Below are 144,179 nucleotides of genomic sequence, written 5' to 3'. Positions count from 1 at the left end.
TACAGAATCCTGGCTAAAGGAAAAAAAGAACTCCTTAACCCAGTGGTTCTTAACATGTGGGTCGGGACCCCCCTAAAATAGCTGATCTACAAGCTCACAACGCCTCACAACGCTTGTAGATCTGCGTTTCACAATATTTATCTGTGGAACGGAGTCAAACTAAATGGGGGTCCCCAGTTCAAATATGATTATTTTGGGGGGTCACAGCCTATACATATCATTTTGGTGGGTCCTTGGCACGAGAAAGTTTGAGAACTACTGAGTATCAGGTCTTAATGGGTTAAAAAAAAGTGCAACAAAAACTAAAGCATACCCACTCCAGTGACAGCGCGTATATAGGAACTGCCAAAGAAGGCACGTTTGTCAAAATGAAAAGAGGTTTTCACAGCGTATAAGGCAAAGCGGTGTAGGTAGCACGTTCATATAGTATAGCCTCTTAAATAACGTTGATATAAGCCTGGGGAGACACGTGGCCTGATTTAGATAATGGATGTGTGTGTGTGTGTGTGTCGTTCGCTTATAGTGGCCCCCCCTCCCATCTCCCCCCCTCCCTCCCCGTCCGGTTTCCTTTATATTATTGTCAATTATTCAATAGTAACGTTTGGAACTGAGAGAACAATGCTTAATTGGGGACTTACCAAGAAAAGCAAACTGGGGATCCCATTGTGGCCGCCTCGCATAAACTGTCTCTCTGGCCTAGTTTCTGGTGCGCGTACACACACACACACACATACATAGCACCGCGCCGCGCTCTCAACAATGAACAACTTTGAAGGGAAGGGAAACACTGAAGCACTGGTCAGTGTCTTGGACGGTCCTTCGAGCCCAGTGGTCAGTGGTGTAAAGTAACCAAGTACAGTTACTCAAGTACCTTACTTGAGTACAATTTTTAGGTATTTTTACTTTACTTGAGTATTTCCAATTTCCAATACTTTTACTTCTACTCCACTACATCTCAGAGGCAAATATTGTACTTTTACTCCACTACAATCATTTGAAAAATGTAGTTACTAGTTACTTTTCAGATATAAATGATGATACTATGAAAAATACATTAACCACTCTAGCCCTATTTTATACCTAGGCTATTTAAGCTCACAACGCGTCGCATCACGGCGCGTTGTGAGTTGTAGTAAGCGTCATATTTGGTAAGCGAAAACCTTTCACTCAAATCTTTGCTTCTGGAGGGTGTCCCTGGAACAAAATATTTTGAGACCAAAATACATATCATTTTGGGGCGGCCGTTGACATGGAAAAGTTTGAGCACCGCTGATATTATAGCAAACATAACGGTTTTCGGAAAAACGGTTAGGATTTAGAAGACATTTTCTATGAGATGCCACGCTCCCGGATGGAGTGGGTTAAACCGAGAGAGTTCCCGTCCAGGGAGGGCCGCCGTCAGACCCTTGATGCGCTAATGCCTGTGGTATGTCCCCTGTCCCTGACCTAGAAACGGGGGATAAACATCAAACCTAATCAAGCCAACAAACACGGGCAGCTTGTTTCTCCACTGTACTCTTATTATTAATGAATAAGTAAGCCCCCCCCCCCCAACCCCCTCATTATTTTTTAGGTGCTGATCTTTGTGATGAGGTGGGGTTGAGGGGGGCGGGATTGTAGGGGGTGGGGGGGGGGGGGGGGCGTCGTTTTTCCAGTGAAAAACGATTCGTTGTCAGCCATTAGCGCGGATGAATGTCATGAATAGTCATAAGGGCGGTACGTCATTCTTGCCGGGCAGAGCAGTGTGCGTGCGTGCGTGCGCGCGCGCGTGTGTGTGTGTGTGTGTGTGTGAGTGCGCGTGTGTATGAATATTCTAATGAGAGGCAGCTCTCAGTCCCCCGTCAGCCTGCGCTAACCCGCTCATGAATATTCATGAGGCCCTAGGAGGACGCTGTACTCTACTGTGTGTGTGTGTGTGTGTGTGTGTGTGTGTGTGTGTGTGTGTGTGTGTGTGTGTGTGTGTGTGTGTGTGTGTGTGTGTGTGTGTGTGTGTGTGTGTGTGTGTGTGTGTGTGTGTGCGCGCGCGTGCGTGTGCCGTGTGTGTAGCGTGGGTCAGTTAGTTGTGATCCAGCAGTAGCAGCGGCGTTAGTCAACCATCTGGAGCGTTTAGCACGTCACACACACACACACACACACACACACACACACCATTTGTTCTTAAAACAAAAGAAAACTAAAAGAAAAAGAATGCGATGGATTACGTCATGACCCGCCATCTTTTTCCCACCACCTTGCTAGATGACTGCCAACGCCGGCCTTCCTTATGAGCTGATGCTGAACGTTATGGTAGAACCTTATAGTTGCCTGGCCATGATAGAACTACACCTTGTTTCTGTGTGAGGTTCCAGTCATTAATTTTTCACGGTGAAACAGGTTTCTTCAAGGATCTGTTTATCTTTTAAGGAAATTAAGTGGATTCTGCCAATTGTTTTCTTAAATGAGTCCTGTTGCTTACTTAGTTTTGGGGAAATGTGAAATGTGTCTTTTCATCTTATATTATCCTTTCAATTTGAAAGGAAGATCCAATGTTACACTAAATTCTGTGATCCGGCATATTCTGTGATGTCAGAGGGTGCCGAATAGGCAGGGGCGTAGCACCAAATTCTGGGCCCTGGGGACAAAGATTCACTGTGGCCCCCCTATGATTTCTTTCTCTAAAAAAGACAAAATAAATATGTTTCTTTTTTAGGCCCCCCTTACCTGGGGCCGTAGTAACTCAGTCCCACTTGCGATATTATAAAATAGAGATATTTCACTTGCCCAAAATTAAGAAACAGGACTATTTTTCTATATTGGCTGAATCCAGCTTGATTGTGTTTGTTTATGCGCTAAAAGTGTAATTCTTACACTGGTTTATCCTTGCAATGAGAGTGAATGGAATCTCTACCTCTGGTTCCTCGGTCACGGAGCACAGAAGCGAGTAAAGATGACGGACAATATTTGGCCTTACATCAAGGTAGCGGCACAAGCCAAAGTTGTACCGAAGTTCAACATCACTTTAAAGCACTGGGCCGATGGACTGTACTGGCTGGAGGTTATTTTGAGACGTTTCTGCATTCAATTAGTGCAGTCAGACAGGAAGGACAGAGTCACAGACAGTGGGACGGGATTCAAACCCGTGACTTCATTCATGTCTGTCCCTGCAGTATATGTGATGTGCTGCCCACACAAACCAGAGAAAATTGTCTTTGGTGAAACGCAGGTTGCAAGTACAACATGACTGCCATGTCCCCACATGTCATAGTAAGGCCATTAACCAGTTAAAGCCCTATTTTAGACTTCAAAATATGTTCGAAATTAGCGGATATAGCCGGTTTCCAACCTCACAACGCTATTTTTGAATGTTTTTAAAAACAACCTTTGAAATGTTTTATAAATTATTGAGAACTGTATAACACATTTTGGAAAAAAAACTGTGAAATCGTTTGAACATTTTGGGGAAATTTCCCTCCTTTAGTGATATGCCCGAAATAGGAAACGCCAGGGTTTAACGTGGTTAAACTCGAGTCTGCGGCGAACCATGGGCCAGGCAGGGCGCACGTGCTCTTGAGCAAACGCTGGCGGGGCTTCTTTTCTTGTCTCTCTCTCTCTTCTTGTCATTTCTTTTGTCATGCATCCCTGCATGAGAACTTTGTTGTTGTGGATGGTTTGGTGGCGTGGCGTCGCACCGCAAGCTTCCTTCTATTTTCGGCTTTGTGGAGACGTTCAGACTATGACTCATCCTACCGCTTATCGGCCTAAAGCCTCGTCCCTTAACCCTTTAAGACCGGGAATTAACGCATACTGAGTGTTGTTTTTTAGATTTCTTTGGGCTATTCAAAAATAGCAGATATACAAGCTCATAGTGCGGCACCGAGTGCCGCGCTATGAGCTTGTAGATCTGCTATTTTGGAAAAATCGTGAAAATGTATGCAAATCTTTGAATATATATTTTTTTAAAGTGAACATTTGTAACTCAAGTCTTTGCTTCTGGGGATTCTACAAATGTCTTCTAAATCCCGAAAGTTTTTTTTTAAACTTATGTTGCTATATATATATCAGTGGTTCTTAAACTTTTTCATGTCAAGGACCCCCAAAATGAATTTGTATTTGGCCACGGACCCCCATCTCAAAATATTTAGTTCCAGGGACCCCCCCCAGAAGCAAAGGTTTGAGTTAAAAACGTTCACTTTAAAAACTATATATATTCAAAGATTTGCACAGATTTTCAAGATTTTCTAAAAATAGCAGATCTATAAGCTATTTTTGAATAGCCAAAGAAATCTTAAAAATGACAACACGGATGCGTTCCCGGTCTCAATGGGTTAAAGTATCCCCTCCGCTAAGTGTTTTCGGGGCGGGATGGCGGGGACACGTCCACGGGACCTGAGCCGCTGTGGTTTTGAAGTGGAAATGCCTGAGGACTGACTCAACAAGGCATGCCACCGCCACTCAAGGGACAGAGGTGTCTGAGGAGACGAAAGAGCTATGAATAACAACCCCTGGAGGAGGTATAGGAAGCCAGGGGTGGACACTAGAAGTAACTAAGTACATTTACTTGAGTACCGTACTTGTAACTTTCCTCTCCTCGCTGAATTCAGCGGTGTGTTATTTCTGGATAATGACCGATGGGCTCAATAACAGACCGCTGTCTAATCAAAGACTCAGAGCACCTGCTCATATCAACCTGCGCTGCTTGATTTTATGCTGTATCCAACATGACAGCCATGTAAACACACACACACACACACACACACACACACACCATGTAATTTACAACTAAACGTTGCTCACAAGAATGTTTTTGGAAACATTTGAAGCGAGAAATAGACAATGTAGTAACCAAGAATGTATTCTATTTTATCCACTACACTTCCTTGTTTCCTGGGCGACCGTGTCCGCCCAGCGCAACACTTATGGAATACTTTCATTGCAGTAAGCAAGGAAATACTTCGTTTTGTTGTTACTTTTGGGTCAATTTATTTATTTATTTAGTTGCCGTGTAATAAGCGGGATAATGTACGACTAGCTGGTCATTATTGAAAAATAAATCCCTTCAGGGTGATTATCCACCTCCGCTCCGCTTCGGTGCATAATCACCCTGACAGGATTTATTTTTCAAATAATGACCAGCTACTCGTACATCATCCCTTGCTTAAACATTACCATACCGTAAGTGCACGCGTGCCTCTGTAAGTACTTTTTTTGCCATTTCTCTCTGTGACTTTCAGATTGACCATGACTTTCACTCCGCTACATTTAAAATCGAAATCCACTATTTCTAGAAAGGTACTCTTGTGACCCAAAATTGCTAAAAGATATGTTATGAATTAACCACTTAAGCCCTATTTAAAATATAGTGACAATAGCCGATATATACGTGCTCACAAACGCTTCGCACAAACTTTTAGATCTGCAATTTTCCCTATTTTTGAGAATTTAGAAACATTTCTGAATTAGTTATTTAAAAAAATATATATTCCACATTTCAATACAGCAACAATGCATTGATATTAAAATGAAAATTGACTTTGTAATTTGTACTTCAGAATAATTGAGTATTTACTTGAGTATATATACTCACGGCTGATAACAACCCTGGAGGAGTTAGGAAGTAAGGACAGATGCTTCAAATTAACCCTCTTGTTGGTGTTTTGTTTTGTTTTGGTTGTGTCATCATAGCTGCAAATAGCTGATCTATAGGAGCTTGTAGACATATGATAAAGTATGATTCAGGGATTAACCACCTGTCTCCACGAAAACAAAACTTTCAAGGTTTTAACCCATTAAGACCTGAGGCCGATTCTACAAAATGTCTTCTAAACAACCTATGTTGCTTCTCAAACTTTTTCATGTCAAGGACCCCAAAATGATACGTATTTGGCCGCGGACGCCCATCTCAAAATATGTTGTTCCAGGAAAACCCAGAAGCAAAGATTTGATTTACAAACGTTGGCTTTAAAAATATATATATAGATTTGCACAAATGTTCACGATTTTTCAAAAATAGCAGATCTACAAGCTCGTAGCGTCTGTGGGCTTTTATATCTGCTACTTTTTTTAGCAGTTTAGGTTTATTTGTAATTTATGGTTTACATAAAAACTAACTTGTTTTCCACACGTCCACAGCGAAATGATCTGTGAACAACAAAAAATAAAACGTTTTTTAGCCGCATGCGCTAGCGCGGCTCTACAAACAGCACTAGTCCTAGTCGACACCCGAGTGACAAAGTGTCGACACCCGAGTGACATTTAGTGACACCTAAGTGTCATTGGCTGTCCTGGCTGTCCTTCACACTTCACGCCAATGGGGAGACGGTACTTTGAAGCACCCGCCTCTCCTCCTTTGACACCTATTTGTCATTGGCTGTCCTGCCTGTCCTTCACACTTCCCCCCCTTTAAGCCAATGGGGAGACGGCGCTTTGCAGCACCCGGAGACGGCGCTTTGCAGCACCCGCCTCTCCTTTGCAGCAGAGAGAGAGAAAGGGAGATAGCCTCAGGCCGGAGGGTTAGCCTAAATGCTAGCGTGCTTCATTAGACCTAGTTTGGCTATTAAGTTATTATTTGGCCATGTTCACACTGACTTCAATCTTAGCTATTGTTGGGAAGACCCGTGTGATGTTGCCACCACTTATATAAAAAACATTAGAGCGTTAATCTGCAACGCTAAATGTTGCCAGGTTTGAAACAAGCAATCCAAAAAACAAGTAATCAGGTCTATGAAAAGATTGGGGCAAAAAAAGCCTGCCTCATGCGGCTTTATTATGACTTTGGTCATTCTTGTTTTATCATATAAACACATTTAACTTAACCTGGTTAAAAAAACGATAAAAATCAACCATAGAACTAATTTAATTATAGAAATTACTATTTTTTGTTTATTATCGCTAAAATCTTAACGTTTTGCCAAATATTTGGGGGCCCACTTGCAATATGGTCACGGGCAGTTTGGGAATGGCTGTCTTTGGTAACTCTATTTTAAATGTCTCCTTTTTTTGTGGGTAGTTAGTTCTTAACATCACATTCACTTTGCTGTACAACCCACATTATTAAGCAACCTCACTGCTCTGAGAACCTGTTGGATGCTAAACATTCACTAGAGTGATGGAGAAACAAGTTGCTTTAGATTTATGTTTTTGTTTTTTAATAACTCCTGACTGAAACAGCTGATATACTGTAGCCTACATGGTCACAAACGCGTCGCACAAGCTTGCAGATCTGCAAATTTGAGAATTTCTAAACATTTCTGTATTTGTTTTTATTTATTTATTTGATATTCTACATTTCAATACAGCAGCAATGCATTGCTATTAAAAAGAATGTTTTATGTTGTAATTTGTACTTCGGAATACTTGAGTATTTACTTGAGGGTTTTAGTTTTTTAATAACTCTGACCCTGAATCAAAATCTTGTACTTTTGACTCTATTTCTAGGAAGACACTATTTCTAGGAAGGTAATTTTGGGGATTTATGTTTTTGTTTTTTAATAACTGTGACCCTGAACCGTGTGTGAACACACGCATGACGCTAGCTGTGGGAAGAAAGCTCTTAAAGTAGCGTAAGCATGTTTTTCAGCTAAGATATTTAATGTCGAGGCGAAAACAGAAAAGCCACGAGTATCGAGCCCTGAGGGACTCCAATCAACCAAGTATAGGGTTTAAGACAGTTAAGTAATAAAAACCTGAGCACTTCATCCTCCACACTGTGCTGAATAACAGCCAGGAGAAGGAGAAGTCATGGCGAGCGGCCATCATGCAGCCAGATGTTGATGAGTTTGGGCTGTGGTTGGTGCAGGTCTGTCACTTTGTTGGAAGGTGACCAGCCTCGTCGTTGAGGAGAAACTGCGGCGTTCCTCAAACCCTATAGTTGGCTTGAAGACACCCGTAGTAACTGAAATCGTAAAAACGCGGCCGAGTTTTGGCGCCTACTACTCTCTCTCTGACAATGTGTTGGCAGGTAATCAGCCGTCACTATTCTATTACGGTATAAAACCACGCATTATACGTTATTATGCCTATTATCACCCATACGCCCACCTCTCAGATGTTCCCATGTCATAAAGAACTTTGTGAGCAGGGCCGGATTGAGACTTCTCGGGGCCACGGGCTTGGACATCGCTTCGGGGCACCCCCAGCAACCCCTCCATTCCCGTGGCAGATTTGTGTGTGTGCGTGTGTGTGTGTGTGTGTGTGTGTGTGTGTGTGTGTGTGTGTGTGTGTGTGTGTGTGTGTGTGTGTGTGTGTGTGTGTGTGTGTGTGTGTGTGTGTTGCACGCACGCACGCACGTGCGTGCGTGCTACAAGTGACAAAGTCACAAGTTGACTTGGACCCATGTAGATTATCAACACAGTATTGGTGATAGTAAAGGCTGGGAGAGTGTTGTTTTATGGTCATTTAATTGCACTTCACGCACACATGTGGCCCGCACCGCATCGGCCTGGGCCTGTCAAAATTGTAATCCAGCCTACGCGGGTGACGTCACCTTTCCCTTCGTCCATATTTTTTACAGTCTATGCTGCAGACACATGCCATGAGCAGACCCGCGGGTAAAAGGCCACGATAACATTTACGTAAACAGTGGCATCAAACACGCAACGAAAATAGCAGATCTACAAGCTCACAGTGCGTCACAACGTGAGTTTGTATCTGTTTTTTTGTTTTTTTTGTCAAATGTTCACCTATTATGACATTCCCCGAATAGGGACACTAACTATAGGGTTAATGTGGTGAAACTTGAACCCCCGCATATCCTGGGGCAGTGTATGGTTCCCAAACTTTTTGGCTTGAGACCAAGAGAAATTTGATGTCCCCCCGGGACCCAAACTGGTGAAAATAGCCGATCTACAAGCTCACAACGCGTTGTGAGCTTGTAGATCGGCTATTTTCACTTCTTCTTGAAAGAGAAGTGGAATTTATGGAATGTCTTTAAAAAAAGGATTTTATTCATCAAATTCTTCTGAAAAATGTGTTTTTAATGTATGAAAAACGGATTTTCTTTTTTGAATGGGTCCCGACCCACTGTTTGCGAAACAACAGTCCAGCTGTGTCAGAGCCCACACAGAGGGAGAGAGAGACAGATTTCCGCCTCCGTGGTGCTGAAAGACGGGATATAATTAAGGATAATCTGACTGATTATTAAATATGTGGAGGTGAGCCTATACCTGTGGTCATGCCAGCTAGCATTCATAATCGCTACAGCTAGCTGTTCATAATCGTCTCCTCATCTCCGTTAACCCAAGCTAAGACCTGAGGCCCATTCTACAAATGCCTTCTGCACAAGAAAACATTTTTTGTGCCAAAAAGACCAGTGGTGGAAAAAGTACTCAAATGTTTTACTTAAGTAAAAGTATCAATACTGTAAAAGTCCGGAATTAAAAATGTTCTTGAGTTAAAGTACAAAATTATTGGTATCAAAATGTACTTAAAGTTCCAAAAGTAAAAGTACTAAAATGTTTGAAAATAGCAGATCTACAAGCTCACAACGTGTCGTGATGCGACGCGTTGTGAGCTTGTATTTCGGGTATTTTCAAATAGCCTATTTATAAAATAGGACTAAAGTGGTTAATGTATATTTTATAATGTAATCATTTATATCTACCAAGTAACTATAACTAAAGTTTTGAAGTAATTGCAGTGGAGTAAAAGTACAATATTTGCCTCTGAGATGTAGTGGAGTAGAAGTAAAAGTACTGAACATTGGAAATACTCCAGTAAAGTGAAAATACCTCAACATTTTTCTTAAGTACAGTACTTGTAAATGTACTTAGTTACTTTACACCACTGCCAAGGACCCCCATACAAGATATGTGGTGTTAAAAATGTCAAAAAGTAATGTCAAGATTTTTTGGAAATAGCTGATGTACAGTACTGTATATAAGGGCCCTGGCCACATGGGGGTCTCCGGACCCCACTTTGAGAACTCCTGCATTTATCTGGGGGACCCCCTGGAATCTCCTCAAGGACCCCTGGGGGGTCCCCAGACCGCACTTTGAGAACCAGTGTAATCAGGGTTGTAATTAGGGCAGGGAGATAACGGTACGGCTACAGTAGCTGCTTCATCTAAATCATTATGTCACCATGTTATTACCTGCCACCGTCAGCCACCAGGGTCCCTCATTAAGACACATTAGACTTTGAAATTAGATCTTCAACCACATGAGCCCCCTATAGCATCCCTAATTCTGGGCATGTCATAAAAGGCGAACATTCAACGAAAGTGATAGGGTTGTTATTACACACAGGTCAGGGCCATAGAAGCAGAAGGTGGCCACACTGAAGAACTATAAACATGTTGTTTGAAAAAAATCATCCATATACCATATATATATATATTTCATTTTGGGGGTCCTTGACACGAAAAGGTTTGAGAAGTACTTACAGTATATTATTGCAGACATTTTAGAATCGGCCTCAGGTCTTAAAGGGTTAATGCTCTCAATCCATTTGTGAATAGGCTCTATGCACAGCAGCCATATTGGACAGAAATTGGGCCCCTTCCTTGCTTCCTTCACAGGTGTTACCAATGACACTAATGAAGACTCTGTTCCATTTAGTGTAGTACAGTGGTTCTCAAACTTTTTAATTTCAGGGACCCCCATAACTCTGAGAGTGTACAAATGGAACCAAATGGACCCGGGAGGGTACACTCTCAGTGTTACACCCTCTCAAGGAACCATGAGGGTCCCTGGACCACACTTTGATACACACTAGTATTTCTAGTGAGCCAACATACTGTACACAATATCAGCACCCTGACTCTGTTTGACCAGAATGGAACAGAGCCTTCATTAGTATCATTGGTAACACCTGTGAAGGAAGTAAGAAGAGGCCCAATTTCTCTCCAAAATGGCTGCTGTGCATAGAGCCTATTATCTGACTGAATGTTGTTGTTTTTTCAGCAAGGAAGAAGAAGAAAATTTAAACTTGGTCCATTTGTACCTTCTCAGAGTTACAGACCCAGAGTGATCTCTTGCACAGACATTGAGAACCACTGTTCTCCAAGCATGTGCTTTTATGTGCTTATCATAATGCCGCTTGGTACAGTCGTGGTGTCTTGGCTCTGGGCCAGTTACGGACAAAGAGGTGGATACAAGTTGTAATATTTTATTGCTTTCAGAAGTTCTGTTGCAACACGCTATATCGTTTGTATGAGAGAAAAACATATTAACATTTGCCCCAGGCCCCCATCTTTAAATAAAAGCCTGTGTCTAGAATAGAAAAGATTAGAAATGTGAGTGCGCCTTTGGTTTCACCGCAGCAGTTCCAAGACGACAACAAACATAGCAACAGACATGCTATACGTTGAGAATAATAACAACACTGTCTAGTGAAAACCTTGAATGTCCAACTTTTCAGGATATTGAAAAAAAAAACTGTGTCCCAATGGAGTCAACATATGCAAGCAAAATTAGTGGGTCTACAAGATCACTATGTGTCGCATCACGGCGCTTTGTGAGCTTGTAGATGGGCTATTTAAGCTACTTTCGTGTGACACTGTAGTATGACGAAGTAGGGCATTAACCCATGAAGACCTGAAGCCGATTCTACATGTCTCCTAAATCCCAACATTTCTATATCAGTGGCGCTAGATCTTTTTCATGTCAAGGACCCCCAAAATGATATGTATTTGGCCGCGGACCCCCATCTCAAAATATTTGGTCCCTCAGAAGCGAATATTTGAGTTAAAAAATGTTCGCTTTAAAAATATATTTTTTTTTAAAGATTTGCACACATTTTCACGATTTTTCAAAAATAGCAGACCTACAAGCTCATAGCGCGGCACTTGGTGCCGCGCTATGAGCTTGTAGATCTGCTATTTTTGAATAGCCAAAGTGTAAAATAATGCTTTTTAGCTCATATCTAAAAATGACAGATGCGTTCCGGGTCTTAATGGGTTAATAAATAAAAAACGACAAGTTGAAATATGGAGATAAAAGGTTTCTGCCTGCCAGCGACAATATGAGAATATGTAGAAAAGCCATGGCAATGAAAAGTGTTTTTTAATACCTTATCTAATCATTTTACAAGGTACCTGTTGCTACTTGTTGCAGAGAGATTACCTCCTGCTCTGGAACTAAACTCTCAGGGTGCTTAAAAGCTCGGGGCGTGCCAGCCAGCCAGCCCTGCTCTCTGCCCTGACTGACTGCATGCATGTGTTTTTTATGATGTTCACCATGGTGGTTCTCAACGTACGGTCCAAGGACCACCAGGGGGTCCCACGGGTCCATTTGGTTCCATTTGTACACTCTCAGGGTGATGTTAACACAGAGGACTTGACAGTGTACACTGAGGTCCCAGAGATAAATACTACAGACGGCCCACGTAATGTAGTGGTTCCCAAACTTTTCAGCTCGAGACTTAAAAGAGAAATTAGACGTTTGCCCGGGACCCAAACTCGATCTGCTCGATTTTCATGGCGGGAAAAAAAAAGATTTTCACTACTTATTATTATTCTCTCAACTCTGAGAGCGTTCCATTTGTACGCTCTCAGAGTTACAGACCCATAAAGGTCCATTTGGACCCCTGGTGGCCCTCAAACTCAACGTTGAGAAACCACTGATTTAATGTGCTAAAAAGGGGCCATGGACAACTGATCAGTGGTGCAAAGTACATTTACTTTACTTTTGTGTTTCCAGTTTTTCAATGCTTTACACTTCACTGCTCCGCTACAGCTCAGAGGCAAATATTGCACTTTTTTTTAAATGCTGTTGCAATTTAGTTGAAAGTTACTTTGCAGTTTGTGCGTTATTATTACAAAACACTACCTTAAGAACTTTATGATTTGGCTATATAAAAATAGCCTATCTACAAGCTCTCAACGCTTCACATTGTGATGCAAAAATATTAGTACTTTTAACTATTATATTGTATTGCCAATACTTTTGTAGGCTACTTTTACTCAAGTAAAAGCTTGAATACAGGCGTTTTGAGCATGTAGATCTGCTACTTTTGCTGTTTTTGAATCATGAAAAGTAATATTTTTGGATGATATAAATATATATTGTTTTGGTATGTAAACACTAAGTTACCCACTGTGAATTGAAGTAAATAATCTAAGTACTGATATTTTGCTGCAGTAGAAGGGATGGCCCACAACCGATAGAAGATGGGTGGGGGGGGGGGGGGGGTGGATGGCAGTGAATGAAGCCACTGGTTCAGGGATGATTAGAGGAGCATGTTGATGCCTTTGGGTAAAGAAAACCTGGAGATTCACACAGCACATATTTTGATAAGTGAAGTGGGAACATTCCAGGAATTCTCCACAATAAACTCATGAGAAACTTGCATCGACTGGGGCGGCGACGCCCCTCTCAAAATGCGATCCCTTCTTCCTTCTTCTATCCCCCCCTTCCAGGTTCTCTCTCTCTCTCTCTCTCTCTCTCTCTCTCTCTCTCTCTCTCTCTCTCTCTCTCTCTCTCTCTCTCTCTCTCTCTCTCTCTCTCTCTCTCTCTCTCTCTCTCTCTCTCTCTCTCTCTCTCTCTCTCTCTCTCTTGCTCTCCCCGACTCAATTCAAGGTGCTTTGTTGGCATGGAAAACGTACGTTTACGATGCCAGCAAATTTGAAATAAAACAAGATGCAACAAAATAGAGAAGAGCTGTGTTACATTGCATCCTTGCAAATAAATGATATTATCTATAAAAGGTGTTAGGTAAAACCTAGCTTAGAAGAAATGGGCTACCAACCAAAAAACTGAGCTTTTTGCCTTTTCTGGGGGAATCTTGTATACAAACAAGTATATACAAGTCTCTCCCCCCTCTCTCTCTCTCTGAGACCTGTCAAAGTGTATCACTGGTATTCTGACGGCTCGCCTTGTCTCGCTCCCCACCTCATTACCGGTTCAGTCTCTAATAATGAGACACGTTTTGCTCTATTTCCACATGTACAACATGTCAAGAAGTACTGAAGGCGCTGATGATGCAACATGCACAGGTTTTCTTTTTTTTCTGCCTGAGGCCGACACTCTGGATACGACTGTAAATATAGCAGGGTCAAGACATCAGAGAGAGAGATTATAAAGCATTGGTTCTCATGGGGTCCTTGAGGGAGTTCCAGGGGGTCCCCAGCTAAATGATGGATAGTTAGGAACCAAATGGACCCTTATGGGTCTGTAACTCTGAGAGTGTACAAATGTACACTCTCAGAGTTAAATGAACATTCATTTTACAATATAAATTGGGGTCCCAGAGATAGAAATGCCATTAAATGGGGGTCCGGTAGCCTAATGCATGTCAAACGGGGGGTCCTTGAAATTGAAATGGTTGAGAATCACTGCTAGAGCCGTGAAACTCTTCTCTTATGGGGGTCCCTGACATATCTTTTCAAATGGGGGTCCGCCGGCAAGTGTCAATTTGGGGGTCCTTGACGAAGGACGAGAACTTGATGAAAAAGTTTGAGAACCACTGTTCTATAGCATCTTTTATTCTTTCACAAACATGGCCCTTATCATTTTGCAAGAAAACGCTCAAGACTCCTGTGGTTACTGTATTTCTCAGACATATTTTACCAATGGCCAACTTTGCTCTCCCCTCGCTGTCGTTCCATCGACTCCAGTGTGTTTATAACGCACGGTGCGGCTGTCAGAATGCTTGTTTTAACAGCCGCTCGCCTACAGACAAATTAACATCCACCGCGCTCATAAAGGTCTTAGACAATTCACCATGACGATGATGCATGACTCCATCTGCCTGTCTGCTATAGCACGAAGCCAACTCGCTGCCTTGCCCCGGGGCTAGAGGTTTTCTGGCATCAACCTAACCCGCGAAAACCTCCCAGGTTCAACAAAAAAACGACCCCAGAACAACATACCACTTATCCCAGCTCTCTGCAGATCATTTGGTTGCATGAGCTTGCGATAAATGTCATAAAACACTGGCCTCTCTGACAGCAACAATGCATGTGAGAACCGTGCGGTATTTACACGACAGTTCAGGTATTTAGTGTTGAGTGAATGAGCGATCAGGTTGAGCGTTTAAGTGCTTTGACAGAAGACACGGCTGTTTGTGAGAGAATGAAGCCTCAAACCGCGTACCTCAAAACCACTGCTATACTGTAAGTCCCATGACTCACTTTACTAAGAGGGGGGGTAAAGGAGTATTTTGTTGTCCCACCGGGGGAAATGGCTAATGGCTTTGCTCAGATGAGCGCTTTAGGCCTACTGGGGGAGCTGTTCGGAGTTTACGCGTCTTGCTCGGGGACACTTTGACCCCGCCGAAGCCGAGGCCTGTTGGTGGCGTTATGTTTTCAGGTTGTCTGTATGTCTGTACATCCATACGTCCCAACCTTGTGAATGCAATGTCTCAGGACTGGGGAATCCGTCCATCCGTTTGTCTGTCCATCCGTCCATCAGTGCGTCAGTCTATCTGTCTGTCTGTCCATCCGTCCGTACATTCTTATGAATGTGATAACTCAGGAACGCCCGGAGGGCACAGACATCTACTTGTACTCAAGGATGAAGTGATAAGAAAGCGGAGGCCTGGGGCGCGCCTGCTTGCCTAGCGGTCCAGGCGCATACCACGTAGGCTCTAATGCAGCTTGGCAGCAAATCGTGGGTTCGAATCCCGACAATCTTTGCTGCGTGTCTCTCCCTGTCTCTCTCTCCCTCTTTCCTGTCTGTCTCTGCTGTACACTATCAATAAAAAAATCCCCCAAAAAAGAAGAGAAATTGGAGGTTAAAGGTCAAAGTGTGCCACCATTTTCATGAACGCGGTACCTCAGGAACACCTGTACGTAATTCCAAAAATGTTCCCAAGAACTCGAGGATGAATTTGGTACTCAAAAGGTCGCAATTCAAGGTCATTGTGACCTCACAAATTACTTTTCACCTAAAAAGTAACTTACACTTGATACCTTTTATTAAATTCCTCCAATGTCTTCACTACATCATACCATATCAGTTCTGGACCGACATGGAAATAAACAGCAACCGGGTTGGCGGGGGCTTACGACCGCGATGCGGTATTCCTGGTTTATTTTTAAACCATGAAGTAGTTAGGATTCCAAATAGGGGAGGAAACGAAGAACACATACTTTTCCTCCAGAGGGAACGAATGAATGATGCGGTAACACTGTTTCTGTGATGCATTCATAGAAAGTGTTATACCAGGAAGAATGCCTCTGAGTCATTTCATAGGAACGGTGATGACAACAATTGAATGAACAATTGTCAACAATTGTCACTTGACTTGTTTTTGGTTTGTTTTTCATTAAATGTTTTGGGTGTAAAGTAATGTTATTGGTCTAGTAGTGCACTGGTGGGTTGTGAGGATATTGCAGGTGGGCCCCCAAATAATTGTCAAAACACCATGATTGTATTGATAATATAACATTAATATAAATAATGTATTAAAATATATATTATATTGAAAGGAATTATGTGTAAAAAAAAATCCTTGAATATACCTTGACATTTTTTAAATTTTGTTATACCGATAAAAAGGAATTTTAAGTACTATGTTTGTTCCATTGATCCAAGCCGGGGACACAATGGGTTGGTTGGTCATTAAAATGAACATGCTATACGGTATGAAAATGCACGCGGCCCTCCCATCTGACCACTTTACACGGACCACTAGTGGTCCATGGCATGCTTACAGGTGAACCATGGGAAAATGTTTAAATACATATAGGCCTACTGTACCTTTTGTTAAATGAATCAACAATATGTTTAAATAATATTTCACCAAAGTCACCAAGTCCATCAAATATATGAACTAACTAACGCAGTGTAGGGGAGTATGAAAACAAGTTAAAGGAGTAGTTCACCCAAAAAATGACTTATTTCCTATCAATTACACACTCCATGAAGCCTTAAATTCATGTTTTGTTTTGTTTTTTGTCGCATTCCTGAGACAATAATTTGATGATAATAATAAAGTTGCTTATGTATCCGGTAGGAGACACAAAGAGTCTCGTTTGTGTCTCCTACCGGATACATTAGAGGTGCTTCATGGGGTGTGTAATTGATAGGAAATACGATTTACTTATTTAAATCTACAAGCTATTTTTCTTGACAAATTGAACCCTGTCTCCATCCGTTTAGGGGGGAAAACTCCTTCCCCGAGGTAGGTTAAGGTTCAATATTTCTCAGATATGACAGAACCCAGTCTATAAAGATGTTAACGTGTTGTCAGCCAAGGTCGCGCTCATAAGTCACCCGTTGACCTTTAATAAAAAATACCGTAATTTGTTTTAATTTTGCGCATCAATCATTTTGCTGAGTTCACTGTCAGTCTTCGCCATAATTCATGTTGGCACAGAACTCCTCCGTTGCACGCTGGGGTTGAGCTCATTCCAGGAACGACTGTCATGGTTCCATCACAAGCTGTCTCTTAAGTGCCCACAGGGTAAGATATAAGTCAGTAACAAGAAAGTTCTGCTAATGGCAACAACATCCTGAAGCGTTCAGTAACCCCTTCGCTGCTGGTACTGCTGGAGAGGAGAGAAGAGAACTTACAGTGGTGGAAAAAGTACTCAAATGTTTGAAAATGGCAGATCTACAAGCTCACAATGCGTCGCATCGCGGCGCGTTGTGAGCTTGTAGATCAGCTACTTAAGTACAGTACTTGAGTAAATGTACTTAGTTACTTTCCACCACTGTTTACTTGTACAAGCACAAGCAACGAAATGGTGGTGGGTCTTGTTCCGCAGAATTGTGTTAACATAATAATACAATAGAAAAAAAGTAAGAATAATACTTTTAGGATGAAATACTGGATGTAGCCTATTGGAAATAAGAGTTACAGTAGGTTTAGGGTCTTGTATGAGACAATATCCTGTCCTACAGCAGCAGTGTAAAATCAAATGTGCAAAAGAAGGCATACGTATGTAAGAAAGAGAGTCACCTGTCTGTTCAATTTTGATATTTCTTTTGTGCCAATATGTTTTTTGTCCATATCCTCATTATAGGGCTCTGACAGCTGCGGGGGAAAAAAGGGAGGAAAAAAAACTCTTTCAAGGCCTTGAGCCCTGGGCGGCATCTCAAGTGCCTCCCATTTCACATCATCACAACACAGTTTTGTTGCTAGGATGATGTTTGTCCTTCATAATTCTTTTTTGCCCTTCTCACGCATCTGCTCTCATGCCTGTCCTGCAGAGACGGGAGTCGGCTGACTTCACCACCTTTCACAGCGGTCCTGGGAAGAGCTCTCTGTCCATACCATATGGCCATGCCCTCTGACAGGGAGCTCTGAGCTGTAGCAAAGGTAGAAAGGTTTTTGGATAACCTGTGACTCCTTGAAGTTTTTTAAGCTGTCATGTGGAAATCAGTAAATCTGGCCCTAAATCTGTACTTGGAGGTATTAAAAACACTGGTCAAGTCTTTCCAGTCTTATTTGTGTAAGGTCCAGGAGGTTGCCTGCTTCCATGCAACATATGTGATGCGTTTTTGTCACGTAGCAGTCTCAAACAAAGTTGTTTCTTACACTAAACGATCCGGAAACGATAATTCAACATTTCCCATCTGGCAACGCTGTGCCTCGCTTTCTTTGCCACAGCCTCCAATTCAGGTCCTGGGCGATGTGCACCCTGGTCCCCGAGGCACTCTGTATATAGGGTTCAGTCCCAGGTCTGGCAGCTTGCTGGCCAGCCTGGTGGGGACTATGGTGTTAAAGGCAGAGCTGTAATCAATCAATAAATAGAAGACTGACGTATACTTCCCCTCTTTGCGGTTGCCAAGATGGGGGAAGGGGTGGCATGTAGGACCTGGGAGATGGCATCATCAGTGTATCTATTTGGGCGGTAGGCAAACTGTAGTGGGTCTAAGGCACTGTTTCCCAAACAGTGGGTCGGGACCCATGTTTCGGTCACAGACCCATTTTTATGGGTTGCAAGTAAATATACCCTTTTTTTTGTTTCCATCTTTCTTTCTTTTTTACATTTTCAAAAATTTCAACAACAATTTTTTTTATAGAAATCAAAGAGATAACATCAATACAAAAAATGACTCATCGCGACACGTTGTGAGCTTGTAGATCTGCTATTTTACTAGTTTGAGTAGGGGAGACATATTTCTCTTTTTATCCTATACTAGCCTCTCAAAGCACGTCATGACCACTGAGGTCATAGCGCTATACGGGCCTGGGCGGTACAGTCGTTCAGGCCAGTCTGGGAAGCGGTATTGGGTACCGGAACAATGGTACCCAATAACGGGAGAGTTTGAATATGATGGTGAATACTGGCGCCAGGAGGTCAGCACAGGTCTTGATGACCCGCTCAGAGATACCGCCTGTGCCCGGCTGCTTCTCCTCACGTCCTTTGACCACAGGGCCACTCGTGACAGCTGCCAGGCTAGCGCTAGTTAGCCTCGAACCTACTGTAGTAAGTGTTCAGCGTTTGCCCTTGTAATCCGTAATCCGTTACTGTCCTCCTAATTAAGCCACAGATTTAGGTTTAATTATAAATATTGATAATACATCTTATTTGGTCACTTTTTAAAGGTGCAGTAAGTGATGTTCAGTCGGGATACCGGTTTTATCCGATCAGGGGAGAGAACTCATACAGGATAAACAAGTGAAATGTGAAGTGATGAAACAAATAAGTGAACAGACAAAATTGGAACTGGAACACTTTGAAATTGAAGCTGATAAATGGTTACTCTCACCTGATTGGCCAAAATTGGCAACCCAACTGAAAATGTATTGAAAGAGCTGGAGAGAGAGAGAGAGAGAGAGAGAGAGAGACAGGGCGACCCCTGTTACTGAACAAAATATCTAGAGCAGTGATCAGAAAGGGCTCTAACTTTTTAACAACAAACTTTTTTGTTGTAAAAAAAAAGATGACAATATCACAAATAACCCTTTAAAACGGTGTTAAGTACTATGCACAGCATTAACCACATGAACCCTAGAGAACCCCTATGCTGGGGAGAACATTCTGCAAAAATAGCTGATCTACCAGCTATAGGCTATTTTCAGCAAAAATTGCTGTTACTGAGTGTGTGTGTGTGTGTGTGTGTGTGTGTGTGTGTGTGTGTGTGTGTGTGTGTGTGTGTGTGTGTGTGTGTGTGTGTGTGTGTGTGTGTGTGTGTGTGTGTGTGTGTGTGTGTGTGTGTGTGTGTGTGTGTGTGTGTGTGTGTGTGTGTGTGCGCGCGCGCGCGCGTGCTGATGTACTGTAAGTAGTGTTGGTGTAGCTGATGTAATCATTAATATTGCTTGTAATATCCTTGTGATTTAAACTTTTCCACACTTCCCACACTTCGTCAATATTTCAAATTATTACAATGTCCAACCTTGCAGGACACTGTGTACGCCGAGCTCCCCCAATCTCTCCTCAAGCGTAATCAGGGAAGGCAGTGGAAATTTCCATAATATTCCTGCAAAATTCTATTAAATTCTAGTACTATGCACAGCATTAACCACATGAACCCTAGAGAATCCCTATGCTGGGGAGAACATTCTGCAAAAATAGCTGATCTACCAGCTATAGGCTATTTTCAGCAAAAATTGCTGTTACTGAGTGTGTGTGTGTGTGTGTGTGTGTGTGTGTGTGTGTGTGTGTGTGTGTGTGTGTGTGTGTGTGTGTGTGTGTGTGTGTGTGTGTGTGTGTGTGTGTGTGTGTGTGTGTGTGTGTGTGTGTGTGTGTGTGTGTGTGTGTGCGCGTGCGCGCGCGCGTGCTGATGTACTGTAAGTAGTGTTGGTGTAGCTGATGTAATCATTAATATTGCTTGTAATATCCTTGTGATTTAAACTTTTCCACACTTCCCACACTTCGTCAATATTTCAAATTATTACAATGTCCAACCTTGCAGGACACTGTGTACGCCGAGCTCCCCCAATCTCTCCTCAAGCGTAATCAGGGAAGGCAGTGGAAATTTCCATAATATTCCTGCAAAATTCCGTGGGAACCCCGAGTTAGGTGGGAATGCTCACGCGAGGCCTCATCCATTGAAAAGCGACTGAGAGGCTGCAGGCATGTCACTTGAGCTGACAGTAACGTAGCCTAGCGTTTTTGTGTTGTGTTCGAGCCAAGGTTTTTCCATAAGCACACTCTCTCGGATCCGAGATCCTTGTTCCACTGATTTATAATGGCATTTGGTTGGGGCCTTTTTAAGAAACAGCTTTGGTTTCAAACAAATAGCCACGGTCTCATGAAAGCGCCAGCGCAGAACGATAGGGATCTCTCTGTTGACATTCAGCGCAACAAAGATGAACTTAACACTTAAGCCTGCGCTTACACACTGACAGCACAATGATCCCGTCCTCTTTGTGCTGCAGAGATCTCCCCTTTTCATCGTTTGTCTCCGGTGGTGGACAGACAGTGACTAAGTACAGTTGCTTGAGTGCCGTACTTAAGTAAGAAATGTCGAGTAACAGTACTTTTACCTGAGTATTTGTATTTTCGGACACTTCAGTCACTCCGCTACATTTCAAAGATAAATGTACCTTTGCCTGCACTATATTTCTAGGCAGGGAAAAAATACATTATGAATGAACCACTTAAGCCTTATTACAAATATATAGTGATAACAGCTGATCGACAAGATCACAACGCGCCGCAATGCAACACGTTGTGAGCTTGTAGATCTGCTTTTTTAAATATTATTGAAATTGGACTATTGGAAAATCTTCTGAATTATTTTAGGGAAAATGTCCACATTTTACATCAATGCGTTGATATTCAAAAAGAAAATGTGCTTTGTAATGTGTGCTTTTGAAGCATTTTTAAAAGCAAGCAAGTACTCAAAAGGACTTAAAATCAAGTACAAATCTGACAGAGCAAATTCCACTTGGAACTGGGCAGTGGTGGAAAAAGTACATTTTCCACTTAAGTAAAAGTATCAATATTGCAGTGTAGAAATACTCTGTTACAAGTAAAAGTCCGGTAATACAAATATACTTAAGTAAAAGTACAAAAGCGGCATCAAAATATACTTAAAGTACCAAAATTAAAAGTACACATTGTGCAAAATGTCCCATTTCACAAGTTCAAAATATATACAAATCTTTTGAAAATAGCCGATCTACAAGCTCACATCGCGACGCATTGTGAGCTTGCAGATCGGCTAATTTCACGAATGGACTTTATGACTTTAAACCACTGGAACTGGGTAATATTTGGCCAGGAGGAGTACGTACGTATATCTTACACTTTGACTCAAGTACTGGGGCTGAGCACATGGCCCACCACCGCATTCAGCGCAACAAAGATGAACTTAACACTTAAGCCTGCGCTTACACACCGACAGGACAATGATCCCGTTCCCTTTTGTGCGGCAGAAATCTCCCCTTTTCATCGTTTTGTCTCCCATGCGGTCTCCTCTTATCCGCACTGTGCTATGAGACCGGACCACAGACTTTAAGAGTTGGATCTATTGTATCTGTTGAAAACCCAGACTAAGACCCATAATCAACAAATCCTTTCCTTCTGAAAACGTCAATTCTGTTTTTTTATGCCACAAGAGTTTCCTGTGTGATGCTACTGTACTGTCATGGGAAGCCAGCTTAAGTCCAAAGATGTGGGTTGTTGTTTTGTATTGTTGTTGTTGAATTGAAAGGTTACATGGTTGGTTGCATTGACAGATGAGCGGCTGTCATCATCCCTGGAGCCTTTATACGATCCTGTGGAAAACAAAATGCTGATCCCCACTTATGAACAGCGCAGTGGATAAAGCAGTGGTGTAATCAGTATCAGTATCAGTACTGCAACGTAGAAATACTACAAGTAAAAGTCCGGAATAAAAAAATGGACTTGAGTAGAAGTACAAAAGTATTGGTATCAAAATATACTAAAAGTACAAAAGTAAAAGTACTCATTATGCAGTATGTCCCATTTCACAAGTTTCCAAATGGATGAAATGTCTAAAAAATCTTTTGAAAATAGCAGATCTGCAAGCTCATCTGTGAGCTTGTACATCGGCTATTTTCAAATGGCCGAAAAGTATATAGGGCTGAAGTGATTGATGTATGTTTTGTAATAATAATCAAAATCTACAAAGTAACTAGTAACTCAAATTTCCAAATAATTGTAGTGGAGTAAAAGTGCAATATTTGCCTCTGAGAGTAGAAGTCAAAGTATTGAAAATTGGAAATACTCAAGTAAATGTGTACTTAAGTACAGTACTTGAGTAAATGTACTTAGTTACTTTCCACCACTGGGGTAAAGTTGCTGCCCGCCACAGCGGTGACCGTGGGCTACGGGTTCAAATCCCCCATGCGGCGCTTTGGCTTGGCCGGGCGTTCCGGCGAGCACAATTGGTCATGTTGTTGACGGCAGTCAACAGCTTCCACCCGGCGACCATCAGCCTGTTGAACAAGGCCTGAACACCGGCCTGTCACCAGGCTGGCCCTGCATGCCGCACTGGAACACAATTTCCTTTTGACAGACTTTTTGTTGGATTACTTTCCTTCGTGTGGTTTCAGTTCCCTTTATACGCCAGTGGTACTCAACCTTTTCAGGCCGTGACCCCCCGAAATAATTATATTTGAACCGGGGACCCCCCCACTCCCGCCCCCACCCTGACAAGCACTTGGAATTGTAGGAGTTGAGGAAACATATATAGTTTGGCTCGTTTCCACAGATAAATATTGTGAAAATAGCAGATCTACAAGCTCACAACGCTTCGCGTTGCGAGGCGTTGTGAGCTTGTAGATCGGCTATTTTCACAATGTTTGCCTATTTCTTATATTATTGACAATTTTTGACAATGTTTGACCAGTTTTTATAGTATCTAGTTTGTTGATTACTTTGAAGTTATGGTCTTTTTTTGGTTTTGTTTTGAGGTATTAAAGGTCTTAAAAATCCTTAAATTGTCACTTTACTGTCATGTGCCCCCCCCCCCCCCCCCCCTTTACCTTCTTATATGGACCTACCGATGCGTTGCCACTCTTTGCACCTTATGTCTGATCTCATGTACATGCTTGACTCTTTTTTATGCCATGTGTAGCCTATATATGTAGCAACATAGATTTTTCTGTTCTTATGTCATTTTTCAGTTTTTTCTCCTTGCTCTCCCTCTCTCCACATTTTCTACCGTTGCTGAAAACAACCAAATGATGGAGCTATGCACAAAAACAAATTCCACCCACTGATTTACCACCTGTAAACCTTGTGACGTGCCGATACAACAGTATTCTGATTCTGGGAAGCCAGACAGGGAGGGTTTCTAGTGAAGAGACCATCTCTGTTGCTGACTCCTACAGGTTGTCTGGATGCCTGTTCAGTGGGGTGTGGAACGAGGAAGAATAATGGCGTGTTCCTCCACATGTGTTATACGTCCGCCCATGTGTAAGTCCTCACAAAAAAAAGTGGACTGGCACTGTCCATGTGTAATAGAGGAGACGCGTACTACTCGCCCACACCTTCCCTAAACCATTAAGACATATGAGACCGATTCAAATGTCTCCTAAATCTAAACAGTTTTCTGAAAAACGTATGTTGCTAATGCTATATTAGTGGTGCTCAAACTTTTCCATGTCATGTCAAGGACCACCCAAAATTATATGTATTTGGCCGCCGACTACCATCTGATAATATTTTGTTCCAGGGACCCCCAGAAGCAAAGATTTGAATAAAAAATGTTCACTTCAAAAATATATTAAAAGATTTTTCAAAAATCGCAGATCTACATGCTCATAAAGCTTGTATGAGCTTGTATATATCTGCTATTTTTGAATAGCCAAAGTACATTTTGAGAACTAATGAGCTATATAGCTAACATCTAAAATGACACAGGTCCTTTCCAGGTTTTAATGGGCTAATGAACTAACCAGTATAGTGATGAGCGGTGCCAGGGGAGTACTGCACAAGCGGAATTGGAAATTGGCAGAGGTGACTAAATTGAATGAATAATGATTAGTAGTCCAGATACTCCAATTATTTTTTGTTTATTGCTGCACAGATATCTCTGGCGAGACAGCCTCCCCTCGGTGTGTTGTAGTGTACTTGGCAAACAAACAACAAGTTCATCACAGGTGTTTTCTGTTTGCAAGCAAATTGCCCACAGCAGCAACAAACCTTGTCTAATGATTATAGACCACTGTTTCTCAACCTTTTTTTGGAGCAGCGCACCCCACCTCCCCACAACTATTTTATTTATTTATTTATTTTATATAAGTGTGTGTGTGCGTGTGTGCATGGGTGCGTGTGTTTGCCAAGCTAATCTAATGGGCGGCAGTGGCTCAGGGGTAGAGTGGCCGGTAGAACGGTCGGATGGGAACCGCGAGGTTCCCAGTTCGATCCCGGGCTAGTTAGTGTCGGGGTGTCCTTGGGCATGACACTGAACCCTAAATTGCCTCCAATGAGTCGCTCGGCACTAGCTTGCCACCATTGGTGTGTGAATGTGGGAAAAGTGAGGACGCTGGCGCCGACTGTTCGCCGCTTCACCTCCCATTGCCCCCCCCCGTATGAATGAATGAACCATTGTAAAGCGCTTTGAGCACTAGGAAAAGCGCTATAAAAATGCAATTCATTATTATGATCAAAATGCAATTCATTCGTCTCAGACTGCCTTCTGCCAGTAGGCCACAGAAGTGCCTCCACTATGTTTCCCCACTTATGCTACAGTTATTTAACTTAAACTTATAATCAAAAGTCAATGGAGCTCTCTCTCTGTGATTGGGCTGAAACCTTGCCCAAATTTGGAGTCCTAGTTATGTCATGGTAGTGACTGATGTCACGGGCTGGTGGTCACATGAAGTTCAAGTTCCACACTGGAGCCAGGCCATTCCCACATGATTTGATTTTTATTATTTTTAAGATGATTGCTTGTAAATGTTATTGCAAGTACAGTACGTAGCCTTGGGAACCAAAGGTTTCCCGCCCGAGCCATGATGTTGACCATAGGTCGGGAGCCCACAGTATCTCCTGTTTCCTCGGCGGCTTTGATGTACAAGTACACCCCCTGGACGTGACCAGTCCAACCCTTCATGGCGAGTGCCAAGGGGGGAGGCACTGGGCACCGCCGATATAGCCTTTGGAACGACCCGGCCCGGGTTTGAACCCGGACCTCCCAGTCACAGGGCGGACCCCTCTAACCACATGAGCCACTGAGCTGGCTGTACGGCAGAGTGAGTTATTGCTCATTTCAAAAATGTTTTCCCAGCCCCAACCTCATAAATCCTATTTTTTGAAAACATTAGTTTTAAAAACATTTTTTGAATAATTGTATCGTGAATTTCAAGTAATTTTCACTTGTCATGCTTTTTCTATAAATCATTGTATACGGCTGCGTCTTGAAAGCCTTTGTATAGTATTAGTTACTGCTAACCAATGAGCAGTGGTGTAAAGTAACTAAGTACTGTACTTAAGTACAATTTTGAGTTATTTGTACTTTACTTGAGTATTTACAATTTCCAATACTTTTACTTCTACTCCACTACATCTCGGAGGCAAATATTGTACTTTTACTCCACCACAATTATTTGAAAACTTTAGTTTCTAGATACTTTGTAGATTTAGATTATTATTACAAAACATACATTAACCACTTCAGCCCTATATACATTTCGGCCATTTGAAAATATTTTTAGACATTTTATACATTTGAAAACTTGTGAAATGGGACATTCTGCATAGTGAGTACTTTCTACTTTTGGTACTTTAAGAACATTTTGAAACCAATACTTTTGCTCTTTTACTCAAGTACATTTTCAATTCCGAACTTTCACTTGTAACGGAGTACTTCTGCTTTGCAGTATTGATACTTTTACTTAAGTAAAAAATGTGAGTACTTTTTCCACTACTGCCAATGAGCCAATGTTGTCATTGAGGAGGCAGACGGTGATCTACGTTATGTTTTAGTCCTGACATGAAGGAATCATTAGACGTGTTCTGTACTGGTTGAACTGGTACCAGTTCATCATGTCTTGTAACACTATACACCACTGCCGTGAACAATGACTAAAAAATATCACACCCTACAGTATGCCACACGCACACACACGCCACGCACACACACAAAAGGTGTGAAGTTTTTTAGTGGTTCGGAAGCCTGGCCCCAGAGGCACACAGGTAATTCCCCATAAATTATAACTAAAAGGAGTACATTCTGTTCTGTGCGATGAATGAGAAACACCCAGGACTGTAATAGTCCCTCAATCAGACGTGTTTTGCAGAGCAGTTTGGCGTTGCATTTAGCAAACGCTCTTATCCGGAGCAACTTACAGGTCTTATATCATGGCGTTGCGAGGCAACTGTACAATTACAATTTAGAGGCATTTAGCAGACACTCTTAGACAGAACGACTTACAGGTGTTTATTGAACTTTAGTCAATTAACAAGGTACATAATCACCTAGTGTCTAGTGCAGAGAGAAGCAGAGAACTGTGTAGGGCCTCAAAGAGACTAAGATACCAGGTTAACAATGAACGCATAGAAATCACCAATCCTGTACATTTGCAGACTCTTAAACGACAGTGGATTTTAGATTTGTGTTTTAGGTTATTAGATTTTTAGACAAGCAATTGCATTTTTTTTATTTGAAGTTTTATATTGTAATCAGCAAAAATAATTATTTAATGCCACCTGTCTTTTTGAATGTCAAACAATACAAAAAACAATAAACAACAAGTGTAGCATCTGTCTGGACAACATGCTATCTAGTATCTAGATAACATTCTGCACAATTGAAACTATAGGATACCAGGTAAGGTAAACCATGAACAATGACAATGTTCATGTCTTTATGTCTTTATGTCTTCACCTCTCAACTCATCCGATTGGACGGTGTGAGGGGGAAAAACGGCGATGACGCGTGTTCGCCTTACTATTTTGAGTTGCATTGTTTTCAACTTGGGAGTCCAGGGTGCTCTTCCAAAAAACCCAGAGGCTCATCGAGCACAAAAATAAAAACACACGTCACCCTGGCTGCAATGCAAAAGCAGCGAGCAAAAAGCTTCACTCACGTTGACTGACAATGACAAAAAGTCGCCCCCAGCTGCTAAAGCGCATCATGTCTGATCAGGCCTTTAACCTGGCAAGCCGTCAATACAAACGTCTTGCTTGTCAGTGTGACGTGTTGGAGCTGTGTCATGCCAGGAATCTGAAGAGTTTTTGCTCCAAAATTATATGGGCCATTTATTTAACATCTTCAGTTCACCTCGGCACGGATTGTGCAGGTCTGTGGAACCTCGGCTGGAGGGAGGGAACACCGTTCTAGCCAAACATTATTCCCTCAGTTTGTGTTTTGATGATGGTGGTGGAGCGTGATGTCTAACATCACGCGGGTCCAAAATCTCCCATGTGTGTTCAACTAGAGATCCGGTGACTGTGAATTTTCATACTCAAGCCAATCAGTCAGTGACGGTCTAGGCTCGTGCACATTGTACACGTGCGCAGGCCCTGGAGCCAAGGGCTTATGTTGCTATGTCAGTGTTTTTCAAACGTTTTCATGTCAAGGACCCCAAAATGTATATGTATTTGGCCGTGGACCCCCGTCTAAAAATATTTTGTTCCAGGGACCCCCCAGAAGCAAAGATTTGAGTTACAATTTTCGCTTTAAAAATATATGTATTCAAAGATTTGCACAATTTTTCTCAATTTTTCAAAAAAGGGTTAGGGTGAGTGCCGCGCTATGAGCTTGTAGATCTGCTATTTTTGAATAGCCAAAGTGTAAATTAATGCTTTTTAGCTCAAATCTAAAAATGACACAGATGCATCCCAGGTCTTAATGGGTTCAAACTTGTGTTGTCTTATGACATTACACGTTTCCAATTGTGTAAAATAAATAATAATCTTATTTAGTTGTACCTTGTAGGAGGAAATCCGATTTCTATTAAAGCCAAGTGCCAAGCAAAGCAACAGACCTGGATTAAACGCAAGAATTTGGCAAAACTTAATCTACGATAAGAAAGCCGCATGTGCTTGTGATTTACACAATGTAGACACTTTGGAAGTGCGTTCCGTGGCAGCAGGTGTGTCTGGTTAACTTACAGTAGCCTATAGGCTTGTGCTCAGAACTACTGTACTCAATCTTGCCCGTGGTGAGTTTGTGCACAGGGTTTGTTGCTTTGGAATGATAGTATTGATTTGTAGTGTCCCTTCCCTCTATAGGACAGGGGTCTTCAAGGTTTTCAGGCCAAGGACCCCCTAGCTGAGAGAGAGAGATGAAGCAGGGACCCCCTCTATATCCCGGACCCCCTGTTGAAGACCCCTGCTCTAGGAGGACAAGTGGATCCAAACCATGTCAGGAAAATGCCCCCCCCCCCCACAACATGAGAGAGCCACCTTACTGTAGGGGTCAGGCATTCAGGCCTGTACAGTTCTCTTGTTGTTGTACGCCACACATGCACTTGCGGTCACTCCAGCCACCTGCATGTCCTCTCTCACCCGCATCAATAAACCCAGAGCCATTCAAGGAGAGTTACGTCGCCTCCGTCCACTTCTTCGGGCCAGGTCTTCTACACAGCCTTCTATTGGTGAATAGTGCCAAAGCCCTAAACCGGAAGTTTACGGAATGCATTGGAGTCTATGGGCGTTTGTAACTATTTCCAGTTTACATGAACCACGTGACCGACGCTGTTTCTGCCCCCTCAGTGGCGGAACTCTCTAATATAAGGCTCTGCATAAACCCTCTCTTGACCCCAGGGATAGCGGGAGTGGCGTCAGGACCTCGGTACTCTATAGACCCCTTAACAGACGACGTCACACTGATAAGAACCAGTATGCGTGCAACCAGTATGCGTGCAACCAGTATGCGCGCAATGAAACCCATTCTATCAGGTCTCGCTAGGATGCGCCTCACCAGCCAACACACAAGAGGGGGTTGGGGTGCGCTGAAACCAGTGCACCCCAAAACAACAGGTTGAGAATTGATTGTGTGAAACAATCACCTGTGCATCCAGTCTCAATGTTGGTAAACAAATAATTGGTCTATAGGCCTGCTCAGCATTTTAATACAAGCCACAGAGCATGATAGGAGGTTAAGTGTTTAAGTGTAACGTGCGCTGAATTCTTTCTTTTGTATTGTTGTTATTGTTGCCATGACGTCGAGGAACTTAAACTGTTAATAATCGTTCTCTTGTGTCTACTGTCTATACGTACATGTTGTGATGAAGTTCACAGGGTATTCCGTTGCGGTTCAGACGGCTGGCCTCGGAGGCACACACAGGTAAAAAAAAGTACCTTGTCACGTAAATTTACGATTTCATGATTTCAAGACAAATTAGATACGTGATCCACCCCCCCCCCCCCACAACCATAAATCAACTGGTACAGTACATTCAGTTCACGCCGTTCAAAAACCCCGACCACGTTGTCAAAACACCCAAACACTGTTTTAACCTGCCAGCTGTCAGCCTTTAAAACATCTCTGTGCTGTGAGGGAAACCTCATTTATACTTTGCCGTTCGACCCGACGACGGTGTCACGTAGCTAGAAAAACAGCAGACCTACAAGCTCCCAAGGCGTCGCGTTCGCGACGCCTTGGGAGCTTGTAGGTCTGCTGTTTTTTTTTCTTTTCGTGTGGCACGCGAAACCCGCCGCACGACACGGAGCGCAAATTAGGGCCTTGAGCCCGCTATAAGTTGAGAAGCTGTGTCATGCCATGCAGGCAGCCATAGCTGCTGCTGTTGCTGCAGCCCCCGGGCTACCCGTTCATTAACATTCCTGTGTTTCTGCGGTGGATCCACTTATGTTGAGCGACGGGATAAAACAGCTCTCGCTTAAGTGTGTGTGTGTGTGTGTGTGTGTGTGTGTGTGTGTGTGTGTGTGTGTGTGTGTGTGTGTGTGTGTGTGTGTGTGTGTGTGTGTGTGTGTGTGTGTGTGTGTGTGTGTGTGTGTGTGTGTGTGTGTGTGTGTGTGTCGCCTCGAACCCTCCAGACCCCTGCGGACGGACCCCCCGGCCGTCTCTCTCTCTCTCTCTTTCCCCGGGGCACTGTACCTGAACTTAACCCCCCTCCACCATGTCGCCTCTATGGGACCTTTGTGATTCAGGGGGGTGGACAGACAACCTACTCACTCTGTACCCCATCCCCCCTTCTTTCTCTAATTATATCCTTCTTTTTTTCACTTCTTCTTCTTCTCTCTCTCTTTCTGTCTCATTCTCTCTACCTCCTCTTAAAGGGATAATTCACACCCAAAATTACCTTTTTTTCTATCGATTAGTCACCCCATGACCGGTCCGCTGGTCATCAAATTATTGGCTTAGGAATGCGACAAAAACAAAAAAGATGTCCATGAATTCAAGTCACCATGGGGCGATTAGAAAAAGAGTATGTTTTTGGGTGAACTATCCCTTTAATGTCATTTTCTCCCCCTCTGTCTCTTTCATCTATTTGTTTATCTCTCTTCTCTTCTCTTCTCTTCTCTTCTCTTCTCTTCTCTTCTCTTCTCTTCTCTTCTCTTCTCTTCTCTTCTCTTCTCTTCTCTTCTCTTCTCTTCTCCTTTCATGTCATTCCAGAGTGTAACAGCAGAAAGTGTCAGCGCTGACTCATGCCTTCACCACCTGTCAGATTACGGAGCGGGGGACTATTTCCTCTCCGAGGCGTATTATTTCATTCCGTCCCCAGGAAAACAGTTTTACTGTGCCCGGCAGACACTTAATAGAATATAATTTAGAGCAATTATACGGTGGTGATGGATGTCGCTGAGGCATGTTATGTGATTTGCCTCCCAGTGTTCCCTTTGTACTTTGTTGTTGTTGGCACTGTGTAGGTGACATGCAAAGTTTTGTTTTCAGGCTCAGGCTGTGTGCCTCTGGCTCACAGGCATCACAACAACAGCAACAGTGATGTCTCTCACTAATAATGTCAATTCTATATCAGTGGTTCTCAAACTTTTTTCATGTCAAGGACCACCAAAATGTATTTGGCTACGGACCCCCCCCCCCCCCCAATTTCAAGGACCCCCCAGTTATGCATTAGGCTATGGACCCCCATTTAATGGCATTTCCATCTCTGGGACCAAATGGAGTTCATAAGGGTCCATTTGGTTACTAACTATCCATCATTTAGCTGGGGACCCCCTGGAACTCCCTCAAGGACCCCTGGACTAGAGAGCCCTCAAAAAACGCACGTTATCATGTGCACACTTTATCAATTTAACACGTCGTACCCATCCGGCGTGACAAGTTGTCACGTGGGGGCCCCCCGGAATCCAGAGCGACTCCCCTTGCGGCTCGAGGCGGTAACCTAATCCGCCCGGCGCGCTATCGGGCCATAACGGCGCTCCGGCTGCAGATGATTGGGTCTGTCTGCCCCCCCCCCCCCCCCACACACACACACACAAACGGCGAAGAAGCATGACCCCTGAGGGTCAAACACTTGACCCCTGAAGTCCTGCAGGGATTCGGCCGAGCTCTAATTAGGACTGTTTAGGGGCTTTGTATGCCTGAATGCTCACACATAGAGTGGCCCATACAGAGGGGGTCCGCTGCCTGCATGCTCGCCGCACTCGGGAGACTATAAGCCATGGACCACGCGGGGTGAAGAGCCTCCATTCACTGGGTTTTTAAGCAGTGCCTGGGACAGAATAGAGCTCCAGTGTGCTCACTCCTCTTCTAAGCCAAGGAGTCCCGACCATCAGGTTAAGAGTAAGACAGTCAATACTCTATTCCTGTAAGTTATCAAACGCTGGTCTCGAGGCCTTGCCTGCCTGTATTTGACATTATAGTGTGGAGAGAGAGAGAGACAGGAAGGAGAGTGTGTAGGAGACATGTGGTTAAACTGAGAGTGGTTAAATTGATAGTGATGCTGTTAACACATTTGGCTGGGGACCCCATGGAGAACCATTGGTATATACAGTACAGTGTATTCAATCAGTATATTATTTCATATATTCTGTATCAACTGTGTATTCTATTATATTCGCTCCATATATTCTAGGTCAGGGGTGGGCAACTTTGATGATGGAGAGGGCCACTATATTTCCACACTCACTCCAGATGAGGGCCACATCTATACTGTCGGGCCATTCTATGTCACACAAAAGTAGCAAAAATAGCTTTGAGCTTGTAGATCTGCTAGTTTTGAATTGGAATCCTGAAAAGTAACACATTTATTTAATTCAAATGCATTTACTTATACTTATGTTAACTTTATGAACTTATATACAGATACATTGGACATAAAAAAGACAATAGAATTGTAGTACTAGTCATTAAGCTACTAATATAGACTGAAGTATTTAAAGCGGGTCATATTTGCATGTTTGGAATTGTAACAGCTGAAATCAATAATATATCAGTATTCTGATATTAACCTGCAGGCCGCATTAAGTGAAGGTGGGGGCCGCATGTGGCCCCCGGGCCGCCAGTTGCCCATGTATGGTCTAGAATCTAGACCATACATAACTGGCGGCCCATCTAGACTCATGCATTGAGTCATGATTGTATAAAGAAGTTCTAGATGAATCATTAGTCATCTCTCCCCTATCCTCTTTGTCACCATAGACTGAATTACCACCAGCACCACAGCAGATAGATCCAGAGGAGCATCCATTGGACTCCTCTCCTATCAACCAACCACTACTACAACATGCAGGCTGAAACTGACAGGCTTTATAAACCAGAGATATTTAGTTGTCCTTTTGACAAGGAATTGACCTTCCAGATTTTTTGTTGCACCTTTGTATAATGATAATTCATGGGGTAGTGCTCCTCCCTAATTACCTGGGAATGTGAGATGGAGCACCTGTTCCTGATTGCTCTCATCATAATATTCTAATATGTCTCAGTAGAACCCGTTTTTTTTGTGTGGATTGGTTGAACTTCCAAATGATTATCTCAGACACCATATTATGTACTGTATGACTTGTAATGTGTTCTGTGGGCCTATATACCCTGAAGAAGGCAGTTATCTGCCGAAACGTTGATTTCTATTCCTCTGCGTCCATGATAAAATATTGGCACTTTGGCTACCAGTGTGTGAGGCCACCTTTATGTCTCTTAATTGAAGACTAGTCATTTGGATACTTCTACCGTAGGCCGGCACCACTTCAAGGACTTTGGTGTGCGTAGCATTCCTGTGGATAGTTTTAGGCTTAACAACTTTGCCAGACATGGTTGGACTCAGCATCAACGCATCCAAAACCCAAGCGATGCTTGTTAGGGTCCATTTGGTTCCATTTGTACACTCTCAGAGTTATGGGGGTCGTGGAAACCACTGTGCTACACTAAATGGAACAGAGCCTTCATTAGTATCATTGGTAACACCTGTTAAGGGAGTGATAAACATGGCTGCTGTGCATAGAGCCTATTTGTAGCTCTGTATCTTTGTCGCTAGAGCTACAGCTACAAACGCCGGATGTATCTTTGTATCTTCGTGTCGCTGGTTTCCATTGACAATTAACAGCATGTATCTTTTAATCTGCCCGTGTGAATGCACCATTAGAGCTCATATGGTATGTGCCCTAACCATAAAGAGAATGAAGCCAGCACTCACATTCTGTCTTTCAGGTACTTCATTTTAAAACGGGCAACATGACAAGCGGACGTGTTTCGTCTCTATGCCTTCTTCAGTGTTTTACGTTGATGAAGGCATAGAGCTTATTTGTGTCCGATTGTCATTGCCCCTCTTATTTTGAAATACAGAAGTAGGCCTACCTGACTGAATGTGAGCGCTATAGCTGGCATCATTCTCTTTATGTTGAACCTTTTTGTATAGCTGTGCACCCGGCAAGTTTGTTGTATCGTTCGTTCATTCATTTTTGGACTGAAGTTGTGCTCGCATTCCTCATAGTTTGAATGCACCCTGACTGCTATCGGGTCGCCCCCAAACTGCGGTGTTCCATAATTTGGGAGCATAATTGAAGAAAGCTGCATCTCCACTTTTCTTTCTGGTATGATTATGAATATCTAACATGAGGCAGATAGAGGATCTAAGACTCACGAAGGAACATAAAACATCAGGAAGTCTGTGATGTAGGTCTGTCCCAACCCGTTGACAGATTTATTATAGGATTTATAAAAATGTGTTCCATACATTCTAGATCATACACATATGTCCATTAGATTGTTGATTCATCGTATGCTCCATAAGTTCTAGGTTTAATTATGTTCCATATATCTAGATGTATTATTTAGAATATACAGTAGATCATTCTGTTCCATAGATTATGTATTCCTTAGATTTTAGATTCATTGAGTCCCTTACAGACTTGTGTTCCATAGAGTCAATATATATTCCGTAGCTTCTAGATTGCTATGGATTGAAGATTCTATACAACATTAATCTCACCACACATTTCTAAAAGCGTACAGTCGGGTAAATAAGAAATGTATTTTTATTTGTTTTTTTCCTCAACAATTACAAAGAAACAAAATATTTCAAAAGCATATTCATATGTTACAGCATCTGTACAGGGACTGGATGGCATTGTGCTTCACGCTAAAAATGATTCTGGAACAAAGCGCTAACAAGAAAGAATAACAAAAAAACCTAGGAGTACTTTTTATGTAATTTGATGAAAAAATATGAAATATTTCATGTCTAGGTACAAAATAAAAAAAAGAAAGAGATTAAGCTGAACATGGATTGATATTGTACCCTGATACAGCATTTAGGCCTCTTTTTACACAAGTATTTTACAAAACAAACAGGACGGCATTGCCATCTTTACAATACGCTAAAACCCAGGGCTGGGCGGTATGGACAAAATCAAATATCACAATATTCTTTTGATCAAATATGTCGATAATATAGTTTTTTTCTTCAAAACCTTTAAAAAATAGCTCAATTAGCCGACCTTGCGATGCATTGTAGAGCTCGTAGAGCGGTTATTTTTGCTATTTTTTTTTAAAGAAATGTAAGTAGGAAAAGACAACATTTATGCCATATCACAATATTATGATATACAAAATTCCCAGACCGCGTCTATAGTCTCATATCACCTTGATCGTCTCTGTCGGGTGGAAACCGTTTATGTCCGAAACTGTTACTTTTCAGGAAATGGGGGGAAAAACTACCCTGTGTCCCAATGAAGTTGATGATGTAGTTACTTAGTCACAAGCTCTTGTAAATACTTTTCATTGGTTCCAATATTCATAAAAACCCACAGACAGACTTAACCACTTAAGATAGGCTATTTTCACTAGTTTTGTGTGAAACTGCTGTACGACAAAGTAGAGCATTACTTTACGAGGGGAAAAATAAAATAAAAATAAAAACATTTCCACCCGACATCGACCATATAATATTGATATCTTGCCCAGCCCTAGCTAAACATCCTTGGCCTCTTTGGTAACATGTTGATATAATACATTTGAGCAGAGCTTCAATTTGCTTCTATAAAAATAACGTTTTTTTTGTCAATGGCAGTTCTTTTTTTTTTTGTTCATTTTTTCATTTTTTTTTTTTTACTTTATCTTTATTACTAATCACGCAACTCTTCAGTGCAAATATTCTAACAACCGTTCGCTCGGAAGAATAAGCGAAAGATTTCATTTCAAGTATTGGTGATAGTTTACAACGAGAGCTAGGGTGAGCTGGTCATGGTAATAATGGGTAAATACTATACATTGCATAGCTCATGCGGCACTTATTTTATTCTCTTTTTTTTTACGAAAAAGGACTTGTGTGGGGCAATGGCGCGCCACCGATGGGGGTCGTTTAAAGGCATTTCAATCTGCAAGTGCTATCAAAGTGTGCATTTGGGGAAGGGCAGAAGCTGCACCATCACCAGGAACGGAGCAATTATGGCAACTTTTCACTTTTTGCTGACTGAAACGAAAGACGGGAATAGTTGAGAACTTGACTAAAATTGGACTCTCTCCGTTTTAAAGGGGCGGGAAGACACTTTGTTTGTTGTGTGTAAAAGTTAAGGTAGGTGGATAAATGTGACGTGATTCCTCAACTATATTGTAACGCTTTCCTCGGGCGACGGTACAATTGAGGGTTTCTTTATCGCAGCGATTTCCAACCTGTGGTCCGGGGCTCACTGGTGGGCCGTGGGGATATTGCAAGTGGGCCCGCTACTAATTGGCAAGTGGGCCCGCTAAAAGCTAAGATTTACCCATTAAGACCTGAGGCGATTCTTTTAAAAAAATCTAAATCCCAACAGTTTTTTGAAAAAAATCTAAAAAATGTTTTTACGATTTAAAAAAAATAGCAGATCTACAAGCTCATAGCGCGGCACATAGCCAAAGAAATATTAAGTGACACAGATGCGTTCCAGGTCTTAAAGGGTTAAAACCTTCATTGTCAGACCAATAAACAGGAACTTGGTAGTTCCATTGATCCAATCGATCGATCGATCATTGAAATGAACATGCTCTGAAAATGCACTCGGCCCACCCCTGGCGGATGGGTGTCAGTTTCAAGTGAGCCCTGATCCACAGAAGAGGTTGGGAACTGCTTTATTGTTTGATGTCGTGCCACGGTTTGGAGGTTGGAGACTTGTAGTTATAGGCAGAAGATTCTGTAGCTAAAAGGGCAGATAGATAGATGATTGATTCCCCAAACTATTGAATATCCTTTTATCAATAATTCCTGTTTGGTTGTTCAGCTGTCTAAGGGTGAGAACGAAAAATATGGGCGTCTTATAAACATGATTTCAACACTAATAATCTTTTTTTTTCCCTAAATGGCTCCAGGTTCAAACAGCCAGCCAGCCAGTGTTGTCCTGTGTGAACTGACAATGAACCTTCCAACCACAATGCCAAGAATGTAAAACTAGACCCTTCTCCGTGTTCTAGTTCTCGAGGATGATTCCTGGAATTTTCGGGCGTGACGCATCACATTGGCGAGTGTGCCATTACCTGTTCAGCTAACGGGGGAGGGAGGGGTTGTTATTATTTTTTATGATGTTGTTTGTGTGTGGTTTGGTGACAGCATCAGTGTTTAAAAAAAAACAAGAAAGAAAAAGAAAGAAAAAAAAAAACAAACCTGTTAGAATGTCTCTATCTCTTCTTGTGCTTTTCTCTACCATGGTGTCCAGTAATGGAACGCAGCCCTGCGTATATTTTTCACAAAGCAGTTTTTTTTGTTCATTGTTGTTGTGGTTGTTTGTTTAAAACAATGGAATATAGTTTCTCCAAGAAAAAGGGGGTTGGGGGGGGGCTGTAAGTTTGCAGAAACCGAGGGTCGTTGTCGGACAGGAAGTGCTGTATGTCGGGATAGTTCAGTGGTTCTAAAAATGACCCTCAGTGTTCCTTGGAGGGGGGGGTTCCAAAAAGACCCTTACAGGTCTGTAACTCTGAGAGTGTACAAATAGGACCAAATGGACCCGGGAGGGTCCATTTGGTCCTATTTGTACGCTCTCAGAGTTGGAAAAAAAATTGAAATGAAATTTCAGTTGAAACAAAATAAAAAGTTTGAGAACTGGAATAGTTTGACGTGCGAGAGGACCTTTCAGTGCTGTTAACGCAGGTGTTTTGTGGACAATTGTTCCTTTTACGCTCCACCCCCCCCGCCGATGTACCTCCAAGCGAACTTGTGTCATGGTTGGATGATTTGATATTAACTTCCAACAAACTTCTGGGGTATACATTTCTCGTTTTGTCACGTCAAGATGTCGGAGCCGTTGTTGTCACAAAGTGAAGGAGTTTCGTCCGGACATGCGATACCCGACCGTCGGGGGGGGGGGAAAAGAGAAAAGGAGACACCTAGTTTTAAACAAAGTGATTGATAGTACAGTACAGACAGTACAGTAAAACGTTATGATGCTTTGTAAGTGGATAGCCAGGTAACTGAAGCCCTTGGTTAACAAATTGCCAACACTTTTTTTTCCTTTTTTTTTTTTTTTTACAAAAACCAGCCCCTTCTCTGTTATGCTGTAGAGATATTGAATGATGTAACTTTTTAAGTTAACTTGTAACATGTTGTGGGGGGAAACAAAATCTTCACATCCCTTTGATAAGGAGACCGACGGCTTAACTTTACAAAAGGATTCTGAGTCGTCTTGGGGGGAGAAAAGAAAAACGCACAAAAAAAGAACTTCCACCGTAGCATAATATTAACAAAATAAGGATATCAACAAACATAAATATATATACAGGTGTTTGTGCAGGCATACATGAAGGAGCGTGTAGATACGTATGTGTGGATGAGGTTGGTGTGTGCGTGTGCGTATGTTTTTTTAATAATAGTCCATAAATATCACTTTGTATCTATAATTATTATTTGTTTTTTTTTATGTAATATGGTGACTCTTGTTTTACAGAAGTTCGTCTTTAAGTTCCGCTTTTAAATTATTGGCTCTTTGCGACTACGAAGGGTAAAACCCAGAACCTGGAACTCTCCTTAACCCGTGAAGTTCTGTGATGATTTTTTTTGTGTATAACCAGAACCACTCTTGAAAGGGGAGGTACATCATAAAAAAAAAATAGTGAAAATAGCCGATCTACAAGCTCACAACGCGTTGCAACGCAACGCATTGTGAGCTTGTAGACCTGCTTTTTTCACTGTTTTAGGAGAAACAAAAAAGAATAGATAAGTTCTGAGTTCTGGGTTTCCCGGGTTAGTACCACCTCCTGAGCAGGACCCCAAATGAGGTTCCGAGAACCTTATCTGGGACCTAGCCGCATAGCGTTCGGTAAGACTAATCCAGAACCCTGTGAAATACGCGGCCCGGCACGGTTCGCTTTTAGTTCTTGTAGTCGGAAAGAGCCATTATGAACCGCCCCCCCTTCCCCCCCGTGTGTGCGTGGCGCGCCCCTGGTTCAGGCGCAGCCGCACTCCTCCACGATCATGTTGGGGACGTCCCGCTTCACGATGTTGTACTCGTCGTCGAAGTAGAGCATGGACATGGTGCTGAGCTTGGTGGGGATGCAGCACGAGTTCATGGAGCCGGGGCTCATGCCCCGCATGCGGTACTGGTTGACCACGGCCGTGTGGAAGGACGAGGCCGAGCCGGGCACGCCGGCCATGTACGCCGGGCAGTTCCCCTCGCAGTAGTTCCCGAAGTAGCCGCTCGGTGCGATGATCCAATCGTTCCAGCCGATCAGCCGGAAGTCAATGTAGAACTGCTGCCGGCAGCAGAGGCTGCTGCTGCCGTCGCACTCCAGCCCGCGCTTGCGGATGCGGTGCTTGGCGCCGTCGGCCTGGCGCGCCTGCACCACCAGGAAGGGCCGGTGGGACTCGTCGTTGGCGTTGAGGAGCACGGGCGTCACGCCGTCGGCGTCGCAGCCCTCGCAGCGCACGTCCAGGTTCTGCCGGCGGTCGCCCTTCTCGAAGACGCGGCGCACGGCCTCGGTCAGCGGGAACGTGTGCCAGCCGCTGCGCTTCAGCTCCACACGCTTCTCCACCAGGTTCCACTCGCTGCCCAGGCCGGGCTCCTGGTAGTAGACCTTCACCGTGACCTTCCGCCGCGCCCGCGGCGTCGTGCCCGCCTCCAGCCCGTGCGCCGGGAGGAGCTTGAAGTAGAGCCAGAGCGTGGCCTGCGTCACGTACAGGTGCTGGTTGCCCTCGTTGGAGATGAGGAAGTACAGGCTGGACTTGGACGTCACCTGGTCGTCTGCAAGGGGAACCAAACACACACATCAAAGGGATATGGTTAGAGCGCTGGTTCTCAAAGTGGGGCCCGGGGACCCCCGAGGTGTCCTTGGCGGTCCCCAGCAAAACGTTGAAGCTATTTTTGAAGCAATTTAACAACACAAAACTTCTGTTATGGGTTCCCTGGCACAAAATAATACTGATAATGGAGACCTCATTAAATTCGGTTTCAGCTTCGCTCAGCTCATGGCTGAAGGTTAAGTGTCTTGCTCATGGACACCTCGACACATAGCCGGGGGGCCGGGAATCAAACCTTCTGTTTTCCCAGGCGGCCTGGCCTCTCTACCCATTCAGCTATGGCCGCCCCTAAAACCTTTTTCCAGAAGGCGGTCCACGGCCCAAATACATATCAATTTGGTGGGTCCTTGTGCATGAAAATGTAAAGAGTAACCACTGAATTATCATCATCATTGGCGAAGCCCCCTAAGTGACAGAACCGTGCCATCCTGTGCCAGAAAAACGGCTTCGTTCAATTCACTCGCTCGACATCCCTGTCGGGCCGGAGAGCGGGCCAAAAGCAATATGGCGACCTCTGGTCTGTTACGTGGGTGGGCACCGGGTCAGGTGGGCATTGTAAGGCTATATAGCAGCAGGGGGGCCATTTCAACTTCAAGTGACCGGATCTAAACGGAGCTGGACAGTTACTATAATGGCGCAGGGAGGTCACGATCAGCCATGGCTGTCTTCTCTTTCTCATCTGGTAAAGGAGGGATTGGAGTACCGGCAGGAGGAGGGATCGGGGGGGAGCGAGAGAGAGAGAGAGAAATAGGGGTGTCTAGATTTTGTCAGCGGTGGAAGAAGCTAGCTCTCATTGAAGGAGGCATGAGCTCGGCTCTAGGCTCTCCCTAGGCTGGCAGAGGGAGCGTAGCGCCCAGGATTACATAGGCAATTGGCACTGGGTGAAATAAATGGGTTACAAAAATCGTGGGATAAAAATGTAAGTAAAAAAAAAGTGGTGGAAGAAGTTACTTGAGTCAAAGTAGTAATACCACAATATAGAAATACTCTGTTACAAGTCAAAGGCCTATATTACTTACAGTGCAAAAATAAAAGTACTCAAATATTTGAAATAGATATATTCTAACTTTTTCCAAAAAGAAAAAAGCAGATCTAGGGCTTAGTATTTGTATGTTTATGCTGTGATATTGCAATTTTTTCTTAAAGGACCACTTCACCCTTTTTCAACCTATCTTCATTTAACTGGTCCTCACAAATGCTCATCATAATATGGCACAATTCTTGTCTACTCAGTCTGTGTCTCCTGCCTACGATGATGTCACTGGTAGGCGGGTTTCTGAAGTGTCCACAGCCCTCCTATGAGACACGGACCCAGTAGAAAACAATAGTACCGAAAATGGGTGAAGTCGGCCTTTAACCCATTAAGACCTGGAACACATCTGTGTCACTTTTTGATTTGAGCTACAAAGCATTATTTTACACTTTGGCTATTCAAAAATAGCAGATATACAAGCTCATAGCGCGGTACCGAGTGCCGCACTACGAGCTTGTAGATCTGCTAATTTTTTTATTTATTTTTTTATCGTGAAAATGTGTGCAAATCTTTTAATATATATTGTTTTAAAGCAAAAATGTTTCACTCAAATCTTTGCTTCTGGGGGGTCCCTGGAACAACATATTTTGAGATGGGGGTCGGCGGCCAAATTCATATCGTTTTGGGGGTCCTTGACATGAAAAAGTTTGAGCACCACTGATATAGAAACATACGTTTTTTTCAGAAAACTGTTGGGATTTAGAAGACATTCTGTAGAATCGGTCCAAAAGTCCAAAATCCGAGTACGTCTTCTTCCGCCACTGGCCTGGGTACTGGGCTATAGAGTCATGTAAATGTTTGGCGTGCTTCATGGCTCTTGCAGCAGCGTCTTCGTGGGCCGGCCGTGGCTGACGCGGTCTCGCCTCTAACATCATGGCACTGATTGTGCATGCAGTTAGGCTCCATATGCACTCATTTACAGCCAGCATTCACTGCCAAGTCTTTGAACCTTTGTGCGCGGGCTGCTCTCTAAAGCCCACACCCACCACCACCACCACCACCACCGCCACCACACATGCCCCCACCCTTTATGGCACTGTTTCCCAAACAGTGGGTCGGGACCCATTCGTGGGTCGTGGACCGATTTTTATGGGTCGCAAGTAAATATCCCTTTATTTTTTATTTCCTACATGTTTGTTTGTAATTGTTATTTCAAGACATTTTCAAATATTTCCACACAAGAAAAAATAAGACTTTCATAAATAGAACTAGTTATAATTTAGTCATAAGCTCTTGTTAATACTTTTCATTGATTCAGTATTTCTAAAACCCACAGACAGACATAAACACAGTCGCTTTCTCACGAAAAAAAAAGCAGATCTGCAAGCGCGACACGCTGTGAGCTTGTAGATCAGATATGTTGTGACACTAGTATGACGAAGCAGGGCATTCAATTACGAAAATACATAAACATAAATATGGAGATGCGAGGATTCTGCCCGACCGCGACGATATCTGGGCCGACTCAACATGCAAGTGGGCCAGTTTTAAAACTGTTCATAGAAGCCAGCGGCGGAAAGTAACTAAGTACTGTACATTTACTCAAGTACTGTACTGCAATGCTGAGGTATTTTTTACTTGAGTAAAATGTCTGTTTTGCGATACTTTATAGAACTATGTTCTGATAGTATTCATTGCTATAGAGTGTTTGTTCAGTAACAGGGATCTCCATGTCTTTCCAGCTCTTTAATAATAATGCATTTTCAGGTGGGTCGCCAATTTCAGCCAGTTGGGAGAAAGTACCCATTTATCAGCTTAATTTTATAGTGTTCCAGTTCCACTTGTTCTTTTTCTCTCCCCTGATTGGAAAAAATTGGTATCTCGACCTGCAAATGCATTTTCTGTTTACTAAAGAGCCGGAGAGACAGGGAGAGACTGCTGTTACTGAACAAACGCAATTAGTGCGATCAGAATATAGAGCTATCTATCACTTAAATGGGGGGTCTGTGACCTAATGCGTATCAGACTCGGGGTCCTTGGAAATAAAAAGGTTGTGAATTACTGGCATATTTTCTTCCTCAGAGTCGAGTGTCAAATTCCACCACAACCGTCTCCGCTATTGCCTTCCCTAATCTCTCTCCCTCTTAACACTGGTAAACATCATTAAAAAACTGGAAAAAAAAACCAAAAGCTACACCGCAGAAAGACGACTGCCATCCCGTGCCAAAATCCCCGGCAGCGTGCTGCTTCATCCACCGACACGGCCCCGACGTCTAAACATCTCCAGCTCCCTCTCGTCTGACGGTTTTGTTGTGACAATCCAGCGTGATTTTAATCATGTTTGATGAGCTTTCCAATGCCGTATCCAGACAGATGCAATCAAAATCCCACCAGAGTGGCGGACAGAACCTTGGCTGCCTGTCTGGCTCCCATCATCATCATCATCATCATCCTCTTACACGGTCTGTACTGTAAATAGTACGGCCACAACAGTTAATTGAACTAATCGATTTTAATGAAATAATCGATTTTCAAAAATAGCAATGAAAATAGCAATCGACAAGCTCACAACACGAACCATGTTGATTTGTTGGTATACAAGAAATACCAATACATTATATATATATCTGCTGTCCAGCAGAAACCAGCTAACTCCAAAATGTTCATTTTTCAGGAAATGAAAAAAAAAGTGGAGTTAGGAGGTTTTGTTCATCATTGATAAGAACAGCTGAATGGACCTTTCTGATAAACCAGCTAACTCCACCGGAGTTAGCTGGTTTTGCTGACTCCAGGCTCCACCCCGTTTTCACCTCCAACCTCATTGTGGGCTTTGAGTTGAAAAGGGGGTGGAGCCTGGAGTCAGCAAAACCAGTTAGCAGGTTTAGCAGAAAGTTTGAGGATCCAATGAAGTTAGCTGGTTTTGTCAGAAGCGCTTTTTAATGCTTTTCATTGGTTCAATATTGTTTTCAACAACACACAGACGTAAAGGGTGTTCAATGGCCCTGATTTATGGGGGGAAAAAGCGAAAGCGTCAAAATGGAGTTAGCTGGTTTCTGCCGGACAGCAACGAATATATTTCCTCGGTTATTTGATTAACTGAAATGAGTGAGATTAAGTCAGTGAGAGGCAGGGGGGGGCACCACCAAACCCCTGCCCGCCAAAATATATGACCAGATTATTAAAAGTAACAGCGCTGTACCACTGCTGAAATACTGTCCGGGGGGGGAGAAAATACGGGGGGGTTACCAAACCAGGTTGTAGCCCCTGGCACCAAAAGTTCTTAATCCGGTCCTGGAGAGAGGTTCGAAATGTCAATGTTTTGATACATTTTCTGTTCACTGCCGAGCCCTATCATCATCATCATCATCATCATCAGGCATCCAGCTGCCTGCAGCGAGCCTCCACCCGTCTTAACGTCACCCCATCACAACAAGACGGCTAATCTGTTTATGATTACTCCACGGCTTAGCTGTTACATTAGAAGACAACCGCATGCTGCCACACACCGGGCTTGTAGGTACAGCCGTGGCTGACTGTCAACACCAGGGCCAAAGCAAACAACTTTTAAGTGGCTTGCGAAACTAAAACTAGCGTTTATGGCGTTTCGTCTCTGATGTATAAGCGCAGGGCGGCGGAGTGAGCGCCTGGCTGCCGTGACGAGGCCATCGACGGCCTCGGAATTCTCGTCCAAAGGGCCCCTTTGGCAACAAGCAGAAGCCCTGCCGTCTAGCTAAGTGTTAAAGGTGCAGGAAGTGGGTTTTGTTTTTGTTTAAATAAGTGTTAAATAGCTCTATATTCTGACGGTAATCATTGCTATAAACTGGTGTTTGTTCAGTAACAGGGGTATGTCCATCTCTCCGATTCTTAATAGAACATACATTTTGAGGTTGGGTTACAAATTGTGTCCAATCAGGAGAGAGAACTCATACAGGATGCAGGCTAAACAAGTGAAATTGGAAGTGATGACAAAGAAATTGGAACTGGAACACTATAAAATTGGATACTCTCTCCTAATTGGCTGAAATTGGCAACCCACCTGAAAATGTATATATCGTTTATTAAAGAGCTGGAGAGACCCCTGTTACATAACACTCTAGCTATCATATATATAATCATCAGATTACAATCAGAATATAGAGCTTTAAACCTTTAAACAACACTTTTTGTTTTTTCCACAAAACATCACCTATTTTTAAAGTTGCAATCCGAGAGTTATTTGAACCAACCTGTATGGTAGACTATGTCACTATAATATCAATGGTACATGTGCAGTGGTTGGAGGTGATCTCCCTGCTCTTCCTGTAAGACGTTTGGACCCTGGTGTCTGGTAAGGACGCTGACTGGTTGACAAGTAGCCCTGCCTGAAGCTCATAAGCACAATACCTCCCCTCACCAAAGTAGGCTTTCCTTCTTGGTAGAGCGGTAGATGTTTGAATCCCAGTTGGGACAGGAAGGTTACGGATTGCAACTTTAAAGTTTCTCTGGATAAACTAGATGTCTGAAATGTTAATTAAGTTTGATACAATTTGGTTTGTCGCTGAGACCCCAAATCCTCAGTGTTTATTTATGTACAAATAAACCAAATGGACCCCGTAAAGATCATGTATAGTTCCATTCATACACTCTGAGTTACAGACCCCAAAAGGGTCTGTTTTGGACCCCTAGTGGTCCCTGGACCCGACGTTGAGAAACAGTGATGTAGCGGGACTGCTAAGCGCCTGGATACTGTGTTCACTGACAGCCCTTTCAGAAGCACACGCACGCACGCACCTTCTCACTTATTGTAAGTCACTCTGTGTCACCGCGTCAGCCTAAAAATGCAAATGAGATTTTTGCGGGGCAGATCCGTTAAACTGTCCTGTCGCGTCGAGGTGCCATCGAGCAAGGCAGCGACCGGGACCCCCCCGGACCCCCGGCCAGGGCCCGTCGTCGCCTTCATTGTCAGTGACTCATGAATAAGAACGTCAACTACATGTAAATGTGACTGCTCTGGTTTTGTCTGTGGGGGGGACTTTAATGTCAGCATGGGGCCCCCGCGCAGGGAGCGGTTGTCCTACAATGAGTTGGGGCGCGCTGGGAGAAAAGGAAGACACTTAATTGACCATTTCCACAGGAATTCATTTGTCACCGATGACTGATCTCATTGTATGAGATGATAATGGGGGAAGCTTTATGAGAGCAAGGCCCTAAGAGGAGATACGGTATACCCTAATATAAGAGGTTATGGTGCTAGATAGATGGATAGAGAGAGAGAGAGAGAGAGAGAGAGAGAGAGAGAGAGAGAGAGAGAGAGAGAGAGAGAGAGAGAGAGAGAGAGAGAGAGAGAGAGAGAGAGAGAGAGAGAGAGAGAGAGAGAGAGAGAGAGAGAGAGAGAGAGAGAGAGAGAGAGAGAGAGAGAGAGAGAGAGAGAGAGAGAGAGAGAGAGAGAGGGAGGGTGATGGATGGATAGACAGATAGACAGACAGATGACAAGAGTAGATAGATAGATAGAAAGAAAAAGAGAGAGAGATATATGAGAGCAAATACTGTAGTGTAGATAAAGTGTTGCATATTGACAAAACAGAAAGACATGACATGTTGTGGCGTCTTTGCTGTTACACGTTTAACCCATTAAGGCCCTGAGGTTCCGATTCTACAAAAATGTCTTCTAACGGTTTTCTGAAACACTTGAAACATGTTGCTACTGTATATCAAAAAGGTGCTCAAACTTTTTTCATGTCAAGGACCTCCAAAATTATATGTATTTGGCCGCGGACCCCCATCTGAAAATATTTAGTTCCGGGGACCCCCAGAAGCATAAGATTTGAGTTAAAAATGTTTGCTTAAAAACAATATGTGTATTCCATGATTTGCACACATTTTCACGATTTTTCAAAAATAGCAGATCTACAAGCCGCGCTATGAGCTTGTAGATCTGCTATTTTTGAATATCCAAAGTATACAATCATTTTTATGGGTTAATGCACAACTCCGGTGTGGTGTGGTGTCCTGCACACACACACACATATACTGGGCTTCCAGCGCGCAGCCAAAAAGTCAAGTCCCCCACTGCCAAGCCAAGGCCCCCCCTGTTACATATAGACCCAGGAGACGGACCCCCGACGGCCCCGGCATCCTAATGGGGTGCCACGGGGCCGTGGGGTTCAGCGGTGTGGTCTGAATCTGCATGCACACCGCGTCGCCGCCGCACAAAGGCAATGACCTTATACCGAGGGGACCCATTCAACACCCCAACGCCTGTGATGTCCAGCGCCGCGCTGACATGCACACACACACACACACACACACACACACACACACACACACACACACACACACACACACACACGGGATTGAACACACACACACGTATTTGTATACTATACTTGCGAGAACATCATTTCGGGACAGCGGTTTTACCATGTTTTTTTACCATTTCTTTGCCATTGTTAACCATAACCCTTAAAGGCGGAAATAGCGATCTATACAAGCTTACAGATCTACTACTTTCGGTGCGCACGACACAGGCAAGCAACTAAGTATAAATCAACTGTAACTCCAACCCGAATACCTATAAACCAAACGTCTTGTCCCATGACCCCAAGCTGAATCTTTTTTAGCCATAAAACAACCGTTTCTCTTGGGAGGAGCAGGAGAATTGTCCTCACTATGTCTATTTCTCAAGTTCTACTATACTTGTGGGGACATCTGGCCCTCACAAGTACAGTATAGTGCAAGTACACACGCACATGCACGCACGCGCGCGCGCACACGCACGCACGCACGCACGCACGCACGCACGCACGCACGCACGCACGCACGCACGCACGCACGCACGCACACACACACACACACACACACAGGCCCACTTATACACTTTGAGTTAAAGAATAGGCATAAGTACACACACATACTCTCACATACACACGCACGCACGCACGCACACAAGCACGCACGCACACACATACACAAAATGCAGAGCACACATGGCACACAATCACACAGACTGTACACACACACTCACACACACACACACACACACACACACACACACACACACACACACATACTGTACAGCCGCACAACATTGCTTGTAGACACACAGTGAAGACGGACATTCACACAGGCAGGCACACACACACACACACACACACACACACACGCACACACACACACACACACACACACACACACACGCACACACGCACACGCACACGCACACGCACACACACTCGCGCACACGCACGCACACACACACACACACACACACACACACACACACACACACACACACACGCACACGCACGGCACACAATCAAAGGGATGTGTACATGCACACACACAGAAACAGATGCGCGCACGCACGCACGCACACACACACACACACACACACACACACACACACACGCAAGTCAGAATAACAGGCTAGAGCTCCAAATTGGCCTGGAGTGTGGTGATTTCAGACGGCAATTTCAAATCGTTGATGTGCAAAGCAGATGTTTCACGGGGTGGGGGTGGGGGAGAGGGGGGAGGCTCGCCTTGCTTTGCTTTTCAGAGAGAGAGAGAGAGAGAGAGAGAGCGAGAGGCAGCGTCCCGGACGCACGTGGGCGAAGCAGGTGGCATCATTGATCATTTCCAGCCCTTGCTCTCTTCTTTTCAGCCACCCCGGGCCCTCTCCGAGTAAATTGTTCCTCGGGTAGCTTGTCCCCGTGCCACGGTCCCCCGCTGGCAGCCACTAACCCCGGTAATACGGCCAACTGGCAGAGGAGGAGAGAGGGGGGACCGAGGTGCAAGGGTCTGCAGCCCCCCATTCGCCACACAGAGCAACGTCGACCAAATAACCAGAGTTGTGAAAACCCCCCCCGCCCCGGGGCCTGCCGCACAGCGCAGCGGGGCATTCTTTTGCTCGCGCTGTGGAACCAAAGCGTCGGGGCTCCGTTCCCCTCAATGGCTGTGATGTAACACGCGGAGCATAGGTTTTGGCCCTCGCTTTTCGCTAAAGAGGGGTGTCCATGCCGTTTTGGTAGGGCTGAATGCCCTCCGCAGGCTCCGGCCGTATGTCGGCCAATGACTGTGCATCAAAGAGCTGTGGTTCCCGAAACCCTTTTTGATTTCAAAGCCCCCCCCCCCCCCCCCCAGTTTGATATGCATTACGCCACGGACCCCCGTTTGATTTCTGACCCCATCTACACTGCAAAATCCTCAGTATCTACCTCAGAATTATTAATGTGTACAAAATGGAACCAAATGGAACCGTACGGGTCCATTTGGTTCCATTTTGTACACTCTGAGAGTCGGTTCCTAACTATCAATCATTTAGCTATGGAGCCCCTGCTCTGGAACCCCCTCAAGGACCCCTGGGGGTCCACAGGCCCCACTTTGAGAACCACTGATCAAGAGCTACTATATGCGCCCTGTTCCGCGTGCTCTTGAGCCAGCCACCACAGAGAACGCACCACTGATTGTTTGTCACTCAACTGTGCGTGGAGCCTTTGGTAACAAAAAATGTGCAAATATCCCGTCACTTAAACATCTAATAAGGAAAAAAAGGAAGCTCCAGAATATAGCTGCAAAACTCTACACCCTACCAAACAGTTCTCCATTCAAAATAATGTGTTCTGTTCCATCTGAAACCTCTTTTCATAAAACGTAAACCTAACATGAAAATTACCCCAAAGTGAGTGACATAATTGTGTTTGCTCCTGGAATGTCAATTAACGAAGGAATAAGAAACACATTTTTAAGGCAGAGCTCTCTCTCTGTTGAAGACTTGATATTCACACACACCCGACTTTAACCTCAAATGACTCGTTTTTTTCCCCCTTCTTCTTCAAGAGCGGCCACGTCGAGTGACTAAACAGAGAGACTGTTACATCAGAGGGAAGGGAATCAAAGAGCAATTCAGCTGCTTCTCTCTCTCTCTCTCTCTCTCTCTCTCTCTCTCACAGGAGGATGAGCTGGCTTCATGCATAACACAGTCCACATCCTCAGTGTTAAGTTATCCATTTCTAACCCTGAGAGTGTAGCCATTTGGTTCCAATTGTGTTATTAACTGAAGATTGTAGCCTCCATGTGTAAGGCTTAAATTAAGCACAACAGCACTCATTTCTCAACATTTAAATGTTGCAACACATCTTAAACTAATTAGGCTACAGCAGGTGTATAGTGTTATGACATGTGTTTATAAAAAAAAAGAATGGTGTTGATTATGGCACTGGTTCTCAACGTGGGGTCTGGGGAACAACATGGGGTCCAAATGGGGGTCCTTTACGGGTCTGCAACTCCGATAGTGTACAAGTCAAACCAAATGGTTTAATGTGTACATTCTCAAGAGTTAAACACTGAGGGTTTTACAGTGGGTCCCCAGTCTGGCTCCCATTTTCTAAAGAAATATTCATATTTCTGGGACTTCCAGATATATGAATATTTCTTTAGAAAATGGGGTTCCCTGTGGTGTGCCTAATATCATAATGTACACGTCAAACTAGGGGTCCTTGGAAGGGAAACAAAGGTTATAGATCAGTGGAATAAGGAACACATGCGCGTCCTGCCCAAGCGCTGAGACGCACGGACGAGTTGGGGGGAACCTTTTCAAAAGAGGCGCATCATCATGACGATAAGGGGAGCAGCCGAGCCAGCGGTCCTCTAACATGTTTAATGTTCAAGGACCCCCCCCCCCCCAATTTATGCATTATTACGTACCCGCATAACTCTGAGAGTGTACAAATTGTATTTTGTACACTCTCAGAGTTACAGACCTGTGACTGTCCATTTGGTTCCTCTAATAACCATCAATATATGGGGGACTCCCCCTGGAACCTCCCTAAGGAAACCCCGGGGGATGGAACAGACAACGCACCTGTCTCCGCGAAGCTGATGATCTCCGAGCTCTCCTCGAGCAGCTCGTTGCTCATGGCGTGGCCGTCCAGGTTGGGGATCTCCACGCGGCCGTCCTCGCGCACCTTGCCGGCGTGCAGCTTGCGCAGCGCCGTCACCATGGCCGCCTTGGGCACCGGGTGCGTGATGTTGGGCCGCTCGCGCATCTGCAGCCGGCTGAGGATGTGCCTCTTGACGGCCTCGAGGAAGTCGACGTTCACCCTGGAGCCCGAGTCCTCCAGGGCGGGCGACTGCTGCTGCGAGCCTCCGACGCCGCACGACGAGCACGTTTCCCCGGCTGCGGCTCCCTTGGAGGAGTCGGCGGCGGCGCCCGCCGCGTCGCGCGCCGACGCCGACGGAGGAGGACCGGTGCAACGGACGGAGAGAACGCAGAAAGCCACGAGTACTAGTGCGCCTTGGAAGAAACACAAACTCATTTTCTCCTCCTTTCCTCTAGTTCCACGAGATCCACTTGAAGATATTTTGTCAAATCAACTTTTTATTTATTTATTTGTTATTTTTCTTCCTTTTTAAAAAAAGTCAAAGTCGTTTATATATGTGTATATATATATTTGTTTTTATTAAAAAGTTTAAAGCGATGGTTTAAAATGTGTTAAAATCCTCAGTCCCTGGGTGTCTCCATATGCGCGCATGCAGGCTTTTCTTTTCTTTCAAAATCGATGCATTTTGATGATGACAGCGTGTGATGGTGTGTTTAATTTCCATTCAGTCGAAGACATAATGTTTTGTTTGTTTTTTTGTTCTTGTTGTTGTTTTTATATGATGTCTTTGGTCATTCTGGATCTGGAACACAGCCCTGGCTGTCAACTGATGGGTGACTTGAGACGCACGCTGCCTGCTGGAAGTCAAGTCCAAGTGTCTTGTCCCCTTTCCTTTGAATGGACTTGACTGCAGCAGTAAGACTCCTGTGTGAGTGTGTCAGTCAGTCAGTCAGTCAGTCTGTCAGTCAGTCCGTGGAAGATCACTGTAGATCATTCCAGCTAAAACATCTAACAGCGATCAGCCCAGCTGAAGATCTCCCATTGATGACCAGATCTCCAGGTATTCCATCAAACGACGAGAGGAAAAAGAAGAGGAAAAATTGCACCGGATTCCAGTTGGACATTTTTTGTTTTATTCAGACCATGTTTTTTTTTTTTTTGGTTAATATCACAATGATAATGATAAACTCCTCGGTTGCCTGTTGTTTCTTCTTTTGAGAGATCATTCATAAGGCGGGTGTGATGCGTGCGCCGGAGTACCAGAGCAGCGCACGGAGCGGTTCCATTCTGCCTCTCTGTGGACTTGGCGTCTGATTCGCCACTAACACACTCCAACTTTTTATAAGTACAGTCTACACCCCATAGCCCCGAGGGACGGACGCTCTGATTGGATAATTGGTCGTCAAGGCAACATCTTTTTTTTCTCCTCCTTCTCCCTTCCCCTCTGGACAGAGGTAGACTGTCACGTCTACCTCTGTCACGTCTTACAACGGGCATAGCTTTTAATTGCAGCGATGATTATAATTTAATGAAACTTGATTAGCTTAATCTAAACTTAATATAACTTTAGACACACCTCAGATGATTGGTTAAAAATATGAACATGATTTCTCTACAATGAGGTCAATGTACCCTTTTTAAAATGTCATTAAATAAATGAATACATTATTGAATTGATTAATTAACTAATTAATCAATTAGGCCGAATTCATTAATTGATTTATGAATTAACGTATTTATTCTTGAAAAAACAACTATATCGTTCAGCTATCATTGTAGTTGTGGTCCACACAGAGTATTGTATAGGTAAAGGCCTAATATAATACCAATTTGGACAACATTGTCTCCCGTGACAACCATTCCCAGCCTATCAGAGCGCGACCAGCAGCGCTGCGAGGGCTATGGGATCTGGGGCAAGGCAACACTTTTTTAGAATTGGAACCACGTGGGTTCTCTTCTCTGCTGCCACCAACTAAAGTGTTCCATTGAATAAAGGGGGACTTCCTAAATGGTCAGAAAGAATAGAACCTCACACAGGAAAACCCTGAGTGTTAATTGGAATCAAATGGACCCTTTAAGCCCATTTTCTGACTCCTGAGAGGGGCTCTCCAGAGTTAAATGAACTCGCAGGGTTTTGACAGTCAGTGGTGGAAAAAGTACTCAAATGTTTTACTTAAGTAAAAGTGTCGATACCACAATGTAGAAATACTCTGTTACAAGTAGCCTAAAAGTCCGGAATTCGAAAATTTACTTGAGTAAATGTACAAAAATATAGGCATCAAAATGTACTTAAAGTACCAAAAGTAGAAAGTACTCATTATGCAGAATGTCCCATTTCACAAGTTTTCAAATGTTTTTTGAAAATAGCAGATCTACAAGCTCACAATGGAATGCATATTTTCAAATGGCCGAAATGTATATAGGGCTGAAGTGGTAATTGTATTATATTGTATTATAAATTATAACAATACAATTACCATTGATTATTATAACTTATAATAATCAAAATCTACAAAGTAACTAGTAACTAAAGTTGTCAAATAACTGTAGTGGAGTAAAAGTAGGCTATAATGTTTGCCTCTGTGATGCAGTGGAGCAGAACTAAAAGTACTGAAAATTGGAAACACTCCAGTAAAGTAAAAAAAAATACCTCAAAATTGTACTTAAGTACAGTACTTGAGTACATTTTACTTCGTTACTGTACAGTACACCAGTGGTTAAATGAACTCTCAGGGTTTTGACAGTGTAGGCCTACCAGCTGAACTTTGAAGAGGTAAGCAGACCTCCATCAGGACGCTGAGTGGAAAAAGACTTACGTGAGAAAAATCAAAGTCAAGTCCAATGTGGAAACATTCAGTCTGCAGTGCACTAAGAATTCCGTTTAGAGGCCTCTTAAATGTATTTTAAAGACACTATAATGTACCCCGGTTTGCTAACACTATCACTCATACTGATAATTGTGAATTCTATAGTGGACCGGCATGGTATCAGTTATAGCTCTATCAACTATATGCCTATAGTGAATGAGCCATTAAAATGATATAGTGCATTGATGTCATTATTACTTTAAAACACGTTTAAACGTTTGAAATAAATCCAAGCCTCTCTATAAGAAAGTCAACTTGCAACCTGATAGATAGAAGATGGACAGATGGACAGATGGATAGATAGATGGATAGATAGATCAGGGGTCTTCAACGTTTTCAGGCCAAGGACCCCCTAGCTGAGACTGAGAGAGAGATGAAGCAGGGACTTTTACTTAGTTTGCTCTTTTTCTCCTCTACACCTATAGCCCCTTTGCCAAAAATAGCCGATCTACAAGCTCTCAACGCCTCGCCTGTTTTGGCGGACCCCCTATAGTAGCTCTGAGGACCCCCTAGGGGTCCCGGACCCCCTGTTGAAGACCCCTGGGATAGATAGATAGATAGATAGACAGAGAGAGAGAGACAGGCAGGCAGGCAGGCAGGCAGACAGACAGACAGACAGACAGACAGACAGACAGACAGACAGGATTAATGTGTTATAACATTGTGTGACTGATTGACTCTATACTGGCCCTGTTTCTATTGTGAATGGACAGGTGTGTGAGGCCATCCGGGGATAGCCGCCTACATTTGTTAGTAAAACAAAAAGCAAATAGGAGGATGTCATCCTTTCCACCAGTGGAAAGTAACAAAGTACATTTACTCAAGTACTGTATTATTATTTTGTACAATTTTGAGGTATTTGTACTTTACTTGAGTATTTCCAATTTGCAGTATAGGCTACTTTTACTTCTACTCCACTACATCTCAGAGGAAAATATTTTACCTTTACTCTACTACAATAATTTGAAAACTTTAGTTACTCGTTACTTTGTCGATTTTGATTATTATTACAGAACATACAACAACCACTTCAGCCCTATACGGCCATTTGAAAATAGGCAATCTACAAGCTCACGATGTGTGGCATTGTTGTGAGCATGTAGATCTGCTACTTTCAAAAGATTTGTTATACATTTGAAAAAAAAACGGGACATTCTGTATAATGAGTAGGCCTACTTTTACTTTTGGTACATTTTGATGCCAATACTTTTGTACTTTTACTTGTAACAGAGTATTTCTACATTGCAGTATTGATACTTTACTTAAAGTAAAAAAAAATTGAGTACTTCTTCCACCACTGCTTTCCACATGTTGAAAGATGAGAGTGTGTTATTATCCCTGATTTGGCCTTCGTTCAGTGTCTGTATGGTATTATTGTAACCTATATAGCTACGTTATGGCTACATAAAACAGGTGTGAAGGTGTGATTCAAAACAATACGTCCTGAATCCCTCTGCTCTGCTTTGTGTGTTTGGTGACCTTGACTTTATTTGATCAGCCGGTGGCTCAAGAGCGCCTAACCATAGGAAACACTGCCATCTTTCGCCGAGTTTCTGTAACTACAGCCCGCAGCGCAAATTCCAATACTCCCAGTTCTGTGGTTCTCAAACATTCAGTGGTGGAAAGTAACTACATTTACTCAAGTACTGTACTTAAGTACAATTTTGAGGTGTTTTTACTTTACTGGAGTATTTCCAATTTTTGTTACTTTTACTTCTACTCCACTACATCTCAGACTAGAGGAAAATATTATGCTTTTACTCCACTACAATTATTTCAAAACTTTATTTTCTAGTTACTTTGTAGATTTTGATTATTATTACAAAATACACATTATCTGCTTCACCCCATTTGAAAATAGCCGATCTACAAGCTGACGACGCGCAGCATTGCAACGCATTGTGAGCTTGTAGATCTGCTATTTTCAAAAGATTTTTATACATTTTATAAAACACATTTACACATTTACATTTTGAAAACTTGTGAAATGGGACATTCTGCACAATGAATACTTTATACTTATGGTACTTTAAGTATATTTTGATACCAATACTTTTGTAGTAGGCTACAAAAGTACAGGACTTCTACTTGTAACAGAGTATTATCTACATTGCTGTATTGATACTTTTACTTAAGTAAAACATTGATTTGAGCAGCCTACTTTTTCCACCACTGAGCAGGGACGCCCAAATTGATCTGTATTTGGCCGACTGGCCGCAGACCTCCACCATCTGGAAATATTTTGTTCCAGGGATCCCCATAAGAGAGGATTTGTGTTGTTCAAATATAATTCATAAAAATGCTAAATTATTCAAAACCATGTGTCGTAATTTTTCCAAAGATTTTTCAAAAATGAAAATAGCTGATCTATATAGATGCATATATAGTGAGCTATACCGGCTATTTTTGAATAGTCAATGGTTAAGTGTTCCTCATTTTGCAGGGGACCCCCTGGAACCCAACCCCCCAAAGACCCCAGGGGGTCCCCAGCAGACCCCAGTCTGAGAACTACTGATGGCCTAGATAGTTGTCCTGACCAGTTGAGGACAGTGTGCTATCATAGAGGTCATTTATATTAACTTTTCTGAGGGAATGCTTTAAATGCAAGTCTCTTGGAAACAGAGCAGGCCAGGTCGCCCCGGGGCAAATCCGGCGGTATTCACCTGGTTTTCCTAAACGTAACTTCAGTAAACTATATGAACCCTAACCTTATTCCTAAACGTAACCTCAGTAAAATAGTGCCAAAACCTAACCTTATTCCTAAACTTAACCTCAATAAAACTAACCCTAAACTTATTTCTAACCTTATCCTCAGTAAAACAAATACAAGAATACAAGAACCGTATCCTGACTCCGCCAGATGGAACAACAACCGAGTATTTCGGTTACCGTATTAATCTGTACTGAAATTATTTCAAAAAGTGACAATTCTAATCTTTCTATATCACCACTAAGCTATTAATCTCTAGGTCATGAACAATTATTACATTTTAGAGCAATTACATTTCATTTAAGCCAAAACATCTTTTCACAGCAATGTCCCTATGACAAGATCACTTGATATTAGGGGTCAATGGCCTATTCATTTGGGATTCATCATGACATAAAAAAAGTTTGAAGTGTACCTTAGAGTGTGTTTAACAAGCTGCAGCATCTCACCTAACCTGGCCTGGCATTGGCCGGATAGCATGGATTCACTCACATACAGTACGTTCCAGGTGTGGGTGGATCTGCGTTATCGGTCTGGCTAGTGCCAGGCTAACCCTAACCCCTAATTAGCACTGTCTCTTACCCCCAAGAGACAGTGGGGGCAGCAGCATGCCTCTTGGACACAGGCCGGAGTCTGATCAGCCTTGGTCGGGTCGCCTGGAGGAGGGTGTCTGTTGCAAGACCCGAAACACCCAGTGACTCTAAGTCAGTTGATGTTTTATTAACTGTTAGTACCAGTGGTGTAAAGTAACTAAGTACATTAACGCAAGTACTGTAGGCTACTTAAGTACCATTTTCAGGTATTTTTTACTTTACTGGAGTATTTCCAATTTTCACTAGCCTACTTTTACTTCCACACCCACTACATCACATTGTACTTTTACTCCATACAATTATTTGAATTACTTTGTAGATTTGATTATTATTACAAAACATAAATGACCCACTTCAGCCCTATATACATTTAGGCCATTTGAAAATAGCAAATCTACAAGCTCACATCTCCAGAAGCTTGTGAGCTTGTAGATCTGCTATTTACAAAAGATTTTGTATACATTTTATATATTTGACAACTTGTGGAATGGGACATTCTGCATAATGAGTACTTTCTACTTTTGGTACTTTAAGTACATTTTGATACCAATACTTTTGTACTTTTCACTCAAGTACATTTTGAATTCCGGACTTTTACTTGTAACAGAGTATTTCTATTGCAATATTGATACTTTTACACAAAATAATTGACTACTTCTTCCACCACTAGTTAGTACAAACATGATTAAATTGATCAACTCACTCAATCAATCAATCAATCAATCAATCAATCAATCAATCAATCAATTCAATAAGTAGCAATCAATGAACTGCTGTCTGCAACGTTGAAACTGAAGGAATTCTGTGACATCATATCCTGCCAGGGTTATCTTCTTCGGTTCCATCCCAGTGTTGCCAGATTGTGTGAGAGAAATAAGCAACCAGGTCCATTAAAACAAGCCCAAAAGAAGCGACTGAAAATAGCAGATCTACAAGCCCCAGAGCTATTTTCAAAAAGAATCTTGGAGAAAAAAAATCAAAATGTTTTTGAAACATTCTGACAACACAAAAATTTGGCACGGGAAGTACCTGGCCCAAAAACATTTTCAGATGGGGTTAAGGGACATGAAAATATTTGAGAACCACTGGTTTAAATAATAATAATGGGGGGGGGGGGGGAGCCCAAAATAAGCAGCTGTACAAGCCCCAAAAACCGCAAGCAACTTTACAGAAAAAGAAGCCCAAAGTCGCTTATGATAAGCGGACATGGCAACACTGGTTCCATCCCAGGGGTGGGGCCAAAGTTGTACATGTGTTAAGTTAGCTGCACAACATTGCACAACACCAGGAAGTTGGCTGATTTTGCCTTAAAAATTAAAGTACAGTTTAGAGCATACTCTTGTATTGTAGATCAGTGGTTCTCAATCTCAACCTTTGGGTACTTTCGGGGGGGGGGGGGTCCCCAGATGACAGTGAAGTGGCAATTTAAGGACTTTTAAGACCTTTTTAGTACCTTAAAATTATCTTTAGAAAATAAAAGAAAAAATACCATTACTGCATCAAAAAGTACTCCACAAACTATAAAAACAGGTCAGACATTGGCCAAATTGTCAAATAATATAAGAAATTATGAAAATAGCCGATCTTTTAAGATTTATTTTCACAATATTTATCTGTGGAACCGAGTCAAACTATTCTAAATGTGATTCCTACAATTCCAAGTGTTTGTCAGGGTGGGGGGGGGGGGGGGGGTCCCCAGTTCAAATATGATTATTTTGGGGGGGTCGCGGCTTGAAAAGGTTGTGAACCACTGTTGTAGATGACAAAATAAAATAATATTAAAAGGTAAAATAGTAGGTAAAATACAAATTAAAATATCAGAATAGAACCTGTACAGTACATGATATACTGACTGACAACTGCTGCTGGTGCAGGGGCCTCAATTAAAAATCCATGGTCATGGTCAGTCTGTCTGTTGTACAGGAGAGTCTCTCTAACACTTGGTTCTCAAATATTTTCATGTCACGGACCCCCAAATTGATTGTGGTATATTTGGCAGGAAAACAATATCAGAAAAATAAATAGCAAATATACAAGCTCACAGCGTGTCACTTTGTGGCATGCTGCAAGCTTGTACATCTGCTATTTTTGAACATGTCTTGAAAGTGTGAGAACTACTTATTCATAAGGCATTTGCAGTGGTGTAAAGTAACTCAAGTACTGTACTTAAGTACAATTTTGAGGTACTTTTACTTTACTGGAGTGTTTCCAATTGTCCATACTTTAATTCTACTCCACTACATCTCAGAGGCAAATATTGTACTTTTACTCCACTACAATTATTTAGCCCTATTTTATACCTAGGCTATTTGAAAATAGCCGATCCACAAGCTCACACCGCGTTGCGTCGCGACGTGTTGTGAGCTTGTAGATCTGCTATTTTCAAATATTTTAGTACTTTTACTTTTGGTACTTTAAGTACATTTGGATACCAATACTTTTGTACTATATTTTGAATTCCGGACTTTTACTTGTAACAGAGTACTTCTACATTGCAATATTGACACTTTTACTTAAGTAAAACATTTGAGTACTTTTTCCACCATGGGCATTTCAAACAGACCATAGACTGTGATGGCGACATAAAAATAGTGACTTTTATTTTGAAGGACACTACCGGAAGTACCCTTTATCCCCACTTGCGCTGCCTTGACGGCCTGTGTAAGTTGTAAAAGTTGAATACACACTGCAGCGTCCCAACTTACGAGACACACACACACCCGTCCTACAAAACCAGGTGAGAAACGACACTACAACCTTTTATAACGTCTTTAACGTCTTAAACACCCGTTCATGTTGTTTTCCCGGGTCACGTTTTATCCTGCGTCGTCGGTTCAGTTAAATTCCCCTTTTTCCTCCACAGCTCCTGTATTAAGTTGACACCGTGTCGATTGACATTCCTTCACAGCCAATGGTCGCGTTGCCTCGTAGCCTCTCGTCCAATCACAAGTGCTTATTTTGCAGGAGGCGGGACCGGCAGGGTCTGCAGGGAGAAGTGGTCATATTAAAGTGTTGTGTTTGTACAGTAGTCAGCTGATTGAAGAGGAAACAACAGCTCACACTTTATGATGTGTATATTGTTCCTCCTTGGGTCATATAGGGGCTATTTCTCTCTCCTTTTGTTGTGTGTAAAGTTTTCAAAATGGAGGCTGTTCTTCTGACTGAGCTGCAGTTCACTGCAGGAATTGCTGGCAGCTCCAACTTTATGATATATATTGTTCCTCTTTGAGTCATATAGGGGCTATTTCTCTCTCTCTCTTAAACTTTTCAAAATGGAGGCTGTTCTGACTGAGCTGCAGTTCACTGTAGGAATTGCTGGCATGTCTTTGATTATCAACCTTGATGATGAACATGTCAGCTCAACGTTATGATATATATTGTTCCTCTTTGAGTCATACAGGAGCTGATTCTCTCTCTCCTTGTTTTTGTAAAGTTTTCAAAATGGAGGCTGTTCTGAGTGACTCTGAGCTGCAGTTCACTGTCTGCAGGAATTGCTGGCATGTCTTCATTATCAACCTTGATAGCAAGGCAGGCAGCCCACATCACAGTCGTGTGTGTGTGTGTGTGTGTGTGTGTGTGTGTGTGTGTGTGTGTGTCATGCCAACACACACCCTTGTTGGTGGGGTGTTGCCGGCCACATACAGTGCACACAGGAAAGGCAATTTTATTTGTACAGCACACATCATCAATAAGGGAATTCAATTTGCTTTACACATTATAACATCAAGCAAAGGAAACACAATGATACAATTATAAAATGACATTAGGATGCATAAAACAAAAGAAGTAAAAATGAATATATAGTTACAGTGCAGAGGAGAAAAGAAAAGAGAAAAAAAGAAAGGTCTTTACTTGTGTTTTAAAATATGTTTTATGGGAGTTTGTTCCAGATATGTGGTGCATAAATAATAAATGTTGCTTCCCCACGTTTATTGTGGTTGTAGGAACGGAAAGCAGACGTTTCCCATATGACCTGAGAGGTCTGGAAGGTTTCATGATATCGTACAAGATCAGAAATGTATTTTCTCCCTAAACCATTTAAAGCTTTATAGACCAACAGTAGCATTTTGAAATCAATTCTTCTGACACACAGGGAGCCAGTGTAAGGATTTAAGAACACACAGTGAAATCTCAACTCTGAGAGGGCACAAGATGTAACCAAATGGACCCCTACGGGTCCATTTGGTTACATATTGTGCCCTCTCAGAGTTGCAAATGGTTCCAGTGAGTTGTGCGTGCCCTTCACGGCCTCTCTCGGACCAGCAGCGCTCATAAAGGTCAGAGGGAAGTGTTTTTTTTTCCATATCTGCCAACCCGGCGAGAGTATTTACTGTGGGCTGGTAATCAGCCGCTGGTGTGGTGTGTGACATGGGTTGCCAACCCTTCCCTTACGGAATCGTTTGGAAACCGAAAGTGGTGTCCCTTTTTATTGAACTGATATGGGATAAACACTCTTTGTTCCTTATTTTGGGGCAATCGATCAATGACACACATCTTACAAGTTCAAACAGCTCATATACATGCATACATATAGCCTACTACAATATAGATGTTGGGTTGTTAATATAATTAAATCATGTACAAAAACTGTGCATAAATACAGTGAGACTTGTTCTGGATGCCCATTATTCTTTTTGGAAAGGGGACGGATGTCCCTTTCATTTAGATTTCAGATAGTTGGCAACTGTAGGTGTGTCTGACCTTGTTTTTTTTTTACAGCAGTTTTTATTGTAGATGTTCAAGTTTGTTGGTTGATTTATCCCACACAGCGGCGCATCATCGTTAATGTTTACAAACTATTTGACCAAAGACATTATGACAGCAATAAGCTTTGCATTTTATACGTGTGTGTGTGTGTGTGTGTGTGTGTGTGTGTGTGTGTGTGTGTGTGTGTGTGTGTGTGTGTGTGTGTGTGTGTGTGTGTGTGTGTGAGAGCATGGCATGCATGCGGAGGGGTTGTGTGTGTGTGTGTGTGTGTGTGTGTGTGTGTATAGTACACGTAAGGGGTGTGTTCTCACAACAGACCAGTTCAGTCTAAGACGCAACACAGAGACTGAATTGGTCATTACAGAGAGAGACTAAGCGGCAGAAGAATATACCACAAAGACATTACATAGTTGGGTTCTCCATCATGTACCTGAGGCCAACCCGTCACCCCCCCTATATGCCCTCACAGAAGAGCGTGCACTGGGGCTGAACGATCATTATCGCTGTTGAGATATTTGGCATATATAGATATTGATGTATGGTAGGAAATGTGGTCCATATCGTGAAGCTCCAGCGTGCACAGGCACGTGTCGTGCACCCCCCTCCAGTAGCACCTAGATTTTCCTTTTTTGTTTCCTGCAGGAAACCCTGCACAGGGCTGCTTGCGAACAGGTGACTTGCTGGGCAGATCGGCCTTGCAGTCAGACAGACACATTTACAGCTCAGCTCAGTCATTCATGCTGTAGTTCATCGAGAGGTGATTTAGCTTTCTGGTCCCGCCAGAAATTGACAACTTTACGATACAATACGATATACTTTAATGTCCCCGTGGGCAAACCTGTCTTTCGTGGACTCAACATTACAGAGCATCTGCCTCCATAGCCATGATGATATATAGAGAGTTTTTATGCTTCACAGTAAGATGTTGTGCTTTGTCCTAATGTAGTTTTCCTGTAACTTTCTTTGAGGTAACTTTATGGAACAGCTGCCTTCAAAGCTGATGCGGGACTAGGCCTACTGTGTCTTATACATGCAGATGTTACCCATGTCCTGTTCAGAAAACATCTGCCATGTGACTGTGAGGCAGAAAGACTTCCTCCTTCAGCTTTCGACGCAGGTAGCATAAAGTTGCCTGACAGAATGCTAAACCGTTGTCAACTGTGAATACGGATTATAGAGCCTGACCGTTTTGGCTGATATATCAGCCATTATTCGACTTGTTTTTTTTATAAATCGCAAACTCACAAACTGACCTTGTAGATTTGCTATTTTTGAAAATCTTTAAAAGGTAAAAAGAAATCTGGAGACATTGTCGTCAAAGAAAGTCACACAATGGGTAATATATCACGTTGTGATCCGTTTTGAGCTTGTAGATCGGCTATTTCCACTATTCATATAAAGGTATTAAATTATCTAATTTATTTGTCATCCCTGTGCACCTTTTTGTTTACGAAGCCTAAAAGCCAAAAATAAATGTAATTTTTATTCATATTCCAATGTTAAATGCCAAAAACACAATTTAATCGCAATTATTTGTGTGACAATTAATCGTCAAGTTAAAAGTGTAATCGTGACGGCCCAGGGGCATTTGCTTTTGCAGCAAAATGGTGCATGACTTTGTTGATGTGGTTTATCGTAATGAGGATGTTGGTTGAATATGAACCAGTAAGGCCAGTTTGAAGGCTTATCGCAGGCCAAGCCACTGCATGGCAGCTTTATGTCCCTTTACTGGAAGGATGTACAACTCTGGGAGTACGGCCGCTACTTCCTCCGCTAAGTTGATACCTTGGTGGTTGGTGTTGTTGACATTAAATTATCTAATTTATTTGTCATCCCTGTGCACCTTTTTGTTTACGAAGCCTAAAAGCCAAAAATAAATGTAATTTTTATTCATATTCCAATGTTAAATGCCAAAAACACAATTTAATCGCAATTATTTGTGTGACAATTAATCGTCAAGTTAAAAGTGTAATCGTGACGGCCCAGGGGCATTTGCTTTTGCAGCAAAATGGTGCATGACTTTGTTGATGTGGTTTATCGTAATGAGGATGTTGGTTGAATATGAACCAGTAAGGCCAGTTTGAAGGCTTATCGCAGGCCAAGCCACTGCATGGCAGCTTTATGTCCCTTTACTGGAAGGATGTACAACTCTGGGAGTACGGCCGCTACTTCCTCCGCTAAGTTGATACCTTGGTGGTTGGTGTTGTTGACACGATGCAGTACAGTATAGGTGGCATCTGGGTGGTGCAGGGGTAAAGATCTTGCCCACCACCACGTGGAGGGTGGGGGTTCAAATCCTCCACACCAAGGGTTTTCAACTGATTATGAACTAGGGACCACCGTTGTGTTGGAAGGGGGGATATGGGCGTGGTGGGTGGTGTGGGGTGAAAAGCTTGAAATTAAATAATGACCGTAAAGGGCTTCATTTAATGTTAATTCGAGGTGAATTAAATCAAGCCCTTAACAGTTATTATTTAACTGAGATATGCTAGTGATCCAGAGCTCAAAAAGATTGAGAACCACCGATCTATTCCCTTCCCATGGTTGCCCTTATTCTGTTCTCTTAACCTTCCATATTAGACTCCTGTTTACTGATTCATTGCAACTTAAGTATGAGCGAGCAGACACATGCGATTGATTTGGGGCATATTTCCTAATAATGGTGACTCAACCGAGCAATCCGGTACAGTTTCCCTTGAGAAAACAGAAAACTCCCTTTTTCTGTGAAAGTTCTTGCCAGTAACTGACAACATTGACACGTCAACATATGTCACCAGGTAATTTACTGCACTGTTTCTCAACTAGCGGTTGATAAAATGAAAGTAACTACATTACTAAATGCATGGTCAGGGACCACATGCAATACCTTCACGGACCACCAGTGGTCCACAGACCACACCATGGTGCCTCCGGCTGTACTCGTACATCCTTGTGACAATAAAACTCTTGAAGCTGGAAGGGGAGGATGCTCTCTGTTGCTGCACTAGTGACTCCTTCAGATAGGCCTGTTAAGCAGCGGTGTCCCCCCACATGTGTTGGGTGAAAAGAAACAGCTGGTGACTCCACACGAGTACTCACTCTCCCAAGACCACCAGCAAGGGTTTGCTGTGACAGGGACTATACACATGGAGAGAATTAGCATAGTGACTAAATTGTTGAAACAGACAAAAAAAAACACCTCAGCTGCTGGTTGGATAAGAAAATGAAATCCCAGTGAATTCCCCCATAGGGATGCTCTGATTATGCATTGCATTCATCACATTTAGACCTGAGGTCGATTCTAAAAACACCTTCTAAATCCTAACCTACGTTTTCTGAATTCATTCAATTTTCAGGATTCCAAAATAGCAAAAGTAGCAGATCTACAAGCTCAAAACGCATCGCTTCCCGTAGCGTTTTGAGCTTGCAGATCTACTACTTTTGATACTTTTGTGCTGTAGAATATTCAAAAAAGTTTGAATATGGAGATAAGAGGTTTCTGCCCGACTGCAACAATACAGTATAGTAAGTAACAACTAAAATTACATGCCTTCCCGGATTTAAAGGTATGAAAACGTATTAATGGGTTAAAGCATCATGAATTTTTTCCCTCCTTTATGTGCGCATCCTCTAATTTGATTAGGTATCACAATCCGTTGCTGAATGAGGTTACAATTGCCATTCAACTGAAGTTGGACTAGTCTTAAACTTTATTTCCGCATGTCGTTGCATTGTGTGACAAGCTCTCCACTCCATCAAAGGACGACTCTTGAAACACACAGGGGGAAATGTCATCTATCCAAATGTCTGCCACTAATCCTTATTTCCGTGGCGTGTGTTTGCGTGTTCCTTTCCAAAGGCTCTTCTTCTTGTCAAGTGTTGGCTGCTGGGCTGAGGGGGCTGACACAGAACAGAGACCATCATGGCCTCCGGTAAGAACAAGGGCCAGAGCTCTCTGGTGCTCCACAAGGTGATCATGGTGGGAAGTGGAGGCGTGGGGAAGTCTGCCCTCACCCTGCAGTTCATGTACGATGAGGTGAGTTATGCTGGAACTCTGGCATTCGGTGTGATAGGGCTGGGCAATCGATATCACGATTATTAACAACTTTTTCCTCACTTGCGATTAACAATTCTTTTAAGAGAAGCGCTGTGAGCTTGTGGATCGGTTATTTTCAATATTTTTGTACACCACCATTGTACAACAAAGTATAATACAGGGTTAAATGGTTAATAATCATACTAATCGAGTTAGTCTATATAAAAAAAGAAACAATTAGAATTGTTTTGTGTCGATTCATTGTTATAAAAAAAAAAAACATTACTCAAATAGCCATCACAAGCAAGATTAAGTCTGTTATTGGTTCTAAATATCGGTTTTGATATATTTTCAGTTAATTGCCTAGCCCAACTGTGTGACAATCTCAAGGAGATTGAATTCTGCATCGTGTGAGTCACACACGATGCAGAATTCAATCTCCTTGAGTGGGCAGACATAATGAAAGAGGCCACACATGGGAGAGGATAGAATGCAATGTATAGAATAATTAATGAATAACTCGCGACAGGCCGTGATTGTGATGTATATAGTACAGCTAAGGGACCCAAAGATCTGGCATTCTTTGGCTATTCAAAAATAGCAGATATACAAGCTCATAGCGTGGCACCGAGTGCCGCGCTATGAGCTTGTAGATCTGCTATTTTTGAAAAAAATATTATTTTTTTTTCAAAACAAAATTAGGATTATAAAACATTTTTAAGAATTGCCTCAGGTCTTAATGGGTTAAACGTAAAAACTAAAGTGTCATGAAGTCTCGGCACCGGTAGATCTCTGATGTACGTCTGTGTCTCTCCGTCCAGTTCGTGGAGGACTACGAGCCCACCAAAGCGGACAGCTACAGGAAGAAGGTGGTCCTGGACGGGGAGGAGGTGCAGATCGACATCCTGGACACGGCGGGACAGGAGGACTACGCCGCCATCAGGGACAACTACTTCCGTAGCGGAGAGGGCTTCCTGCTGGTCTTCTCCATCACTGAGCAGGAGTCCTTCAGTGCTACCCTAGAGTTCAGGTGAGGGAACCGTAACGCTACTGGTTACCAAACCTTTTTAATTTCATGGACCCCCAGTTTGATATGCAACTGCCCATGGACCCCCATAACTCTTGAGTGGAACCAAAGGGACCCGTAACACGTTTGAAAATGTTTGCCTATAGTGACATGCCGAAGATCTGAACGCCAGGTTGAAAGTTGTTAAAAATAAGGACACACCGGTTGCATGATTGCCAATATATTGGTCTGGCTCTACTATAATATTGGAAATTCTGCACAAGCTGTCAAAATAACCAACTTAAACAGTCGTTTCACAGCAGAATATCATGTCAATACCTTCAAATTTGAGATCCAAAGTTGGAAAATAGGTCACCCGGGCCCCATAAGTCCTGGATGGTAATGCTGTACAACAATATGACCAAGTTCTAAGCTACAACGATGGCTGGGGTCACAGATGGGGCTATATGTGCTACTAAAACAAATACATAATTGTATTTTATTCTTTCTTAAAGAAAAATTAAGATTTGTTTTGGGGCTTTTATGCCTTTAATGATAGGATAGTAGACTAACAGGAAATGGGGAGAGAGATGGGGAGTGACACGCAGCAAAGGTCCCCACGATCGGTACTCGAACCCACGCCACGCTGTCAGGCTGGCATTGCAGCCTGGACCGCCACACCCACGTGGGTTGCGATCGAAACGTTGCACCAAATAAAGTAGCCTACAGCTAGCGGGCATGTTTATGTATGTGTGCATGCTCGTGCAAATGTGTGTGTGTGCGTGTGTGCGTACACACGCGTGTGTCTGTTGGTGTGGGACTCATTTTGTCCGACAGTGCGTGTGAGAATCCCTCTGACTGTGTGTGTTTGTGGGTCTCAGGGAGCAGATCCTGCGTGTGAAGGAAGAGGAGGGCATTCCTCTGCTGCTGGTGGGGAACAAGTCGGACCTGGAGGATCGGAGGCAGGTGTCGGCCGACGAGGTGACGTCCCGCTCCGCCGAGTGGGGCGTCCAGTACGTGGAGACCTCCGCCAAGACACGAGCCAACGTGGACAAGGTAGCTAAACCTCCTTTTCACTGTACACCTTTATACCAGTCGGTTCCCAAACGTTTTAGTTCAAGACCCAAAAGAGAGATTAAGACGTTTGCCCGGGACCCAAACTAGTGAAAATAGCAGATCTACAAGCTCACAACAGCTTGTAGATCTGCTATTTTCACTACTACTTTTTATTTTATTTTTTAATTTTATGGTAATTAATGGATTTTTTATTTTCTTTATTTAAATACTTTTACTTTTTTTTGCTGGTTAAACTTTTTTAAATCTTTTTGAAATATATATTTATAATATATTATATATATTTTTTTAATGGGATAAGGGGGATATTTACTCACAACCCATAAAAATTGCTCCGCGACCCAGACATGGGACCCGACCCACTGTTTCGGAAACGGTGCCTTATACTGTAGCAGCTGGTCTGGTCTGATGTGCTGCAGTTTAGTTCCTCAGGTTAGGGACACACACAAGTAATGTTGGAAAGGGATCTTTTACATAGTTTTAACATAGAGCTATGGCTCCTACTGATTGTAAATCTTTAAGCCAGTGCCTGGGCATTGCTCAGTGGCAGCCTAAAAGCTGCTATGGGTCAAATGCATGAATTGTGAAGAATTCTGGGTACTTGCATATACTTTTAAAATGTATACTTCATACACTTTAAAGTCCTGTTCATACTTGCCGTATCCATGCAGGCACGATGGTCCATGGATAGCACATGTACAGTATATGATTATTTATACACTACAATTTGGGGTCTGCAATCTAATCTAATGAGAAGAGATCTACTGTCCTAGTTTTCTTATCTTGTGTCAATTATGTCTCTGCATTCTAATTATTCCCTGTAGAGCCTAATAAATTGCTTCAACAAAGCTTTGAAACGTCTTGTTTATTCAGGGTTTTTTTTCATTCTGTTCTTGCTTGTATTCCATTTAACAAACGTACCACTGAACATCACAATTTCAAGTCCTTTATTATGATATGACATGATGCAATACAGCGAGATGAGACAGATCTCCTCTCAACCTCTCCTCAAACAGAGAGTCTATTTTTTCTTTTCTGGCGCATGTGCAGTAGTTGCGCATAAATCACACGCCATGACATTTACGTCATATGACGAGGCTACTGTACGTTTCTTCCCTCTACTTCACATTGTTACTCATTGTTAGGACATGTGTTTATGCTGTTAATAAACGTACCGCCTACACTCCCCAAACAGTTTACTGTACAAACTGTTTGTATCATGGTAGTTTTATTTTGATAATTATTTGACTTGTACGTTAAGTTAATTTGAAGCATCCTGCTTCAAATGATCATGGAATGGTGTTTTTAATAAAGTGTTATCAAAATTCTCCCTCCTCTTTCTCTCAATCTATCTTTTCTCTCTCTCTCCTCTTTCTCTCAATCTATCTTTCCTCTCTCTCTCCTCTTTCTCTCCCCTTATATTCTTTCTTTCTCTCTTTCTCCCCTCTCTCTCTCTCTCAGGTGTTCTTTGACCTCATGCGTGACGTTCGGAAAAAGAAACTGGCGGAGAGCAAAGACAAAAACGGCACGAGTGGCAGGAACAAGAAGAAGAAGTGCGTACTACTTTAACCCCTGACGTGGAAGTACACGCACAGAAAAACAAAATAAAAGGTGCCAAAGCCCCCCAAACCCTCTTGTTGAACGGACCTGCGTGAGTGAGACGGGCAGCTGCAATAATAATGCGTCACTCACTGCCCAGACCCAATTAACCGGGGACACCATTCACCTTACAACATCGGCTGGTGCAATTTCCTTATTGCAAGAGCCATGCCGTTTTGTGTCTTATCATGAAAGCCAAGGGAAACATTTCACGGGTGATTCCGGGAAACGTCACAGTAGGGCTTGGGCAATATGACTTCAAATCAATATCACGATTATTTCAAACTTTTGCCTGATGAATGATTATTTTATACACTTTTTGTTTTACACGGGCCTGGTCTATTCTGTAAATATTACGGGTGCAACAGTTAATCAAAGTAATTGATTGAATCGATTTTCAAAAATTGCCACCCTTGTACAAAAATGTAAAAAAACAGATTTGTTGGAGAAAAAACAAACTGCTTCTCGATTATTTGATTAACCTACAAGATTAAGGCGGTTATTGGTTCTAAATATCGGTACAATTTTGGTTAATTGCCCAGCCCTGTGTCGCACGTGATTTATAGCTAAATGGAAACATGTCACAGGTGATTCCTAAAATGATTATGTTCTGGTTGTTGCACAGAACCTCCCAGCCTACGAAAGGAATCAATCGAGGCGTCATGCCTTTATTATCGTCCAATTTTTCCTCCCAAGTCATCTTATAATCAATAAGAAAAAGATGTAATCACGAAGCAACCACTGCTGTGCTTGGCATACATAATCCATATGCCAATCACTGTCTTGAGTCAAACTATTCTGTCTATTTTCACGTTTCCTTTATATATCACGGTATACAGTTCAGCGCTAGCAATGGCACTGCTTTAAGCACAATTTATACTTCATAAATTTATACAAGACAGTTTGCCACACTATTGTACGACGGTGTATGAATTTAAGGTGCTGTAAGTGATATTTTTGGATAAAACCAAAGTATTTATTGTTAAAAAAAAGTTAAATCTTTATATTGCAATGATAGTAATCATTGCTATAGTTTTTGTTCAGTAACGGGGTGTCTCTCCCTCTCTCCAGCTCTTTATTAAACAGAATTTTCATCCAACCAGGAGAGAGAACCTGACAAAAATAATGTATCAGATTATGTTCCACTCTAAGTTTGTCTTATTTGATTTAATTGCTTCTGTTTCATCACTTGCAATTTCACTCGTTTATCATGTATCCTGTATGAGTTCTCTGTCCTGAAAACATATTTTCTGTTTACCAAAGAGCTGGAGAGACGGGGAGACCCCTGTTACTGTACAAACACTCTACAGCAATGATTACCGTCAGAATATAGAGCTATTTAATACCTATTTTAACAAGCAAAAAATATCACACCGGTGGAAGCCTGTTGAAGCACGGGTTGTTGTGGCTAATGGGTTTCTCTGGTTCCTTCACTGTGGAAGGTACCGGACCATTTATTTTTGAGGGTATTTTCTACTCTGTATTTCACTAGTCTCACGTAGCCAGACAACTATTCTACCGTCTCTGAATGCTATATACAGTAGTGTCTGGAACTACACCTCCTGAATGCGATATAGAGTCTGGAACTACACCTCCTGAATGCTATATATAGGGTCTGGAACTACATCTCCCAAAAGCTGAGAAAGGAAGCTGTCATCTGTTTATCATTTCTGTTCACAAAAAATATATATTGTAAAATATCTTTAAAACATATTTTCGAATTCCCATTTCTGCTAAGCATCAATAATTTGATTTACAGTAGGATACATTTACACAACTTAACGTAAGGAGGATGCTTTACTCACCGGATTGTTTTCGGCTCTTCCTTTGCATCAGACTGTATGAAAAATAAGAAATTGTGTGAGTCTGGCTCGAGAGACTAGGGTTTCACACCGTGAATGTCACAGTAAAATCCTTAGTGTTATTTTAACTCCAACGTGTGAAAAAATGTGAAGAGCGAGTGAACATTTGTACACTCTTCCTTAGTGCTAATTTAACCAAAACGAGACCCATAAGGGTCATTTGGTTCCATTAGTGCACTCTGCGGAGTTAAAGTATTTGACTGTGTACAGTATGCTGATGTTTTTGTATCCTTGCAGGTGTTTCAGTTTCAAATAGGTTAAAGTAGGAACACAATAGGTAAATAAAATGTACTTTAACTCAATGTAAGACTTGTATTATGTTAGCATAGAATTGGTCTTGACCCAGGATTGTATTTTTGGTTACGTTGTGCAATATTTATCCATTGTATTGATGAGAGTGGATTTTCACTCGTCTACCCTGACCATGTTTAGGTCTAATATTGTAATAATAATATAGACTGTACAATTAAAGATGTTCCATAAACATACATAGCAGTATAATATATCATCGTTGTCGGGTGGAAACCTTGGATGTCCAAAACTATTACTTTAAAGGAAATGGGGAGGGGGGTGGGCAATGGATCCAATATAGTTATTATTTAGTCACAAGCCCTTAATGTTTCATTGGTTCAATATTTATAAAAACCCGCAGACACATGTATCCACCTTCACTTTCACAAAAAATAGAAGAAGGGGCATTCATTTGTGGGGGGAAAATCATAAAAAGATAAATATATATATATATACATACAAGGTTTCTGCCCGACATCGACAATATCAAACTGGGGGGCTTTGAAATTAAAGTTCGAGAAACACTGATGTTAGAATACCTTGGTGTACTGCATTTGGTGGACAGGTTAATGTTATCCAAAGAACCATACTGTACAATAATTCAACTGTGCGTATGATTTTAGCTTGAAACTACAATTTCCTCTCACTGCCATAACCACTTAAACCCTATATACGTAGTTGGCCGGAGTCCCCCAGGGGTCTATACCAGGCCCCCCCTCCTTTTCTCCCCTCTACACAAAATCTCTTCGCCGAAAATAGCTGACCGACGAGCTATTTCCGCCGAATGTTGGCCAGAATAGGGACGCTAAGGTTCAAGTGATTAAATTTATCCAAAGAACCATACTATAAAATAACTATGGTCTTAGCATGAAACTTCACAATTTTCCTCTCACTATTAAGACCTGAGGCGATTCTTAAAAAAAATCTAAATCCTAACAGTTTTTTGAAAAAAATATAAAAAATATTTTTTCACGATTTTTCAAAAAATAGCAGATCTACAAGCTTGTGCTATGAGCTTGTATATCTGCTATTTTTGAATAGCCAAAGAAATCTAAAGTGACACAGATGCGTTCCAGGTCTTAATGGGTTAAGATGAAAAAATAATGACACATTCCTGTTATATGAATAGAATTTACTTTTCTTTTTGTAATGAATGCTTCCATTTTCACAGATCACACACACACACAGCTTGTTGTATTTCTATTTAGATTTGTAAAGGGAATGTATTTAATCCACTCAAGTTATTATGCTAGGAAGTCATTCCATTGTCACACGGATTAATGGAGTTCTGTGATGGGAGTAGACTCTGGAATGTAAAGCACAGTTGTAATATCTCAGATGAAACTACATGCATTATATACACACACACACAAACACATTTGATAATAAAATTAATCCTATGGTTATTTCTTATTTGTGGAGTGGCTGGGCTTTTGAATTTGGATTGCTTGTGCATAAACTAATAACAGTTTTGACCACTAGATGGCACTAGCTGCCTACTTTCTCATCAAAGAGATGAAAACTTGCTGGTGCTGAGGAGGATAGTAGAGCATAAGAGACAAGGAGGAGCGAAACGAGTGGTTCAGTGTGTGGTAAAGAGAAGTTTGTTGTTGGGATGAAAGCTGACGTACAGAAGTAGTCCACGTGAAGTTGGAAAGAATAATCGGGAAGGTACAGTTGGTGAGGATCACGAGGACTGGGATCGTCATTACTGAGTGCAAAGGACTATGATCAGATGAATTAAGCATGAGGATTATGTCGTTTGGACAGTGTCCAGTAAATTGTTGTCGACTTGGAGGGAGAGAAGGTTGGAGGGGAGTAATCAGTGGAAGGCAGACGTATTTCTTTAAGTTGTTGGTGTAGGCTATGTCAAGCAAGAAGGCTACCTCGGTATAGAGAAGGGGAACAGGAGAAAACGAAATCTGTAGGCCCACTGTACATGTGACGTTTGAAGGGAAGGTATTACAGAGAGACTCTATAGACTTAGGTTATATATGTTACAAGGTCAGGCCTTATGACTCTTTTGACTTGCACCACAAGTTAGATGGATCAAATGTCGGGAGTATCGACCCCTCCCTCCGCTGTATAGGGAACGGGCGTAGGGAGGAGCCTGGCCCAGAATTACATAGTTCCGGTCGCCATTTCTTGGCTCACTGTAAATAAATAATGAAGCAGCTCACAAAAACATTGACAGTTACTCACGAATGTATAAAAATCTTTTGAAAATAGCAGATCTACATGCAACGCATTGTGAGCATGTAGATCTACTATTTTCAAGTGGCTGGAATGTGTATGGGGCTCAAGTGGTTAATGTATGTTTTGTAACAATAATCAAAATCTACAAAGTAACTAACTAAAGTTTTCAAATAATTGTAGAGGAGTAAAAGTACAAATCCCCTAATGTATATTTGGAATTTGTTTTATTTTTTTTTAACTTTTCCTTCTTTACATTTGGGCCAAATGTAAAGAAGTAAAAGTAACGTGATTCAAATGTTTTGGAAATACTAAAGTCAAGAACCAGAAAAAATTGCACTTAAGTAAAGTACTATATAATTAGTTACTAATAATGAATTACTTTCCAAAATGGTTTATAGCCAAGTATAAATAGAATATTAACGTGTTGAAGGTTATGTTATTTCGTCTTACAGCTGACACCCAAGCCAATAGGCCTACAATGTTTCTTTGATATCTCCGACATCTGATCTCTATAGTTTTGCTTTCATGTTGGAAATGAGTGCATTTTAACTCCGTCTGAACACAGGGGCCCTGACCTTTACTTTTTGGATACAAGGTGCAGAAAAAGGTAAGAATCATCCATAGTGGCCAATTTTCGCCGGTGTCCTCACCTGCCGGCACCCAACGCAGTGGAACCTCATCTCGGAGCTATACAGCGGAGGGAGCTCCGATTGGAGCCAGGACATGTTGCTACCGTATGTGGGGTGAAACGGAAGATCTGGGAGATGTGGAAAAGAAAGGTACAATTCTAGGTGTTTAAATTGTAGTGGTGAACTTCAACGTTATGCCGGTTCAGGGCAATGTCCCAAGAAAAGCGAAGGCAGTGAAGGTGAACAGAATTTCAGAAGAAGAGAGGGGAATGGAGCACTAGGGTGACAGACAGTATGCTACAACCAGAACTGCAACACAGAGGAGAAGACAGCCGGTGACACATCAGCATGGAGAGACACTTATTAGCATTAATGTATGGTTATCATTTATCAACTGTGCTGCGGATAAAAACATTAAGCCATGAGGTTCCTCAATGTGGTCGATGTTTCAAACTCTCTGGAGAAGATCTGGACAATACGTTGAGGGAAGGATTCTCATCAGCTCAGACGAGTCTGGCCGGGTGATATACAATGATAGTGGTATACACTGTATGGAACGGTCACCAGACGTATCGACCCGACCCAAACTTTAGACTAGATTTTCTTACCGTAATAAAAATTGTCATAAATTCTATATGCTTCCAGTCGCTAGTTTAAAGTCTCCTTTCAATCATCATGATATGCGTTTTGCTAAATTATGGTCCCATTTATTCTAAAATTGACGATAAAGTAGGCTATGCTCCAGGAGGGGCGGGATGATTTGATTGACAACCTACACAACCAATAGCATTCATTCCCCGCCCCCGCTCTTGATTGACAAGCTACCCAACCAATAGCATTTTTGGGGGTTGTTTTCCGGTTCACTGGTCACGTGTCTGGTCTCAACCAATAGCGTTTGAGTTCCGGCGTGGCCAACTGTATATATTAACGATGGAGGAATGCATGTTACTGAACTATCGGCTTCATTTTCGTTCTGTAGAAAGCAGGGGAGTGGCATTGTCCATTCATTTATACAGTCTATGTCAGGAACACATAGGGGTTTACTTTACACGGACGGGTGGACATTATTTTAAGTTTGCACTGGGATGTGGGTATAAATGCATTATTAGGCCTACGTTTACCATACCGACCCGCGGAAGGCAGCAATCATAGCAACGTGCCGCAAGGCATCCAACTGCCAGGAACTACAAGAAGAAGACGGTCTGTGGTCTGTTCAATGTTATATTATACCTTAGCCCCTACGGAACCTCTCCCTCCGCTGTACACTGTATAGCTCCGAGATGAGGTCCCTCGTTTGTTACTGCCGTCTGTTTTCGAAATGGTCGCACGTCTTCCACTTTACATGTTTCTTACCCCTTTCTGCACATCGTATCCAAAAAGTAAAGCATTTCCGCCACTCTCTCAGATGTTTTAAGTTTTAACGCGCCATAAAAGCTATCCAACGGGTTGAAGAAATATTTAATTTGCCTCGGTTTTCATCCGGTTCCATAATATTTTGCATTAGAAGATGCAATTCAACATTTGACCAGTAGGGTAATCAGTAATGTTATCTCTACGGGCGCAACTCTTGCGCAATGTCTTAAAAACCATGTAACCGGATGAAAACCGAGGCAAATTAAATACTTTCTTCAACCCGTTGGATAGCTTTTATGGCGCGTTAAAACTTAAAACATCTGAGAGAGTGGCGGAAATGCTTTTTTTTGGATACGATGTGCAGAACATGTAAAGTGGAAAATGTGCGACCATTTCGAAAACAGACGGCAGTAACAAACGAGGAACCTCATCTCGGAGCTATACAGCGGAGGGAGAGGTTCCGTCGGAGCTAGTGAAATACCTATAATAAAGAAAGAACCTAAACGGTGGATTACGCCTCAGCCTCCACTTCCTGGGAGCGTTACAGTATCCATAGACATATAAAGGTAGACGCCTCCTTCGGCTCTGAAGCGTTCGTATCTCGGGCGCGCACCAGCTTCCGCCCTCAGTCGCGTGCGTCACAGAAGGGGACGTTCGGTAGGCCAATCAGAGGCCTACTGAACGTCACAGAAGGGGGCGTTCGGTTAGGCCTACTGGAGGCCCCCTTCTGTGACGCACGCAACTGAGGGCGGAAGCACAAAGGTTTTGCGATACCAGTCGCTCCAATGAACTGCAGAGGCCAATGAGGTATCTAGGTTTCTATATCTATGACAGTATCCACCTGTTTCCTAGGCCTTGTGTTTTCCACTTCCTGTCGGATTTAATTGGATATCATTAGTCATCTGACCGGTTTCATTGGATTTCATTGGATCAAAAGACAGGAAGTGGAACACAGTGAAAAGCCTAGGAAACAGGTGGATGAATAAATAAATAAAGGAACGGCTCCCTACTGCGAACCGAATCTCGTCGTTCGTTTTAAAGAGCCGTTCAAAAGACTCGATTCGTTCACGACCGGCACATCTCTAATAGAGGTATAATTAGCTCCGACGGAACCTCTCCCTCCGCTGTATAGCTCCGAGATGAGGTTCCTCGTTTGTTACTGCCGTCTGTTTTCGAAATGGTCGCACATTTTCCACTTTACATGTTTCTTACCCCTTTCTGCACATCGTATCCAAAAAGTAAAGCATTTCCGCCACTCTCTCAGATGTTTTAAGTTTTAACGCGCCATAAAAGCTATCCAACGGGTTGAAGAAAGTATTTAATTTGCCTCGGTTTTCATCCGGTTACATGGTTTTTAAGACATTGCGCAAGAGTTCCGCCCGTAGAGATAACATTACTGATTACCCTACTGGTCAAATGTTGAATTGCATCTTCTAATGCAAAATATTATGGAACCGGATGAAAACAGAGGCAAATTAAATACTTTCTTCAACCCATTGGATAGCTTTTATGGCGCGTTAAAACTTAAAACATCTGAGAGAGTGGCGGAAATGCTTTACTTTTTGGATACGATGTGCAGAAAGGGGTAAGAAACATGTAAAGTGGAAGACGTGCGACCATTTCGAAAACAGACGGCAGTAACAAACGAGGGACCTCATCTCGGAGCTATAGCCTACAGCGTACAGCGGAGGGTCACCAGACGTCTCCACCCAAGACAACTCAACCAGCCGCGAATTTGAGACAGCTGGACCCAAATCGACCGGGTCTAGTTGTCTGAACTAGTAGCTCTGTGTAACCCTAGAGGGTAGTAGAGTACAAGGTACAAGGTGACGGTGAGGGAGGTCCTGAGTATATTTATAGTATATTTAAGAGTAAATATTGTAAGCATGCTCCCCCAGTTGCATACTTTTTTTTAAGTAGTGTTTTTGTAAACCTTCTTTTCTAAATCATTTGAAAGTAGCAGATCTACACTAGTTGCCATCATTAAATGATGATGATGGCTTTTAGCCTTAGGAATGTGATTGATGTTGTTGATGGCCTGTGTCTCTGTGTTTCTCTGCATATAGCTGCATTCTATATACAGTTTTAACTTTAAAGGGACATTAAGCATGTATACAAGTCTTACATCCATCAAGCTATGGGGATGGATGATGGTGCTGATGATGGGTGCTAGCCTTAGGAATGTGATTGATGTTGATGGCCAGTGTCTCTGTGTTTCTCTGCATATATCTGCATTCTATATACAGTTTTAACTTTAAAGGGACATTAAGCATGTATACAAGTCTTACATCCATCAGTGTTTGAGGTGATGAAAAGGAAATAGGCTGAAGCTAAACATTTATGATAGCCTATCCTTCCTTAAATGTATAGCTCTCATTATTAACATTAAAAAGATATGCCAATAATAGAAATACCAGATCCTTTAGATTGATTGAAGTTTGCACAGGAAAAGGTACCAGTACAGTACATGAGTTTACTGTTACAAGGTCAACTAAAATGATATAACCCAAAAAAAAGCCTATAGTAACTGTAGTTACTAGTTACTTTCCATCAGTGTTTGAGGTGATGAAAAGGAAATAGGCTGAAGCTAAACATTTATGATAGCCTATCCTTCCTTAAACAAGGACACGGTCATATGCTGTGTAGCATACATATTCACCTTGTAAACAAAATGTAAGTAAGATGAAATATGCAATATAAATGCAATCCCAATTATAATATTTGCATCTCATATACGACAACACTGAACGTCACTTTATGATGTTCTGTAAACGTCCTCTGGGTGGCTCCCTTTAGCTTCCATTAGCCTCCATTAGCTTTGTAACGAGTGCAACAAAAACACCAACACAGTCCCACACCAATACAGTCTTGAAGCTAAAGCATTTATAGAAACTTATTATAACATGGCAACTTTGCACTTTACCTGAAAAGGGGAGAATAAAGAGTGCAAGAATAATTGTCAGACAACACAGATTGAGGATCGCCAGGCTGAACCAATTGATAATAGACACACTGTAAGGATTTAGAGCTGAGGTAAGGAGGTGTCTAATGGCTGTGCTTGAAAGCCTTATCACATCAAGAAGACATTAGGGCTTGAGGTAAGGAGGTGTCTATCTCAATGGCTGTGCTTGCTTGAAAGCCTTTGGGCTTGTTTCACCCTGACAGACAAATAATAATCGTTTGGTAAATCAATGTACATATTATTATTATTATCTCTCTCTCTCTCTCTCTCTCTCTCTCTCTCTCTCTCTCTCTCTCTCTCTCTCTCTCTCTCTCTCTCTCTCTCTCTCTCTCTCTCTCTCTCTCTCTCTCTCTCTCTCTCTCTCTCTCTCTCTCTCTCTCTCTCTCGCGGTCCGGGTCGAATTTGGGTCGAGTTGTCGGGTCCAAGCGGGTCGAAAGCGGGTCGACCTGTCCGGGTCGAATTGTCCCGGGTCGAAACGTCTGGTGACCCAGCGGAGGGAGAGGTTCCGTAGGGGCAGAGACAACACACACAACAACAAGGTCACGTCACATCCTGTACTCGACCCGGAAAGACCCTCTCATTGGCTGACAATCCTTAAAGTGCCATACACACACACACACAGTCTGCAGCGGGCCGCTACACTATACATATACATATACATATATAATGTTATATATTGTTATATATAAATTAATTATACATTACATTAATTATTGTAATAAAATGTTATATATTATAATATGTATTATAATGTATATGATATATTATACTATAATACATATTGTATTAATGATGACCTCTATGGTTCAATGGCTTCTTTTTACTGTAGAGGATACTCTTATTCTGAAGAGATCGTCGACCGGAAGTCTTATTTCTGATAAGTTATTTCTGCTCACGGAACACAGCTGTCTGTAGAACTGGAAGTGGAAGTGGAAGTTGAATACACCCTGCAGCGTCACTGCCCATAGAGTTAAAAAATACTGTGTTGTTGTAAAATCTATGGAGGCTGCGTCCAACTGACGAGACACACACACGTCCTAAAAAACAGGTGATTGATTGATTGAATACTTAGCAGTTTGCAAAATGGCGTGAGAGATATCACTTTAACGTTTTACTATCTTTGATTTAAAACGTTTCCCACTTTTGGCTGCCATGATCCGTGGAAGTCAGGGATGCAGCCGGGGGGATTAGACGTACTCAGTTCCATGGGGGGGGGGGGGGGGGGGGGGGGGCACAAATCACACATCATGTATGTATAGAAAATATGCATCATGTATATTTTTTGTTTTGATTGTATTGCTGTATTGTTGTATTGTGCTTTTAGTTAGGGAATTTTAACAAGATGTTTGGACCATCTGTGAAAAAATGTACTACCAATAGCTTAATTCACCAATGTGTTTTTATAGGTGTCTAGAATCACCTCTCAATTAATGCAAACCCAAATCCTCGCGGAAAATCCTGGAGAGCCAATCAAAGTTAAGGAGCAAAGAGAAAAATATGAAGAAAAAAAAAGTCTAAAATTAACTTGGGAGGTGTCTAACTAGGGGGTTTCAGGGGTGCTGAATCCATTCCAACCATTATTTTTGAGTAAAAATGTCTCCCTGGCCATCTAATATTGGTATATTGGTTATTGTTAGTGTATAATCAGTGTATAATCAATGGTAGGGGATTGGGGTGTTGTTGAATTGATTCTATTCTGAAAAATAAAACAAGAAAATATTGCTAAACACTTGATAAGAGTGTACACCTACTGTGCACATGCTCAGTGGGATACACTGTCTGCATGTGGGGAAGGAGCGGGAGTGTTGCATCCTGGCAAATATGTCTGGACGATTTTAAGGTACGGTAGTTTATCTACTTTTTGGCGTTTATTTTCCTCTGCTGGCAATACTTTTGATTACTGTGAATTTAGAATATCAAATTTCTCTAGCTTATTGCTTACATTGAACAACCATTAGTTAAACAATCATGACACTTGTCTTTTAGTAGACAACGTGGAAGAGGATTCTGTAGCTTGTGGCTTAAGGTGCTTCATCTGTAGTGGTCCTGAAACTGAGATTCAAAAACTCTCAAAAGTCACCCAAAAAGGCTATGCACAGATTTTGTCTTATTCTGAGAGTGTGGAGTTCAAGTGCTAGCTGGCACACTTGATCTACCATACTACTTGCATCCTTTGCAATGAAGGTATCAATGTTGGCACATTGAAAAGAAACCCTGGTAAGTCTTTTGTATGTAAGATTCAAATGGATTTTGATAATTGTTTTTCTTGCTCCTCATTGTAGGCTTCCACTCAAAGTCAAATAATTTAATCATGCACATACTGTATGTGGCTACCTTTTATCCAGACAGAGCTCGGCAGTTGTATCGTGCACCTGATAATGTCTACCAGGACCGACTGAAAAGGAGTTTGGTGCAGAGAGCAAAGCAACGAGGTGATGACTGGGGACTGGGGACTTCTGCCACCAGGCTGGTCGCCTGGTGGCAGAAGAGGCAGTATATCATATTCGATGCAGAAGAGACTTTGAGAACCCTGTTACAGTCTGAGGTAACATTATATGGATACACAATACAGCTGTACAATACAATTCACATTTCTTATCCTGAGGGAAGAAACATCATCTTTAATAGTGAAACTTTTGACTTCAAAATAATTTATTCTGCAAGATTGATATGGTTCCAGGAATGAGGGGGACTAATAAAGGATAAGAAATGTGAGTTGTATTATACAGCTGTATTGTGTATCCATATAATGTTACCTCAGACTTTGTAACAGGGTTCTCAAAGTGTCTTCTTCATCGAATATGATATACTGTCTCTTCTGCCACCAAATCTATAATACCAGACAGGCGACCAGTCCCCAGTCATCACCTCGTCGCTTTGCTCTCTGCATCAAACTCCTTTTCAGTCGGTCCTGGTAGACATTATCAGGTGCACGATACAACTGCCGAGCTCTGTCTGGATAAAAGGTAGCCACATACAGTATGTGCATGATTAAATTATTTGACTTAGAGTGGAAGCCTACAATGAGGAGCAAGAAAAACAATTATCAAAATCCATTTGAATCTTACATACAAAAGACTTACCAGGGTTTCTTTTCAATGTGCCAACATTGATACCTTCATTGCAAAGGATGCAAGTAGTATGGTAGATCAAGTGTGCCAGCTAGCACTTGAACTACTTGACCCAGACAATGCCCTGCGTCTTTTCCTCCTTTCTGGCCGTTGGTCTTGCTCATCTTGCTCTAAAGAATAGATTATGTTTAAAGTTTTTATTAAATTATGATGTCACTCACAACGTAGAATAGGATTGAAATCTGCAAGTGGCAACTTTCATCACAATGAAAAAAACATACGATTTCCACTGGATATATCTTAGTTTGGGGTCAGCTCCGTTTTTCCAGTCCTCATGTAGTCTTCTGATTAATGCTGCATCATCCACACTCTCAGAATAAGACAAAATCTGTGCATAGCCTTTTTGGGTGACTTTTGAGAGCTTTTGAATCTCAGTCTCAGGACCACTACAGATGAAGCACCTTAAGCCACAAGCTACAGAATCCTCTTCCATGTTGTCTACTAAAAGACAAGTGTCATGATTGTTTAACTAATGGTTGTTCAATGTAAGCAATAGGCTAGAGAAAATTGATATTCTAAATTCACAGTAATCAAAAGTTTTGCCAGCAGAGGAAAATAAACGCCAAAAAGTAGATAAACTACCGTACCTTAAAATCGTCCAGACATATTTGCCAGGATGCAACACTCCCGCTCCTTCCCCACATGCAGACAGTGTATCCCACTGAGCATGTGCACAGTAGGTGTACACTCTTATCAAGTGTTTAGCAATATTTTCTTGTTTTATTTTTCAGAATAGAATCAATTCAACAACACCCCAATCCCCTACCATTGATTATACACTGATTATACACTAACAATAACCAATATACCAATATTAGATGGCCAGGGAGACATTTTTACTCAAAAATAATGGTTGGAATGGATTCAGCACCCCTGAAACCCCCTAGTTAGACACCTCACAAGTTAATTTTAGACTTTTTTTTTCTTCATATTTTTCTCTTTGCTCCTTAACTTTGATTGGCTCTCCAGGATTTTCCACGAGGATTTGGGTTTGCATTAATTGAGAGGTGATTCTAGACACCTATAAGAACACATTGGTGAATTAAGCTATTGGTAGTACATTTTTTCACAGATGGTCCAAACATCTTGTTAAAATTCCCTAACTATTTCTGCTTTGGCAATGTAAACATATGTTTTCTCATGCCAATAAAGCCCTTTGAATTGAATTGAATGTCTAAATCTGCCACTTTAATCGTGAGGCCGTTTGTCCTGACTCCTGTATATGTGCGCGGCAGTGAGCCTGTCTGTACTGCTTTTAAATTTACCAGCAGCCAGTGGTTTAAAGTAACTAAGTACATTTACTCAAGTACTGTAGCTGCTGCTAGGGGCCTTAACACATTGACTGCCTAGATCGAGTTATCTCGATATTAAGAATCCAGCGCTTGACTGCCTAGATCGAGTTAACTCGATATTAGGTCTTTTCATTGGTATAAGGTAGATTGCAATCTTCCACAACCTGTGTATTAATATTAAGCTTCTACGACAAAAGAAAAGTCACATGATCGCAAAAGTCACATGATCTGAGCAAAACACTACAAATCCGGGTGCAGAACAACAGTCCCTGTGGCATTCTAAACAAACAGTGAGCAGAGACGGACGGACAGAGAAATAGAGTGAGAGAGAGCGAGAGACAGCGACTGAGAGACAGAGAAAGAGCAAGCGATCGTTAGTTAGTTAGTTAGTTTGGTAAAGTTAGGAGAGGTGCAAGATATATATATATAGGTGAGAGTAAGACGTTTATATAGTATAGTAGTACATAGATATATAGGTGAGAGTTAGGTGTACATATTTATAGGTGGGAGTCGGACTCGGGAGTATAGTTTTTAGGCGAGATGCGAAGAAAAAGCAAGGCCAAATGGCCTCGGAGAGACCCGACCCAAAGAACTATTTTGGAGACAATGTCCTTCACTGCTCCCCCGGGACCCCCATCACCACCGGGACCACCATCACGACCTGTGGAGGAACCACCACGACCTGAGAAGAAGCCGTCGGCGGTGGCGTCTTTCACCGCTCCCCCGCGACCACCTTCGCCACTAGCTGGGGGCTCCAAGGAGGTGAAGCAGGCGGCGTCTCTCACTACCCCCGAGGGATCTGTTGACGTGAAGCCATCTCTATCGGTGAAAGATACCTATGTCTTCACGTCAGCAGAACCCTCGTGGCGACCACCTCCGCCGCGACCACCTCCGCCGCGACCACCTCCGCCATTGGAGGGATCCGAGGAGGCGAAGACTGCTCCCCAGGGATCTGAGGAGACATCGGTGTCTTCGACCGTCCCCCGGCGCGGGCGGCAACGACCACGGAGGCCTAAGAAGCAACCACCCCCCCCACCACCTCCCCCACCACCTGCGGAGGTATCTGAGCCTGAGGAGGACACGAACCCACCGGTACCAGACCCCGATCCCGGGCACCGATTGCGTCGTAGCAAAAGACCGACTCCGAGGACCGTGTCATATCGCCCAGAACCAGACACTACTGACGGTGAAGAGAGCTCCGATTCGGATTGTTCTGGCAGCTGGGAGCCAAGCGAGCCAAGCCCAAGGAAACATTGTCTGGATCCGTTTACCAGTGGTAAGAATATCCTATATATATATATATCTTTTTTTTTTATCATATTTTACCTTTTGGTTGTACTCTGAAAATAGCAGATCTACAAGCTCACAACGCCTCGCGCTGCGACGCGTTGTGAGATTGTAAATCGGCTATGTTTTACCTGATATTTGTATAAAGTCTGTGGGGCACTACTTACTTATATCAACATATAAAATGGCACCAAACCATTCAATCGCATCACAACGTAGTGCTTTTATCTTGTTATGATCATTGAATGGTGCCATTTTATATTTTGATGAATTGAATACCTATGAATGGTTTCATCCTTTTTAGACAAATTGTTTGACTGGGCCTCTAACAACTGGAGGTGTGTGTAACACCTTATTTATATATGGACAATGTAGAAGCCCGGTGTGGATTTCTAGGATATTGCACTCTGGGTCAGCCAGTTATAAAATATGTATTTATTTTATTCTGTATCTATTTATATGCATGTGATTTATTTGAATATGTTGACGATGTAGCCTATGAATTTGTTGACTTGTAGATCTGGGGGTTTTTTTTGGGGGGGGGGGGTGGCATACTTCAAAGGGAAGAGGTCATGTCATGTCATGACAACAAATGTTTTGATTTTGTTGGGGGTCGACATGAGGCCATGTCAACAAAGTCTTTTGTAGTGTTGTGGGTCACATGAGGACATGTCAACAATGATTTTCAAATCCCTTTGATGGCTTTAGTTTTTGGGGTGGAGGCCAGGTGCACCGAGGCCCCCACCATCATAATAAATTTCATCAAAGGTCCCCTTATGTCCACAACATCAACAGTGTTTGATCTTGTTTACTTTCAGACGACGAAGATGAGTCTGATGAAGCAATGGCGTCGTCATCTCATCATAGGCCTACACAGTCTGCTAGGAATGGTAAGTCTGTTTCAAACATTTTCATTAGACAGTTGGTTTTTATAGATGCCATTTTCTTCATCACGTGTCCATTTGGTTCCATTTGTACACATCGTACTGTAATGGTAGCCTTGCCTAACCAGGCTACTGTATTTGGTCATTTAGGGCTAAACTCTGTTTGTGTTTGACACAGTGTCATACATATAATCTGGTCATACAATATAGACAAACACATACAGAGCCAGCCCTGGCTAAAAACCACACTCTGCAATGATACATGTCATTCATTCTAAGTTGCACAAAGTAATGCACCACCACCAGTGAATATAATTGTATATCTTATTTACCAAACTATTTTATGTTTTACTGTGATTTCAGACATGATGGATGTCGAGGAAGCAGGACCATCATGTTCAACCGCAGTACCAAGTGTCCGCCGTGAAAGAGGTGAGACAGTTTTCACAGCTGTACCACACAACAGGATTTTGACAGTACATCATACAACAAACACATACAGAGCCAGCCCATGTCATTCATGACATGATACATGTCATTCATTCTAAAGTTGCCATGCTGGCAGTGAATATAATTGTATATCTTATTTACCAAACTATTTTATGTTTTACTATGATTTCAGGCATGATGGATGTGGAGGAAACGGGACCATCACCTTCAACCGCAGTACCACGTGACGGGCGTAAAAGAGGTGAGACAGTTTTCACAGCTGTACCACACAACATGATTTTGACAGTACATTTTGATTCAGTTTTAGTCATAGTCTGTTGAATACAATTCCACATAGTGTCATAATCTGGACATACAATATAGACAAACACATACAGAGCCAGCCCTCGCTAAAACCCCACTCTGCAATGATAAATGTCACAAAATCATGTACCACAACAACATGATTTTGACAGTACATTTTGATTCAGTTTTAGTCATAGTCTGTTGAATAAAAGTCCATTTAGTTTTAGTCATATTTTCATATAAATCAACACTGCCACACAAACAAAAAAGATGTATTTTATGGTAATTGTGTATTTCTGTAATTCACAGGACATGGTGGGAGGCCGTCAGCTGTAGAGCCTGTGTGGAAGGACACAGATTGGGAACCTAGGGAGGACATCCCTTTCACTGCTAGTCCGGGTCCTAGAAATGCTGCGGCGGAGCTACATTCCACCATGCCTGTAGACTTTCTTTCACTTTTCCTCACTGATGAGCTGCTAGGGATGATAGTAGAGCAGACCAACCACTATGCTGACGTGTTCATCCAGGCCAGGAGTGAAGAAGAAGTGGCGCAGCATCCACAAAGCAGGGTGAAGGACTGGAAAGCGGTTTCAGTGGGGGAGCTGAAAAACTTTTTGGCCCTGTTGTTCCTCACTGGCCTTGTTCGAAAGCCTGTACTAGAGTACTATTGGTCGACCGATGACCCTGTACTCGCTTCGTTCTTCGGCAAAAAGATGCCACGCAACAGGTTCCAGATCATCTGGCGGTTTCTCCACTTCACCAACAATGAGGCTGACGCTGCCGCTCACGCCGCCGCCGCTGCCGCCGCCGAAGCTGCTGGTGAGGTTGCTGTTGTCGACAGGCTTTGTAAAATCAACCCGGTCTTGCTGTACCTGACAGACAAATTCAAGCAGATGTTTGTTCCAGGTCGTAACATCAGCATCGATGAGGGGATGCTTTTGTGGAGGGGACGCCTATCCTTCAGAGTGTACAACCCAATGAAGCCCACCAAGTATGGAATAAAGTCCTACATTCTGTGCGATTCTGGAACGGGGTACTGCTACTCAATGAAGCCATATTCTGGACAGTACTCTTCCCTACCAGACACAGTCATCTTTCTGTTGCAGGGTCTTACAGGGTACGGGTTTTCGTTGTTCATGGACAACTATTATAACTCCGTGAAGCTGTATGAACTCCTCCTTGAGAAGAACACCCATGCCTGTGGTACCATGAGGCTAAAAAGAGGAGAACCACAAGCCATGAGGGATGTGACGATGTCCAGCCTGAAAGTGGGACAACGTAAGATGCTTCACAATGGCAAAGTGATGTTATTGGCCTGGCGAGACAAACGCATCGTTCGATTGATCACAACCCAGCACAAGGATGAGATGGGCACCCAGATGGTGAGGCAGAAAAAACACAGCGACAAAGTGCCACAGGAGAAGCCAGTTTGTGTCCTTGAATACAACAAGAGTATGAATGCAGTTGACCGACTAGACCAAAACCTAAGCTATTATCCCTTCATCAGGAAGACAGCCAAGTGGAGCAGCAAGTTTGTGGTCTATTTATTCCAAATCGCAATGTACAACGCATTCGTACTCTACAAGACAAGGAATCCAGGTGGCGACTGTAAGTGCATGTATGACTTCATCCTCAGCGTTGTCAAGTCTTGGACCGCTGTGAGACATGCCCCTGTCCCAGCAGACCCGCCTGTCCCCCCCCCGGCCGCCTGTCAGCAGCAACCTCACCAGCAGCAACCTCACCAGCAGCAGCCTCACCAGCAGCCTCATCCTGCCCGCCCCTGCCGTCCCCCGGCCTCTCCGCCCCCCCCTGCCCCCCCCCTGCGTCCTTATGCACCAAGAAGTCGCGAACCTTGTGACCGATTGAGTGGCGATATGAAAGTCCATGAGCTTGTCTATTGTCCCCCCACTGCCAAAAACAAGCACCCAACAAAATGGTGCAGAGTTTGCACCAGGAGGGGAGAGCGGAGTGAGACAAGGTATCAGTGCAAAAGCTGTTTGGTACCCCTCCATGTTATTGATTGCTACCTTGATTACCATACTAAGGAGAAGTATTATTGAATCATTTTGATTGTATTTGTTTGTTTTATTTTCATTTTGTATTTATTTTGACTTTGATTTATTATGCTCTGAGCCAGCCAACAGTTGGCAGTGAATGTGCTGCTAATGTTTCTCACTGCCCCAAGGGATCTGAGTGCGTGATGCCATCTTTGTCGGTGAAAGACATCTATGCCATCACGTCCTCAGACCCTCACGGGGACCACCTCCGCCCTGAGCGATTGATTACCATACTAAGGAGAAGTATTATTGAATCATTTTGATTGTATTTGTTTGTTTTATTTTCATTTTGTATTTATTTTGACTTTGATTTATTATGCTCTGAGCCAGCCAACAGTTGGCAGTGAATGTGCTGCTAATGTTTCTCACTGCCCCAAGGGATCTGAGTGCGTGATGCCATCTTTGTCGGTGAAAGACATCTATGCCATCACGTCCTCAGACCCTCACGGGGACCACCTCCACCCTGAGCGATCTGAGGAGACATTGATGTGCTGGCCAGCAAAACACACAATGATGATATATTGTATTTTTTGTATGTTTTTTGTATGTTGTACTTTGTATGTTGTACTCCACTTGAAAGACATATAAAGTGTTCAAATGTGTCTGCCTGAGTCGTTTCAAACTTTTTCTGTAGACTGTTGGTTTTATATCATAGATATACAATTGCAAACTAGCAGGTCTTGTGTGCACAAATGGAACCAGTGAAATCAGTATCCTAATCTGAAGAAAACCTGGACATAGAATATAGACAGACACATACATAGCTAGCCCTATTTGACCATTACTGTCAACCCTACGGGTCCATTTAGTTCCATTTGCACACAATCAAGAGTTATGGGGGACTGATATTCAGTAATTGGGTTCTGTAGACTGTTGGTTTTATATCATAGATATACAATTGCAAACTAGCAGGTCTTGTGTGCACAAATGGAACCAGTGAAATCAGTATCCTAATCTGAAGAAAACCTGGACATAGAATATAGAAAGACACATACATAGCTAGCCCTATTTGACCATTACTGTCAACCCTATGGGTCCATTTAGTTCCATTTGCACACAATCAAGAGTTATGGGGGACTGATATTCAGTAATTGGGTGTTGTGATAAAAATAAGGCTGTATATAAAACTGTTTCACTATCTAAAAAGTCAAACATTTTCTGATTTTGCTTGGTTTTATGTCATAGATGCTATCTGGATCTCAGTGCTTGTCTGCATGGCATTCACAGAAAATAATTCCTCCTCACTTACCTTGCATACAGTCTATATGTCTATATGGTTTCTATCAGGGGGCATCAATATGTCTGTATTGGATGGATGGATGTGTCACAATGTAGGGATTTATTTTGACCACCAGAGGGGGACAGTGCAAAATCTCTCCCTGTGTGTGCGTGTGTGTGTGTGTGTGTGTGTGTGTGTGTGTGTGAAATTATAATGGTGTGTAAAACAAACTCAAACAATTGGCACAGATAATGCCAAGTCTTGACACACACACACACACACACACACACACACACACACACACACACACACACACACACACACACACACACACACACACACACACACACACACACACACACACACACACACACACTTCTTTTGATCTTATAACTTTGAAAAGAAAAACGTTGAAATGAGCTTGAGATTTGTTTATCAACAAGACACATGTTGATAAACGTTGATGTGAAAAAGCTATATAAAAGTATATTCAAAAGCACTTTCTCAGTGTTGTTAGTTTGAAAACAACAACTGTGCAGATGTCTGATGTCAGTAATGTGTCACTGAAGGTGAAAATATAAGGGTCTAATCACTGTTCTGCCTGAGAGAGAATGTTTCACAAAAGCCTCATTATCTCAGCTTCTAGATCCAGATAGCTGATTTTGGTGAAACCAAGCTATATTCAACTGCCAATAGCTAAAGAACAGAACATGCTAGGAACTCACTTTTTTTCCTGGCGAAAGTAGAGATTCTGATCTTTGTTTTGAGGTATTCCATGTGTTCATAGTCCTAGCACAAAATGTTCTGTGGGCCTAGATAGACTGGCCAGAAAGCTCAAAAATGGCTGGCACAGGCAGCTATGGCTGGTGTTTTAACTCTGGCAGTCAATGTGTTAATTACAGAATACATGCAGGTGCGTGTAATTAAGCTGTTCATTTTTTTAAAATCCATCTGTTGTAGACTTCCAGACATCCCTTTTTAAAAATCCATATGTATTTCATTAATCTGATTTAAAAAACCTTTTGTTTGACTATTTCATTCTCTTTTTATTTTCATTTAAAAAATCCATCTGTATTTCATTCAAAACAAAAAATAGTAGTAGTAGTAACCTATTCTTCATTTAAAAAATCCCATCTTTTTTTTTATCAGACTACTTAATTTTGCCTAGACCTTATTGCACTGTTCCCACCATAAGCCATTTATGTTGCCAATGAATGTACTCTTCAGGTGGAGCCGAGCCCTGGAGTCTGTCAAAGATAAACTACCCGATGTTTCAATTTGTAATGAGACCAGATCAACTTGAGACCGCTGCTACAAGAGTGGAGAAGACAACGTCAAGACGTAGGTTAATGAATGCTGATTTATTATTATGATAATGTTGCCTGCCGAATATAGACATAGACACAAATCTAAACTTCATGGAGTACATTTTTTTTGGAACCAAATTAACCTAAATAACCGAATTTAAGTAACAAAAAACGAAAATAATAGTTAATCAACTGCCAAAGAAACCATGCAATCGGTTGGTTGATAATTGCTCTCTGCGTCAACTGGAAGTGGTCGGATGGGCCGTGTCACGCGCGTACATGTTATTTTAATTGTCAATTAATTGATTGTGTTCCAGCTTGGATCAATGGAACGTAGATGTATTTGATCGATTTTGACAATAGGAAACTATAAAAGTCAGTCAGACTATAAAATACATGTTTGAGTCTTGATGGCAACAGGGTAGGGGGGGATATTTATTTTATATTAATGTTATATCATTAAATCTTAGGGTTTTGGCTAATATGTGGGGGCCCGCTTGGAATACCCTTGTGTCCCTTGGCCAACGGGTTGGCCGATATGTAGGTAGAGCTCTAGTTTGCAGTGGCATTTGCTTTACAGCAAAATGGCACATATGTCTTGTTGATGTGGTGGTCATTGTCAACAGCTGTTCTTATCTTATTTTAAACACATGGGGAAACGTCCGTCATTTAGCAAAATGTCAGCCACTAATCCTTATTTCCGTGGCGTGTTCCTTTCCAAAGGCTCTTCTTCTTGTCAAGTGTTGGCTGCTGTACTGGGCTAAGGGGGCTGATACAGAACAGAGACCATCATGGCCTCTGGTAAGAACAAGAGCAAGGGCTCTCTGGTGCTCCACAAGGTGATCATGGTGGGCAGTGGAAGCGTGGCGAAGTCTGCCCTCACCCTGCAGTTCATGTACGATGAGGTGAGTTATGCTGGAACTCTGTCAACTTTTGCATATTTTTTTAAGTGAAGCGTGAGCTTGTGGATCGGCTCTTTTAAATATTTTTGTACACCACCATTGTACAACTAAGTATGATACAGGGTTAAATGTCTAATCGAGTTAGTCGATAATAATAAATCAATTACAATGTTTTCATATCGATTTATAGATATATAAAACATTTAAAAAAAAGAAATGTGCTTCTCAATTATACGATTAACCTTCATGAGCAAGGTTGGTTCTAAATATCGGTTTCGATACAGGTATATGTTCGGTTAATTTCCCAGCCCAACTGTGACAATCTCAAGGAGATTGAATTGTGTGCGTGACTCACACAATGCAGAATTCAATCTCCTTGAGTGAGTAGACATAATGGAAGGTCACACATGGGAGAGGATAGAATGCAACAAATGTATCGGAACAATTCATGAATAACTTGCGACAGGCTGTGTTTGTGATTATATAGTATATAGCTAAGGGACCCAAAAGTCTGGCATCATCGGGTTCTAAATGCTAGTGATCATGATGATAAAGATAATGAAAACTTTATTGTCCATAAAATTTGTATTTTATATTTTTATTGAATTTTTAAAATTTTCCATATACAACAACTGACAGACATACTCTTAACAAAACAGGACAAACATGGTCAAACATGTATGGGGGGGGGGGGGGGTCCTCCAGTTCCATATTTCACCATCGGTAGAAAAACAAGTAGAAAAACAGAAAAAGCATAGCCAGGCACTTAAGACAGGTCACCACACTCCATGTAGCTCATTGTCCATAAAATGTAATGGAAATTTGCCATTGGCATACTGGCATCCAATATACATAAATACACAAATGCGATAAGATTCAGCTAAAATACATTCCCTTAACTTTATTATTATCATTATTATTGATGATTATAATAATGATGACTACATTCATATCTTGTATACAGCTTTGTGGTTGTTAAAGGAGAGTGCCGGTCATTTTAGGCAGAACCTGGCGTGTGCCAGATTTTGTGAGAGAAACAAGCAACCAGCGTCATGTCGTTCTGCACGAACGGTAGCTCATGCGGGTCATTCAGCGTATGTTTGAGTACCATGAGACTCCACGATGAGTAGTAGTAGGAAAAAAAAAGAACATTGCATCGGTCAATATAGACGATTTTCACTCTTACACACGTCTCCCATTATGCCGCTGCAAGGGGTCTGCAGAATGGACAACAGGGGCAGATCTGGAATTATTCAACGATCCTTTGTATGTTGGTGAGTGATTAGTGACACTCTCCTTTAAATGTACGTATGGGTCTCTCCATCCAGTACACGGAGGACTACTGGCCCACCAAAGCGGACAGCTACAGGAAGAAGGTGGTCCTGGACGGGGAGGAGGTGCAGATAGACATCCTGGACGCGGCGGGACAGTGCGACTACACCGCCATCAGAGACAACTACTTCCGTAGCGGAGAGGGCTTCCTGCTGGTCTTCTCCATCACTGAGCACGAGTCCTTCACCGCTACCCTAGAGTTCAGGTGAGGAAACCGTAAAGCTACTGGTTACCAAACCTTTTTAATTTCAAAGACTCCTACTTTAGTATGCATTAAGCCACAGACCCCCATAACTCTTGAGTGGAACCAAATTGACCCGTAACATTTTTGAAAATGTTTGCCTATAATGACATGCCGAACATAGGGACGCCAGGTTGAACGTGTTTGAAAATTGGGACACAGTGGCTGCATGATTGCCAATATATCGGTCGGGCTCTATTGTAATATTGGAAATTCTGCACAGGCTGTCAAAATAACCAATTTAAACAGCTGTTTCACAGCAGAATATCATTTTATCACCCTGTTGTTACTACAGATATCTGTAGGAACATGTCATTACCTTAAAAGTTGCGATACGAAGTTGAAAAATAGGTCGCCCCGACACCCAAAGTCCTGGATGGTAACGCTGTGTAACTGAGTCCTGAGCTACAGTGATGGCTGGGGGGTCACAGATGCGGCTAGTATGGGTGCTACAAAAAAAATCCCTCTGACTGTGTGTGTGCGTGCGTGCGTGCGTGCGTGCGTGTGTGAATCTCAGGGAGCAGATCCTGCGTGTGAAGGGAGAGGGCATTCCTCTGTTGCTGGTGGGGAACAATTCGGACCTGGAGGATCAGAGGCAGGTGTCGTTTGACGAGGCGACGGCCTGCGCTGCTGAGTGGGGCGTCCAGTATGTGGAGACCTCCTCCAAGACACGAGCCAACGTGGACAAGGTAGCTAACCTCCTTTTCACTGTACACCTTATACTGTAGGAGCTGGTCTGGTCTGATCATATGGAGAGATCCACATTTTTTTTAAAGCATTTCTTTTTTTTACTCAGGTTAGGGACGCACACAACATTTTCACCAGAGCCAGTGTAGCAAATGTGTGCCTATTTAAATTCATAAGTAATGTGAAAGGGATCTAACTAATTTGAGGTATTTGAAAAAACAGACAAAACCTTGGCTATTAGAAAAGGTTTTCTTTGTAAAAGGTTGAATGTCTAGGAGTAGATAGTCATTTATTTTATGTATGTAATTTATTTTGTATTGTAAAGTGCTAACTATTAATTGTTGCTTGTGAGATGACCACGATGGAAATAAGTCTCAGGACATTGTTGTGTTTATCCTTGAACTGCTTTAACCTTGCAGTTTTTTTGCATTTCAAATAAACTAAACTAGTTCCTAGCGCATAAGACTCACAAGTAGTCTCTAAATGCTTCACTCAATAGACACATCTCCCACTTTTCATATCTAAAACTGAGTGGAATTAATTATTTTTTTAAACTGCATCGCAGAACCAATGCAAATTCTTCAGGGCGGTCCCTCATATTGGGGCAGAGACATTATAACTGACATATAATATTCACATTACAATATACACAGTCAAATTAGTCAATATTATATATGAAAATGACAGACAATATGGGAATTTTATACAATTTATGTTGAACTCATTATTAGTACATGAGTTTATGTTCGTCATAAATGTACCGCCTCGACTTCCCAAACAGTAACAGTTTGCTGTGCAAACAGTTCCCTATTTGTATCATGGTAGTTTTGTTTTGATTATCATTGGTCTTGTACATTAAGTTAATTTGAAGCATCCTGCTTCAAATCAATAGTGTTTAATAATTACAATTATCTCTCTCAATCCCTCTCCACTTTCTCTCTCTTTCTCCAACTCTCTTCTCCAACTCTCTTCTCCAACTCTCTCTCTCTCTCTCTCTCTCTCTCTCTCTCTCTCTCTCTCTCTCTCTCTTAGGTGTTCTTTGACATCATGCGTGAAATTCGGGACAAAAAACTGGGAAAGCAAAGCAAGAGCAAAGATAAAAAAGGTGAGAGCGGCAGGGAGAACAAGCAGAGAAGAAGCAGAAGTGCAAAGAAAAATATAGCTGCAAGCAGCGATAATACGGGGCCAGGGATTGCAGAGAGAAGAAAGAAAGAAGCAATGATAAGTAATATGCACAATAAGCCATAGAAACATAGAAGACTGAACTTGAGAGAAAGAAGACCATGCAATTAACAAATGAGCATTTTAAACCCATAACCCTAACCTCAGTAAAACTATGCCTTCCCCTAAGTCATTCCGTCCCTGATGGACCAGGCCTCTGTTTTGCTAACTACTCTACATCAATGGTTCCCTAACCATCTACCGATAGAGAAATTGTACGTCTCCTCGGAATAGAAACTAGTGAAAGTAGTCGCTCTACAAGCTCACAAAACGTTGTTATCTGAAAGGTTGTGAGATTGTAGATCAGCTATTTTTTTTTCAGACTGAAGTATATCATACATTGTACGCATTACAGGTTATCTTTAACAATTGCGTATGCATTATTGACACAATCATGAGAGAGAGAGAGAGAGAGAGAGAGAGAGAGAGAGAGAGAGAGAGAGAGAGAGAGAGAGAGAGAGAGAGAGAGAGAGAGAGAGAGAGAGAGAGAGAGAGAGAGAGAGAGAGAGAGAGAGAGAGAGAGAGAGAGAGAGACCCTTTCACCAATTGGAGTAAGATTGGTTTCTGAATAATTGTCATAAAACTGCAATATTCATTGGCTCATTAAAGCTGAATTTTTTCACTTAAAAAATCAGCTCCCTATAGAGCGTCGCAGTTCCCGCCCACTTCCTGGTGCCGGAAGTAAATACTCAATGCATTTTTCCCATTGACTTTTACAAAAATATTTATATAAATTAATTTAAGCCTAGAATCAAGCTATCCAGGATAGCGGTGAATCATGACCATAAAACGTTTGATTCTGTGAAAAAACTTTTTTGAAAACGGCAAAACAAAGGGTATTTATTAAATATAGTATATCATATCATTAAATATAAAATTTTAAAAAATCACAGAAAAAATGGTTTTATGGTCATGATTCACCGCTATCCTGGATAGCTTGATTCTAAATATTTTTGGAAAAGTCAATGGGAAAAATGCATTGAGTATTTACTTCCGGCACCAGGAAGTGGCCGAACTGCGATGCTCTATTTTATGTCGGCATAGGTCCAAAGTTCATGTGTAAAAGGTCCAAAGTTCATGTGTAAAAAGTTTCGTGCAAGTTGCTCAAAAATCCCAGGATTCCATAGATTTTAACTGTTTTTCATATAATTCAAAATGGTGGGAGATCTAAAGGTCAGAGGTCAAAAGTCAGAGTGTGAAAGTTGTTCATCATGAGGTAACAGTAACAATAAGTAACAGTATAAGTACTCAGTACTCTATAGGTATAAGTATAAGTACTCAGTACTCGTATAAGTACTCAGTACTCTATAGGTATAAGTAACAGTATAAGTACTCAGTACTCTATAGGTATAAGTAACAGCGTCTCCGCTATATGGCGGCTGCCAATGGACCCTTCGCTAAACCCCACCCCATAAGCGATTGTCCAATGCTAGCTTAGCAACCGTTAAAGCTGGCATATCGTCTGGCATTCTGCTCTCAATGTTATTTCGCCCGCACACACACAGTCATTTGCAACATAATAGCAAGCATAGCAATACCACAATAACGCAATGGTGACTATGAACCAGCAACAGATTCCACGTACATACCCAGAAAACGGTTGTAGGGTGCTTTTCCCAAGCTGAAATCTGCACTTAAACTGCAAGGCTGCATGGCTGTGTTGTTCAACACATACACAGTTTAACGTCGGGAAAGTTACACGACTCACCCGCCCAGGTGGTGTCAATGATACTAATCACATAATCGTAACAGAATTCAGAATCACAGCACTGCCTGTTTCGGATTTCCCACGTAAAAGTATATTAATGCATTTGTTTGTCTATTTATTAACTGCTACTGTAGTCTTCAACCTGGTGTTTGCACTTTTTCCATTTACGATCCGTACATCTATATAAACGTTCAGATTTCAAATATAAAGTGCTTACCCCATGGCCACGGATGTTACAATTATGCACGGTATATTACCCATATATTCCGTATTGTTCAATAAAAAGCATTTTAATGCGGTCGGTGGCCATTTTCTCATAGTTATAATGTGCAATCGAAGTGCAATACACCTCCCAACTGATAGCGTCGCGCAGTTGAAAGTATATGGAGAAAATGGCCACCGATAAAATTTAAAATACTTTTTATTGATTAATACAGATGATACAGGTACTTCTGAGAGCCCGTACATAAATGTAACATCCGTGGCCATGGGGTAAGTGCTTTATATTTGAAATATGAACGTTTATGTAGATGTACGGGCCGTAAAAGGAGAAAGTGCAAACACCAGGTTGAAGTTCATCCATGACGGTCGTGACAGTCGACCGTCGTGTATCCATGGCTATTACTCCCTCTAACATTTCCTGTGTTTTTCGTTTACTGAAATAATGTCATGCACATGTGTCCAGAGCATAGCCTACTGCAGGCCTTGTTGACTAGATTTAGAAGAGATTTTGAAGCTCTTGCTCCTGAAATGATCGATTATTTTTAAGGGGAAAAGCTATCATTTAACATGCAAGTCGATGGGTGAGAAGCTTGCCAGGCCTAGGTCTGACGGAGTGGAGTGGGTGGGGCTTAGCAAAGGGTCCATTACATCAGAGACGGCACAATGCTTTGCCAGCCTTTTTGACCATAGACATTAAGGTAGACGTCTCTTCCGGCTCTGAGGCATCTGTATTTTCGGGCCATTTTAGAGAAGTGTTGCTCATTCCATGATTGCACGATCCTTACAAATTATACCTTGTTGTAAAGGTGACTAATCAACGATAAAAACAATATAAAATACAATACCAATTGTTATTATTGAAACAGAGATATAATCGGCAAAAGTTAAGTTTCAGAACTTAGTGAGGAGTTTTAGTTAGCTAAATAAAATTTAGTATGAAATATAGTAATTCTAGCCCCTCTAATTCATAGCCTTCTATAACTTAGAGAGCCTAAACTTATGCACCAATTAAAGTCATGTTGCTGTGACATGATCAACACACTTCAAATGATGAATTTATAAATACATGCTGCCATTGTCTTTCTTTCTTTCCTTCTTTCTTTCTTTCTTTCTTTCTTTCTTTCTTTCTTTCTTTCAGATGATCTCATAACAAATGATGTAGAAATCCGGATTGTGATGGTGGGGAAGACTGGAGCTGGAAAGAGTGCCACTGGAAACACCATCCTGGGTTCTGAAGCATTTGCAGCTGAGTTTTCACCCATTTCTGTGACAAAGACCTGTAGTCAGGCCAGTGGTGTAGTGGATGATAGAAAGGTTTCTGTTATTGACACTCCAGGCTTGTTTGACACTGGGTTCAGTAATACTGAAACCATTAAAGAGGTCACAAACTGTATTACTTTTGCTGCTCCTGGTCCTCATGTGTTCCTGGCTGTGATTAAACTAGGGAGATACACAGATGAGGAGAAGAACGTTGTGGCAAAGATTCAGGAAAAATTTGGACAAAGTTCAGACAAATACACCATTATTCTCTTCACTCATGGTGATGATCTTGAAGGTTCAATTGAAGAACGTGTGAATGAATCTCCAGAACTAAAGGAATTAATCAGAAAATATAGTGATTGTTATCATGTCTTTAACAACGAAAGCAAGGATCGCTCTCAGGTCACTGAGCTACTGGAGAAAATCAACCAGATGGTGAAGAATAACGGTGGAAGCCACTACACCAACCAGATGTTCCAAGAAGCAGCAAGGAAACAAGGTGAGAATTCAATTCAATTCAAACTTTATTCCAGACACACAGGGGGTCCATATAGCATACATATAGGAACAACATACAAGTAAAAAAAACAAAAAACATAAAAACAACACATTATACATCCTATAATACAATTCGCAAACCTGCGCATGCGTCAAGTGCCTCTGCATGCAGTTTGCCTCCAACTGCTTGCACGCAAAACCAAGCATGCGTGGACATTGTCTGTGCCGTTCATCCGTTTGCGAGGGCAACACACGCGACGCGACCACTTCGCTTCAACCCTCGCCGTTGCTTTCACTTTGCTCATGTCTCTCTATCACATCACACTCACGCTAATATGTCATGTACATCCCACACAAAACATTAAAACACGCCAGTGTCTCAAGGCAGCCGTTAACAACACCGAGTCGGCATCTGGGTTGCCACGTTGGGGGGGGCAGACAAGCAGACAGGTCAGTGTTGCCAGATGTGCGCCAGAAACAAGCAACCACCTTCATGAAAAAAAAAAAAAACTTTTTTGGGGGACATTTTTATCCCACGATTTTGAAACCCCAAAATAAGCGAGCCCTGGGCGCCGGGACCTCTAGTAACAATACAATACAAAGACTTAAAATCACACATAGAGCCTGGCTCTCCAGTGTTTCCGCAGCCTGGACGAGTGCTGGAGACAGCTCTTCCCAGGATTGACTAAATCCTCAATAATACTGTTCCGGGACTCATTCAGACGGGACATGAAACCATACATGGAGTGTCTTAAGAGAGCCTCACAAGTGTGGATACCACAGGTCACAAATAAGTGACTGGCACTATGCCATCTAGGGACCTTAAGAGGAATCCTCAAGCATCATTGTATGCCACCTTAAGCCTACGCATGCTACCTTTCTTGTACGTGCACCACAAGAAGGCTGTATGCATGGGAGTGCAAAATGCTTTAAAAAGAGCACATTTAACAGGATCAGAACACATACTGAACCTTCGAAGCAGCATATTGGCCTGAGCATAAAGTATGCGGCATTGCCTAGAGATATCTCTATCATCTTGGAGATTGGCGGTAAAAATGTGGCCCAGATACTTAATTTCCTGGCACAAAGATAAACGACTGTCACTTAGGGAAAAGGCTGGAAAAGACGATTTCTTGTCCTCATGGCTTCTCACAATCATGACACTACTTTTTTTCATTGCCATACTTAGAGCAGACTTTCAAAAGCTGCTGTAACCCTCCACTGTAGGGACTTAGCACGACCAGGTCATCAGCATACATCAGGTGATTGATGATAGAGTTACCTACCAGACAGCCCGTATTGCACTTATTTAATTCAAAAGATAGATCATTCATATAAACATTAAATAAAATTGGAGACATAATCCCCCCTTGGCGTACCCCATTGCTAACAGAGAACTGGGCAGATAATGCATTACCCAATTTGACTTGCATTTTCTGATTTGCATACCAAAACACCAGTATTCGTACTGTGTCTCGGTGTGCCTCTATCAAGCAGTTTCTGAAACAGTTTGAAGTGGTTAATCCTGTCAAAAGCTCGAGATGCATCAATGAAGCATAGGAAAACAGTGGAATTATGGCTACTGTAGCTGGCAATCATTTATTTAAGTGCAAATATGCATAAGTCTGTGCCGTGTTTCTTTTTAAATCCAAACTGGTTATCTGCAGTCAGGACAAACACTTCAAGGCGCACAAGCAAGATTCTCTCCAAAACTTTGGAGAGGATGCTGGCCAGAGCGATAGGTCTATAGTTTTCAATGCTGTTTAGTTTACCTGCCTTGTCTTTAAGGACAGGTACTAATTGTACAGAAGTGATTGCTTCTGATAGGACACCATGACCCATCAGACCTGTGAAGCACAAGGCCAGTAAAGGGCAGATTTTGTTGCTTGCAAATCTGAGATGCTCTGCTGTGATGTGATCCATGCCACATGCCTTGTTGTTGTCTAACAACCTAATGGCATCAACCACATCATCAGACCTGATCAATACACTTTCTGATGGATCAACCTGATCTACTGCCACAGTGCCACTTTTTACACAGTTAAATAAGTTGTGATAGTGTTTTCTCCATACCTCAGCTATTTCAACCGGGCCACATGCGCCCTCTATGTTAGAGGGTAGGGATGTTTTACTGTTGTTAATTACTTTGACGTCTTTCCATAAATCATACAGGTCTTTACTTTGTAGCTTACTAGCAAGAGAGCTCTCAGAGTGTTCTCCTGTCTTTTTACAGATTAAACAGCATATTTAAATTTAGCATTGGAGAGTTTCTTCTCCTCAAACACTGAACCTTGTCTAGGCCTACCAGAGTCATTCCAGCGTTTGAATGCTACCCTGGTCGCCACATGATGCTCAGCTACAAAAGTATGCCAACCAGGCTTGATGTTGTGCACCGTTTTTCCCCTTTTTTACAGAGCTGCCTACCAGAGGCAACGAGAGCCTCCACAATGTTATTATACATGACACAGAGTTGGATGCCATGTTGCACGTTTTTGCAGTTCAGATTATCACAGTACAGTGCCTCCTTAGGCAGGACAATGTTATCAAGCAGGTTATCAGTGGAGCAGTGTAACAGTCAATATCCTCACTGGTTAATTTTGACCAGTCTACCCTCCCTGAGTTAACCAGGATCAATGTTGATAGAGGTGGGGAGATTGACAATATTAATATTCGTTACCATAGGCATATGATCTGAAATGGCCAGCCCATAACACACCTCTATGTTGTCTATACAGGCATGAGCATCAGCTGTGCTTAAACAATGGTCAAGCCATGACGTTGTGTGCCATGCGCCACTAATAAAAGTAAAAGTATTGTCAGGCAACATAGATTTACTCGAAAGGGTCAAATTTGAATCTTTACAAAACTGGGACAGGTGCTTAGAAAACATAGCATTGTTATCTGATATATCAGCATTAAAATCACCAATAGCAAACACACACATGTAGAGTCATTGACCTGAATGAAGGACTGTATAAATGCTAGTCTATTCAGAAATTCATCTTCAGATTGTGCTGACTCATACGGCATGTAGACATTCATAAGTGTAAATGTCTTGCCATCACCGGTTATTTCTATCGCTATGGCCCAATCAACATTAAGTCTGACCACTTTCACAGCTTTGTCAAATTTAGAGTTCCACATAATTGCTACACCACCAGGTATTCTCCCCCTAGTTATTTTATATTTATATTTATATTTTATTGCTACACCACCAGGTATTCTCCCCCTAGTTATTTTATATTTATATTTATATTTTATTGCTACACCACCAGGTATTCTTCCCCTAGTTATTTTAGAGGACAGGTCAGTGGTGGACTACCCAGCACCATGGAAGTTGACATGTAATGAGTTCAGTTTATCCAGATCTTGCTTGGATAGCCATGTCTCCTGTAGGCACATTATGTCACACTCTTCCAACAGAGAGTCAACAACTAAGCGTCTTGCTTTATCAGCAGCACTGTGTCCCACACGGAGGCCGCATTATATGAAACAATATTCATGACAGGTGCGTGGGGTTTTGAGGTAGTGACCCCACAATAGGGTTGCCAACAGTCCCGTATTAGCGCGGACGCCCCGTATTTGAGCCAAAAGGGGCGTGTCCCGTACGGGACTTTGTTTGTCACGGACTCCGGTGTAAAGGGAAAAATAAAAAATATATTTCTGTTTGCGCACACTGCAGTGTGTCTGGCTGCGTGTTTGTGTGCTGTATGCAAAGGGCGCTAGGACCGCTCAGTTGACAGGGCAGGCACAGTGCTCGCACGCGTGCGTGTGCGTGTGTGTGTGTGTGTGTGTGTGTGTGAGATTTTCTCCGGTGGGCGCGGCATCATTGTTTGTGTGGCATGTCAGCCTGTTCCCAACCCTAACCCTAACCCTAAAACCGAAATAAAGTAACAAAAAAAGTAACTTTATCTGCGGGAAACCCCGAAAAAAATAGGGTTGCCAACAATAGGGTTGCCAACAGTCCCGTATTAGCCGGGACGCCCCGTATTTGAGCCAAAAGGGGCGTGTCCCGTACGGGACTTTGTTTGTCCCGGACTCCGGTGTAAAGGGAAAAATAAAAAATATATTTCTGTTTGCGCACACTGCAGTGTGTCTGGCTGCGTGTTTGTGTGCTGTATGCAAAGGGCGCTAGGACCGCTCAGTTGACAGGGCAGGCACAGTGCTCGCACGCGTGTGTGTGTGTGTGTGTGTGTGTGTGTGTGTGAGATTTTCTCCGGTGGTCGCGGCATCATTGTTTGTGTGGCATGTCAGCCTGTTCCCAACCCTAACCCTAAAACCAAAATAAAGTAACAAAAAAAGTAACTTTATCCGCGGGAAACCCGAAAAAAATTGCGCGCGCACGCACGAGGGACACATGCATGCATGTGTCCCGTTTCTCCAGTTCTGGATGTTGGCAACCCTACCCCACAACAGCACGAATATTGGCTCCAATAACTCCAGACTTGCGCGGCTCAAAGTAGCGCCGTAAAAGTGCACCCTCCGGCCAGATATCGGGACTGTACATTTCACTGACCTCATTGCATTCTGCATTGACTTTAAATGAGCCAAATCTACTGTTTTTTGTCTCAATCTTATGACATCACGGCCAAGTTGACTTTTAAGATAGTCAGATAATATTACGGGTTCCAAGTCAGGGTGAAATTTGGTGGCAAACACACTTACTAATTTGGTTTGAATTATTTTGATGGTACTCACAGCACCCGTACCAATAATAGCCGCAGCAGCAGGTTTCCTCACCCGTCCGTCCTACGGAGCTCCCCGCTCCCTTTACAACCGCAGATGAAACGCCGGGTCTTCTTCACCCGTCCAGCTGACATGGGAGGCCGTTGACCTGGTCCAGCCCACTCGGTCGCTGGTCCTTGTCGACGCCGCTCGCTCTTTACCAAAGCACTCCATTCAGCCGGTGGCACGTCTGTACTCCCCGCTGGCGCTGATGCTTCACTCAAGTCCAGTGCAGTCCCCGGTGGGTCCGGTGGAGCAGTCCCTGGTGGGTCATCAGCCGGGGCAGCAGCCTGGTCCTCATGTCGCGCCGGATCAGAAAAGACAGGACGCTCCAGAGCACTCAGTCGAGCGTTGATGGCCACAGTATCAGCGCGAACACACTCACATATGTCAGCCTGGCAACCCGATACATGTTTCAGTGCACAGACTTCTGAGTATACACAAATCCACGGAGCGCTGCCCTGTAGGTGGCGCCGCCATTGCTGCGGTGTCAAACTCAGTCAGCTGCTGCTGAGGTTCTGTCCGTATGTTCACGTTACTCCTTACCTGCTTGGCTGTTGGAGCAGCCATAAACCACACAGGTTCATCCCGATTTTCAGTACATCTTTGTAAAGTTAGTGTTAGTAAAAGTTAGTAAAAAGCAGGTAAAAGAGTAACGTGAGCAGTCAGTGTCTGCAGCTGACTGACACCGCAGCAATGGCGGCGCCCCCTACAGGGCAGCGCTCCGTGGATTTGTGTATAGCTGCTCCATTGATACATCCATGCTGGAATAAGATACTGGAGGTAGATCGTCCAGGTAGTGGGAAACAAATCGGGGAACATCCTCCCCACATTCATTCAACACCCTAAGACAGAGCTTTATATTACTGGCATCTTTGTTTTGCCCTTTGTGTGTAATGCAGCGAAGTGTAGTAGAGGGACAGACTTCAAACAGCATTTTCTTAGATGAGTCAAACGTGTTTACTGCCAGCAACACAATGTCACCCTGGCTTAAGGTCTTGATTTTTATAGGCAAGAAGTTAAGCAGCTCATCTTCAACAATAACTTGCCCATCAGTTGTCTTGTAGGTGACAGGTTTAACACGTGAATGTACACGTTTAGCAGCCGGTCCACGGCCAGCCGAGTCCATGTCCGTCACGGTACCATCCGCCATTATGTACTTCCAATTTCACGCCCGGTTCCTGGCTTAGAACGAGCCACACGGGGTAGGAGAGACTAGTCCCGTAGAGAGTTCAGGGCTCTGTACTGGAGTGTTCCCTGCTCTTGCGGTTATTAATGCACCTAATCCAGCCCGGTTTCTGGCTAAAAGCGAGCCACGCCGAGCTAGAAAAAGTGTGTTTGTTTGTTTGTTTCGCCAGAATATCCACTGTGGTGCCGTAGAGTGTTCAGGGCTCTTGTGGATGGAGGGTTCCCTGCTCTTTCGGTTCACCAATGCACTTAATCCAGCCCGGTTCCTGGCTAAAGGCGAGTCACACCGAGCTAGAAAAAGTTTGTTAGCGTCCGTGGAGCTAGCTTTGGCTACCACTTTAGTGCTCATGAAACATATGAAAAGCTTATAAAATAAAAGACTTAAACGAAACATGTCTTCTATAAAAAGCCAAACATTTCACTAGGATTTCTTTAGCAGTTTTAGATCCATAGCAGCACCGTACTATTCCTGGTGTCAACTTTAGCCTTTGCTCGATGCGCCTGCTGCTGCTTGCTGCTGCCTGTATCAGTGTAGTGAGAGAAACCAGTCATTACTCATGAACTCTTTGACTGTCAGAGTAATAGTATAATAGTGCGCTACTGCTGCCAGCAAACCCCCTGGGACCCCCTCAAGGACCCCTGGGGGTCCTCGGACCCCCTTTGATGATTAGTAGTGTAATGTGCATATGTAAACTCTAAACTAAAAGTTCGGAAACGTAACTTTGGTCGATTTATTTCTCCCCTTCAGTAATGCCAATTTGTATTTTTTATCATTGATTTAGTCACCTTTACAATGTGTAAAGGTCAGTGTGACAGTGTGCCAGTCACAGGTGTGTGACTGGCACCTGAGCATGGGTTCTGCAACTTTGTTGAGTTTGTGTGTATGCTCCAAGCAGCAACATTGCCCCCATGGAAAGATGCCACGTTTGTCCCTTAAGGATAAGACCTGTGCAATGGGGCAAGTGGAAGATGGTGTTCTGTTACGCAGAGTGGCAGCATTATTTGGTGTCAGCCCTGGTACCATTCTGTGAGACTGGTAAAGTCATGGCGGTACCAGGAAGACAACACTCCAAGAAGACTGGTTGATTCACTGAGGGACCATAGGGTTTTTATCTTCCAGAGATCTCTGTCAAAGTTGCAAGACCCATGCTCAGGTGCCAGTCACACACCTGTGACTGGCACTCACCGGCCAGCAGGTATGTGCCAGTCACAGGTGTGGCAGGACGCTCAAAACGACAGTGATTACCAACAGAAGAATATTGGGGCATTTTGGTAACTTCTTTGGAGGCGCTACCCACATGTTTAGCTGTGTTGCTCATTCCACGATTGCACGATCCTTACAAGTTATACATCGTTGTAAAGGTGACAAATTTTAGTTTAGTTTAGTTTATTTCAGTCAATTTTGTGGTAACATTACAGTAATAGGTCATTAAAAAAAACTAGTTTATTAAGAAAAGAAGACCACATTTTTGACCAAAAATCGAATCAACGATAAAAACAATATAAAATACAATACCAATTGTTATTATTGGAACTGAGAAATAATAGGCAAAAGTTACGTTTCTGAACTTTGTGAGTTTCAAATGATGAATTTATAAATACATGCTGCCATTTTGTTTCTTTCTTTCTTTCTTTCTTTATTTCTTTCTTCAGATGATCTCATAACAAATGATGAAGAAATCCGGATTGTGCTGGTGGGGAAGACTGGAGCTGGAAAAAGTGCCACAGGAAACACCATCCTGGGACCTGAAACATTTGAATCCAAGTTTGGATTCAAATCAGTGACAAAGACCTGTAGGCAGGCCAGTGGTAAAGTGGATGGTAGAAAGGTTTCTGTTATTGACACTCCAGGCTTGTTTGACACGAAGTTCAGTAATAATGAAACCATTCAAGAGGTCACAAACTGTATTAGTTGTGCTGCTCCTGGTCCTCATGTGTTACTGACTGTGATCCCACTAGACAGATACACAGATGAGCAGAGGAAAGTTGTAGCAAAGATTCAGAAAGAATTTGGAGAAAGTTCAGACAAATACACCATGATTCTCTTCACTCATGGTGACAAGCTTAAAGCTAAAACAATTGAAGAATTTGTGAATGTATCTCCAGAACTAAAAGAATTAATCAGCAAATATAGTGGTCGTTATCATGTCTTCAACAACAAAACCGAGGATCCCTCCTCTCAAGTCACTGAGCTGCTGGAGAAAATCAACCAGATGGTGGAGGAGAACGGTGGAAGCCACTACACCAACCAGATGTTCCAAGAAGCAGCAAGGAAACAATGTGAGAGAAACAAGTCATTACTCATTAACTCTTTGACTGCCAGAGTAATAGTATAATAGTGTGCCACTGCTGCCAGCGAAAACGAGCGATTTTACTGTACCTTTGAAAATCATGGAATATTCTCCGTGACCTCCGTCATCACGGAGATCGGCTCATTGAACACATGGGTGTCGTATTATAGGAAAAAATGTCCGTCGCGATCCTCCATTCCAGAGCTATGGCCAGTTGAATGTGGCTTGTTTTTGCCTAAAACAACAGAAAGCAGAGAAAAATTTACTTTTATAAATCCTTTAACATGAAAGGAAACTAGCTTTATTTTGTTGTGATCACGTGATTTCTGGGTGTACTGTTCTTCGGTGGTGCTTGGATCATTCACAGCCCCCCCCCCACTTAAGAGTTAAGGAAGATGTCAATGGAGGAGTAACTGGTGGGAGAGTCTTGTCATACAGGATATGATTTGATTTGATTAATATTTGTCTGTTAATAATTTGATTAATAATAATTTGTTAAACATGCATCTCAATTTTCTATATGCACACGACTACTTTTTCAACAGTCATTACACACAGTCAAATATAGTCCCAAACGGCAATTCCGTGACCATTCTCTGGCTAAGATATTTTGATCATTTATTGTGATGTGTGTGTATAATCACTCTCCTTCAAACATGAATATCTTACCATTAAGTCAAATTGTTAACCAAAATAAATTAATGGTATACAGTAGGCTTAGCCTACCAAGTGTGAAAATGTTCATCTCCTCAAAAACAAAACATAAATCCTTGTGTGATTCATATACAACTTTAAGTGAGCTGCCTTTACAATAATGTACTCACAACAGCTCTAAGACACTAACCTCAGTTTTACCAAATGGACCCAATAAACAGCAGACCTACAAACTCATAACGTATCACATTGTGGTGCATTGTGAGCTTGTAGATCTTCTATTTTGCGCACTACTGTAAGGTGAGTCTGAAGAGGTGAGTGCCAGGGGGTGAGGTGGAGTCTGAAGAGAAAAAAGTTTGCTTTTCGGCAATTTTGAATCCAAATAGGTCATGTGTGTGTGAATCGTGCAGATCCGTTGAGAAAATGTCTGGGGGGCGGGGGGTATGTCATATCGATTGTAAAGGCACAGTGTGCGCTCGTGTGTTTGTATGTGTGTACTTGTGTGAGATTTCCTCAGGTGGGCGGGCACATCATTGTGTGGCTTGTGTGTGGAAAAATGCGCTCTGGTGGACGTGAGCATGAAAGGAAATAGAGAGATAGATGCGGGCCCAGTTCCTCCTAAAAAGAAAATACTTTGTTCTTAAGACAAACAGTGGGAAGAAAAACTATGTTAAATGGACACATCTGCAGTCCAGAGCCTTATGCATGTGTCAGACAATCATTTATACTTATGGAGGAGAAAACAACGTAAAACAACATGCTGGCACAGACATGCACAAGTGGGCAACACAAAATAAAGGTGCATCTATCTAGCATTGCTCTACCGACAATTACAAAGTTGCTTCATGTGACGTTATGTTAGTATATCATACTAGCGTATAGTTAGTTAAACACAGACTGAGCTACAACAGCAGGACTACACTACACTGAACAGTGCAATCCTACTATAATTCTAGTAACCTCACGGAGGGTGGTAGCTGTCTTGTGTCTTGGGTGGACTCTCGATCAAACTGCGCATGCGTCGTTGCCAGGTTTCGCGAGAGAAACAAGTAGCAAGGTCTATGAAAACAAGGCCAAACGAAACAAACCCTACAAGCAACGAGGTCTATGAAAAGAAGGCCAAACGAAGCGCCTTCACACATATACCTTGCCTCTTGGAAAACAGCCGATCTACAAGCCCACAACGCGTCCCCACACCCACCTGCGCTTTCACAACCAACGCCACAACACAATACCACCAATATTGCCCCTAAAGCGCTTACAATAAGCCTACATGGCAACTAGCCTCAGCCTCCTTCCATAACATAGACCCCGCCCACTCTCTGAGTGCATTCTGGAAACACCAGACTTTTCTCGCACACACGATGCACATTAGTCGCACTTTTAGATCCAGTCCTATTTTAAAAGTCTGCTTGGGGGACTCGCTTATCCGCGCGCCTGGTGTAGCCGCTATCATTGAAAATCACTTGGATCTAAACAAACGCGCTGTACGATCTCTCTGTGTGTGTGTGTGTGTGTGTGTGTGTGTGTGTGTGTGTGTGTGTGTGTGTGCGGGAGATGATCGCCCCACAAGTTCAACTTGGGTCCGCGGCCGTGTATGCACGTTGGGGAGGCAGTGTCACAATGTACATTTGTCTTTGCGCGACGCCCGTGTGTGTTCGCGACGGGCCACGGGCCGCATGGATGTACCGTGGTGTGTGTGTGTGTTTGTGCACGCTCGCGACGGCCGACGGGTGTTTGTGTGTGTTCTGTGCCTCCACGACGGGACACGACTACAGTACAAACTCACTTTCGATCCCTGATAAACTGTCTGTTCTCAGCGCATAAGCCAAACTGCACACTTTGGGTGCTCATATTCTACGGGTATGGTCTAGTGTTTAATAATGCAAATACTGCAAAAAACAAATCAAGGTCGAGATGATAACAGCCAACATGCTTCAGTTGGCCTCAAAACTGTGCAGGATAATCTGAAAGAATGAGCTGTCTCCTCCCGCCGGGGGGGGGGGGGGGGGTGCGACCCGTCCCGTATTGCTGTTGGCAACCCTCGAACAGTTCTACAATAATGCTAAAAGGATAACACAAAAAGCCCTGGGAGTTTGTTTGCATTGTGGTTCTGTGTATTCAATTCATCAACACATATAAAGACACAATAATATACAAGAAATCATCAATACTTGGAGCAATAAAAGTATATTCACATAACGTGTGTGTGTGTGTGTGTGTGTGTGTGTGTGTGTGTGTGTGTGTGTGTGTGTGTGTGTGTGTGTGTGTGTGTGTGTGTGTGTGTGTGTGTGTGTGTGTGTGTGTGTGCATCCATCCAGTGAGGCTGGTGAAGCAGGTGCAGAAGGCGGTGGCTGACAAGGACAAGGCCTCTCTGCTGGACAGCCTCAGACAAAAGGATCTGGGTCTGCATGGGGTCCAGGACGCCAACGCACGCAGGTACCTGGACCACCTCAACAAGGTACACACACACACGTACACACACACACACACACACACACACACACACACACACACACACACACACACACACACACACACACACCTAACCACCTGCTGAGTCTTTGATTAGACAGCGCTCTGTTATTGAGTTCAGAGGTCATTATTGAAAAGTAACACACCAATGAATTCACTGATTGACCAATCAGAATCAAGCATTCAACCAAGCTGTGTAATAATGTGGTTTAATGTGTATGCTGTCATGTGTGTTTGTTGTAGACAGTGGTGTGTGTTTAATGGATACACTTTGCATTGTGTGTGTGTGTGTGTGTGTGTGTGTGTGTGTGTGTGTGTGTGTGTGTGTGTGTGTGTGTGTCCTACTAACTAGACGGTGGTGTGGGACAAAGAGGGGATCCAGAGAGCGGTCAGCTCCTGTAACGCTGCAGTCAGGGCCGAGAGACAAAGTAAGAACCGGGGTCAATTTCTGGTGGCAAGCTAGAAGTTAAGGCTGTTGTTAAGGCATTACACATTTTGGTGGCATAACAGTAAAATTAATTCATTCCCATGTTTGTGATAAAATCCGGGCGGGAACGTCATCAGTGGAGCTCCCTCTGATGATGTGCCCATGAGCGTTTCTCACTCTAGTGAAGTAGTTGGTCAGATACATGGTCATTGGTCCCTTGAGTACATTGTAGACCAGGTCCATTGCAATTTGCGGGACTCTGTCCTCTACCCTATCCCACCCTAGCATCATGAGCATGGGTTAGGTGAGTCCTAGGTGTGAGGTCTAGTAGTAGTTTGATTAGTATGTTTTGAGAGGTCTGTAGTTTTAATGCCTTTTGAGGTGCTATAGTACCATGAAGTGCATGCATAGCATGATATTGTATTATTGCTCCAGCTAATGTCCTCAGTGTGTTCCTACTGACCAACAAGAAGATCCTGCCAAAAATCCTGCCCAAAACTATTATTCTTTGGTTGACTTTCTGGATTATCACTGGAAATATGTTTTTAATCTAAAATACAACCCATATAGGTAATCTCTTCTTTCCTTGTGATAACATTGTCACCCACTCTGATCGTAAAGACTGTGGCCTTACTGTGGTAAATTTTGGACTGAAACATTTTACCCAGGTGTAATGATAGTTTGACAGATTTTATCGAGCCAAGTCATCTGCGAACCAAGGTTATAATAGTTTTGGCTTTTTCATATGTGCTGTATGCGAAAGGGCACTAGGACCCTGGGGGTGCCGCTCAGTTGACAGGGGAGACATAGTGCACGCTTGCGTGTGTGCAACCCGATCGCCACCAATTTAGTATAAATTGCACGGAGTGATCATTCCCTGCATAGACAACTGGAAAACCCGAAAATCCGTGCAGAGCCGCCTTGCATCTCCCCCATTGTGACTAAGCCATTTCGGAGGCGCGCAGTTTCAAGGGAATTGTCGCCACGTAAGAGACTACCGAGTGAGCTAAAGCGAATAAGTTGCCGTCTCGAACGTTGCGACATTGCCTTGAACCTATACTCAGCGCTGTTTAAGTTGTGTAACGATAGGCACAGAATCGTACATTTTGTTGTGGGGACTGCTCTGCTTCTGGGTTTTTCCGGGTTGCAACTGGTTACGCCCACCGTGGGACTCGGTTTCTAGGCTACTATGCACGGAATGACGTGCACTGTATCTGTGCAATGTATACTAAAAAGGCTGGAGATCAGGCTGGTGTGTGTGTGTGTGTGTGTATGTGTATGCTTGTGTGAGATTTCCTCAGGTGGGCGGGCACATCATTGTGTGGCATTGTGTGTGTGGAAAAAATATTTAAGAAACAGGCTATTAGTCTGTTTCTTAAATTAAAAAAGTGTGTGTGTGTGTGTGTGTGTGTGTGTGTGTGTGTGTGTGTGTGTGTGTGTGTGTGTGTGTTCTGAATCCCAACTTTTACAATAACCAATGAGCAAATCAGAGTACAACGCATATACCGAAAAGGGTACTGTATGACATTAACAACAAAACTGACTGTGCAGTGAGTGAGAGAATGGTTTGGCCTGAGTGACACACAACCCGTGATTTCACATTCCACAGTAAGCGAGAGGGAAGGCAGATATTGAATGGATCCATCTTTTGAAAAATAACAGATCTACAAGCTCACAATGTGTCGCATAGCAAAGCATTGTGAGCTTGTAGATCTGATCTTTTCAAATGGCCGAAATGTATGTAGGGCTGAAGTGTTTAATATGTTTTGTAATAATAATCAAAATCTATAAAGTAACTAGTAATAATTAAAGTTGTCAAATAATTGTAGTGGAGTAAAATAGTATATTTGTCTCTGAGATGTAGTGAAGTAAAAGTAAAAATACAGAAAATTGAAAATACTCCAGTGAAGTAAAAAATACCTCAAAATGACTTTGGTGAAAAGTGATTAAAGTGTAAACACCATGTAATTTACCTTACAAAAGTGTTGACACATGTCTCTCAAAAGTATGACAACTATATATATTTTGTATTTTTTTATTTATTGTATTTTATAAATTTGAGGTTTATCATCTGCAGTTGCCATTTTGGGAAATATCTTCGGAATGCTGTGATGACGCGAGGTGCGTGACGTTTACAGAGGGAGTTAGAGAATCGTCTGTTTTATCAGTAGTGCAATGCTAACTCGTATAGACACGCCCAGAGCAAGGCTCTGGACACGCCCATTTCATGAGCAGCAGCGTGTGGGAGAAAAAAGAAAAGAAAAAACACAACACTGTCCGTCACAAGCGTCATGGCTGAACTTCAACCTGGTGTTTGCACTTTCTCCATTACAACCCCATACGTCTACATAAACCATCTACATAAACCCTCAGAAGTACCTGTATCTTCCGTATTGTTAAATAAAAAGCATTTTAATCTGATCAGTGGCCTTTTTTTCTGAATTTTCTCCATGCTTTCTACTACGTGACCCTATCGGTTGGGAGGTGTATTGCACTCTGATACATTATAACTCCATGAGAAAATGGCCGCCGATCCGATTAAAATGCTTTTTATTGAACAACGCGGCATATACGGGTAATTTTGAGGAGCCGTGTAACAATCGCCCTTTTACTCTGAAGGGAAAATGATTGACTAAAAGGAAAATCAAAACACACACAAATAAACACACACAAATCAACAACCCAAATGTTTCTATAGAGAAACCAACAGAAACTAGGGCACAAGTGGCTGCTATTTAGTGGTTCCACTCCAAAAAAGGCCATTCATTTTTCCATTTTCCAAAAATATTTATATCAATTATTTTAAGCGTAGAATCAAGCCATATAGGCTACTGGTGAATCATGACCATAACACATTTTTGAAAACCACAAAACAAAATGTATTAAATATAGTATATCATATGATTTAATAATTATATTTGTCTCCGCCAGGCCGAAGGCTGGCGGGAGTATGTTTTACCCCCTGTCCGTCCGTGTGTGTGTCATTCTGTCATTCTGTGTACAGCTAATCTCCGGCACCGTCGGTGCCGTTGGTGCCCCAAATGGGCCTGTTATAGCACCACCAGGAGGCCGATTTATGCATAGGCGGAGACCTGTGCTCCGAGGAGCACTTTTTCTAGTTTTATTTCAAATTATTTTGTTGTTTTATGGTCATGGGCTAGGTTTCATGGCCACATGGTGTTTTCCAGCTCATATAGCAGTGTTTAGCAGGCATGTATTGATAGAATATATTTAGGCGAGAATTAAAAACCTTCTATTCCAGTAAGTTCAAACTTGTATTAGTCAATGTCAGTTGCACATAGAGTTGATTCCCTTTGCTCAAAGTGTTACCTTCAAAATGAGACCATGCCCATGCATTTATTTTAAATAGTTCAAGAACAACAATCAATTTACTTTGGGTTTGCTGTTTATATAGGCGTGTTTTGTTTTTTGGGTTAGAACTGAAAAACGGGAGGTATTGTACCCTGACGTGACGTATTGTACCCTGACGTGACGTGACGTCACGTCACGTCAGGGTGCAAATCAGTTTGGTCTGTTTTGAGACCAGTTTACAGAAAACCCCAGATTTGCTGTGAAAGCCTGAGTGTTCTAACTGGGGTATTTTTGGGGATAGAAGAGAGGTAGGGGAGACCAAAAACACACAAAAAATAAGAAAAAGTTCAAATTTATGGTGTAGTCCCTTTAATATAGTAATATTAATGTTAGCAGGTGAACACATTTTTGTTGTGCACAATAAGTTCTATAATAACAAGCCAACTCCAGTCCACTGCGTCTCAGCCTCAGATCGTCCCACCCTCCCTACTCCTTCTCCCCTGTGGATGCTCCTCAAATGACCAAGCTAAGCTTAGGCCAAAGCCTCCAGCTGCTCCCTGGACCCCATGCCTATCGCCTTTTATTATTTAATTATTCTTAGTATAAAAAAACTCTCAAACCTCTCCTCCAGCTGTCGCCATTTCCTCCTTCAGACGCCGGATGAAGATCCGGCGTCTGACCAGTGACCACACATAAGTACACAATAAAATAGACAAAAAAAGAAGAAAGCAATTTCATTATTTCATGTTGAAATATTATAATACAACATCATATAATGATAATCATTACTGTATGAAGACCACAATGTTCAGCTCAGTGTACACTTAAACATGTACTTAAATGTAAGATAATATAATAGAATTAACAGTTTTCTATTTCATACATTCCATTCTAATCATTATATTTACCTTGAGTTCCAGAGTCTTGATCTCTCTCACCAGTCTGGCTTTGATGATGGGGATGTTGTCTTCACTGATGTACTGGGTCTTGTATCTTGGGTCTAAGAAGGATGCCACACCCAGTAGCTCTTGTGTGACTTTATCTTCATAATTGCTATTAGTCCTGTAATATTGTATTTTTTAAGGACTTTGTCAAGTTAGAGTCCCCCTCCTTTGGTGTCAAGTAGAGGTCTTCACGGGTCAAATATAAATACCCGAACCCAAATGGACCCGTGATTTTTTTTACCCGGAACCGAATGGACCCGGCCTATGGTCCAATATGAAGGACCGATACCCGAGTGGACCCGCGAAAAAAATACCCGTAACCGAATGGACCCGGCCTATGGTCCAATATGAAGGACCGATACCCGAGTGGACCCGCGAAAAAAATACCCGTAACCGAATGGACCCGGGCCATTGTTACAAATTGAGATCCGGACCCGAACAGCACCGAGAGCTGTCGGGAACCGACCCGTATAGAACCGTGACATACAAGAACCGAACCCGTACATAACCCGAGCCTCCGAAAAACCCGAACGCAAAATTGTTTGCCAACGTCATTAGTACAAGTTGTCCAGCGTTAAATAAGACTTGTTTCATACTTTCTTACCTATAAATGTATAGCCTCCATGATTATGATGTATAATCCCAGTCAATGCTCATTGGACAGCTATACAAAAATAAATCCACGTTCTAGATGTTTGTAATCCTCCTTCATTGCCAACTAATCCACGTTAATTTCTAATGTTAAACCACATTTAATGTTGTTTAATAATAACATTATAATTGGCTTTGGATTATTTTACCATTTTAACCATTAACCAAAGCGTTACGTTAATCGACAATATTTGATATAACTGGTGTTTATAAATGAGTGGGTAAAATATGTCCAAGGATTCGTTGGTGACGTCATCGCCGACAAATCCTTGCTAAAGTTGCTATCTTCAACCTTCGAACATGGCGTAGCGTCCGTCGCTACTTCCTTGTTTCATAGTGACATCACTGTCGAATCCTTGGTATTTTTGTCCTAGCTTTTCAACGTGTGTGTTGATCAGCGCCGTTAATATGCGCTGTAGTCTTTGCTCGTGGTAGTGAAACACTAAACAGGATTATTATCTCATGTCAACATTCAAGTACAACTATCAGAAGATGTAACTCAGGTAAAGTAATGCGCCACTAAAGTTCTAAAGTTTTCCACCCCTGTCCAAATTGTTCCTAATACAGACAGTGCCTTCGGTCAAGAAAGACGATCATCAAGGCTAATACAGACATAAATATGTTTTAATCATCCTATCCTTGTTAATATATCGCCAGTGGTGAGCTGTGGATTTTTGAACTAAGGGTACTGTATTTTATGACGTCACTCGCGCGCACGTGCGCGCACATAGCCACTCAGCTCAGTGCTAGTTGAAATACTGTATATTCAACATGTGATTATTAATTTAATCATATGTATTACTATTTTGTTGTATTGTTGCATTGTTAATTTGTTGTTTTTATTTTTGTTTCAAATTAATTATTTTATTTTCCTTTTAATTTTATATAAAAGCCCTTTACATAGACTCACCCACACATAAGTAGGCCTAGTTAAAATAATCAGACAACTTGTCTTTGTCTTGTCTCAAAGAACTGGGTCCTCTGCTAAGCGATACCCTTCACACCTTGCAGTGCAGAGATGTTGTCTGTCATTGTGAGAGGAATGTAACACATTCAATTCAAGTCCGTGTCTTTTCTCGAGTAGTCTAATGTTATGCAAAGCAGCCAGGTAGACGCTATTGAGAACGGCTCGCCACTGACGGCGCGAACCTTGAGAGTCTATTGTTTTTAAACTTTAAGGCGTTAAAGACCGCCGCTGACGGTGCGTGCACGCGCGCCCCCAGCTCCCACAGTCGTCAGAACTAAGGGTACGCCGTACCCCCCCGTACCCCCTACAGCTCAACCCTGTATATCGCCATTTAGGTCAATGATATAACATTATGTAGTGATATGATAATATAAATAGCAGCCAGTCATTGACTGCGTCACTGCCACTCTGTCTTCTGAGCGACCGACCTCCCTCCCTCCACTCGGGTATTAATGGAACCGTGCATTTCACAGTCTGAGCCCCGAGAAACCCGCTCGCCGGGTCCACTCGGGTATTAGTGGAACCGTCCATTTCACAGTCGGAGAACCGAGACCCGAGACGGACTGTACCGGCTCTGACCCGGACCCGGAGTCACATCTTGTGAATGGGCCCGAGACCCGAGACGGGCTGTACCGGCTCCGACCCGGACCCGGAGTCACTTCTTGTGAATGGACCCGTGACCGAGCCGGGTACGGGTCGGAACGCGGGTATTTCGGGTTACATGCCTAACCCGAAGACCTCTAGTGTCAAGAGAGTTGTGTTGAAAAGGCTCAGTACTGGCTTGAGGTGTGAGACACTTACATAATCTTCCCCTGACAGAGCATCAGTGAACTCAAGCAGTGGTTTCAGTGCCTCGCTGACCGACTCAGCGAGGCACATCTATCTATCTATCTGCATAAAAACTAATATTATATCTACATATATCTATCTATCTATCTATCAGCATAAAAACGAATATTATATCTACATATATCTATCTATCAGCAAAAAACTAATATTATACATATATCTATCTATCTATCAGCATAAAAACTAATATTATATCTACATATATCTATCTATCTATCAGCATAAAAACTAATATTATATCTACATATATCTATCTATCTATCAGCATAAAAACTAATATTATATCTACATATATCTATCTATCAGCATAAAAACGAATATTATATCTACATATATCTATCTATCAGCATAAAAACTAATATTATATCTATCTATCTATCTATCAGCATAAAAACTAATATTATATCTACATATATCTATCTATCTATCTATCTATCAGCATAAAAACTAATATTATATCTACATATATCTATCTATCAGCATAAAAACTAATATTATATCTATATCTATCTATCTATCTATCAGCATAAAAACTAATATTATATCTACATATATCTATCTATCTATCAGCATAAAAACTAATATTATATCTACATATATCTATCTATCTATCAGCATAAAAACTAATATTATATCTACATATATCTATCTATCTATCAGCATAAAAACTAATATTATATCTACATATATCTATCTATCTATCAGCAGCATAAAAACTAATATTATATCTACATATATCTATCTATCTATCTATCAGCATAAAAACTAATATTATATCTACATATATCTATCTATCTATCAGCAGCATAAAAACGAATATTATATCCATCTATCTATCTATCTGTATGTAGCCTGTAGTCTGTCTGTGAACACATTAATTAATAAGATATGATGATTCATTATATTATATAATATAATGATTATACGTGCCCCATGATCATATCTTATACAAATGTTATAATCATATAATATAATTAATCATCATATATGTTATTAGTAATCATAAAATAATAATACTCCTAAAAACGAACATAAAAAAAAATATGGTGATATATATCGTCTATCGTGATATTTCTTGAAAAATATCGTGATAGTTTTTTTTTCAATATTTCAATAATATCGAACACCCCTACACTCAGTGATAAGTTCATGGTCTGGAAGTTCGAATATGGGGTTAGAACAGACTCAAAATGATCTGTATCCGTGAAAGCAGATCTGTACTCGTAGAGGCAATTTGTAACAAACAGTCTGTAAGTGTAAATCAGATTTGTACTTGTAAAGTGCAATTCGTAACTCTTATTGTCAGATTTGTAACTCAAATATCAACATTTGTAACTCAAATATCAACATTTGAAACTCAAATATCAACATTTGTAACTCGTGTATCAACATTTGTAACTTGTGTATCAACATTTGTGTGTCAACTTATACATTTTAGAAGGAGATTTATTTGTGACTTTCCATCGATTTGTGTGAGTAATTATGAGACTATTTTACCTCGCTGTTAGTCATATAATTCGTAACTTGTAAAAAATAAAATCACCTATGCATGCAGAGTCATTTGTATTTGTGTCTCTAAATGTACAACTCGTATATCAACATTTGTGTGTCAACTTAGACATTATAAATGAAAATGTAGCTGTCAATGTGCACGGATGTGTGTGAGTAATATTGAGACTGAGAGGACAGTCTCATAATTATCTGTATCCGTAAAACAGACTTGTACTTGTAAAGTCCAATTTGTAACTGTTATTGTCAGATTTGTAACTCAAATATCAACATTTGTAACTCGTGTATCAACATTTGTGTATCAACTTAGAAATTATAAACGCAAATGTAGCTGTTAATGTCCACGGATGTGCACGGATCATTTTGAGACTCTTGTTCCACGGTGTGGTTCAGACAATTAAAAGTTACAAATGATCTATTGCTTGCGGCGGACACTGGCAACTGTTCAATTTTAATCCTCCTTGACCTGAGCTCGGCTTTCGATACAGTCGACCATTCTATTTTAATAAACCGCCTAGAATCCTGGGTTGGCATTGAAGGAGCAGCCTTAAACTGGTTTCGCTCCTACCTAAAAGACAGATCATTTTCAGTGGTGATCGGGGAAGCCTCTTCCCCTCCAGTCCCCCTCACCTGTGGAGTACCGCAAGGATCGATTCTAGGCCCCCTCCTGTTCTCTATTTACATGCTACCCCTTGGCAATATTATCCGCAAACATAAGATTCAGTTTCACAGCTATGCAGACGACACACAATTATATATACCATTACAACCCGCCGCCTCAGGTAACCTGTCCAGTCTCTTGCTTTGTCGCTCCGATAATAAGGACTGGATGGCAAATAATTTCCTTGAACTAAATGAGGCAAAATCAGAAATTATTATCTTTGGTCCCCCAAATGCTACACAAAATTTTGTTTCAGAGCTCGGTAGCCTTTCCCCGAATGTGAAGGATGTGGCCCGTAATCTGGGTGTGCTCTTCGACTCTGGCCTCACTTTTAATCCCCAAGTGACACGAACTGTCCAAACCTGCTACTTCCAGCTAAGGAACATAGCTAGAGTAAAAAGCTTCCTGTCACCTGCAGACCTAGAAAAGGTGATTCATGCTTTTATCTCTTCTCGTATAGATTACTGTAATTCCATATATTCAGGCCTCTCCAAAAAAGCAATATCGCGTCTCCAATTAGTGCAAAACTCAGCTGCCAGGCTTTTAACCAACACCAAGAAACGTGACCATATCACCCCCATTTTAGCTGCCCTTCACTGGTTACCTGTTAATTTTAGAATTGATTTTAAGATTTTACTTATGACTTTTAAAGCTGTGAATGGACAGGCCCCCCTTTATATTTCTGCCATGCTGGAACCTTATAGGCCTGTACGCAGCCTTAGATCCTCTGACAAGGCCCTCCCCACACCCCAGCTCATCACTAAGGGTGGAAGAGCTTTTTCAGTCCGGGCCCCTAAGCTTTGGAACGCCCTACCTGTCACCCTAAGACTTGCAAAATCAGTCTCATCTTTTAAAACTCTTCTGAAAACTTATCTTTATTCTAAGGCCTTTTCTTAAATTTTACTGTCTATTTGTTTTATTTGAGTATATTTGTATGTATTTGTGCCACTTGCTTAATGATCGTCTGTAATAGCTTCTATTCAAAGTTTTATCATGATTGCTCTTTTTTATTCTGCACTGTAAAGCACTTTGTGACTTGTCTGGAAATGTGCTATATAAATAATTTCATTATCATTATCATTAATTCGTATTGGAAGCAGTACCGAGTGGCTCCAGTAGATGGCGGCCATGCACAGATGCAAGGAGATGTTTATTATGTTTGGTATGTGTTTCCACACCGACCCAGTTCAGTGTGACACACCAGTGCAGGCTGGCTGACACAGAGAGCTCCGTTCCATTATCAGCCATAAAACATTTAAACTATATTAAAATAGTCCATTCTTGATGTATGAGAGGCAAGAAGAAACAGTGTCTTTGAAGTTTATTACAAATACAAAGGGAAATGTTTCTGGAATGTGGACAGGCTCACTGAGGTAAATAAAAGTTTTATAATCGTTATAATGCAACAATCTATTTGTTAAGTGTGTTTGTCAGCGGGGTCTTTTAAGGCTTTTGGGCTGTATTGTTTGTTTCATGTTAAAAAAAAGTTTACATTAGCATTTATAGCTCCGCCAAATCAATACATTAATCTGTTACATATGGGGCATTAAATGAGACATATAACTCAATTAGTATCAACGTGGCAACATTAGACCCACGTTTGAATTCATGGAAAATTCTGAACGTGTTCTGTTGATCTGTAAGCTGTTGGCTTAGCCAGGGGTCTTCAACACGGGTCCGGGACCCCTAGGGGGTCCTCAGAGCTACTACAGGGGGGCCGCCAAATCTGTGTGTGATTGGATTTTTTGTTTTGTTTTACATGAACCACTTGAACCCTATTATCCCTATTCTGAAGAGAACTTAAGCCAAAAATAGCAGATCTACAAGCTCAGTGTTGGTTTATGAAATCTATGAAAATACAAATTTATACAGTTTGTAGTGGGGGTCCCTGCTTCATCTCCACAATAGTAGTTGTGTATATAATAGTTAGCCACAATAGTAAACTTTTTTTAACATGAAATACAGCCCAAAAGCCTTAAAAGACCCCGCTGACAAACACACTTAACAAATAGACGAATTATAAAACGATTATAAAACTTTTATTTACCTCAGTGAGCCTGTCCACATTCTAGAAACATTTCCTTTTGTATTTGTAATAAACTTCAAAGACACTGTTTCTTCTTGCCTCTCATACACCAAGAATGGACGAGAATGGACTATTTTAATATAGTTTAGTTACAAATGTTGATACACGAGTTTAAAATGTTGATATTTGAGTTACAAATCTGACAATAAGAGTTACGAATTGCACTTTACAAATCTGATTTAGACTTACAGACTGTTTGTTATGAATTGCCTCTACGTGTACAGATCTGCGTTCACGGATACAGATCATTTTGAGTCTGTTCTAACCCCATATTCGAAGCACTTCTGGGCCTGCTCAAGTACCACCCTCCTTTTCCAGCTGTGTGAAAAGTGGCACACCAGCTTTTTGCAGACGGCTGTTGTATGGCTGATCCGCTTGTCACTTTTCACTGCATTTTCTAGAGAAGATATGTACAAACAAAATATATAAATTAACCACACATTAACACAGATTGTTCCATCTCTCCCCCCCCCCCCTCTCTCGCTCTCTCTCTCTCTCTCTCTCTCACACTCTGTAGGACATCTTCTCGTATGGCGTTATATTGCTGAATGCATCGTCAATCAGACCTTGCTTGGGCTTGACATGGGAGGATGTCCCTGGCCCCTCAGTCTCTATTATTGCTTGGCTCTCCTCATACTGTGCTTTGTGTTTCTTTTTTCAGGTTGGTTGTGTTGCCTTTCTTTGTCGCGACTTCGCGGAGGCACGACAGTGAAGACTCCCCTACAGGAAGAGAAGCCGCTGCTTTCTGTGTCGACAGTGAAGACTCCCCTACAGGAAGAGAAGCCGCTGCTTTCTGTGTCGCTGCCTTCTGTGTCGACAGTGAAGACTCACCTACAGGAAGAGAAGCCACTGCCTTCTGTGTCGACAGTGAAGACTCCAGCAAAGCAGCTGCTTTCTGTTCGTATTGAGTTCATCAACCGAGTGTCGCAGCCTGTGATCAATGGTCTGCTGGACTTACTGTTGCAAGAGGAGGTTCTCAACGATGAAGAGATGGCCATGGTCAGAGCAGAGAAATACAAAGAAGAAGAAGCACGACGACTAATCGACATGGTGAGAAAAAAAGGGAACGAAGCATCTCTGAAGATGATCACTGTACTTCATCAACTAGATCCCACCCTTCACCGTGAACTGTGTTTGGTGAACTTGATTCATCATTTATAGAAACATTCTAATGCTGTCTGATGACTAGAAATCAGAGGAATGGAAAATAATTGATTCTAAGACGCATCGTGATGCGGCCGTGCACAGTTGTGAATCGATGCAGTGATGTGACATAATCGATTATAGTCTGTTAACGTTTATTGGTGATTTGTTTTATTACTTTTGGAAGGCAACGTCACATTCAACTGTTTGTGATACTTTGTTAGCTACATGCTAACGCTAACAACGTTCCGCTCCCTCAGAGGGAGAGGGACTGAGGCTTCAGAGTCATGAAGTCATAAAAAGTCGGCCAGTTTTTTCAAAGCCGACATTGTATTAACACATTGACTGCCAATCGCGTAGATCTACGCGAACCTATTTAAAGCCGCAGCGTACCAATCGCGTAGATCTACGCGAAGTGGTCTTTTTTTGTATCTTAGATTAAGTCCTTCCCTACATTGTCAAGAAATATGGAATTTTTGGAGAGAGACATGGAAACGGAGCAGATTGAAGAGAAAGAGACATGGAAACGGATTGGATTGATTGGATATCTCAACCAATTGCCATTAACAGGAATCGAACTCTCAACCTTCGGACTCACGGGCTGCAACACTACCTATAGTGCTATAGCTTTGTCCAGGCTGATGTCTGTTGAAGATCATAAACTCTTGCCTTCTGTCATGAACCAAGCCCCTGTTTCACTAACACTAAGATCACTCGTTCACAAACCATCTCCTCGGAACCGAAAACAGTGAAAGCAGTCATCTACAAACTCACAAAGCGTTGCTATCTGAAAAGTTGTGAGATTGTAGATCAGCTATTTTCACAATGAAGTGTCATACATTGAAAAAACATACTCTCAAATAAGCATTTCACGTTATCGTTAACAATTGCACATGCATTGATTGATGCAGTCGTGTTGTGTGCAATGCAATTGAAAAGTAGCCTGCCTGAGGTGGGGTTTGAGCCGAATTAGACAGTAGACCCCCTGGTGAGGTAGCAGCTTCAAAGAGCTCCTTGCATACCAAGCGGGGGAAGGTTGAAGATAAGGGACAAAGGCTTTGTGTGGCAAGGAACAGTACAGTACCAAGAGCAATGCCTCATGGGAGAAGGTCTGCCTGCCCTAAAGGCGGATCTTATGTGTAAAGTTTATAAATGAAGCTGTCTTGGAGAAGACCTTCAGATTCGATTGCTGTGCCAGGGGAATGGAACCTGGTACAGTTTGCTAACAACTTGGCGAGAGAATGGATGGACTAAAGTAAGTGAGAATTAACTATGTAACGATTATAACTCTGATGTGTTCATAATGGGATGAGGATTCACGTCATTTAATATTGTTGTTCTCTGTGTTTTGTTTTCTTACAGGTTTAATAATCTAACCGGTCTGTCTAAGTGATGTAACTAACGTCTGTTTATACCATAGTCTGACGCTGACTTAATGAACCAGCGCCAGGTCTATCTGTAACTGACCATGTAACTTATGTATTCGATTTATGTATTATGTGTGATTTAGTGAATAAATATCTAAAAGACAACTGATTTGAGTGATTAGCTTAAAACACCAACATCTCTCGACCCCCTTTTTCATTGGGCTTTAGCAACCGTAGCCACTGCTCAAGGCAGGACGTACGTGATTTGCTACAAAAGTGAACACAGACAGTCAGTCTTCTTTAAACATAAAACTGTAATGACACTTATCTGCACTTATTACACTAATTATGCAGGTGTAAAAAAAAAAAGAAAAAAGACTGCTCTTATATACATACACTTATAATGATAGCTACACCTAATAGTCCAGTAAAACTAACGTTTCACAACAAAGTAATTGTAACAGATTTGTTTTCACTAGACATCACTTCTATGAGGTGTCCAGAACGCCATACTAGTAAAAGTCCTAAGAAATCCTAGTTGCGGAAATAATAATTGCCATCAATCCAAAATGGCCGGCAATTATTCCCATTTTGGATTGATGCCAATTAAATGTATATTAAGTGTATGTTGCGAGACCCAAAACACCTGTTGACCCCAGGCTACAACACTAATGATAGGCTACAACACTAAATATAAAAAAGATGAAATACATCTACGATAGTCTTGATCTAAGGCTAGCGTCATAGGATGAAGTCATTTCATTGTTAGACGGATTAATGGAGTTCTGTGATCGTAGTAGACTCTGGGATTGTATTAAAAGGATCTCTGGCTAATAAACTGGAATTATGCCTTAATACATCATAATTGTCCTCTTTAAATGTAAAAACACCTTTAATATTTTATTTATTTTGTATTATTTATTTTTTTCACTCAATAGGGGCAATGCCCGTCGCAAGCCGATGATGTCATTTGCCCTTGTGTGGTCTAGCCATAGATATAGAAACCTAGATACCTCATTGGCCGCTGCAGTTCATTGGAGCGACGCAAACAGCCTTCTCCCTGGCTGTTGAAGGCAAAAGGGGGCGGGGCTGGCGGGCTAAGTTAGTGCAGTAAGTGAGTGTGGCAGTTGGGGCAAACGCAGTCCCCACAACATCATTTACGATTCTGTGCCTATCGGTACATAACTCGGACGGCGCTTAGTCGACTAGCAGACCATCGTCCGGTCGTCGCGGGCACTCGCGCCTGGAGGCGCTCGGGCGCGACTCCTCGGCCTCAAGGTCTGCTGAGTCGGCGCGCCTCCGTCATGGTCCAAAACTTTACTTTATCGGCGAAAAAAATAGTCTGCGGTTCTTTGAAAAAGTATTGTCCGAAAGCGGGAGTCGAATCGAGACTCCCAGAGGTAGTGGATCAGTAGTCCAATGATTAGTGAGGTGCGCCACTGAGGCCGGTGCTGAGATTGGGTAGTCGGGCTGGATTAGAATGTGACGTCCTAACTCTTCTATTGCCTTTATATGTCTATGGGTCTAGCCCTATGGAATGCATGAGAAAAAAGAAAAAAAAACGTAATACTTCCTAGAGTTATTATATTAGCATTAAAATCGATATTTTAGATATATATTTTTTTTTTTGCACAAGCATTCTATAAATTCCATAGGGCTGGACCACACATGGACAAATTACATCATCAACTTGCGACAGGCACTGCCCCTATTGAGTGAAAGATGAACTGTTTCTAAAATCGAAACGAATGGTTATTTGCCGAGTGGCTGGGCTTTAATATTACTTGTGCATAAACTAATGACAGTGTTGACCAGTCACCACTAGATGGCACTAGCTGCCTACTTTCTCATCAAAGAGATGAAAACTTGAACAAAGGCATCTCATAATAGTAGAATGCGATAAAACTAGTGGTAGAAAGTAACTGCATTTACTCAAGTACTGTACTATAGGTACAATTCTTCTTAGGTACTTATACTTTACTTGAGTATTTCCATTTTTCAATACTTTATACTTAAACTCCATCTCAGTCAGATGCAAATATTGTACTTTTTACTCCACTTCATTTATTAGTTACTAGCTACTTAGCAGATTTAGATTATACGGCCTATTGCAAAACCTACACACAAACATATATTTTATCCCTCGGCTATTCGAAAATAGCTGATCTACAAGTTCACAAGCTGTGAACTTTAGTACTTCTACTCAAGTAAAATGTTAAATCGTGGACTTTTACTTCTAATTTGGTATTTTATATTGTGGTATTGCTACTTTTACTTAAGTAAAAAATCGAAGTACTTTTTCTCACCACTGGATAAAACTATTATATCGTTTGCTGTCGGGCAGAAACCTCTTATCTCCATATTCTAACTTTTTGTGTTTTTTTGTAAATTAATGTACTACTTGATCATCAGCGTCACAGAAAAGTAGCAGATCTACGAGCCTGTAGATCTACTACTTTTTTTATGTGAATCCTGAAAAGTAACCGTTTTGGACATACAGTATGAGACAGAGACGATATGCTGTAAATAAATAGTACATTCAGCTAAGGGAGAGTTTACGTTTAATGGCCAGCGATCAGTTGTCATAGACCTATATACTTTACCCTATAAACCATACATTTGGTTTTATGACATTTTTCAAATTGTACGTTTTCCAATGGCAAATATTAAATGTTACATTAACATTTTTTAAAGTACATGATACTCTAAAGCTAGTTAAAACACTTAAAGATGGTGCAGGTAAACTTTGTTTTTGTAATAAATAAATACAATTAAAGATCTATATTCTACTACGTAATCGTTGATTGAATGTTTATTCCATAACAGGGGTCCCCCTATCTCTCCAGCTCTTTAGTAAACAGAGAATACATTTTCATGTTGTGATACCAATTTTATCCAATCCAATCCAAGAGAGAGATCATTTATCAGCTTTATTTTTTATAGCGTTCCAGTTCAAATTATGTCTGCTATTTTGTAATTTTTTACTATGTCTGTATGAGGTCTCACTCCTGATTGGATACAATTGGGGTCACCTGAAAAAGTATTTTAACACAGAAGAGGTGTTTTAAGTACTATGCACCAGTTTGTGAAGTTCCTTATTCAATATGCCTAAACTATAAAGGATCTACTCCTTTAAGATTCCTTTTCTTCTTCTTTTTTTTGCAGTTGGGTAGATCAGTGGTTCTCAAAGTGAGGTCTGGGGACCCCCTGGGGTCCTTGAGGGGGTTCCAGGTGGTCCAAAGCAAAATGAGGAACACTATTTGAAAGTAGCTAATCTACAAGTTTACATGAAATTGAAAGATTTTGAGGAATTTGTAATCATTTCTAAGTTTTTGTTTAACACAAATCTTCTACTATGAGGGTCCCTGGCAGAAAATATTTCCAGATGGAGGTCCACGGTCCAAATACGTATGAATATGGGGGTCCTTGACACGGGAATGTTTCAGAACCACTGGGGCAGAGTACTATACACACACTGTCATCAAATGTTTCGATGTATTGAGGACAAAGGACTCCAATAGAAACAAGTCATAGTGCTTTCTTGGGTTTAAAATCCTCTTAGCAGACCTTGTATTGAAACTGTACTTTCCTGTGCTTTTTTTTGCAAACTGCTAATAAAGTATTGAATCAATCAATCAAAACACCCAGTAAAATCCTCAGTTAATTTATCCATGTGTGACTCTGAGAGTGTACAAATGGAACCAAATGGACATACACTCCTCCAGAGTTAACCCATTAAGACCGGGAACACATCTGTGTCATTTTTTATTTCTTTGGCTATTCAAAAATAGCAGATATAAGCTCATAGCGTGACACCGAGTGCCGCGCTATGACCTTGTAGATCTGCTATTTTTGAAAAATTGTGAAAATCTTTGCTGTCCGGCAGAAACCAGCTAACTCCATGTTGACACTGTTGCATTTATTTCCATAAATCAGGGCCATTGAACACCCTTTACGTCTGTGTGTTGGAAAAAAAAATATTGAACCAATGAAAAGCATTAAAAAGCACTTCTGTCAAAACCAGCTAACTCCATTGGATCCTCAAACTTTCTGCTAAACCAGCTAACTCCACCGGAGTTAGCTGGTTTTGCTGACTCCAGGCGTTACCCCCTTTTGACCTCCAACCTCATTGTGAGCTTGGAGGTCCATTCAGCTGTTCTTATCAATGATGAACAAAACCTCCTAACTTTTTTTCATTTCCTGAAAAATGAACATTTTGGAGCTAGCTGGTTCCTGCCGGACAGCAGAGATATAAATGTTTTTAAAGCGAACATTTGTAACTCAAATATTTGCTGCTTTGCTAAATATTTTAAGTTATATATTTTCAAACAACTGTTAGGATATAGAAAACATTTTTAGAATTGGCCTCAGTTTCTTAATGGGAGGGTTAAATGGACACGGAGGCTTTGACTCTGCCTCCTAATTGACCGTGGCAGCGCAGAGAGTGAGCTCACACCTTTACCCGCTAAGCCTCTTACTTTAATACGCTTTCTGCTGAGCCTTAAGTTCACTGTCTAAAGTTCACTCAGGACAGAGCCAGGGAGAAGAAGGAGACAGCACACACACACACACACACACACACACACACACACACACACACAGCTCCCAGGACGAGGAGGAGCAGAATCAGTCAGAGAAAAGCAGTCTATAGAAACGTTTATAGATTATATGTTTTATAAAGTGCTGTGTTGTGTTCAGGAGTGCATGGCGTGAGTTGTGTGGGTCCTCCATACATACAGGATGTTGAGCGGTGATGTGGTGGCCGTGTGGGAGGTGGCGCTGAGCGACGGCGTGTACAGGGTCGAGTTCGCTCACGGCACCACCTCGGGGAAGCGCATCGTTTACATCAATGGAAAGGTAAGGGAAGGGGCGTTTAAAGCACTTAGCCTGACGCTTAAACCACTTAAACCCCATATGGTTGAGTGGAGTCCCACAGGGCTCTATGCTAGTGTATTTTCTGCTCTCTGTTATTGTGAGGAAAGCTTTTTTTGCTGAAAATAGCAGATTGACAAGCTTGTCGATCGGCTATTTTCTGCGAAAACTTTCCCCATATGGAATGCAAGGGTTTATGTGGTTAAACTAGGGGTTCCCAAACTTTTCAGCTTCAAGACAACAAAAGATACATTTGGTGTCTACTCTAACTCTACCCGGGACCCCCAAAAAATAGATTATGAATTAACCACTTAAAGGGATATTTCACTTTCAGAAAAAGTTTTGGTGATTTTATCATCTACTCAAGCCTTTGTGAGCCCCCCAGACAGTTTTTAAGTTGCTCGATTCAGTATTTAGATATTTGATTTTCATTTTATCAGACACGCCCCCTTCCTATACAAACCCATTGTAACTTCAAACTCCATTTTAACCATGTTAGATTCATCAAAAACACCCGTCCTTGGTTCTGGTGACTCACCCTGCCCTCCTAATGCGTGAGGGGGCCGTGTTTTTCCGAGATTTTTTTTCATTTATTTTATTTTATTTTTTATTGTATTTTATTTTTTCATTTTCCAAAAAAAATATTAAAAATAAATGAAAAAAGTAATTGAAAAAACACGGCCCCTCACGTATTAGGGGGGCGGTAGGAGACGGGTGAACCAAGGACAGGTGTTTTTGATGAATCTAACGTGTTAAAAATGGAGTTTGAAGTTACAATGGGTTTGTATAGGAAGCGGGCGTGTCTGATAAAATGAATATCTAATATCTAAATATTGAATCAAGCAACTTAAAAACTGTCTGCGGGGCTCACAAAAGCCTGAGTAGACGATACAATCACCAAAAGTTTTTTTGAAAGTGAAATATCCCTTTAAGCCCTACACAATCGCTTGTAGATCTGCTATTTTCGCTATTTATCAAAGGTTTCTTACATTAATTATGTGGGGGGGGGGGTCATTTTATTTTTGTTTAAGTTCTTAAAAAATATTTTAATATATATATTTTGAAATAATTGATGAATAAATACATGTTTTTTTTGTAGGGCACTTTAAAAAAAAGACACTTACTCACGACCCATAAAAATGGTTCCATGACCCAAAATTGGGTCCTGGCCCATTATTTGGGAAACGCTGGTTTTACACGGTTAAATAAGCTGGTCGTGCGTTTCCCCCTCAGCCCACTTTAAACATGTTTACATTGTGGCTCACATGGATGTCTTACTGTGTACAACCTCGTCCAGGCAGGAAATGTAACTTTTTTTAGGGCAGTGGCTCTCACAGTGGGGTGCGGGGACCCCCAGGGGTCCTTTTCCAGGGGGGTCCCATGCAGCAAAATAATTGAAAGTTATAGGAAGCAAGTGGAACCTTAATGTAACCAGTGGTGGAAAAAGTACTCTGATTTTTTACTTAAGTAAAAGCATCAATACTGCAATGTAGAAGTCTGGAATTCAAAATTGACTTGAGTAAAAGTACAAAAGTATTGGTATCAAATCTACTTAAAGTACCAAAAGTAGAAAGTACTCATTATGCAGAAGGTCCCATTTCACAAGTTTTCAAATGTATAAAATCTTTTGAAAATAGCAGATCTACAAGCTCACAATGTAGCTGTATCCCATTTGATCTGAATCTGCAAAGTTACTGAAGCTGTCAGTGTCAAATGAAAATAGCAAATCTACAAGCTCACAATGCGACGCATTGTGAGCTTGTAGATCGGCTATTTTCAAATGGCCGAAATGTATAGGGTTGAAGTGGTTAATGTATGTTTTGTAATATTAATCAAAAACAAAAAAGTAACTAGTAACTGAAGTTATCAAATAATTGTAGTGGAGTAAAAATACAATATTTGCCTCTGAGATGTAGTGGAGTAGAAGTAAAAGTATTGAAAATTGGGAATAAACTAAAGTACAAACTGACCAGTCATAGCCAAGACAATATATAATATTTACATGTAATGTGATGGTAGTTTATTATTAGTATCAGTAGTAGTAGTAGTTGTATCATAGACATGGTGCCAGATAAGCCTATGATTGTGCAGTAATGTGACCATATAAGGGAGAAGTGGCCAGAGGCCCTGTGGTATTAAATCTCCTGTAATGACAGGCCAGTATGTGTGCAATGCAGTGGTGGAAGATGTTACTCTGATGTTTTATACTCCAGTAAAAGTAGCAATACCACGATGCAGAAAGACTCTGTTACAAGTAAAAAAGTCCTGTGTTCAAAGTTTTGACCTCAAAATGAACTTAAACTGACAAGACACTGCAGAATGTCCCATTTCACAAAATGTTTCGAAACTAGCTGACGCGACGCATTGTGAGCTTGCAGATCGGCTTTTTTTGAATAGATAAATTATTTAAAAAAAGGCCATAATTGAATATTTCAAAAGATATATAAAAAAGCTTCACCATTTTTTTTTTTTAATCTACAGAGTAACTTGTACATTAAGTTTTCACATAATTGCATTGGAGTAAAAAAGTACAATATTTGCCTCTGAGATCTAATGGAGTAGCAGATCTACATCGACACGTTGTGAGCTTGCAGATTGGCTATTTGAACTATTTGACAATGTTTTTAAAAATAGTTTTTAAAAAATGGCAAAGAAACTTTAGGGAATCGGCGAAAATAGGGCCCTTAATGTATTGCTATTTTTGAAAAATCTTGAAAATGTGTGCAAATCTTTCAATCTTTTTTTTAAAAAGGCGAACATTTTTTACACAAATCTTTGCTTCAGGGGGTCCCTGGCACAACATATTTTCAGGTGGGGGTCCGCGGCCAGATACATATCCATTTGGGGGTCCTTGACATGAAAAGGTTTGAGAACCACTGCTTTACACCACTGCCAGAAACCACGGTACATTCTCCTTGACCTTCTCCCCATCATAGGAAGTCATCAGAAAGGACTGGCTGTTCAAGCTGGTCGGGAGGGAAACGTTCACGGTGGGAGGCCTGGAGACCAGAGCCACCGTCCACATCGACGCCATCAACGGCTTCTCCTACGAGTACTCGCTGGAGATCGCCGGCAAGAGCCTGGAGAAGTTCATCAGCAACCGAGCCAAGACGTCCAAGACGTGGCTGCTCAAAGTGGACGGAGTGGATTACAGGATAGTGCTGGGTAAGAAGAGGCTGTTTCACACTAGTGTATTATTAATACACTATTGTTTGGTTAATACAGTATTAGCCACTTAAACCTTATCTGGTTGACCGGAGTCCCTCAAGGGTCTATACTAGTGTATTTTCTGTTTTCCCAAACTAGTGAAAATAGCAGATCTACAAGCTCACAACTGAATTGCAACACGTTCTGAGCTTGTAGATGTAGATCGTCTATTTTCACTATTTTCTAAACTTAAAAAAGAAAATGATTGATGGAATCTCTTTGATTTCTTTTTTTGTATTTATGAAATTCCTTAGAAAAATGATAGATTTCTTTGTATTTATTTTGTTGTTGACATTTCTGAAAATGTTTTGAGGAAAAATAAATAAACTAAGAAACGAAAAAAAGGGGATATTTACTTGCGGACCCATTTTTATGGGTCGGCGACTCAAACATGGGTCCCGACCCACTGTTGGAAACAGTGGCTTACATCAGTGGTTCTCAATCTTTTCAGGCTGTGACCCCCCAAAATAATCATATTACATTTAGTTTGACTCGGTTCCACAGATAAATATTGTGAAAATAACAGATCTACAAGCTCTCTTCACTGTCATTTGGGGACCCCCCCCCCCCAAAAAAAAAAATCATGTGGGGACCCCCTGCGAGCCCCCAACCCACAGGTTGAGAACCACTGGCTTTACACGCCTCACCCAGCAGCCTGCATGCCACCATTTGCCGTGAGGAATGTAGGTGAGCGCACTGTGACACCCATGGTGTCACCCTCTGTGACATAATCTGTTCAGGTGACACGTTCGCGTCTATTTTTAGACCCGCCGCGGCTGCCAGGGATCTGAACGGACACGGGAACGCCTGCATTTCCTGTGTTGTCAACATCAGAGACAAGACAAAAGAATAATAACCAAAAAATGCTTATCAAAACACATGGAAATTAGATTTATACTGTAGTGGTTTAGTTTGATTCAGTTTATTTGTGCAGTGATACAAACATTGCAAGGCTATAGTTTATTTGTTTGGCACATTTCAGCAAGGCAATTTGATGTGCTTTACACAAAGCGTTGAGCGTTAAAAGACTTCAAGACACGGAGCAAAATAAAGACATAAAAGAACATTGGAATATATATAAACAAAGAGAGTAAAATTAAAGAGCAGAAAGAATAAAACATCTCAATAAAAGGCACTGGCAAACAGAAAAGTTTTTTTAGCTGCAATTTAAAAGAACTATAAGCACTGCAGCAGAGTTCCGGAAGTTTCTGGAAGTTTGTTCCAGATATGTGGTGCATAAACACTGATGTTTAGATCTGGGGACAGAAAACAGACCTATACAGTATAAATGAATAAAGTCACAGAGAAGAAACAAGCATGATTGCATCATGCAAGTGAGATATAAATAAAAGCTTTAGTGGGCTTATGAAGTGCATTACCGTGGAGAACAAAGACAATATTTTAATTGGTGTCTAATGATAATGGAACAGTCATGGAGGGAAATGTCACTACTAAGTATTGTAGCCGGGGGAAAATAAACAGCCTTGGTGCAAAGTAGAGACAGACAGACAGACCGAATGACCTTTACTGCTGTGCACATGAATCACAGGAGAGATAGAGGTAAGAATAGAGAGATACCGCTATGATTAAAGAATGAAAAGGTAAGAATGAAGAAGTTGTAAGATTGTGTGTGTGTGTGTGTGTGTGTGTGTGTGTGTGTGTGTGTGTGTGTGTGTGTGTGTGTGTGTGTGTGTGTGTGTGTGTGTGTGTGTGTGTGTGTGTGTGTGTGTGTGTGTGTGTGTGTGGATATGTTGGATGTTGGATTGGAATAATAGCAGAGTGGCTCTTCTCTCCAACAGAAAAGGATACAATGGATGTGTGGTGCAATGGACAGAATATGGAGACCACGGTAAGATTGACAAAACATTACCAAAAATACAATTATGAATGAACTGCTTAAGCCCTATTTAAAAAAAAGTGAATATAGCTGATCTACAGGCTTTCTTCCATATGAACGGTAAAAAAATTACCCATGAAAACAGGTCCACGAGTCGACCCAGAATGGGTCACCAGCCTATGTTTGGGAAACATTGCTCTAATGCATTGCAAATGGATGTGAGCTCATTGTCAACAAAAACAGCTGCCTAGTCTTATTAAATTATGCCAGTGACCCCAACAGTAACACAACACAACATGTAAACATAATTCCTGTCTAATGCCGCCCCTGGGCAAAACAAAACACTGAGGTCCTATCTGCTGCATTCATTGTTTTCCGTCAGCTCATATGCAAATTTGAGCATATTACTCCTTTGATCTTGCGCAATAGTTTGTTATTCCTCTGATCATGTTGGCACACTAAACAGTGAATCAAAGTTCACACACACACACACACACACACACACACACACACACACACACACACACACACACACACACACACACACACACACACACACACACACACACACACACACACACACACACACACACACACACACACACATCATTATGTCTGAGCTACTGAAATAAATCACCCGGGATTAGACACATGTTGAAGACTGGCTATTGACTTCTGGTTCTGTGGTAATTGCTCTTTGTGGAAGGATTAACATGATATTGTTGAGCTATAGGAAGACTAGGAAAGTGACAATGGTGGAATAAGTACTAAATGTCTTAACTTAGGTAAAAGTATCGATACTGCAATGAAGAAACACTCTGTTACAAGTAAAAGTCCGGTCATCAAAATTTGCTTGAGTAAAAGTACAATAGTATGGGCATCAAAATATGCTTAAAGTACCAAAAGTAAAAGTACTCATTATGCAGAATATTTCACAAGGTATCATATGTATAAAATCTTTTGAAAATAGCAAATCTACAAGCTTGTTCTTGTAGATTGGCTATTTTCAAATAGCCAAGTTTTACATAGGCCTGAAGTGGTGTATGTTTTGTATGTATGTTTTGTAATAATAATTCAAATCAAAGTAACTAGTAACTAAAGTTTGAAATTAATTGTAGTGGAGTAAAAGTATAATATTTGCCTCTGAGATGTACAGTAGTGGAGTAGAAGTAGTATTGGAAAATACTCAAGTAAAGTAAAAATGCCTCAAAATTGTACCTAAGCACTGTACTTGAGTAAATGTACTTTACACCAGTTACTTTACACCACTGGAAAGTGATTATAATTATGTGAAGAAATACACATTAAACGATTGAATACTGATATTTTTCAAATTTTGAAACAAAGCCCCCCATGCTATTGAATGCTATTGAAATACAACAATAGAACTCTCTTTGGCAAATCAGGAAATGCTTTGACGTTTTTTTTCCTACATACTACTGTATCCCTGCTAATTAACAAAGGAAAGTCCCTGATAAGTCTTATCTTTACACCTGTCTCTATTCGTGAGAATCAAATTAGGAACTTTCTATGATGAGTTACCAACTCATTTGACTGCATTCAACTCTATTAATGTTGATCAGATTAACATTTCTTCTGGCTGACCGGGCCCCTGCTTGTGACCTCCACGGTAAACCCACCCTCTAGGCCAGGGGTTTTCAACAGGTGGTCCGTGGACCACTGGTGGTCCGTGAAGGTATTGAATCTGGTCCCTGACCATGCATTTAAGACCCCTACACACTGTACGATATTTGACCCGATTTCACTGTGTGTGTGTGTGTGTGTGTGTGTGTGTGTGTGTGTGTGTGTGTGTGTGTGTGTGTGTGTGTGTGTGTGTGTGTGTGTGTGTGTGTGTGTGTGTGTGTGTGTGTGTGTGTGTGTGTGTGTGTGTGTGTGTGTGTGTGTGTGTGTGTGTGCGCGCGTACACGTATGCATCTCTGAACAGTATTGCCAGATTTGGCGAGAGAAATAAGCAACCAGGTCTATGAAAACAAGCCCAACAAAAGCGACTAGGCCGCATGAGCACTTTAAACCTAAGACCCCTACACTGTACGATATTTGAACTGTAGTAACGCAGGAAAGTGAAGAATGGTATTTTTATTATGAACTGGTGACCTTTGATGACGCATCAATGTTGTCAGTTACTGGGAAGTTGGAAGTCAAGAAATTCCACAGAAATAGAATTAGAATGAGTTAGTTAGAATCTCAAGAAGGGGAGGTGTACTGGATTGCCTGGTTGAGTCATCGTTATTAGAAATGCACAACATGAGTTTAATATGGGAGATTGTCCCCAGGATGATTCTTAGTCAGGGTGGTGGTCCCTGGTTCACAATCAGTTGAAAACCCCTGCTCTAGGAGCAGTGGCGTCAGTTCAGCAAAAGCTAAGGTATGGCAGCATGCACGCGACCTCATGCGCGCGCGCACATTTTTTGTGCGGTTCTGGGCGGGTTGGGTTCGTTTTTTTCCAGTTTTTGGTTACTTTATTTCGGTTTTAGGGTTAGGATTCGGGTTAGGTTAGGGTTATGTTATTTAATTCTTATTTTTGCCTGATTTTCCCGATTTATTATCAAAAAAGTACTTCTTTTTTTTTTCTTCCCTGGAGCCAGGGTATGGCAGCTGCAATAGCCTGCCATACCCAATTGACGCCCCTGTCTAGGAGGCCATTGGTTCTCAACCTTTTCAGGCTGTGAACCCCCCAAAAGAATCATATTTGAACTCGGGACCCCGCACCCTGACAAGCACTTGGAATTGTAGGAGTTCAGGCATTACATTTAGTTTGACTCTGTTCCAAAGATGCAAATTGTGAAAATAGCAGATCTACGTAGATTGTACGTACAATTGTTGCCTATTTGTTAGGTTATATTTAATCTGAGTTCCCAGGAGTTTTCGCCAGCTCTGGCGAGGAACTTCTGGGCCAGAGCCCTGGTATTTGTGGGCGGGATGTATCTTACGCTCTGAATCTGAGCGGACACGCCTCTTACCGGTCTGAGAGCTGTGCAACTCGTCTAAAAAGTCCGACGAGAGGCAAACAGCAGTACACAACAATGGCGGCCGAAATTTCTCAAGGGGAAATTGCTTCCCGTCGATCCTATTTAGATGCAACACCTACTGCATGTGGATCCTGCCCCCTTTTCTTCATTGGCTGTTGATTTGAATCACAACGCAGTGGCCGCGCCCCTGCTGTCCAAGCTCCGACGCTAACCCTCCCAGACTAGGTTATATTTGACAATTTGGCCAATGTTTGACCATTTTTATATCATCATTTGTTGGTTACTTTTGACGCAGTAATGGTCTTCATTTTTTTTTTTTTTTGTATTATTTTAGAGGTATTAAAAAGGTCTTAAAAGTCCTTAAATTGTAACTTGTAACTAGAAATGTGCAGATACCCTGTATACAACTATACTGTATATGTTGGTTGAGAACCACTGCTCCAGGCAATTTTAATATACAGTAGGATTTGATGGTACACTGGACTGAGACGAGAGGGAGTGAGCAGAGGGAAGACAGCAGATCCAACAAAAACACTGAACCAGATTTAAAAAACAGTACATCAGCTGAGCCACCAAGGACCCTGTGTGAACATTTTGTACCGCTTGAACCCTAGCATCCCTATTCCGGGGCTAACATTCGGTGAAAATAGTAGAGCGAAAACGAGAGGGGGCCTAGTAGAGCCTTCAACTAAGTATAAGGTTTAAAACTTAAACCCTTACTTAGACTTTAGTGGTTAAAGGATCAGCATTATGTCATGTCTGTACTTTGTCACTCTTACTCCTCAAAAGCATTTTCTTTTAATATCTTTTTCCGTTATTAAGATATATCGGCCTATTTGTGATTCTGATACATCTCAAAATATATCTTAAACACCTAAAAATCTAATGAAACTCACCACTCTTCAAAATGCTATTCTGATGTATTGTGCATACGTCAAGTAAGTCTGTTAGTCAAAGAACATTCACTTGGCATACAGTTCAGAGGTCTGGCATGAGAATAGGCACTACAGCAGTGTCCAGTGGTGGAAAAAATACTCAAATTTCTTACTTAGGTAAAAGTATCAATACTGTATTGTAGAAATACTCTGTTACAAGTAAAAGTCCGGAATTCAACATTTACTTGAGTAAAAGTACAAAAGTATTGGTATCAAAATGTACTTAAAAGTTAAACTTAACTAAGTTACTAACTCTGTGGCCATTGCTCTGATCAGTGCAATATACCTTACGCCTAGATTTGAAGGCGGCCTGAAAATCTAGTAAGGTCCAAACGCCTAAAAGCTTAACCTAATAACGATTCTGACCTGACTGTTCACAGGGGGAGTTTGTGGACGACGGAACAGAGACGCGCTTCTTGTTGGAGGAACATGAGTGTTGCATCAAGGCTGTCAGTGGAGGCAAGAAGAAGTCCGGCATTGTTCACTATCTGCTGGTGGACGGAGAGGCTGTACCGGCAACCATACAATAGCACTGATATTACCAGCAACCCGTGCAATAGCATTGACATTACCAGCAATCCATCCAACAACACTGACTGTATACCAGCAGTGCAGCGCCCATACAATGACTCCGTACCAGCATCTAAATCAGTGGTTCTCAAACTTCATTATTTATTTCAAAGGCCACTTCTAAGTCGGGTCCATTTGGTTTCATTTGTACACACTCAAGAGTTACAAATCTGTAAGGGTCAATAGGCTCTATGCACAGGCACAGCAGCCATATTGGAAAGAAATTGGGCCTCTAATTACTTCCTTCACAGGTGTTACCAATGATACTAATGAAGGCTCTGTTCCATTCTGGTCAAACAGAGTCAGGGGTGCTGATATTGTGCATGTTGACTCACTGGAAATGGGTCTCAAAGTGTGGTCCAGGGACCCTCATGGTTCCTTGAGGACCTCACGGACCTCATGGTTCCAAATGGACCCTTACGGGTGTATAACTCTGAGAGTGTGCAAATGGAACCAAATGGACCCGTAAGGATCCATTTGGTTCCATTTGTACACTCTCAGAGTTATGGGGGTCCTTGAAATTAAAAGGTTTGAGAACCACTGTGCTACACGAAATGGAACAGAGCCTTCATTAGTATCATTGGTAACACCTGTGAAGGCAGTAAGGAAGAGGCCCAATTTCTTTCCAATATGGCTGCTGTGCATAGAGCCTATTTGGAACTCCCTCAAGGAACCCTGAGGGTCCCTGGACCCCCACTTTGAGAACCCCTGATCTAAACAATAACGCTGACTGTACCAGAAAATAAAATAAAGTGATGGCGTCAATATGGAAATGTTTTTCTTTCTGTCTTTTTTCTCTTCTATACACTGTATATAAAATATATATTTTAATTATACACACATGCATCAAATTAGGTTTATGTCTGTGTTAATGTAGAACATAAAATGTACAGTATAGCATAACATTTGTCTTGTGTTTTCACATCTGGAATTCTTGCTGGGATGAAGTTTGTTTTGTTTGTTTTATGTACGTGTGTTTGTGTATGTTATTGTGGCTAGTGCTGTGCGAATGTGTCAATGTTAACTAGTGGTGGATAAGCACTCAATTATTGTACTTAAGTAAAAGTATCAATACTGCAATTTTGAAATACTCTGTTACAAGTAAAAGTCTGGAATTAAAAATGTACTTGAGTAAAGCAAGGTACAAAAGTATTGGTATCAAAATGTACTTAAAGTACCAAAGTAGATAGTCCTCATTATGCAGAATATCCCATTTCACAAGTTAAGATGTATACAAATCTTTTGAAAATAGCAGATCTACAAGCTCAGATCGTGACGCATTGTGAGCTTGTATACGGCTATTTTCAAATGGCTGATATATAGGGCTGAAGAGGTTAATGTATGTTTTGTAATAATAATCAAAATCTACAAAGTAACTAGAAACTAAAGTTTCTATAATTGTAGTGGATTAAAATGACAATAATAATATTTGCCTCTGAGATCTGAGATGTTAGATGTATAGTGGAGTAGAAGTAAAAGTACTGAGAATTGGAAATACTCCAGTAAAGTAAAAAATACCAAAAAAAGTTCTGTACTTGAGTTAATGTACTCAGATACTTTACACCACTGCCGGTGCTTTTGTCAAGATTTCAAACGAATGTTCTCAGACAAACGTCACAAACCGTGAACAAACTAAACTGGACAGTGGAATTGGTCATTATTGCGTAAGCTCCACGCAATGATCACCTTCTTGAACTGGGAACCAGCAGACTTTGCATGGGGTACTATTTTGCCCTGCGTCAGCCCTGAAACATGACTGTCATATCATGACAGTCATGACGAAACTTCAACCTGGTATTTGCACTTTTTTCCATTTACAACCCGTTCACCTACATAAACGTTCTTATTTCAAATATAAAGTTCTTAACTCATGGCTATGGATGTTAACATTATGTACGGCTCCTCAGAAATACCCTTATGTTCTGAATTGTTCAATATAAAGCATTTTAATCCAATTGGTGGCCATTTTTTATAGTTATAAACGGTTGGGAAGTGCAATACACCTCCCAACCGATAGGGTCGCGTCGTTGAAAGAATAATGGAGAAAATTCGGGGGAAATGGCCACCGATTGGATTAAAATACTTTCTATTGAACAATAAAGAAGATAAGGGTACTTCTGAGGGGTCGTACATAAGTGTAACATCCGTGGCCATGAGGTGAGCACTTTATATTTGGAATTTGACTGTAGATGTACGGGTTGTATTGTAAATGGAGAAAGTGCAAACACCAGGTTGAAGTTCAGCCGTGACGATCGTGACAGACGAGCGTCATGTGATCCATGGCTAGCCATGTGAGAGAGTTTGTCATGTAGTCGTTCTGCCCATAAATTCAACAAATTGTTTAATAGGCTCTATGCACAGCAGCCATATTGTGAAGACATTCACAGGTGTTACCAATGAAATGATACTAACGAAGGCTCTGTCTGTTCCATTCTGGTCAAACAGAGTATTATGCATGTTGGCTCACTGGAAACACTTTGCTACACACGTGGGTCTAAAATTTGGGTCCAGGGGCCCTCATGGTTCCTTAAGGGGGTTCCAAATGGCCCCTTACGGGTTTGTAACTCTGAGAGTGTACAAATGGAACCAAATGGACCCATAAAGGTCCATTTGGTTCCATTTGTACACTCTCAGAGTTGTGTAAATAGAAAAATCTGAGAACCACTGTGCTAGACTAAATGGAACAGAGCCTTCTTTAGTATCATTGGTAACACCTGTGAAGGAAGTGAAAATATGGCTGCTGTGCATAGAACCTATTGTCATGTAATAAAGACACAATGTTTGTCTTTTTATTACGTGACATGGTTTTAAATTTGATACTAGCTCTGCTACTGGAGAAATTAACTTGACGTAATATATGTATATTAATCTTATATGCAATTGTCAAAACTTATACTTATACAATTAGGAATTGGGAAAGTGAAATGGGAAACTGATGACACAAAGAAAAGAGCAGACACAATTGGAACTGGAACACAATACATTTGAATTTAATTGAATCCTGAATGGATGAAATTGGCAAGCCATCTGATGTTTTTTTCTGTTTAGTAAAGAGCTGGAGAAACGGGAAGACCTCTGTTATTGAGCAAAAACTCAATGATTACTATCCGAATATACAGCTTCAACCAAAACAATACTACAATACTACAATTACAGTGTGTGTGTGTGTGTGTGTGTGTGTGTGTGTGTGTGTCCTTCTGTGAACAGCTAATCTCCGGCACCATCGGCTTGATCGCAGCGAAACTGAACTCAAATCATGCCACTCCACTCAAATCGTGGCAATGCCACTTGAAAAGTGGCATTGCAAGCATGATAATAATATTTTGGAATATTTAGAAAACATTTTAACAACACAAATATTGTACAAAGTACTGGCACAACATATATTTTCAGATGGGGGGGTCCACGACCAAATACATACGGTATTAATTTGGGGGGTCCTGATGGCAATTGATATCCTTTTAAAGCTTTAGTTATTACTAGTAGTAGTTGCCAACTAGTAGTTGGTATTATAATAAGAGTATGCGATTGTCTTTAATACTATTGTTTCATTGCTGTCCTTATAAAGACTAAAACAGAAGACATTACTAACCCATTAAATCATTACAGGCAACTATATTAATTGTGTTCATGGCTGGTGTGCATTTGGGCCTACTTGAAAAAAGGGTCATTTTAGAACAATGGCAGAAGTTGGAAAGCACCGTGTGTGTGGCTCAAGTGATGAGATATAAAGGATATAAATGAGCAGAGCAACTGTAAAAGGTCAAAACATCAGATGACCAGGCCGTTGGTGTGAATCAGGGGTCAGCATCTGTCTGGATTTGTGTATTGGTTCCTTTTCCCACTTCTCTAATCTTTAAGATGCAGATGGATAGAAGTTACCCCCAAGGGCTTGCAAAGAAATGCGGAATCAGATGGCGAGCACCCTGGGCAAGACCTGGGATGTTGGTTGTCTAGGAAGTTGACAACCGGAAATGGTTGAATTTGGCGGAAGTACCGCCCAAGGAAATGACGTTGATGCTTTACAAATCTGTTAACATTCTCCATGAATGAAACGAGTGTTGTGATTGGTCAAAAAATATCGTTTCCGGGGGAAACGGAAATCATGTCCACTCAGGACTAGACACTCGCTGCTTTAGGTCGTGACCAGGCTCTTCTCTTCGTAGATGAGTGAGGCTGGGACCGAGGTTAGATGGCGAGGGGCAGACAAGGAGATGACGCTCCCAACTGGAAGACCACCCATTATTATTCTATGTATTAATAAGGCTCAGGAGGACATGTTAGCGGGGTTCTGACTTTGTGAACTGACCTCGATGCAACCTGTTTGCTGATAAGGAAAGTTAGAATGGGAGCCCAGAGATCTCTGTTAAAGGGAAGACTACTAATTTTCAACATTGAACTATGTCTTTAATACACTTAGAGCTGTTGTGTGGAAATAAGAAAAAAGTCCCCCCCCCCCTCTATGTTGCCTAGAACTGGATAATTGATTGAGGTCATATGATCAGTGACATACGCAGGGTGTACTTTTGGCTGAGGGGGCGGGCTGATTAATAAATACACTCAATTTTAACAGTCTTGTCCGCTCTTAATTTCACCAATACAACGGATGCGCAGAGAGTGTGATCCTGAAGGGTAGTACATTATTACATTGCACAATTATGTGTCTGTTGTTTAAATAGCCTTGAATCTCCATCAGTCCTTGACATGAAACAGTTTGAGAACCATTGACTTAATTAGGCTATATGTGTTTTTATTTGTTTACTTGTTTATTTGCAGTTTCATTCATTCATTCATTCATGGCACAAATAATGGCCCATAAGAAATAACTTACATCCTCCTCATACTTAGGGGATGCCTTACAGATAAATTGTACAAGGTAAAAAATCCCTCCCCACGCCGCTTGGAGGCGGAGGTTTTTCCAGGAGGAAATTCATTTCACGGTGCAACACTCCTCTCTCCTCCTGCCTCTGGTGGATCCGCCTCTCCTCTGGACTAGTGGACGGCAATGGAGGGATGATCCGCTACGGTTCTTCTGCGGACCACCACCACCAGATCACACCGACCCACCACCGGGTCCATAACCACAGAGGATCTGGCTCCTCCGACTCTGTCAAGCCAAGAAGATCCCAATAAACCTGGACACAACAAACAACACAGTGGATCCTGTCTGAATGGTTTCTGAAGACAAAACAACAGACAGACTGTGGTGTGTGCGTGTGTGTGGGAATTGATTTATATAAAACTGTCTCTAATCTGGGCTTATTAAGTGATCTGGATCCATCAGAGACCCAGTGGCTTTCCTGGGGATCCTGTACAGGACCGATCGGACTCACTGTGGGGGGGACTTTGCCCCAGCTTCTCTTTCCAGAAGCCCCGGGTTGCCTGCCTGCCTTGCCTTGCTTTGCTCTGGTTGGCTTGGAAAGCACCAGCCAGGCAGCCAAAAGCTACTGGTTAGCATCGTGTGGCTAAATGCTAACTAACCCTAA

General features: G+C 41.9%; 6 protein-coding genes across 6 annotated transcripts in view; 5 read left to right on the top strand and 1 right to left on the bottom strand.

Moving 5' to 3' along the window:
• Positions 1-37,999: 37,999 nt before the first annotated feature.
• On the bottom strand, positions 38,000-52,478 carry LOC311041176 (inhibin beta B chain-like). The gene is made up of 2 exons (XM_084051698.1): positions 51,168-52,478; positions 38,000-40,300 (listed from the first exon to the last, which is right to left on the bottom strand). The coding sequence occupies exons 1-2, from the start codon at positions 51,619-51,621 to the stop codon at positions 39,507-39,509; spliced, it is 1,248 nt and encodes a 415-aa protein (XP_083907824.1). The 5' UTR covers positions 51,622-52,478; the 3' UTR covers positions 38,000-39,506.
• Positions 52,479-59,981: 7,503 nt separating this feature from the next.
• Positions 59,982-73,323, top strand: LOC311041113 (ras-related protein O-RAL-like). The gene is made up of 5 exons (XM_084051600.1): positions 59,982-60,093; positions 65,902-66,078; positions 66,900-67,108; positions 67,966-68,140; positions 69,620-73,323. Exons 2-5 carry the CDS (start codon positions 65,965-65,967, stop codon positions 69,725-69,727), a joined length of 606 nt encoding a protein of 201 aa, XP_083907726.1. The 5' UTR covers positions 59,982-60,093; positions 65,902-65,964; the 3' UTR covers positions 69,728-73,323.
• Positions 73,324-80,022: 6,699 nt separating this feature from the next.
• LOC311040587 (ras-related protein ralB-A-like) lies at positions 80,023-96,783 on the top strand (the record flags this gene model as incomplete). The annotated part of the gene is made up of 7 exons (XM_084050918.1): positions 80,023-80,098; positions 90,883-90,996; positions 91,686-91,867; positions 93,193-93,401; positions 93,955-94,126; positions 95,157-95,268; positions 96,779-96,783. Exons 3-7 carry the CDS (start codon positions 91,754-91,756, stop codon positions 96,781-96,783), a joined length of 612 nt encoding a protein of 203 aa, XP_083907044.1. The 5' UTR covers positions 80,023-80,098; positions 90,883-90,996; positions 91,686-91,753.
• Positions 96,784-98,035: 1,252 nt separating this feature from the next.
• LOC311040780 (GTPase IMAP family member 8-like) lies at positions 98,036-124,303 on the top strand. Its single transcript, XM_084051138.1, has 5 exons — positions 98,036-99,034; positions 106,600-107,226; positions 110,213-110,352; positions 110,719-110,794; positions 122,434-124,303. The coding sequence occupies exons 1-5, from the start codon at positions 98,452-98,454 to the stop codon at positions 122,931-122,933; spliced, it is 1,926 nt and encodes a 641-aa protein (XP_083907264.1). The 5' UTR covers positions 98,036-98,451; the 3' UTR covers positions 122,934-124,303.
• A 4,719-nt stretch (positions 124,304-129,022) lies between these two features.
• On the top strand, positions 129,023-138,653 carry faimb (Fas apoptotic inhibitory molecule b; the record flags this gene model as incomplete). Its single annotated transcript, XM_084051715.1, has 4 exons — positions 129,023-129,139; positions 132,091-132,319; positions 134,161-134,210; positions 138,504-138,653. 4 exons carry the CDS (start codon positions 129,023-129,025, stop codon positions 138,651-138,653), a joined length of 546 nt encoding a protein of 181 aa, XP_083907841.1.
• Positions 138,654-143,676: 5,023 nt separating this feature from the next.
• The window catches only part of agap1 (ArfGAP with GTPase domain, ankyrin repeat and PH domain 1), a gene marked incomplete at its 5' end in the record, with an annotated part of 339,845 nt that continues 339,342 nt past the window's right edge, over positions 143,677-144,179 (top strand). The window contains one exon of the mRNA XM_084050611.1: positions 143,677-144,179. This exon is cut by the window's right edge and continues 637 nt beyond it.

The sequence above is a fragment of the Gymnoscopelus microlampas genome, assembly GCF_963454915.1.
Source record: "Gymnoscopelus microlampas genome assembly, chromosome: 24".
Taxonomy (NCBI): domain Eukaryota; kingdom Metazoa; phylum Chordata; class Actinopteri; order Myctophiformes; family Myctophidae; genus Gymnoscopelus; species Gymnoscopelus microlampas.
Note: the sequence above shows the minus strand (reverse complement) of the source record. Positions and strands in the feature narration are given on the sequence as shown.

What these genes read in the sequence shown, in the direction of transcription:
- LOC311041176 (XM_084051698.1), bottom strand. Translation starts at nt 51,621, where the DNA reads ATGAGTTTGTGTTTCTTCCAAGGCGCACTAGTACTCGTGGCTTTCTGC. An exon ending in CATCAGCTTCGCGGAGACAG is followed by an intron (nt 40,301 to 51,167) that starts GTGCGTTGTCTG and finishes TTCCCCTTGCAG; the next exon opens with ACGACCAGGTGACGTCCAAG.
- LOC311041113 (XM_084051600.1), top strand. Translation starts at nt 65,965, where the DNA reads ATGGCCTCCGGTAAGAACAAGGGCCAGAGCTCTCTGGTGCTCCACAAG. An exon ending in AGTGCTACCCTAGAGTTCAG is followed by an intron (nt 67,109 to 67,965) that starts GTGAGGGAACCG and finishes TGTGGGTCTCAG; the next exon opens with GGAGCAGATCCTGCGTGTGA. An exon ending in CACGAGCCAACGTGGACAAG is followed by an intron (nt 68,141 to 69,619) that starts GTAGCTAAACCT and finishes TCTCTCTCTCAG; the next exon opens with GTGTTCTTTGACCTCATGCG.
- LOC311040780 (XM_084051138.1), top strand. Translation starts at nt 98,452, where the DNA reads ATGGTGGGGAAGACTGGAGCTGGAAAGAGTGCCACTGGAAACACCATC. An exon ending in ACCTGGACCACCTCAACAAG is followed by an intron (nt 110,353 to 110,718) that starts GTACACACACAC and finishes CCTACTAACTAG; the next exon opens with ACGGTGGTGTGGGACAAAGA. An exon ending in AGTCAGGGCCGAGAGACAAA is followed by an intron (nt 110,795 to 122,433) that starts GTAAGAACCGGG and finishes TTCTTTTTTCAG; the next exon opens with GTTGGTTGTGTTGCCTTTCT.